General features: G+C 45.0%; 1 protein-coding gene and 1 long non-coding RNA gene across 9 annotated transcripts; one reads left to right on the plus strand and one right to left on the minus strand.

The window, feature by feature from the left end:
- Positions 1-66,470: 66,470 nt before the first annotated feature.
- On the minus strand, positions 66,471-69,460 carry 9430083A17Rik (RIKEN cDNA 9430083A17 gene). The gene has a single exon (NR_029463.1). It is a non-coding gene; the product is annotated as an RIKEN cDNA 9430083A17 gene (long non-coding RNA).
- Spin1 (spindlin 1) lies at positions 66,667-121,295 on the plus strand. Of its 8 annotated transcripts, none has more exons than XM_006516894.4 (6): positions 66,667-69,461; positions 91,821-92,021; positions 96,658-96,706; positions 108,090-108,343; positions 113,035-113,268; positions 117,695-121,285. In XM_006516894.4, the coding sequence occupies exons 2-6, from the start codon at positions 91,970-91,972 to the stop codon at positions 117,892-117,894; spliced, it is 789 nt and encodes a 262-aa protein (XP_006516957.1). In that variant the 5' UTR covers positions 66,667-69,461; positions 91,821-91,969; the 3' UTR covers positions 117,895-121,285. The 8 variants fall into 8 exon arrangements, with proteins under 8 accessions (XP_006516957.1, NP_001269957.1, NP_666155.1 ...); NM_001283028.1 differs by lacking the exon at positions 66,667-69,461 and adding an exon at positions 69,613-69,798 and having other exon boundaries at positions 117,695-121,295; NM_146043.4 differs by lacking the exon at positions 66,667-69,461 and adding an exon at positions 69,613-69,723 and having other exon boundaries at positions 117,695-121,295.
- Positions 121,296-121,896: the final 601 nt, after the last annotated feature.

The following is a 121,896-nucleotide window of genomic DNA, read 5'->3' on the forward strand; positions in this document are numbered from 1 at the left end:
CTTCAGAGGGGAGCAACCTGAAGGCGAGATTAGAATTTGCTCTTATTTAACATTGCAACCAAGAACATAAATTTGTCAAAAAATGACAAGACCACAGGAAGGCAATTTAAGCTTCTGAGACAGCAAATTATAGGTAGATGAAAGGGGTAACAAAAATCAAGGTGAGTTAGTGGGGTAGGTGGGTCCCTCTGGTGCCTCCTGAGGATGGTAAAGACCTGTGGAGTGGCAACGATTGACAGCTGGTAAAGAAAGAGAGCCACCTCTACCCATGGACATCAGCACACAAGGCATGGGCTGAACTCTTTTACATCTGCGTTCTAATGGCCACAAACTCAAAATAATCCTTCTACCAAACTGGCCTGCAAGCATGCCTTCTATTGTCCTTCATTATTCTTGCAACTTTCTCTAAATATCTGGGTGGAGTCACAGCTCTGCCACTCCACTGAAACCACCATGCTTCCTGGGATCTGAGCGAGCCTCCAGTGTCAGACAGCACTGTACACACTTGGGCATTCACGCCTCATCCAGACCAAGGGCCTCACCTTTGTTCAGCACCTGCTGTAAGACTCTGGGGAGCCAGCAGGGTGGTAGTGGCACAAGCCTTTAATCCCAGCACTTGGGAGGCAGAGGCAGGCAGATTTCTGAGTTCAAAGCCAGCCTAGTCTACAAAGTGAGTTCTAGGACAGCCAGGGTTATACAGAGAAACCCTGTCTCGAGAAAACAAACAAACAAAAAAAAACCAGACTCTCTGGGGAGCCTTAGCTTACTGGGGACCCGAAGGAGAGGCGGCAACCCCTGGTGCCCATTCGGTGAGTTTTTATACGGTTTCCAGGGACAGAATAGAGCATCAGCAACTAAGCACAATATGATTGGTGGGACAGTGCACCCTTTAAACTGATTGGTCTTTAGGGAATGAGGTGACAAGGACTTTCCTCGTCTGAAGGTGGGTAACAGTCATCCTCCAGTATGTGGCCCCACCCGCAGGTCGGTCCCCACCCCCACCCCCACCCCACCCCCTCACCCACCCTCCCACCTGTGGGAAGCCGCCCCCACATTCGCCGTTACAAGATGGCGCTGACAGCTGTGTTCTAAGTGGTAAACAAATAATCTGCGCATGTGCCAAGAGTAGTTCTCCACCCCATGTACTCTGCCTTTCCGGTGACAACAACTCGGCCATGGGCTGCAGCCAATCAGGGAGTGATACGTCCTAGGCGAAGGATAACTCTCCTTAAAAGGGACGGGGTTTCGCTTTCGCTTTGGGCTTTGGGGGCTTGCTCTCTTGCTCCTAAAGATGTAAACAATAGAGCTCTTGCTCTGCGCTCTGGCGCTCTGGCGCTCTGGCGCTCTGGCTCCTAAAGATGTAAGCAATGGGGGGCTTGCACTCTTACTCCTGAAGATGTAAGCAATAAAGTTTTGCCGCAGAAGATTCTGGTTTGTTGTGTTCTTCCTGGCCGGTCGTGAGAACGCGTGTAAGAGTTGGTGCCGAAATCCGGGACGAGAAAATCCGGGAAGAAAAAACCCGGGACAAGAAAACTCGGGACGGGAGTTAACCATCACCGGCGCAAGGAAGATTCCTCATTCCGGAACCAGAACTGCGGGTCACGGTCATAAGGGTTCCCGTAAAACAGACTGTTGAGAAGGATCCAGCGTGGATTCAGAACTCTTCAGCTGGGGAATGGTGGTAATGAAGTGTTCCCACAAAACAGACTGTTGAGAAGGATTCAACTGCGTGAATTCAGAACTCTTCAGCTGGGGAACAGGGTACCCGTAAGTATAGCTTTACAAGGTAAGTCTGGCCTTGAACTTTCTAACGAAATTCAAGACAGTCTATCAGAAGTAAAGTGGGAAATAGCTTTACAAGGTAAGTCTGGTCTTGAACTTTCTAACGAAATTCAAGACAGTCTATCAGAAGTAAAGTGGGAAATAGCTTTACAAGGTATGTTTGGCCTTGAACTTTTTCTAGTGTTAGGAGCCCTTTTGTTCCTTTTCACATGTTATCAAGTGGTTAAGGCAGGGCTGAAAATTCTGGATGAAATTCAGGGCAATCTATCAGAAGTAAAGCGGGGAGAGAGAGTAGGAGCAAAGAGGAAATATGGTACACAAACTAAGTATACAGGCCTTTCCAAGGGTCTTGAACCCGAGGAAAAGTTTAGGTCAGGTAAGAATACCTGGGGAGAGATTGGAAGGAAGGAGAAGGAAAAAGAAAAGAAAAAAGATCAATCAGCGGAGGCTTCTAGGAGAAGGAGCCTATACTCATCACTAGATGAGCTCAAGGAGCCAGTTCTTAGTAGTTCTGAATCAGATGAAAAGGCTATTAGGGCCTGGAAGGCGCTCTCCCGAGCAGGTGAAGCCACTGGACAACTAACAAAGATCGTCCAGGGACCTCAGGAGTCCTTCTCAGATTGTGTGGCCAGAGAGACAGAGGCAGGCTCTTGCAGCCTACAAGGTCTTATTGTCCACCCTGGAGTTGTAGATCAGGATTATAAAGGGGAACTTCAGGTTCTCTGTTCTTGTCCTCAAGTTGTCTTTTCTATATCAAAAGGGGACAGAATAGCTCAACTAATAATTTTGCCAAGCCTACATGGCTGCTTTTCCTTCCTCTGGTATTCCTAGAGCTGCCAGAGGGATTGGTTCTACTGAAAGTGATTCTGATTACTTAATAATGCCTTTAGATTGTTGTCAAATTTTATCTACTCATGCCAGGCCATTACAGGTCTGGCAAATGGATGTCACGCATATTTCCTCCTTTGGGAGAAATCAATATTTACATGTTTCTATTGACACCTGCTCTGGTGTAATGTTTGCCACACCTTTAACAGGTGAAAAAGCCTCACATGTGATTCAACATTGCCTTGAGGCATGGAGTGCTTGGGGGAAACCCAAACTCCTTAAGACTGATAATGGACCAGCTTATACATCTCAAAAATTCCAGCAGTTCTGCCGTCAGATGGACGTGACCCACCTGACTGGACTTCCATACAACCCTCAAGGACAGGGTATTGTTGAGCGTGCACCTCGCACCCTCAAATCCTATCTATTAAAACAGAAGAGGGGAGTCGAGACTCTACCCCGAGTACCAAGAGTGTCTGTGTCTATGGCACTCTTTACACTCAATTTTTTAAATATTGATGCTCATGGCCATACTGCGGCTGAACGTCATTGTTCAGAGCCAGATAGGCCCAATGAGATGGTTAAATGGAAAAATGTCCTTGATAATAAATGGTATGGACCGGATCCTATTTTGATAAGATCCAGGGGAGCTATTTGTGTTTTCCCACAGAATGAAGACAACCCATTTTGGATACCAGAAAGACTCACCCGAAAAATCCAGACTGACCAAGGGAATACTGATGTCCCTCGTCTTGGTGATGTCCAGGGCGTCAATAATAAAGAGAGAGCAGCGTTGGGGGATAATGTCGACATTTCCACTCCCAATGCCGGTGATGTATAATGCTCAAGTATTCCCCTGCTTTTTTACCACTAACTAGGAACTGTGTTTGGCCTTGATTCAGACAGCCTTGGCTCTGTCTGGACAGGTCCAGACGACTGACACCATTAACACTTTGTCAGCCTCAGTGACTACAGTCATAGATAAACAGGCCTCAGCTAATGTCATGATACAGGGTGGTCTCATGCTGGTTAATCAACTCATAGATCTTGTCCAGAAACAACTAGATGTATTATGGCAAATAGCTCAGCTGGGATGTGAACAAAAGTTTCCGGGATTGTGTGTTACTTCCATTCAGTATGAGAAATTTACTAGGGCAGCTAATTTGTCAAAAAGTCTTTCTCAGTATATGTTACAGAATTGGACGGCTGAATTTGAACAGATCCTTCGGGAATTGAGACTTCAGGTCAACTCCACACGCTTGGACCTGTCCCTGACCAAAGGATTACCCAATTGGATCTCCTCAGCATTTTCCTTCTTTAAAGAATGGGTGGGATTGATATTATTTGGAGATACACTTTGCTGTGGATTAGTGTTGCTTCTTTGGTTGGTCTGTAAGCTTAAGGCCCAAACTAGGAGAGACAAGGTGGTTATTGCCCAGGCACTTGCAGCTCTAGAACATGGTGCTTCCCCTGATTTATGGTTATCTATGCTTAAGCAATAGGTCGCTGGCCACTCAGCTCTTGCACACCACGAGGCTAGTCTCATTGCACGGGACAGAGTGAGTGTGCTTCAGCAGCCCGAGAGAGTTGCACGGCTAAGCACTGCAGTAGAAGGGCTCTGCGGCATATATGAGCCTATTCTAGGGAGACATGTCATCTTTCAAGAAGGTTGAGTGTTCAAGTGTCCTTCCTCCAGGAAAAACAACACGGGACCAGACCAGGACCCCTCTAGGTGATGAGCCTGGAAGGAGGTTATGTGTACGGCTCCTTTACCTGCACACTGGGGATTTGACCTCTATCTCCACTCTCATTAATATGGGTGGCCTATTGCTTTTATTAATAGAAAAGGGGGAACTGTGGGAAGCCGCCCCCACATTCGCCGTTACAAGATGGCGCTGACAGCTGTGTTCTAAGTGGTAAACAAATAATCTGCGCATGTGCCAAGAGTAGTTCTCCACCCCATGTACTCTGCCTTTCCGCTGACAACAACTCGGCCATGGGCTGCAGCCAATCAGGGAGTGATACGTCCTAGGCGAAGGATAACTCTCCTTAAAAGGGACGGGGTTTCGCTTTCGCTTTGGGCTTTGGGGGCTTGCTCTCTTGCTCCTAAAGATGTAAACAATAGAGCTCTTGCTCTGCGCTCTGGCGCTCTGGCGCTCTGGCGCTCTGGCTCCTAAAGATGTAAGCAATGGGGGGCTTGCACTCTTACTCCTGAAGATGTAAGCAATAAAGTTTTGCCGCAGAAGATTCTGGTTTGTTGTGTTCTTCCTGGCCGGTCGTGAGAACGCGTGTAAGACCCACCCACCCCTTGGTCTGAGGAATGTTAATTGGCCTCTCCCTTCCGGAGGGGCAAGTGTTTCCTGACCTTCCCAAAGTTCCTGAGCTGACCTGTTCAGTGCCACCACCCCAGCTGTGTAGTTCCCTCTACCTCTTCTTCTCCTCTGTGCTTGCTTATACTTCTCCACCAAAGCATGGCAAAGATGAAGCGTGACTGTTTCTTAGTGTGTGTGTTTATGTGTGGGTACACACGTGTGCATGTGTGTATGGAAGCCGGAAGACAACCTCAGCTGCCATCCTCAAGAACAGTGTTCAGCTCCTTCAAGATAGGGTTTCTCACCAGTCAGGCTACACTGGTTGACCAGAAAGCCCCAAAGATCCTCCTGCCCTTCCCCCCCAGCCCCAGCCCAGTATCAAGGTCAGTGCATACACAGCTACACCCAGCATTTTTACCTGGGTTCTGGGGATCAAACTCAAGTCAAGGCAAGCTCTTGACTAACCAACCCATCTCCCCAGCCCTTGATTCTACTTCTGATGTTCAACTGATAAAAGAAACTTAATCTTCCAAGCCTCCTGCACTCCAATCTGCAGAAGATGATGGAGAGCCTCCTGAACCCCAGAGTGGATATAAAGATGACTTCAAGCTGAAGATTCTGATAGTAAACAGATGCGAAAGTTAGCCCACTCAGCTTCTGTCATCTTACAAAGCAGCCAGTTCTGGACTGCAGTTAATGCCTCACTGGGGCAGTCAGCAGTCTGGGAAGGAGATGGAGAGGAAACCGCTATAAATTCCCTTACTGGGGAGTCTCATGGCCCTGGGGAAGAAAGGAAGACCACTACACTGGAATCTCTAGCCTTGAAAAGGTTTAATTTTAAAATCATAAATTTTATCTTCCCTCTCATCTGTCTTTCCTAAACAAATCTGTTTGCTCTTCCTCAGACACCTCTCCTTTCTCCCTTTTTCCTATAAGGTCGATCAGCCTCTAGCTGTGACCATTTGAGGTTAGCGGTCTGTGTTAGGGATATCTAGACACACATATCTCCTCTCCTGTTTTTTGTCTTTTATCTGTTTAATGCACAAGTCATAGAAACTGACGCTCAGAAGGGCAGAAGAAAAGCACCCTCCACTTATGTTAGAAGGCTAAGTGGGTGAATAGACCACATATCCTAAAATGGATTGCTATAAATTTCTAGTACCAGACAGCAAGTTGAAGTAAAATAGTCAAATATGTAAGTATCATAAATAAAAAAAAAGGAAAATAAGGTCAAAGCCATTTTCTGGATGAAAGAAAAGGAACATTTAAGATTATGATAAATAAAAGAAACAATAATGTAGAAAGTTGATATCATATACTGCAGTAAACATATTTTTAAAAAGTGGCTGAAGCAGAAGGATTCTAGGTTTAGGCCAAGCTGATGCATTCAGCAAGACATTCTCTCAAAGTAAGGGAGGGGCGTGTCTATAGCTCACTGTTAGAGTGCTTGCTTGGCATGCATTTTTATAGATGTTTATTTTGTTCTTAAATTATGTATATGGGGAAGGCATCAATATGTGCACATGAGTGCAGGTACCTCAGAGACCAGAAGAGGGCATCAGATTCTCCCGTAGCTGGAGTTACAGGAGGCTGTGACCTGCCCTGTGTGGCTGAGAATGCTCAGGAACTCTGCAAGAACAGGGTTCTTTCTCATAACTGCTGAGCCATCTCTCTGGCCTTGAAAAGGTTTAATTTTGAAAGAGAACTCTTTAGTTATTTTGGGGACTTTCATAGACAGCTACACACCTAGAATCTGGCCTTGTTAATTTCAACTTAAGCAAAGGAGCACCTCCTACCTCGCAGGCTGTTGAGGAGCGCATGCGTGGAAAGCCGCCTGCGTAGGCATGCACTACACACACCACATGGCTGCTGGCACCAAAGGCTGCGCTGGAAGAACCTTGGCCTCCACCCTTGAAATTCTGAAGAACTCTTGCCATGCAGCCCTTCCAGCCTCCTGCTTACAACACGCGTTCATCATTAGTTTGGAAAGAGCTTTGCAGCTCCTTTGAGTCTTCTCACTGCCATGGTGAATGTCACTCCCCGTTTCAGTGGCAGGAATTCTTGCCTTGGCAATAATTCACCAGTTAAGAAGAACCAAATGTGATGAGAAAATTCAAGCCTGGCTGGCCCCTAGTCCCCGGCATTGCATAGTGCATTTCCCCACGGACTTGTAGGATTAACAAACGTTTTGCTTTGGAAAGAAAATGCCCCATATGAGCTTCAGAGTACAGGAGCCGTGACAACTCATTCAATCACATCCTTTCCAAAGCCACACTGTATTCTCAGACTTCACATTGACAAAGTGAAACTCTTTATAAGCTCTAGCCGGGAATATAGAACCTTTAATTTTTTTCCTTTCAAATATGGATACATACCATTTTAGTACAAAACAATGTGATTACATGAAGCTACATTTATGGGCTATTGCCAGAGTGTATGGAATGGTAGACAACGAGCCTGGGAAAGCAGCGATAGTCGGGAGTCAAGGAAGGGCCTTGCTGGCCCCTTTGGCTCTGAAATCTTACATCAAAGGGAAATCTCTTGGTCCAGGTGGTGGTGGGAAGAGGCATTTAATCTCAAAACTTGGGAGGCAAAGGCAGATGGATGCCTGAGTTCGAGGTCAGCCTGATCTCTAATAGCAAGTTCCAAGACAGCCAGGGTTATAACAGAGAAATCCTGTCCTTAAACACACACACACACACACACACACACACACACACGCACACACACACAGAGAGAGAGAGCGAGATGGGGGGGAGAGGGGGGAGAGGGAGGGAGGGATGGAGAGAGAAAGAGGGGGTCTTACCTGAAGAGCTTTGTGCAAAGCATAAGCTCTCCTGGTGCTCAAAGCAAGTCTGCTCTGTGGAGTGAGTAAGTACAACAAGATGAAGCAGAAACCACCACAGGAATGCAAGGCAAAAATTCTGGATGTCTTCCATCCACGGAAGTGCGGAGGCCGCTGCTACCCTGGGCTTCCAGCCTGGACAGGCTGTGATGTGCGCTCTGGCAAGTGCTTCTCTTTGGTCCATGTCTCCTTGGCTGGTCCCCAATGGGACACAGGCTTCCTCCAGGAGGGTTCCCTTGCTGACTTATTAGCAGTTCTTAAATCCAGGCTACCCTCAGATGTTCCTGAGCTTGCAGGAAAGTTGGTCACAACTAAGCCTGATCTAGGATTTCTAATATTTGTTTGTTTGTTTGTTCATGTGTGTGTGTATGAGTGCACGTGTATGCCAAAGATCCATCTTGGATGTCACTCCTCAGCAGAGCCATCACCTTACTGTTTGAGACACAGTGTCTCACTGGGACCTGGGGCTTGCCAATTAGGCTAGACTAGCTGGCCAGGGAGCTCCAGGAATCCTCCTCTCTCCAGCTCTCAAACCCTGGAATTCAAGCTTGTGCCATCATGCCCAGATTTTTTTATGAGGATGCAGGGAATTGGACTTGAGTCTTCACATTTGTGCGACACACATTTTATCTGAGCCAACTCCTCAGTCCCTTTTCTTTATCTCAATCTATACATAAATTGTTACATTTCTCAGTAGGAAACACACATGCGTGCACGCGCGCACACACACACACACACTAGTGAAATGTTTCTGGCCCACAGGTCAGAGAAGGGATTGTGAACACCCAAACTGTTCACTTGCTCTGTGAGTTTACCCACCCTGCCCTGGCAGGTGGCTCTGTGGTAGAGGTCCTACATACTGCACATGTCCAATCTCCTTTTGGGAACCACTGTCTCTGCCTTTCACCACAAGAAAGGGTACTTTTCAATTGCAGCTAATTTTCCTGAACACAGGTCCACAGACTAAGTGCCCAGTCTCATGAGATGACTCTACCACAGACACCCTATGGAGCATGCACACTTCTGACCAGAATGTGACCCTGTGCTGCTCACATCCCTCTCTTTGGTTTCAATGTCTTGCTGCCATGGATCACAGAGCCAAGAAGAAATGTTTTTAGTGACACTGATGACAAAGAGCAAAATTACAAGTTAAAAAAATCACCACTGGCTTTTGCTTCTAAACAAATTTTGCAGCAAAATCTGTCTTGTAAAATACAATCAAGGTTCTACTGGCTGTGTAGATTGATCGAAGTGGGGGTAGGGGTGGGGGAGGCTGGTCACTTCAAAATTCCATAATCAGTTTCCTTGCAACACAGAGGCAGAGAGAACAACAGAGAAATAGCCAGCTGGGGAAAGCTGGAGGAACTTTTCATGAGGTTAGAACACAGGGCCTTCATCATCCTGCCAATGGGATCTGGGAAGCCGAGTGGAGTTCTCGTCCTGTTTTTGAGTGTATGTGCATGTGTGCATATGTGTGTAGTGTGTGCATACATGTGCGCATATGTGTTATATGTGTGTTTGTGTGTCAGGTATATGTATATAGTGTATGGGGACATGCACGTGTTGTATGTGCAATGATGTGGGGGCTGTATGTGTTTTATGTTTGTTTGTGTTTCAGGTATATGTATATAGTATATGTGGACAAGCATGTGTGGTATATGTATAATGTATGTACATGTATGTGTGTGTGATGTGTGTGGTATGTGCATGCATGTGTGAATATGTGTTTTATGTATGTTTGTGTGTCAGGTGTATTTGTTTAATGAATTTGGACAAGCATTTGTAGTATATGTATAATGTGTGTACATGTATGTGTGTGTGATGTGTGGTATGTGCATGCACGTATGTGTGTGTTTTATGTGTGTTTGTGTTTCAGGTGTATGTGTATAGTGTATGTGTACAAGCATGTGTGGTATGTATAGAATGTGTGTATATGTATGTGTGTGTAATGATGTGTGGTGTGTACGTGTATGTATGTGTGATATGTGTGGTGTGTGTATGCTTGCACCTGATACCTGGTTAATCATCTTTCTAGGCACAAGGCATAAAGGTTAGAGCAGCTGAGATGCCTCACTGTTGGTGCTGTGGGGAATCCACCAGACAAGACTGCTCAGACATGGGTTTGAGCCAATAGAAAGTCTTTATTGGCCAGCTGGCAACTACACTGAGTGTTAGGGGTCCCAGTGTAACCCCCAGGCCTTTAAAACTCAGAGTGAATTTTTAAGCACAAACCCACATCCTTGGTTGACATACTTCAGTTAACAAGAACAGTTAGCCAAAAGCATAACTTCAGCAGCTAAAAGGCAAGGCTGTACTTTCAGGGACTTTCCCAGAACTATTGACGTTGATGGATTAGGCCTTTGTTTTCACTTTGGTGGGTGCTGCTGTCTACATGCTGGGTTTTATGCCCTGAATGGTACTTCCATCATGAAGTCAATTGTGCTATTATCTGTAGGACGACTAAGGTCTGCAGGCCAGTTATACTGGCTTTTACAACACCCTTTTCACACCCCCAAAAGGCACTTGAGTGTCTGAAGTCTTTGTCCTAAGCCTGTGGACACCTTGGATTCCAGAATCCTACAGTACGATACCTATGATGAGATCACTCTCAAGCAGGAACTGCTGTCTCATGGGACTCAGTTTATAAGGACTTTTTGCATTCCTCTGAACCACGGCAACTAGGAAACAGACCACATTATGCCCAGACCTGCTGAATTCTGAAAAGCTCTCGCCTCGGCCTGTATCTGGGCTGGGGACATAGCTCAGAGGCAGAGGTGCCCTGCCCAAGGACCTCACTGAGAGCTCCTGCTCCATGAGAAAGCAAAACTTGGCCAAACTGAAGTTCATGGCAGTACTTTGAAGACAGGTCCAAAGGCACTGAACACTAGCCACCATGTTGACTAAATTTCCTCTCTCTGCCTTTTCCCATTTCTGGTTGCTTTAACTGGTGGGTTGGGACAGATGGCTGAGCCTAGTCTATGGGAATTCAGTAGCCAGAGCCTTTTAAAACCCTGGTAACAAGCTGTGATGGTATCCAACTTCCCTTCATCCACCCTGCCCCCAGACTCTAGTGACTGCTCTCCCACACATGGGTAGGCTACTTTTTAATTTCTACATAAGAAAGCGTGTGTGGTATTTGTGTTGGTGTACAGACAATTCCACTGGCCTGCTCTTAGGGACCCAGCAATTGCAGAGCCCTAAGGGCAGAGCAAGGAATCAGAGAGGGGGCTTGTGCAGAGAACAAAGAGCAGCTGAAGTAGCTGGTGGTCCCTTTTATCTGCAGGACACCTAGCACACCTGGCGATGGCTAAAGGTAACAGTAGCTGTGCCTCTGAGGTAATCTGTACAATTGGTCTATGTGCCCAGAACCTCTCTGGCCCTGTACAGTTGTCATAAGATATTTAGTTGTGACGATATTATAAACAAGAAATGTATAAATTCCCTAGATGATTCGCTTGAGTCAGAATGCTTTTTTGTTGTTGTTGCCGTTTTAGCCCAGGCTAGCATCAAACTTGCTAGCTCCCACTTCTGCCTACAACTGTTGAGAGTTTAGGCATCTTCTACTATACCTCACTTAACATGATGGCTCTTTGGTTGGTTATGTAGGTAGTTTGGGTTGCGAGGGTGGGTTCTCCTCTTAACCCTGAATGGCCTAAAAATCACTATATAGCCCAGGCTAGCCTTGAATTTTCAGAGGTCCTTCTGTCTCAACCTCCCAGATTCTGGAGTAACAGGTATGAGTCACTACTCCCAACCAGAATTTTTTTTTTTATAGCTGTCTGGAGCAAGCATCCACTTTAATCTGAACCCTTGGCATCTTCTCATCTCTCAGTAACCAGTGCCTTTTTGGGAATCTGGCAAGAATCTGGGCCTTTGCATCTTCCTGTGTTGATTCTTTCCATTCATGAGGTATGTGGTGGGCTGTGCTTTCTAAGGACAGCGACAGAAATCTCTCCCTTTCTACTGAGTTCCGTCACTCTGACCTGGCCAGTCCTGTATGGTCCTGGATATGCAGGTCCACCCTTGGCACCCTTAGCTAGCACTGAAAGGAAAAAAAACTTGAGACCTGTGATTCATGTAATGTATGTCAAATAGCCCGGGCATGCCCGAGTCCATATTGAAGTTAGGTCAATCGGTCGTAAAGATAAAGGAAAAATACAGGAACTGGTTCTGACTATCTTGGCTGACTCATTGACCATCTGGCAGCCCGGCACCTCCTGTTTACCCCCCCCCCCCTTTCTATAGGGAGCATAGTTAAAAGCTGAAACATTAACCAGATGCATTGTCAACTCAGATAAGCCCCTGGCTTTAAAATCCTTATATGCCCCGGCCTGCACGTACTACTCTGCTGACTCATAATTATGTTGCTGATGTTTGAATGGGCCAATCGTATGTAACCATGCCAATTCTTTCTAGCCCCTAAACCCTACCCTATAAAAATCCCGAGTTTTTGAGTCTCAGGGTTGATTCCTCTGTTTCCTGCATGAGATAAGTATCGACCCGGAGCTCTGCCATTAAAGCTACCTCGTGCTTTTGCATCAAGGAGGTCTCTCGTGTTTCTTTGGGTAACCCTGCGTCCCGAGACTTGAGTGGGGGGCTCCTTCTTGGGGGGTCCTACACTTGGGGGCTCGTCCGGGATTTGAGGGGTCCCCAAGGACTCAAGGTACGTTTTGTATGTGTGTGGTGTGTTTGTGCGGCTGCTGAGTCTGTGCCTTGTTTTTCGGAGTCTGGTATTCTGGCAGCTGCCGTTGAGGACCGTGAGGACCCATGGCTACAGAGGGGGACGCCCTAAGGCCCACAGGCTGCACCCCTGGAAGACATTCCGAGGGAGACCCTGGAGGGAGTGCCCAGGGTATGGAACAGTCAGGAGGACCTGGCTGTTGCCTGGCAGAGTGAAAGAGAGAGAAAGTGCTCTTCCTGCCAGAGAAGGAAGAAGCTACCTCGTGCTTTTGCATCAAGGAGGTCTCTCGTGTTTCTTTGGGTAACCCTGCGTCCTGAGACTTGAGTGGGGGGCTCCTTCTTGGGGTCCTACATTATGTGCTCCACCATGGCTCTACTCCCCTGCAGTAACAGCACCTTGGAGGTGGAGGCAGGAGAATCCGAAGCTCAAGGTCATTCCTGGCTTCATAAAAAACTTGAGGCATGGCCAGGCTGTGGTGGCGCATGCCTTTAATCCCAGCACTTGGGAGGCAGAGGCAGGTAGATCTCTGAATTCGAGGCCAGCCTGGTCTACAGAGTGAGTTCCAGGACAGCCAGGGCTATACAGAGAAACCCTGTCTCGAAAAAAAAAAAAAAACAAAGAAAGAAAACTTGAGGCCAGACTGGGCTACATGAGACTCTGTCTCAATGAAAGGGGGCTGGGTGGGGGCAGGGTGAGTCTGTTTTCTTGGGTGTCCTGATTTGCACAGAACAGCCCCAGGTACATACCAAGTCTTGCCATGCAGCACATTTACATGGGTAAACCATTGTAGTTGGCCACCAGACCCTGTATGTTGAGGACACATGGACTGTCAGAGCTCATGGATGGTGAGCTTCAAAAAGGGCCATATAAGGGGGAATGGCCTCTGAATTCTGCATTCCAGGCCTGTCCTGGGGTGTCAGCATGAGTGATGGGCTTCAGAACACACAGCTCAGAGGATCTGGAATATCCCAGTCTCCTGCCTCCACCCAGAGATATTTGGATGATGTGATATGGGGCACTGAGGGTCTATCCTGTCCCCAAGACCACATGGGATAGGAACTAGGTGGGGTTGGGGATGCCTGCTCTACCACCCTCAAAACAGATTAATAGAATTTCTCTTCTGTTTCAGTTGCTTGGCAAACATTCCCACCAAAGATGAGATTCTCTGGCTTCTGGGCAGTTTTAGATTTAACAAATCCTCAGAGGTGCTGAGGATTTGTTTTGTACACTGAGACTGATGGGGCAGTCCCAGGCTTAGTTAGGGCTAGCCCCGATGTCAAGTAATTAAGCAGGCTAGTTCTGCTGCCTGCAAACTCCCATCTGCCACTCTGGCTGTTTCACACCCAAATGGACTATCTGTTCCCAGGGATCCAGAGAATATACATCTTCTGAGGCTTTGCTCCTGTGTTCTAAATTTGGTCCTTCAGGTTGCCAGCTGAAGTGTGCCAGGCAGTCTCCAAGCAATATACCTGTGTTCCCCATCACACTTTTCATTTCCATGGCTTCCACATTTTCCCATTTTGGGAACCAACCAACATCATTACCATGTCTGAGTAATTTTTGCATTAAGCTAAAAAAAAATCCTGCTAGGATATTCACAGTTAAAATCATAACCTTCAGAATCTAATTTAATTAACCTCATTGTATGTTATCTCTCCCAAACCAGAGGAGGGCTAACGACAATAGAATCACACGCATGAAAAAAATATCACTGAGATACACAGTGATGAGACTTTATTGAAGTAAGACATCACACACTGTAATAAAAGCTGACATTCCTATCAACACAGGACACAAAACAACTATTAAACGATTCAGACCCGCGAAGCAGCATTAAGCACACTATCTTAGTTTGTTTTCAGTTGCTGTAACAAAATACTTGGGACCTACTATTTTATAGAGATGAAAGGTTTACATGCTCATGCTTCCAGAAGCTGAAATATCTGAGATGTGGTGAGGGTATTCTCGAGTAGCCCTACCATGGGATGAGTCACAAGGGAAGAAAGAGAATCACAAAGGGCCCCACTCCCATGGTGTCATCTAGCATTAACTACCCCCCAAGGGTACGGTCTCAACAAACACTATCAACATATGGTATCCCACACATGAAATTTGGGGAATATGTTCAAATCGCAGCATATAGTCATCACAGATGTTAACTATAACTTCTTGTTGAAAGTCTATATTCTAAGTAGAGACTTGAAGAATTTGGAAAAGTCTGGTATTGGGCACAGGAAGACTCAAAAGCGGTGACTGTTGTCCATTAGACACTCTGGTTCTTATTAAAGCTCGGGGTCATCCTGAACTGCTGCTGGTAAGCAGTTCCACACTGATGATCTCAGAGGTGAAAGAGGCTTTCCTTGTCACCTCCCTCTCATAGTAGAAGTGAAGTCAGTGGGACAGAAAGGACTGGCAGTACAGGACCCAGAGCGGATGTCCTGGAGAGACCTCCACACCAACTGACGGGTACAGAGGCACCTCTTCTCTCCCAGCATTCTATCTTATTTATTTATTTAGAGATAGGGTGTCATTGCAGCCTAGGCTAGCCTTGAATTCCATATGTAGCTGACCTTGAACTTCTAATTCTCCTCCCTCTACTTCCCAAAGGCTGGGATGCTCGGGATCAAACCTGGGGCTGGGGAGTGAGAGCTAGACAAGCACTGTACTCAATGAACTACATCCCCACCAATGACTGGCCCACCTTGAGACCTAGCTCATGGGAGAGAGCCAACCCCTGACACTATTAATCATACTCTGCTATACTTGCAGACAGGAGCCTAGTATAGTCTCCTGAGAGGCTTCATCCAGCAGCTGACAGAAACAGATGCAGAGACCCACAGCCAAAGAACAGGGGGAACATGAGGAGTCTTGTGGAAGAGCCTGGGTAAAGATTGAGGGAACCACAAGGGTCAAGGACACCATAAGAACACGTACATAGTCAGCTAACCTGGCTCATGGTGGCTCACAGAGACCGAAGCACCAACCAAAGAGCATGCAGGGGCAAGATGTAGCCCTCCTACACATTTGTAGCATTTGCACAGCTTGTTCTTCATGTGGGTCCCATAACAATTGGAGTGAGGGCTGTTTCTGACTCAGATTCTGTTGCCTGATTTTGGATCTCTTTCCCCTAACTGGGCTGCCTTGTCTGGCCTCAGTGGGAGAGGATACACTTAGTCCTGATGCAACTTGATGTCCCAGCGTGGTACCCAAGTGGTTAATCGGGGGAGGGGGTTTGGGAGGGCAGGACTGGAAGAGAGAAAGGAAGGGAGCCTGTGATCAGTATGTAAAGCGAATAAATAAATTAATTAAAAAATACCTAATGTTATGTGAATGTGTTTTTGTTTTAATCCCAGGTATGGGATATGGGGCTGCTTCAGATAGTCCACAGCCGCTAACAACTATGATTGTCTCATGCTCTAGGAGGGGTGCCAGCTGCAGATAGTTTACATTTGGGACTCTGGAGAAGGTATAAATGGGAGAGCCCCAAGAAGGCCTTTGGAGACTGCTGCTCCCCCTGCTGCTGTGTTTTGTTTTGTTTTTTTGACTTATTTATTTATTATATGTTAAGTGCACTGTAGCTGTCTCCAGACATTCCAGAAGAGGGCGGCGACAGATTTCATTATGGATGGTTGTGAGCCACCACATGGTTGCTGGGATTTGAACTCAGGACCTTTGGAAGAGCAGTCAGTGTTCTTACCCCCTGAGCCATCTCGCCAGCCCTGCTGCTGTGGTTTGTCAAGTGGTCAGGAGCAAAGAGATAATAAGAAATTGGATATCCTGATGACCAAGATCAACATTGCCCCAGCAGAAAGTAGTCTAAAGATGTCTATACCCCTTTTCCCTCTAACCTTCTTTCTCTCCTACCTAGTGTTAGGAGGGGGTTGGAAGGATGGTAGATATAAAAACCCACAGAGAAGCGCCGAAAATACACCTACAGTATAGCTTGTGCTCAGTTGGCACACAAAACCAGCCGGTACATCCATAGTACCTCTATGAGTCCACAGCACCCAGAACCTTTGAACTATATATATTAATCAACTTTTATAGAGAGACAAAACACAGAAATAAAAAATGCCAGGTACCCTTCTGTCCCTGGAATAGCTTTATTTAGGGCTTAGTAGTCAAGAAACAGAGAAACCTGACTTTCCTTTGTGTCTCTAGGACAGGGATGGGTTTTAACAGTACCAGCAGAGTCTCCTCCTGATTCTTTCCCCACAACTATAACATTTCCACCCCCCAACCCAAAACCCCGACATGCTCCAACTCTGACATGTTTTTAGTAGAAACACAAAACCACAGATTCTGTGATTCAATGCACACATTATTTTTTTCATGAACAAATTGTAAGAAACACCTTCAGGTGTATATTTGAGTAGACATGAAACTCCGGGGTCCCTCAAGTGTCGTGACAGCAGCTAAACGATCTGTCTAGGTAAGGTTAAGGATGACACTCAGAGCCTGGCAGTGGTGGCATATGCCTTTATTCCCGGAAGAGGCAGGGGCAGGCAACAGTCTCTGAGTTCGGGGCCAGCTTGGTCTACAGAGTGAGTTCTACACAGAGAGACCAAGTCTGAGGTGCAGATAGGGGAGCAAAACAAAACACAGAAACAAACAAACAAACACAAGTAAAAAGAAGAAACTCCAGCAAGAATTTAGCCAGTACTGGGTCAAAAGGGTCTGGAGTCTGACAAAGTGATTTTCTTTTTCTTTTTCTTTTTCTTTTTCTTTTTCTTTTTCTTTCTCCTTCTCCTTCTCCTTCTCCTTCTCCTTCTTTTTCTTTTCCTTTTTCTTTTTCTTTTTTTGGTTTTTCAAGACAGGGTTTCCCTGTGTATCCTTGGCTGTCCTGGAACTCACTTTGTAGACCAGGCTGGCCTCGAACTCAGAAATCTGCCTGCCTCTGCCTCCCAAGTGCTGGGATTAAAGGCGTGCACCACCATGCCCGGCGTGATTTATTTTTCTTACACATTTAACACAGAAAAACTTTTTGGAAAAGTATCCACGTGACATTACCATAACAAAGCTTTAGGCAAGGCTACATCAAACTCACTTGCAAAGTAGTCTCTTTAGCAAAGCCCTGGTGACCTTAATCCTAGAATGGGTTCTACTGACTGAGAAACAGCTCAGGAGTTCTGACCTGCAGAAAGGATTTGTAATAAGCATAAAGATGGGTTCTGTTAGCCGGGTGTGGTGGCGCACACCTTTAATCCCAGCACTCGGGAGGCAGAGGCAGGTGGATTTCTGTGTTCGAGGCCAGCCTGGTCTACAAAGTGAGTTCCAGGATAGCCAGGGCTATAGAGAAACCCTGTCTCGAAAAAACAAAAAAACAAACAAACAAACAAACAAAAAAGATGGGTTCTGTTGACTGAGAGACAATGCTCAGGATTCTGGGGGATTCGGTGAGGACTGGCTTTACAGAACATCAAAGATGACCAGGTACTAACACGTCCATTCACTGCCTTCTGGAGAGAAAACAGGCATGTACATTACATTGCTTTCACTGAAAAGAAAAGCCTGCATATCTAACGATGCTGATTCCTCCAGGGCTAAGCTGTGTCCTCCCCAGGTTCCTTCTTGGGGAGACCCTCATTTTGCATATGCAAATATTCCAAAATCCGGAAAAACATCCCAACTCCCAAAGGTTCTAGTTCAAGCATTTGGACACAAGCATAAGCCACACCCACAAGTTCTTTTGGGCTCCTGGACCTTTCTTTACTTTACCCTTATTAGCCCTGCTGGGTGGTGTTGGGTGTCTGAGGACAACATATTTGCTTTGTAACTTGGAATGTTAGTACTTGTAGCTTGTCCCTTTTGAGTGAGGTATTGACTAAATAACAAGAGTCAACTTTGGTCTTAATTAGCTAAAATTCCTTATGGCTCCACCAAAAAAAATTTTTTTAATCCTCTCTCCCTCTCTCTCTCTCTCATCCTTCTCTCATCCCATGACCACATCATGCAGGAGTCATGTCCTCAGTTTACACAGCTCTGAGCTACCTGACGTGGGTGCTGGGAACTGGACTCAGGTCCTCTGCCAAGCATGGCCTTAACCACTGAGTCATCTCTCCAGTTCCCGAGTCTATATTTTCACATCCAATTCTCTTCTCCTTTTCTCTTTCTTTTTTGCGTTCTCTCTTTTTCAAAGGCGTCTCTCGGGAGTAGCATTTCAAAGATCCAGGAAACGCGTGTGAAGAATCCCTGGCTAAGAAAAGCATACTCTGAGTACGCCTCAGGATTCCCCTGAGACCTCGGAAAACTGTCCTAGGTCAAAGTATTTTCAAACCAGCCTGCCTAACGGATGGCTTCCATGAGTGCTCCGGATTACACTTAGCCTGAATTGAATAACTTGGAAGAGGCAGCCCCAGCTCTCTAGGGAACAGACCCTGCTAGCTCAGCAGTGTTTCTACTTCCATTAAGGTAGGGACCACTTTGTCCTCTGTTCACACCATCAATAACTATCAGCTATTAATTGGTTCTGTGATGCCCCGACACTTAGGAAAGAATTTGATGTATGTGTCTGTGTAACCAACCATCTTGCTGCTTCAGTTCCTCTCCTTATCCCCTGATCTTCCTGTCCCATCCTGGATTTTTTTTTAAGGCAGTCTCAAGATATAGCCCAGGCTAGCCTTAAACCTATATTCTACACACTGTGGCCTCCTGAGAGCAGGAGTTACAGCTCCATGCCCCCACCTCAATCTCCCCACGGTCCAGTTTACTTGGGTGTTCTAAATGTTGTTTTATTACTGACACAGAGTCTCACTCACTGTGTGTCACATGTAGGGCTCAAACTCACAATCCTCCTGTCTCATCCTTTGGGGATGGAGGACTACTTGTATCCCAGCACAGGTGGCATCAGCGTGTAGTCTGAAGCAGTAATATGGCTTCAGTGTAAACCACAGTGGGTGTATGCTTAATATTGGAACCTACTGAGATCTCAGAGTCTGCATCATCCCAAGACTTCACTGCATGACAGAGCTTAGAGAGCTTTGTCTCCCTCCCTCCTCTCCCTTCCAACTCCTCCCTTGTTGTTCTCTGAGGAGTCCTTTTATACTGGGCTCCCCACCTTATTCATAGCTCCCACCCTTTAGCCTCTTTTGTTCTTTTGTGCTGTTCTTGATTCTTCCATCCTATGTCTCCTCCTGTATTGACACATCAACTTTTTAAAACTCTTCGAATATTCATCTAATTATTTTGTGTGGCAGTGTACTATTGGTACACAGTCATGTGCTGTTTAAACTCACAGGAAACCTGGGTCTGGAGACAAGGTTACCCCTTCCAATTCAGACCTAAGCATATTTCTCACTAAGTGCCCTTCAAGGCTACTTGTCTGGGGATGAACTGTCCCCCAACTCTATGATAGGGAGGAGAGAGAAACAGCAAAGCAGGCTGAGGGTAAAAGCACCGGGGTCCTTGGGAAGATCTAGAAGGCACAGCATTTCATAACCTGCAGGTCAGGTCACTATTGTTCATTCTAGATGTAAAGGTGCCCGGGGGTTGGGGGGAAGGGCGGGAAGCTCAGCTATGGAAAGCTTACTGTGTAGAGAAAACTCATCCAGGAACCCCTGGATGCCTCAACTTCCCCAGTTGGTTTCTGCTGGATTGTGAGCATTGGACTTGAAGATGTCACCTATGCTGCTACTTGTTCTTGCCCGTGGAAGCTTCACTTAAAGGGACACTCTGCTCTGCCTGGGACTTTATTGGGACCTCCAGCCAGCTGCCTTCAGGGCCTTTCCCATGTGATTTCTGCTGGACGGTTTGCTATCTGTCTGTGATCTATCTATCTATCTATCTATCTATCTATCTATCTATCTATCATCAATCAGTCCACCTGCCTGCTATCATTTACTATTCATTTTTTCCCTTTAGCTTGCTATATACTTAGTAAAGGCACTCATTCCAAAACTGAAAGCATGGCTATCACAGATCTTTCTGGACCATACAAAACAGGACATGTGTGTGTGTTGGGGGGGGGGGGGATGGGTAGTGCATGCCTGCCTCGTGTGGGAACTTGTAGAAGGCCACATAAGTGAACTCAGGCTAGAATGAAAGGATAATTGAGTTGTGAGCCCGGTGGAGAACGAGATGAAGCTAATGGCCTAGGCATTTACTAATACATAATTGGGGCAGAGTCGTTACTGCTGGGAGTTAAATGATCCGGAGGGAAAACTTGTTTTACAGAGAAGAGGTAGAAGATGAGGGAAAGGGAAAGGAGGAAGAAAGGAGGAGGGGGGAGGATGGGGAAGGGGAAGAAGAGGATGGGGTACGGGGAGAATGAGGAAGAGAAAGAGGTGGGAAAAGAGGAAGGGGGAGGGAAGATGGGCATTTAGTCTAGGCTCTATCCCACAGTTACCTGGGAATAGCCAGGTGTGCCTGACTCACTACAAAAGGGGCTGCTTGCCCCCTCCTCCCTCTCTTGCTCCTGCTCCCCCTCTCTCCCCACTCCCTTCTCTTCAAGAGCTCATGGCCAGCCTCTACTCTCTCTTTCTCTACCTTTCTCTCAACTCTCCTCTCCATGCCCTAAATAAACTCTCGAGGGGGGAGGTGTTGCGGTAAATCTCCAGCCTAAATAAACCCCTGCAAAGAAAACATAACTCAGTCCATATGAATATAAACTGCACAGTTAGATTGGGCAGATCTGCCACTGTACTACTGTCTTTGAGATCTCTTCTAACTTAGGGTTTCTCTAGACCATGTGCTTCTGTTCCACTTCCCTTCCAGCTCCTCCTGGTCCATCCTCTTCCCTCTCCTCCTTCTCCCCCAAACTTTTCAGCTCCACCTTCCCTTCCACTGCCCAATCACCAGGCTCTAGTCTTTATTTTACAAGTTAAGGTGGGGGAGAAGTCACCTGAGTACGTGATTCACTCCTCGCCTGCAACCTCCCATGGGAAAGTGGAATTAGCATCAAAATTCAAACAGCACCTGGGCTATCCACAACAGGAAGGGATGCCTCAGCATGGGCCCCACAGAAGCACCCCCTTCCCCCACACCTTACCTTGCAATCAAACTTATTCCTCCTTTTCTTTCTTTTTATAAAACTCAAAGAGGACGGAGGAGGAGCAGGAAGAACTTAATATGCCTCTATGAAAGTTCTCCAAGCAGGAATACCTAAGAAACCAGAGATGTTTTGCAGCCTGGCAACATCGTTCTTGAATGCTGAATCTCATCCCCTTCACGCGCTGTGGACCCCCTGGAGCTCAGACAGGGTTGACCCATAACAGGAAAGGATTGATATTTGTCTCTTCGGAACATCCTATAACTTGGCATCATTGGAGAATAGGTGGGGACACACGTGGACTGCAAGATGGGGGGTGGGGGTGGTCCTCTCTGGATTTTGCAGACCTTTCTGGAGGGGAAGCTCAAAGAAAGTCACCCTAGACTATGCTGCTTTGAGGAACTGAAGGCAACTGAGAGAGGGGTGATGGAGTTCGGTGAGGCTCTCTGCCTGACTCCTCATTACCTGTAAGTAGGACATAAACTTGTCCAGGTTTCCTCTCCCCTCCCACACCTGGAGATGGCATCAGACGGAGACAGTGACTCTTCTTGGCTGGCTGTGGGGTACATCGTGGTCATGCACTGTTTGAGTTCAGTGAGAAGCTGGCTCTGGAAGGAGGGGTCCCCACCTCCTGCTGTCACTTCAGACCTAAGCATGTTTGCCTCAAAGAGTCCTCCAGATTATCTGGGGATGAGCTGGTCCCCCTAGCTCTGTGACAGGAGGAGAGAACAACCCCACCCCATCCCCCCCAAAAAAGGAAAAGCAGTGCACCCTTGAGAGCTACTGGAAGGTGAGGCCTTCCCAACAGGTCACTACTGTTTATCTCCTGTGTGAAAATGCCGCAGTGAGAGAGCGGAGCCGGAAGCTCAGACATGGAACGCTCAACCATGCTCTCTGGCTGACTGCCTCAGCTTCCCCAGTCGAGTGTCTGCTAGATGTGAGTGGATGGTGTCATCTTTCTGCTGTAATTTGCCCTTTTACTTCGAAGCCTTGTCTGAGGAGACACTTTGCTGGGACTCGAAGTAGGGAACTTATGCTGGCTGCTTTAAAGAGAATATTTGTCTGTCTATCTAACCATCTATCCATCCATCCATTCATCCATCTGCTTGTCTGCTTATTGCTATCTCTTCTTGTACTTTGGCTTGCTGTACACTTAAACTCATTCAAAACCAAAAATATGGCTACCATAGGCCATTTTCTGCATCATACAGAGCACTAGACTTATTCTCTTTTTGTTTTCCCACAAGTACATGTATTCCTTCATTTATGAAAGAGTTTGACCCAACAAGTCCTTTTTGAGTTGTAAATACCATTCTTTGAAGATGCATCGAGTCCACCTGACCTAACATTCATTCTCAAGTAGCAACATGGAGGAGGTCATTGTTGACCTCTGTAGTCACGTGGCTGCCAGGAAGTGTTGGCTCATTGCCCATCGCATGAAGAGAACTGTGAGTCTGTCATTATCCCAGACAGAACATAACCCTGAGGGGGTCCTTACAGGTGTCAGATGAGGATGTGAACCACATGAAAAGATGAGAATAAAGACCTGGTTCAGATTGATGTCATAAACCTGGACCAGACTCTGGGGAATCTAATGCTAGCAGTTCATTGACAGCATATTTAAAACACAGTAGGACTTGGGGAAAGGCGTCCAGGCAAAAATCAGTCCAGTTTAATTCCAGGTACAAAGTGAAGCTTAAGTTCTGACTATATGGAAACTCTCTTACTTACATGTGACCATGAGGGTAGGTTCTGCAGCTAAAAGCCTAGAATATAGTGTGGTCCTTGACTGATAGCAGAGTCAGCGGGCAGATGTGACATTCCCCCTAAGGATGAGTAATGGTCTAGGGACAGCCATTCTGGGGAACTTGGATGAGGTCTGCCTCTATAGCAAAGGCTGGGTGAGGTCTGCATCCACAGACAGCAGAAAGGTCAGCAGGCTATTAACAAGATCCACTCCCAGCCCTCTGGACAGAAACACGGGTATTTAATCTCCTACTTTGAGAGAGGCCCTGGTGTGTTTAACATTCCTGTTTTCCCTAGTGATTAGAGAGAGCAAGGGCGTTTGTGGCCCCAACAAAACCCCAAGTCAGAACTCCACCTCCTACTCAGAGCACATCACTTTTAACCATTTTAAAGTTGAAGAATTATGCCTTAAACCACTGCAAGCTGGCATCTGTCTGTATTTGCACCTGTGTTTGCCAGGGTTCTCTAGAAAAACAGAACCAACAGAATCCTAATAGATATATATTAAAAGGGGGGGAAACTGAATCAGTCAAACTATATTGAAACAATGGTTTATATATATTGAAACAAACAAATAAAAACCCTTATAACATTTTGTTTATTTGGTTGGTGTCTCAGTTTGGGTATTATTGCTGTGAAGAGACCCCATGACCACAGCAACTCTTATAAAAGAAAGCATTTAATTGGGGATGGCTTACAGGTTTAGAGATTTAGTCCACTATCATCATGCAGGAAGCATGGCAGCACACAGGCAGACATGGTACTGCAGAGGTAGCTGGGAGTTCTTCATCTGGATTGTATTAGTCAGGGTTCTCTAGAGTCACAGAACTTATGGATAGTCTCTATATAGTAAAGGAATTTATTGATGACTTACAGTCGGCAGCCCAATTCCCAACAATTGTTCAGTCGCAGCTGTGAATGGAAGTCCAAGGATCTAGCAGTTACTCAGTCTCACGCAGCAAGCAGGCGAAGGAGCAAGAGCAAGAGCTAGACTCCCTTCTTCCAATGTCCTTATATTGTCTCCAGCAGAAGGTGTAGCCCAGATTAAAGGTGTGTTCCACCACACCTTTAATCCCAGATGAAAGGTGTAGCCCAGATTAAAGGTGTGTTCCTTAAACTCGGAGATTCAATCTTCTGGAATCCATAGCCACTATGGCTCAAGATCTCCAAACCAAGATCCAGATAAGGATCTCCAAGCCTCCAGATAAGGGTCACTGGTGAGCCTTCCAATTCTGGATTGTAGTTCATTCCAAATATAGTCAAGTTGACAACCAGGAATAGCCACTACAATCCACCCCTTGTCAACTTGACACAAATAATCCCTCGTACAATCGCAAACGCATTAGTAAATTTACAATGGGCATTCATATTACTTTATAATCCTCGTTTCTGCAACTGGTTACGTGGCCTTAATTGGTATTTATAACTACCTTCCTCTACTACCCATTCTGTGTTTCCTTCACCTTCAGCCAGCACCTCAGCAGGTCTTGGCTCTTTTCCTGGAGGATTGACCCATACCTTCATTCCTGATGGGTCTGCGTCCTTTGTCATCCTGCTTGGATTAGGCTTTTGTAGTTTCCCATTGACTTTAATCACAGGACATGGTAGTACTAAGAGACGCCCTAAGGGATCTCCTACACTCCAGACATAATCTTGCTTACCACCATTGTGAAGAGGTAATCCAATTTCCCCATGGTAATCTGGATCTATCACCCCTCCTAACACTGTTATTCCTTTTTTAGCCTGTTGGTTTAAGGGCATTAGAAGCCCAAAATGACCAGGGGGAAGTCTGAGCTTCCAGTTCAATGGAATGTTTGTTGTAGCTCCTGGTAGGAGCACTCCCCTCTCTGGAGCCAAAACTTCTAGGCCAGCAGAACCTAGAGTTATGGGGACAGGAAGCAAAAATTTTCCTAGAGGGTCACTAGGAGTGATAGTAAGTGGAACTATTCTCTTTTCCACCCCTTGATTCCTGGACCCATGAATCCTGGCTATGGGTGAAACTGTACCATATATCGAGCGCTGATTCAAAGCATATACTGCCTTCTGAAGAACTCTACCCCAGCCTTCCAAGCTGTTACCACCTAATTGGCGCTGTAACTGCGTCTTCAAAAGGCCATTCCATCTTTCTATCAGACCAGCTGCTTCAGGATGATGGGGAATGTGGTAAGACCAGTGAATTCCATGATCCTGGGCCCACTGTCGTACTTCTCTGGCTGTGAAATGAGTTCCTTGGTCAGAAGCAATACTGTGTGGAATACCATGACGATAGATAAGGCATTCTGTCAGTCCGTGAATGGTGGTTTTAGCAGAGGCATTACGTGCAGGAAAGGCAAATCCATAACCAGAATAAGTATCTACTCCAGTAAGAACAAAACGCTGTCCTTTCCATGAAGGAAGTGGTCCAATGTAGTCAACCTGCCACCAGGTTGCTGGCTGGTCACCTCGAGGAATGGTGCCATATCTGGGGCTCAGTGTTGGTTTCTGCTGTTGGCAGATCTGGCAAGCAGCAGCAGCTGTAGCCAGGTCAGCTTTGGTGAGTGGAAGCCCGTGTTGCTGAGCCCAAGCATAACCTCCATCTCGACCACCATGGCACTTTGTTCATGTGCCCATTGAGCAATGACAGGGATGGCTGGGGAGAGAGGCTGACTGTCCACAGAACGGGTCATCTTATACACTTGATTATTGAACTCCTCCTCGGCTGAAGTCACCTTTTGGTGAGCATTTACATGGGACACAAATATCTTCACATCCTTTGCCCATTTGGAGAGATCTATCCACATACTTCTTCCCCAGATGTCTTTCTCACCAATTTTCCAATTGTGATCTTTCCAAGTCCCTGACCATCCAGCCAATCCATTGGCTACAGCCCATGAGTCAGTGAATAATCGTACATCTGGCCACTTCTTCTTACAAACAAACTGTAATACCATGTGTACTGCCCGAAGTTCTGCCCACTGTGAAGATTTCCCTTCACCTGTGTCTTTCAAGGTTGTCCCAGAAAAGGGTTGTAATGCTACAGCTGTCCACTTCTGGGTGGTGCCTGCATAACGTGCAGAGCCATCAGTAAACCAGGCTCTAGTCTTCTCCTCTTCGGTCAGTTGATCATAGGGAACACCCCATGAGGCTATAGGCGCATGCTTGGCAGCAGATGGCATTGTAACAGGAGTAGAAACCATAGGCATTTGAGCAACTTCTTCATGTAACTTGCTTGTGCCTTCAGGACCTGCTCTGGCCCGATCACGTATATACCACTTCCATTTGATAATAGACTGCTGCTGCGCGTCCCACTTTATGACTTGCAGGGTCTGATAGTACCCAGCTCATGATGGGTAGTTCAGGTCGCATAGTAACTTGGTGTCCTATTGTCAAACGTTCAGTTTCCACTAAGGCCCAATAGCAGGCCAAGAGCTGTTTTTCAAAGGGAGAATAGTTGTCTGCAGATGATGGTAGAGCTTTGTTCCAAAATCCCAAAGGTCTTTTCTGTGATTCACCTACAGGGGCCTGCCAGAGGCTCCAAACAGCATCTCTATCAGCCACAGATACCTCAAGTACCATCGGGTCTGCTGGGTCATATGGTCCAAGTGGTAGAGCAGCCTGCACAGCAGGCTGGACCTGTTGAAGGGCCTTCTCCTGTTCCAGGCCCCACACAAAGCTAGCAGCTTTCCGAGTCACTTGGTAAATAGGCCTAAGTAACACACCCAAGTGAGGGATGTGTTGTCGCCAGAATCCAAATAGACCCACTAAACGTTGTGCTTCTTTCTTGGTTGTAGGAGGGGCCAGGTGCAATAACTTATCTTTCACCTTAGAAGGAATATCCCTGCATGCCCCACACCACTGGACTCCTAAGAATTTCACTGAGGTAGATGGTCCTTGAATTTTGGTTGGATTTATTTCCCATCCTCTGATACGCATATGTGTTACCAATGAGTCCAAAGTGGTTGCTACTTCCTGCTCACTTGGTCCAATCAGCATAATATCATCAATATAGTGCACCAATGTGATATTTTGTGGAAGATCCAAACGATCAAGATCCCTTCTAACTAAATTATGACACAGGGCAGGAGAGTTAATATATCCTTGAGGCAAAACTGTGAAGGTATACTGTTGGCCTTGCCAACTGAAAGCAAATTGCTTCTGGTGGTCCTTATGGACAGGTACTGAGAAGAAGGCATTTGCCAGATCAATAGCCGCATACCAGGTGCCAGGAGATGTGTTAATTTGCTCAAGTAACGAAACTACATCTGGTACAGCAGCTGCAATTGGAGTTACCACCTGATTTAGTTTTCGATAATCAACTGTCATTCTCCATGATCCATCTGTTTTCTGCACTGGCCAGATAGGAGAGTTAAACGGAGATGTGGTGGGAACCACCACCCCTGCATCTTTCAAGTCCTTGATAGTGGCAGTAATTTCTGCAATGCCTCCAGGAATACGATACTGTTTTTGATTCACTATTTTCTTTGGCAGAGGCAACTCTAAAGGCTTCCATTTGGCCTTTCCAACCATAATAGCCCTCACTCTACAGTTCAGGGAACCAATATGAGAATTCTGCCAATTTCTGAGTATATCTATCCCAATTATACACTCTGGAACTGGGGAAATCACCACAGGATGTGTCCGGGGACCTACTGGACCTACTGTGAGTCGGATATCAGTCAAAACTCCATTAATCACCTGCCCTCCATAAGCCCCTACTTTAACTGGAGGGCCACAATGTTTCTTGGGATCCCCTGGGATCAGTGTCAACTCAGAACCAGTATCCAGCAGACCCCGAAAAGTCTGATTATTTCCTTTTCCCCAGTGTACAGTTACCCTTGTAAAAGGCCGTAGGTCCCTCTGGGGAAGAATTGGAGAAAGGGTAACAGCAAAACCTTTGGGTGTCTTATCAAGATCCTTCCTCAGCGGAACCTGGCCACCCCTTCATTCAAGGGGTTCTGGATCTGCAAACTGTCTCAAGTCTGGAAATTGATTCACTGGCCGAGATTGCTGTTTACCACGATCTAATGTAGCCTTTCTTTCATTTGGCTGTTTACCACGATCTAATGTAGCCTTTCTTTCATTTGTTTGAGAATTTTTCTGCTTATACAGATCAAACAAATATGCAGTAGGCTTCCTATGTATTTCATTCCTGGAAACACCATGATTGGTTAGCCAGTACCAAAGGTCCAACCGAGTCATGCCATTATAAATTTCACCTCTCCTGTGCTGACCATTACTGGGTATGTTATTATAAACATTCTTTTGTCTACGCTGTCCATTATAATAACTAGAATCACCTTGTCTCCAGCGATTCAATGCTGCCACCTGGCCCTTGTTACCTCGGAATCCAACTAAACCCAGTGAATTTAATTCATCTAATTGAGCAGAAGCATCTCCAATGCTAAGATCTGGCACAAGGAAAAGGGAAAGAACAAAACCCTTCAAATGTGCTGGTGCCCCTCTCACCAATTTGCGTCTTATAGAGCTGGTGAAAGGCATATCTTCTGGACTTTCCCATTGTGGACAATTATGCTTTACACAATATATCCACTCTAGCATTGCAATTTCCCTAAGTCTTAAAATCCCTTCATCAACACTAAGCCACGGAATATCAGGCATCTCCAAGTCATTTCCAGTAGGCCATCTTTTGATAAACACCTCAGCCAACCATTCAAACAAACTTTTGACACCTTTTTTAACTATGCGAGCTTCCGTATTAAACCTAGAATCTCTACTCAGAGGACCCATGTCAATAAACTCAGCCTGCTCTAGTTTTATGTTCCTTCCACCCTTATCCCACACCCTTAAAATCCATTCCCACACATATTCACCAGGTTTCTGCTTGAATGAATTAGCAAACTCATTAAGCTCCTTAGTAGTGTAGCGAATTTCCTCATGGACTACACTTTCTACCTCCCCTCTAGGAGCCTGTTTTGCTTTGAGTCTGGTTACAGGTCTAGAAGAAACTATTTGTGGGCCTTGAGAAACATCAGTAGTGAAAGTCATTGCTGGTTTATCAGACTCTGCAAAATTAATTTCCTCATGTGGGTAAGGCATTATTTCAAGGGGTGGGGCTGAGGGTACTACTTCCTCAGGTGGGGCAAACCCTTGAGAATCTGAAGATTCAAAATTCTCAGATTCAACATGGTCTTCCCACACATCCCCATCCCATGTTGTAGGATCCCATTCTTTGCCAATTAGAGCCCTTACTTTAACTGTCGACACACTCTGAGGCTGAGACTTGAATTTTCGCTGTAGTTCAGCCAACCTTACAATGAGAGTTTCTGTTTGATTTTCTGCAACTTGAGCTCTATTGCTACAAGAGAGAAGATTCTCCTCAAGGACACACTTAGCAACTTTTAGATCGTTTACTTGTGTCTGGAGCCTTTCGATTTTATCACACAACTCCTTCCTTTCATTCATCATTTTTTCCACAGATACTAAGAGCAGCCAGCCAGTAAAATCATTTTCCAATTTTTTCCCCATCTTGTAGAAAGCTTTGTGCACTGAATCACCTAATTCATTAAGAAAATCAAGGTCATTAGCTTCTTTAAGTTCGGAATATAGTTTCAACCATGGGTCTTCAAAATTCTCTGAGCTCCCAGGAGGGAGAGAATCTGGAGAGGTTTCAATAGTTGAAAGTGCTGGTGGATCAACAAGCCAATTCCAGTATTTTAAAAGATTCATCCTTGTACTTCTGTTACTCTAGAACCACTCCTGGTACCAACTTCTGTATTAGTCAGTGTTCTCTAGAGTCACAGAACTTATGGATAGTCTCTATATAGTAAAGGAATTTATTGATGACTTACAGTCGGCAGCCCAATTCCCAACAATTGTTCAGTCGCAGCTGTGAATGGAAGTCCAAGGATCTAGCAGTTACTCAGTCTCAAGCAGCAAGCAGGCGAAGGAGCAAGAGCAAGAGCTAGACTCCCTTCTTCCAATGTCCTTATATTGTCTCCAGCAGAAGCTGTAGCCCAGATTAAAGGTGTGTTCCACCACACCTTTAATCCCAGATGAAAGGTGTAGCCCAGATTAAAGGTGTGTTCCTTAAACTCGGAGATTCAATCTTCTGGAATCCATAGCCACTATGGCTCAAGATCTCCAAACCAAGATCCAGATAGGGATCTCCAAGCCTGGTAAGGGAGAGGTTTACAAAGACCGCACAAAGGGCTGGAAGGATCAGCAATGAAGACATTTCCGTGATAAGGGTCAATGGTGAGCCTTCCAATTCTGGATTGTAGTTCATTCCAAATATAGTCAAGTTGACAACCAGGAATAGCCACTACATGGATCAACAGGCAGCAGGAAGACAACATGAACCTCTGGACCTGGCTTGAATTTCTGAGACCTCAAGACCCATTCCCCACACTTCCTTCAACAAAGCCACGCTTCCTAATAGTGTCATTCCTTATGGGCCTATGGGGGCCATTTTTATTCAAACCACCATAGTAGTTTTTGTCTGATGTTGGGCATTAAATCCAGGACCTGATCCATGTTAAGAACATGCTACACCCCTGAGCTACATACCTAGTTCCCTCAAAATTTTTATTGAGGACCTGGAGAGATGGCTCAATGGTTAAGATCACTGGCTGCTCATCCAGAGACATGAGTTCAGTTCCTAGCACTCATATTGGGTGGCTCACAACTACCTGTAATTACATATCTATGGGATCTGACTGACGTTCTTGTCTGTCTTCTTGGGCATCCATGCATGTAGCATTCATGCACATAAGCACACACAAATATAAAAAATAAAAACCAAATCTTTTTAAAAGTTGTATTGATCACGTAAGTTACAGGGGCTGGAGAGAGAGCTCAGTGGTTAAGAGCACTGATTGCTCTTCAGCCAGAGGACCCATGGCTGCTTAAAACCCTCTGTAACCCCAGCTCCAGGGACTCGGAAGCTCTCTTCTGAGTCCTCCACAGGCACCTGCGCTCACAGGCTCATATCCCATCACATGCTCATAATTCAAAATAAAATAAAACTTAACAATAAAAAGGCATAGCCTGCCGGGCGTAGTGGCTCATGCCTTTAATCCCAGCACTTGGGAGGCAGAGGCAGGTGGATTTCTGAGTTCGAGGCCAGCCTGGTCTACAGAGTGAGTTCCAGGACAGCCAGGGTTATACAGAGAAACCCTGTCTCGAAAACCAAAAAAAAAAAAAGAAAAAAAAAAAAAAGGCACAGCCTGCCTGAGATGCTCCAAGGACGTCAGAAAACAGCTCAGACAATGAGAGCAGCAAAAAGTTCCTTCTCCACCTTAACTGTCATGAGAGAAATATGTATTAAAACATTGAGTGCCACTTAAATAATTAAATGGGCCGAACACTAAAAACTATAACAAAACGCAGCGTTGGCATGGGCAGGCTAGTACAGCTCTCTCCAAAAAGAGAACAAGACACAACTTATTCCTGAGCCCAGGAACAGGGCTTCAAGTTGACCTAAATACCTTGTTCCAGAGAGGAAACTGGTAAGGGAGAGGTTTACAAAGACCGCACAAAGGGCTGGAAGGATCAGCAATGAAGACATTTCCGTGTGAAATCGGATCCTTAGGAAGGTGTTTTCCAAATGTATTGGTGGAGATAACAGGTCGGGTCAGCAGACGAAAGCCAAATGGGGAGGGATATCTCTTACTAGGGGGCCTCAGATGTTATCTCCTGGCCTTCTTATCTGTATGGTTGGTTGTCTGTCAGAACACCACATTCGGGAAAGGTTTTATCTGACAGTCACAAGGATCCTAACTAGGCTATACACAGAGGTAGACAATGAAGGCTGTGTTAAGAATGGCCCAAGACCGGATCAGCAACATTCTTACTCACCACAAAGGCAACATCCCAATCAGTCAGGGAATCTTCTCGTTTCCGCCCGAGGGGTGGCTTCCTTCTTCAGTTCTCAATGGGGGTTGGGGGTGGGGGAGACCATATGTTCACATGATTTTGATAAGAATCAGATGTACATGTGTTAGCAAAATTATTTGGAGATACTAGATTTATATGGATATATGCACTGAGAGCAATTACATTTCTTAAATGTTATTGAAGGGAAACTAGCCCACTGGAACATGTAGCTCTGGCAGGCCTTGCCCTCCTTCTCCCTGGTTCCCTCTGCCTTGCTGAAAACCATTAGATTATATTCCTAAAGCTAGCCACCAAGGTCTGTTCCCTTAAATTAGCCACTTCCTGCTCCTGAGGCTGACTACCAAGGTTCAGCTATCAAAGTATTAAAGTCCAGCAATGAAAAAGCCCCCTTTGGCCGGTCAGTGGTGGCGTCTGCCTTTAATCCCAGCACTTGGGAGGCAGAGGCAGGCAAATTTTTGAGTTCAAGGCCAGCCTGGTCTACAGAGTTCCAGGACAGCAAGGGCAGAGAAACCATGTCTCAAAAAAAAAAAAAAAAAAAAAACCTAAAAAATACTAAAAACAACAACAACAAAGCAAAGCCCCCTTTGGCTCACCTAATTAACATGTCCAGTCAAAACCCAACTCATGGCGGTGGGGGGTTCCTCTTTCCTTTACAAAGTGCCATTTGCCTATGGGCCATGTCTGTCACCTCTGTATCCAGAGACAGTTCTTTATCCTCCAGAAAAATACTCCTCCCCCTCTCCCTTGTTCCCTTCCCCTTCTCCCCCATCCTCTACTTCCTGTCCTTGTCTCTTGTTACCTGCCTTTTGTCCCTCTGGCCCAAATTAATCTGCTCTGTGCTGAGAACTTTGTCTTGGATGCCTTGAGCCAACCTCCATGTTTCCCTTCTCATAGTGTAGAAACACTCGCCATGCATGCACAGGTGACTGAAGAAATAGCATTCATCACACAGAACAGTGGAAACCATGAGTACAGGATGATCTATGATACAGTTACCAGAATTTTTAGGCTAAAAGCCTGGGCTCTCTGAAAGCCCCCTAACAAGCTACATTCAGTGACTTGTCCCCAGTACTCAAATTTAAAAAGCCGATAAGGGAAAGCAGAGAGAGATTTATTCAATATGATCTCATTGCAAAGAGGAACCCTGAGTTCTGTATTCAGGGTACTGACAGGTGTATGCAAACACTTTTGTGATGCTAAGGATCAAACCCAGGCTTGCATGCCAGGCTAGCACTCTAATTCTGAGTCAAAAGCCTAGAAGAGGCTCGGGTTTAAAGAGAGTATGAGGTGTGTACAACTGACTAGCCCTGGTGTGTGTGTGTGGTGGGGGAGGGGGGTCCTGCCCATCACTGACCCATAACCCACCGTCTTCTCAGTTCTGGTTCACCCTGCCAGGTGGGCAGAGAGGTTAAGTTGTTATTATGTTAACAGCTGAAGCGTCATCCTTTGTCTCTGCATCCTGGGCCAAAATACCATGAAATGAACTGGAGATGCAGAGCTTTTCTTCTGCTTTCAGTCTGTGTCTACTCAAGCAAGGAGCCAGTGGTTGTTAGCAGAAGCACCCTCTGATGCCTGTTTCAGTTGATGGCCTGAGAGCATTTGCAAGACCCTGAATTCCAGCCTCAGCACCACTGCCCATGTGGATGAAACCTCTGTGCCGATCAAAAAGGAGGTTAAAGGGCTCGGTTGTTGGGGGCTGGAGAGATGGCTCAGCGGTTAAGAGCACTGACTGTTCTTATGAAGGTCCCGAGTTCAAATCCCAGCAACCACATGGTGGCTTACAACCATCTATAATGACATCTGACCCCTCTACTGGTGTGTCTGAAGACAGATACAGTGTACTTACATATAAATAATAAATAAATCTTTTAAAAAAGGGGGGGGGCTCGGTTGCCACAGTGCCTGCTGCACAAGAGTAGGGACCTACCTGAGTTTAGAGTCACAGCACCTATGTAAAAGGTGGCTGCAATCCCAGGCAGAGGCAGGTGAATGGCTGGAGCTTACTCAATGATCCCAGTCAGCGAGCTCCAAATTCACTGAGAGACAGGGTTTCAGAGAATAATGTGGAAAGCAACTGAGGAAAACTCATGCCTGTACATTCGCGTGCGAATTCACCGCCTGTTGAAGGGCCTTCTCCTGTTCCAGGCCCCACACAAAGCTAGCAGCTTTCCGAGTCACTTGGTAAATAGGCCTAAGTAACACACCCAAGTGAGGGATGTGCTGTCTCCAGAATCCAAATAGACCCACTAAACGTTGTGCTTCTTTCTTGGTTGTAGGAGGGGCCAGGTGCAATAACTTATCTTTCACCTTAGAAGGAATATCTCTGCATGCCCCACACCATTGGACTCCTAAGAATTTCACTGAGGTAGATGGTCCTTGAATTTTGGTTGGATTTATTTCCCATCCTCTGATACGCATATGTGTTACCAATGAGTCCAAAGTGGTTGCTACTTCCTGCTCACTTGGTCCAATCAGCATAATATCATCAATATAGTGCACCAATGTGATATTTTGTGGAAGATCCAAACGATCAAGATCCCTTCTAACTAAATTATGACACAGGGCAGGAGAGTTAATATATCCTTGAGGCAAAACTGTGAAGGTATACTGTTGGCCTTGCCAACTGAAAGCAAATTACTTCTGGTGGTCCTTATGGACAGGTACTGAGAAGAAGGCATTTGCCAGATCAATAGCCACATACCAGGTGCCAGGAGATGTGTTAATTTGCTCAAGTAACGAAACTACATCTGGTACAGCAGCTGCAATTGGAGTTACCACCTGATTTAGTTTTCGATAATCAACTGTCATTCTCCATGACACACACACACACACACACGTACACACACGTACATGTACATACATGTGAACGAACCTCTGGCCTCCACATGCACATGTCGGTACATTCACACACAGACACACATGTACATACATGTGAACCTCTGGCCTCCACATGCACATGCCTGTATATTCACACACACAGAGATACACACACAGGCACACATATACATACAAGTGAACCTCTGGTCTCCACATGCACATTTTTGTACATTCACCCACACACTCACATACATGCAATAACAAACAGTGAACTTTTAAGTAAACTATAGCACCCTCACAGTGTGGCAAACTGTGGGTTGGTTTAAAAGAGTATGAAGAATTCTGTCCCATATATGGTCTGGGACAACAGCTCAATGGGTAAAGTACTTGCCAGTCAAGCGCAAAGCCCAGAACCTAGAGAAAGCCAGACACGAGAGATGCAGGTCTGTAACCCAGACTCCTGGGTGAGAGGACAAGAAAGACAGGAGATTCCAGCCTTTGGCAGACCAGCTAGCATTTCATTCACAGTAGAACTTAATAAAGAGGTACTGTCTCAAACAGTGCAGAAGGTAGGGACTGACACCCAAGATTGTCCTCTGATCTCTTCATATCTCTCTCTCTCTGACACACACACACACAGAGATTTTTTTTTTTTTTTTTTTTTTTTTTTTTTTTTTTTTTGGTTTTTCAAGACAGGGTTTCTTTGTATAGCTGGCTGTTCTGGAACTCACTTTGTAGACCAGGCGGCCTCGAACTCAGAAATCCGCCTGCCTCTGCCTCCCGAGTGCTGGGATTAAAGGCATGCGCCACCAACTCCCGGCTCATTTTTAAAAGAATTCTAATTGAGGACAGAAAACAGCATGTCCTCACCTTCTGTCTTCCTGAGGCTTCACCCACAAAACTGAAGGTTCTAAGTCATGGCAGACACAACAAGCCTAAGGCATGGGGGATTGGAAGGGGTGTGTGTGAAGGTGCTTACTAAATCAGAATTGATATAAAATATAAAAGTATTTATATTTTGTTTATATTTATATTAAATATAAAAATTAATTCATATGAAGTATACATTGTGATAGAAACACAGTGAATGACCAGAGAGAGGGAGAGAGGGAGAGAGACAAAGAGACAGGGAGGTGACCCAGCCTAGCCTTCAGGACCACTTGAGTCAGGCTGTATATGGGAAGAGTTCAAGAGGGCACTCAATAGCTTGAGGAAGTAAATCTTTATAATGGCCACCTGTCCCCTTTGTCTGTGGCCATTAAGGATAAGGCATCGGGGGCCATTAGGAGTCAGGCTTCACAAGTCACAGGGTCAGACTCTGAGCAGTGAGGGCTTGGCACTAGGCAGTATGGAGTTTTGCTTTCAGGCCCCTTTCTTTATTCTCCTCTTTTGTCTCTACAATTCGGAGGTGCTGGGACACAGAGGATGGGGAGCTGAGACTGACAGTTGTGCATCCATTCATGTTGGGGGTTAGGGATACCGGCTGAGTAGCACCATCGGTTGATACATTGTTCTATGATCCTGCAGCTCACTTACAGAGGTTCAGGTGGCTCCGGATCTTTGGGCAGTGGGAATTTTCAGCTCAAATGTAGTCTCTTGGGACCACCTTCATAGGTGGGTCTGTGAGGGACTAAACCAGTAATGGGTTCATGACTGGCATCTTAGTGAGGCAATCTCAGAGTGGGAGGCAGGGTGCAGGAGAACAGGAACTGGGGCTAAGTAGGAGACTCTGCTCTGGCTGAGTCTCTCAATTGCTTGTCTTACTTCCCAAATATTCTGGCATTTCCCACAATAAGAAGCAGTAATGGTGCATGACAGACAGATGCTGTCCTTGACATTGGGGCTTCGGCATGTCGCCTGGGTTGCCTAGCAGTTGCTCTTTAACCCAGACTGACTTTGAACTCACTATCCCCCTGCCTCAGACTCCTAAGTGCTGGATAACAGGTATTTGACGTCATTCTTGGTCAGACAGTTCTTCTCTAAAGCCATGAGAATGGGCTGGCAAGATGCTCAGTGGGTAATTGGCTCCCAAGCCTAACAACCGGAGTTTAATGCCTGAACTCTAGAGTATAAGGAGAGAACCAGCCGGGGCGGTGGTGGCACACGCCTTTAATCCTAGCACTTGGGAGGCAGAGGCAGGCGGATTTCTGAGTTTGAGGCCAGCCTGGTCTACAAAGTGAGTTCCAGGACAGTCAGGGACCCTGTCTCAGGAAAAAAAAAGAAGAGAACCAACTGGCACACTAGCACACATCATCCTCTGACCTTCATACATGTGTGCCTACAGTTTCTCTCTCTCTCACACACACACACATACACATCACACACACCATACATACCACATACAGCAAAAACACACACCACACCCCATACACCACACCCACATACACACATACACACATACACACATCACACACACCACACACACACCAAAGTTTTGGTGAGGCTTGTCAGTTAGTGTGTAGTTTCCCTGAGCCCATAATCAAAACCTACTCCTCCTAGATTGGGGGAGGAGGGGGTATGAACTTCTTAAAAAACAATTACATAAACTTCTGAGCCCACTTTTAGCAAACATCCATGGATCACTATGCACTAAAGATCAAGACTCAGGCAGGGAGGAAAAGAGAACACATGAGAACTTAGGGAACAGGCGAGTCTAAAAATCTCTGATACTGGGCTGGGGAAATGGCTCAGTGGTTAAGAGTGTAAGACCCCCGATGCTGGGCCTCCGCTCAAGTCCCGGGATGAGCTGGCCAACACCCCAACATCTCAAGAGAAAACCACACCTGATGCAAACTGCAAGAGGTTTTATTATCAGCTAGCTGAGGATGAAGTCCCTCCGCTGTGCAGGGCAGGGGAGTTCAACCCTGAGCAGTGACGGTAGGGGTCTTTTAACAGCTAGCTGATGAGTTGGGAGGAGAGTTGGGAGGAGTTGGGAAGAGTTCTTCTCTTCCGGGTGTCCTTGGTGAAATTTACAAGGCAGGAGTGGGGAGTGAGTTCTTTCTAAATTTTTATCTCCATGTCCTCGGCACAGGAAGGCAGGCATCTCTTGTACAGTATAGAAACAAAAAGGCTTTTTGCTGGCTATAGAGAACAAAGCGCTTCTTTCTAGCTGTATTTTTAAAGATCAGGGAAAATAAGGGGCTTTACCTTCCAGGGAGAAACGCTCTAAGTCGGGGTCTCACAAGAGCACTGACTGCTCTTCCAGAGGTCCTGAGTTCAGTTCCCCCATGGCAATTCATACCGATCTGTAACTCCAAGATCTGACAAGCAAAAGTCTCTCACTTGCTTGTCAGATTTTTCATCATAAGATAAAGCCAGGATAAAAGAGCAGTTACTATTTAATAAGGATAGTATTTTATTTGGGAGGGATTAGGATTTGACACCCCAAAATATGTCTCTGGCATAATTCTTCTTTTGAGCTGAAAACATTGGTGACAGCACGTGCCGAACAGTTCTTTATTTGCCTGGAACCTCTCCTGAGACCTCAGCACAGAGGCAGCACTGCACCCAATGTGGGCATCAGATCACATAAAAACAATCTCTGTGTGTTGCTAGTTTCTGCTTCATATCTGCCCTCCTGTTACACCTGTGACAGCAGGACACCCTCTTTCCCCATCCCCCCATAACACCTGTGACAGCAGGACATCCCCTCCCCCAGGCCCCCCATAACACCTGAGACAGCAGGACACCCCTCCCCAGTGGACACTCTCTCCCCAGCCCTTCCCCCCACCTTCCTCTCACCTTTCTACAAATTTATCTTTGATAACATACAGACCTGATTTCAAATCACCCTCTGAGTTCTCCCCTGTTCCCAATGGGTATGCACACAGCACGTGTTAATATACCTGTTTTTCTACTGTTAATCTGCCTTTTGTCAGGTTAATTAGCAAGGCCCCAAGAGAAAAGCCTACAAAGGCTGAAGGAATAACTTTTTCCTCCTTCCTTTACACTGCAAAGTGGTGGCAGTCTGGTGGCCCACACCTGGTGACAGCAGCTTCATGGCACTGACATATATGTATATGTATGTGTATATACATTTCAGTGTGTGTGTGTGTGTGTGTGTGTGTGTGTGTGTGTGTTGATATATATCTGGTTAACAGTGGCTCCACTTGGCCCTGGTGATTGTGACTCAGTGGTAGAGTACTTGCTTAGCATGCATAAGGTCCTGGCTCTGTCTCCACCACTGCAGAAAGACAAATATCTACTTTAAAACCGAGTGATGGGGATGTACAGTTGGTAGGGAGCTTGTGGCATAATCAAGATGTGGTGCCCTCCTGCCACCCCAGCATTCTAGGACTGGTGGCAGAAACGTGAGAGAAGTTCAAGGTCTTCTTGAGCTACCTCGCAAGTCTGAAGCTAGCCTGGGCAGTATAAGACCCAGTCTGAAAACAAAAGCCAACTAACCAACCCCAAACAGCCCCTCCCCTTGTTCCTTCTGCAGGTGGCTGGACAGCTGTATCTTCCACAAAGAGGAGGGACCCAAGGAAGCAAGAGTAAATAGAGAAGAGACTATCACCATAGTGACCAGCTTTGTTTTTTAGATAGAGTCTTACTGTGGAGCCTTGGCTCTCCTGGAACTCACTATATAAATCAGGCCAGTCTCAAACTCACAGAGATCTCTCTGCCCTTGCCTCTTGAGTTCTGGGATTAAAGGCATGTAGCACCACGCCCAGCTTCTCCTAACTTCATCTGGGTGTCTCTGTCACAGCTAAGTGTGCTGGTGTCTGCATCTCCATGCGCTCCCATTATGGTGCATCTGTACCTTGGGTTTTTCTGGGAACATTCCAAAACCACCTTAGATGAGCACTGTTCTCAGTCACACTTGACTCAGGATGCTTACAATATATGTATTTAGATAGACAGATACATAGATGATAGATATATGCATGTATAATAGATTAGTTAGTTACCTAATTGTGTGTGTGTGTGTGTGTGTGTGTGTGTGTGTGTGTGTGTGTGCAGGTACCCTCAGAGGCCAGAAGAAGGGATAGGATACCTGAAGCTGCAATTAGAGGCTTCTGTGAGATGCCCAACCTGGCTGCTGGGAACTGAACTGGGGTCCTCCAGAGTCATCTCTCCAGTCTCAGGATGGCTAGAACTTATGCCGAACTGAGAACAGCAACTGTGAAGACGTAGCTGCTCTTGAAAGATAAGCAACAGGAAAGGGGCCTTCTTCCAAGGAGGGTTCCAAAGACCTAAGCAGCTAGCCTTTCCGGAACTTTCTGTTGTGGTTTGAATGTAAAATGTCCCCTATAGGCTCATAAATTTGGATTCTTAGTCCCCAGGGTTTTGAAAAGTTGTGGAACCTTTAAAAGGGCGGAGCTTCATCGGAGGAAGTAGTTTAGTGATTTTGCCTTTCGATTTGTTAGCCTAGGCCCGGTCCCTGTCTGTCCTCTGCTTTCTGAACGCAGACACAGCGTAACCAGATGCTTCGTGCTCCTCTGACCTCTGGACACATGCTTTACCACGTGCATGCATGCCTACACTCTGGACACAACACACACACACACACACACACACACACACACACCCCAGAGACAGAAAGTCACAGAGACACAGAGAGATTTAATAAAAGGAAACCCATTAAGCGATAAGCTGGACCAGCAGTGAAAGTAGGAGCCTTATAGTCTAGTAGTTTCCACATTTACAACGTTAGGATCTGGGAAATGGAGAGAAGCTGGGGATACAGCTCAGCGACAGACAGGATATGTGTCAAGCATGCGAGAAGGCCTGGTCTTGAGTCCCAACACCCCAAACAAGCTGGGGCCAGACAAGTTAAATATTTATCAAGCCTTTTGGGAACTCACATCCATGCTTGGCAAATGCTTGGAAGGAAGCCCAGTCACCTAGAATTCGTTTCTGAATGAGTAACTGCGAGATGGTCTTTATCCAAAAAGGAACATCTGGATGCTTGACCGCACTTTGTTCTGTTTCAGACCAATCTGGCATTTGTAGCTCTGTCCCCTCCCGACACACACCCAAGACTATGGTTTTAAAACGAAAGCTGTGCCTCTTCCACAGCTGCCTCCTCTTCTTCTTCCCCTTTTCTTCTTTTTCCTTGACAGTTGGGCTCTCTGTCCCCATCTCTGAGGTCAAGAGGAAGTGACACTCGCCAAAATGTGAATGTGTGAGTTAGCCTCACCAGAGATAGCCATGCCTAGGATGTATGAGCATGTGAGCTCCACCTTAGCCATCATGTTAAATCCATCCATCATCCATACATATGTAATATATATATATATATGTATATGTGCCTATGTGTATATATGTACATATGTCCATCCATCCATCTATCCATACATATATCCATCCATCTGCACATACATACCTTTAGTCCATATATTTATATTCTGCTTTGTGTTTTTTTTTGTTTTTTTGTTTTGTTTTTGCCATGCAGGGCAAATGAACCTGAGTATTCTCCTGCTGCAGTCTTATTCTGAACTCTATATCCAGCGCTTTCAAGCACTGACACAAACCGCGTGTTACGTAAACACTGTAATTCACTTCTCCCCATACATTGTCTTTCATATTTGGAAGCTATTTTCTACAGAACTCTATTCCATTTGTTTAGCTGTGGCGATCACGTGTTTCCATGTGCAGTTTATGGTCTTGTCAATGGGGACAGCTCAGAAGTCTTCTGCCCTACCTCCATAGCATCGACAGTGTCTATCAAAGCTCCTTGGAGACTGGGGCTGCAGCTCAGTTGGTACAGTGCTTATCTATCATGCTGGAGGGCCTGGATTTCAATCTTAGCACTGCATAAAAACAAGCATGGTGGTACATGGAAGAGGCTGGAGGATCAAGAGTCCAAGGCTATCCTCAGTTACATGGCAAGTTCAAGACCAACCTGGACTCCCCGAGACCCTATTTCAGAGAGGGCAAATGGAATCCCTCTTCACTGGTAGTGGGGATTCCGTTAGTCAAACACGGGCTGAGAAGCCTCCCAGAGAAGGCCACTCACCAGCAGTACACAGTGTAATTTGCTTGCGCAGTGATTGATCTTCCTTAGCGCTGAGCACTGAGTGCCGGGACTCTGCGGAGACTGAAATCAGTGTCAATATTTGCACCTTTCGCTCTAGTGCGCACTGCTTTGCTTAATTGACCGATATGCATTGCTGGCAGCACTCGGATGGTGGATTATGAAAGTAACATTGACCTCTATCTGATTTGTGCTGGTGCAGGAATCAACCCAGATTTTTCTTTCTTTCTTGTCTTTCTCTTTGCAAAAGACTTGATTTTTTTTTTTGTCCCCCAAGGGGGAACAGTTGGAAAACTCTTTCCCATGTAATAACTCTCAAACACAGAAAATAGCTGAGTCAGGTGAAATAATATTTCCATGTCCACATGCTGGCAGCCTAAGCTCCAGGACATGATGTGCAGAGTACATGCACACACACACACACACACACACACACACACACGCACGCGCGCACATGGACACATGGACACATGGACACAACTTTCTCCAGCCCCAAGTCTCTCTCCAGCACCCTAGGCTGCTGCCACCTGTGTTTCACCTCTGACTCAAAATGAAAAGTAAACACTACTTTCCTATCAAGTCCCCTGGGGAAAACCACATTTCTGCTCTCCTAAACACACTCTTTCCCACACACTGTTCTCCTGCGGTCAGGGAGCAGAAAGATGTTAGAGTCTGAGGTCTGTACTGGCTTAATAAAGAAATGGGCAGCTTTCTCCCCAAAAGTCACATTGCTGGTGGCCAGTCACTGGAATGAACAGAACCAGAGACACGACAGCCTCTTCTTTCTCAGCCATGTGTAAGGAACGGTATTCTGACATGTGAGATACACACACACATATATGTATGTATGTATCACATACATATAACGGAGAAGGAGAGGGAGAGAGAGAGAGAGAGTGCTCATGGCACACGCCAGGGTCTCTCTCCAATGCAGGCTGATTTCACACTCAGTGTGAGTGTGCCTGCCTCAGCCTCTTGGGCATTTGGATTTCAGGTGAATAAGGAAGACTTCTTTTTATTCTTTCATGTGTGTACATGTGGGGTGCATGGGTGTAAGCATGCTGTTGCATGTGTGGGAGCATGGTTGACACCTGGAAGTATTGTCCATAACCCTTCACATTATTCACTGAGTTCACTGAGTTCTGGCTTGCCAGCTTGCTCTGAGGAGCCCTTGTCTCTGCCTTCCAGAATTGGAATTACTGGCAGACAGCCAGGCCCACCGGGCATTGACGTGGCCTTGGGGGATCAGAACCCCAGGCCCCACATTGCCGCAAGTGCTTTAACTGCTGAGCCATCTCCCCAGTTCCAAATAAGGAATCCTTATTGAAGACTATTGAAATAGGGACTGGAGAGTAGGCTCAACCCCCAGTGAAACAGAGACCTTGGGGACTTACAGCCAAAGCTCAGGGGAGTGGGAGGAAGATGGAAAATTACTAAGAAGAGTCATCGAGTGTGGGAGGCTCCTGCTCAACTGTGCTGCTGTAATCTGGATGCTCCCAAGTCTGGAGAGTTAGCGGGTTTGCTCCTCAGCCCAGGATGGGACACTGCTGGGAGCTAGCGAACCTCTTAGGATACAGGGCCAGGTTGGAGAAAACCAGGTCATTGGAGCTGAGCCTTGAGGGGAGTGGAGGACCCAGGACTCTGCCTTCCTTTGCTTCCCAGATGCCACGAGGAGAGAAGTTCCCTCCACCCGTTTCCATGTGCTGCAGTGTCACTACGTCTAATAAGGAGGCATGATAGCAAGAAGTGTGCCTCTGACCGCAGGACTCAAAATAACCCTTTCGCCTCTGTGAGTTGATCCTATTGAAGGGGTTTGTTTGTAGCTCTGGGAAGCCAAACCCGGGGCTTTGTGAATGTTAGGCAAACATTCAGCTCCATCAGCTCTTGTTTATATTTTTAAAATTTTTATTTTCATGTATAGTGTTTTCATTACTTCATGAGGGCTTCATTTAAGACGCTTTTACTACATTTTATTTATTATGAGAGATAATAATGTGTGTGAGACACACATCCCACAGGGGAAAACACGGAGATCAAAAGACAACTTCCGGAGGTTGCTTCTCCCCTTCTACCATGTGGGTCCCAGGAATGCAACCCAAGCCCTCAAGATTGGGTAGGAAGTGCCTATCTCTACCCACTGAGCCATCTTGCCAGCCCCAAACAAGTTTTATGTGTTTTAAACTTATAAATTTGTTATATTTATTTTTATTTTATGTGTGTTCGTGTTTTATCTGTGTTACATCCAAGGTGGACTCCCCAAATTTTGCTGCAGTTTGATCCTCAAGAAACCTTTCTCTCTACCATGGAGTGGTCCAGCTCAGGGATTTCACCATACCTTCACTTACAGCACGCCTGTTTGCACGTGTAACACACGTATGACTCATACTTGTAGAGGTCAGAAGTGGGTATCAGAACCCCAGAACTGGAGTTACATGGGGCTTGAGTCTCCATATGGATGTTAGGAGTCAAACCTGAGTCCACTGGAAGAACAGCCAGTGCACTTACCATTGAGACATCTGTCTTCTTACCCCCTTTATACTTATTTCTGAATGTAGCTTGTTATTAGTGTGTGTGTGTGTGTGTGTGTGTGTGTGTGTGTGTGTGTGTGTGAGGATTTCTTTGTGAATTGGGTTCTCCACTTCTACCTTTATATGGATTTTGGGTACTGAACTCTGCTCACCAGGCTTGTGGAACAAGCACCTCTAACAAATGAGCCATCTCGTGGGTCCCACTCTGTTTGTTTGTTTGCTTTTTGAGACAGGGTTTCTCTGTGTAGCCCTGATTGTCCTGGAACTCACTCTGTAGACCAGGCTGGCCTCAAACTCAGAAATCCACCTGCCTCTGCCTCCCGAGTGCTGGGATTAAAGGCGTGTGCCACCACTGCCCGACCCTTTAGAAAGTTTTATCAGAAGAGCAAGACTGGCTCCTCCCTGTTCTCCCTGTCCTCTAGCCTCACCCTATGATCTTTCCCCACCACATAAACCCCTGTGAGATTCCAAAAAGATCCCGCCACTGAAGAGCAAAAATTTATAATTTGGGATCTTATAGCATTGTGGTATCTAAGTTCAAAAAAATTCAGGGCTAAATGTTGTGAAGAACAGACCCAGGTGGGTCCAGGCACAGCCAGACCCACCCTATAGCTGGGAACGTCCGGCCATAAGAGATAAAGAAAAGAATGCAGGAACTGGCCAGGGCTATCAGGGCTGACCAAATGACCATCTGGCAGGATGGCGCCTCCGGAGCGGCGCCTCCCTCTGGCCCACCATAAATCATACATTAACCAGGTGTCCTGCTGACCTCGATAAGTCCCAGGCCCTTGTGCCTCCCTACGCCTTAGCTGGCACGTACTACCCTGTTAACTTGTAACCCCGCTGACATTTAAATGAGCCAATCATGTACAACCACGCCAATTCTTCCTACTCCTCCCTTTTGGTTTGTGGTTTTTGCCTTTATAAGCCTGTAGAAAGCTTAGGCCGGGGTCGAACTCCTCTGCCCCCTGCCCGGTGCATGAGTCTCGACCCCAGCATGCTGGTTTGAGCGCTCCTTCATTGTTTGTGTGCCATTAAAGCCTCATGTGGTTACAGCAAGTTCGGTCTCAGTGTCTCACTGGGTGCGTGCCTTCCCGAGAGATGGTCTCCCTTCGGAGGTCTTTCACATGAAATTCCATCATAGCTGAGCAAGTACCTATGTTACACCCTTGAACCTCCAGAACTATGGTCTAAGAAAACTTATTTTCTTATAAGTTATCCAGCTTCAGGTGGTCCATTATACTTATGGAAAAATGAACTAGCAAGGCCTGGCAATACACTTCCAGCACTTAGCAAGCAGAGGCAGGAGGATGAGGATTTCAGGGTTACCCTTAGATATATAGTGAGTTTAAGGTCAACATGGACTACAGGAGACAATTGTCTCAAAAAAAAAAAAAAAAAAAACAGAAGACCGGGAAAATTAGTCAATACAAGTACCTCTTACCTCAGGCCCACCTCCTAATATCGCCTCCAAAGTAAAGGATTGAGCACATAGATTTTGAGAAAGGGATTCAGAACATAGCAATAGCATAAACACTTAATAATTTCAGGTTCTGATCGTAGCTAAAAAAAAACCAGTTGTCCAAGCCGGGCAGTGGTGGCTCATGACTTCAATTCCAGGGAGGCAGAGGCAGGCAAATTTCTGAGTTCGAGGCCAGCCTGGTCTACAGAGTGAGTTCCAGGACAGCGAGGGCTATACAAAGAAACCCTGTCTCAAAAAACCAAACAACAACAACAAAACAAAACAAAACAAAAACAAAAACAAAAACAAAAACAAAAAAAACAGTTGTCCAGATTTAAGGCCAATCATAGTGCTAGAGGACCTGGGAGCCCAGATGTGCTACATTCAGGCACAGAAGCTTGGGCAAGTTCTAGAATCCTCCCAGGCCTCTACTGACTCATGATTAAGTGGCCACAGCAAATGCACATACCTCATAAAGCTGCTGTAAAAAATACAAGGGCCAGTGGGATGGCTCCATGGATAAAGCCACCTGCCACACAGTGGTGAGAACTTGGCGACCTATGCTCAATACTTAGACCCCCGTATAAATGTAAAAGGGGGAACGGACCCCACAAAGCTGTCCTGCCTGACTCTACATGAATGGCTGGGTCACACCCCCACTTGTGTGTAAAGGCACACAAAATTAAGTAACATATTGTAAAAGTGAATTAGCTTATACTGTAGTTTAGCCCATATGGTAAAGGCTGAGCGTGCCAGTACTGGGAAGTGAGAGGGACATTTGAAGGTGTGACCTCGAGGAAAGAAGTTACAAGGTTGGGGTCTCCCTCACCTCTCTAGCAGGCCAGAGGTGAGAAGTTTTGCCTGTAAAAGTCCTACATCTAAGATTATTCCACACACTCTTTCCAGTAGGCCTTTCAGTAAAAATGTCCAAGAAAACACTAATGCCAGGTGGTTGTGTGGAGGACACTGCTCCTGACTGTGGACTAGAGCTGTCAAGAACCAAGACAAAAGAAACCTTTTGTTCTCCCTGTGTTGATAACCTCAGGAATTCTACCACCGGACAGAAAGACTACCAACACACTTGACCCGAAGTGCTTGTCAGAGCATAGCAGCTCTGCTAATGCTGTCTTATTATTTAGCCATGAGCAGAATTTAATGATAATTTCAATTACAGAAGTATGAATTAGATGGGGTTAAAGAAACTTCACCCTTTTTTGTAAGCTAAGATAAACACTCCTTATTAAACCCTAAACAGAAAACAAAGAGTGGAAGAGAAATGATACCAATATTTCAAAGGGTGCCGCAGACTAACCCCTTTTTTGGGTCTCCTATCTGTGCGGAACGGATCTCTGGTTGCGGGTGGGCGAAGGAGTCAGCAAATGACAAACAGACACGACATGAGAGAGCATGCTGAACCTTAGTGTACCATCTAAATGAACACCAGACTTTTTTATACAGAAGAAAAAACAAGAAAAGTCAGGCAGGACACATCTGCCAAGTTACAGTGACACAAAACAAAAGGAATGCATACATCAAAAGATGGTGGGGACCAGGCAGCTGTTTACCACTAAGAAGGGAGCCAGGTGTAATGCTAGCCTATTGTTAAGCCCACCACCAGGGGTTCTTAGTAAATGCCTGATTATGCTGTTCCTTTGGGCCTAGTGAAGAACCCTGTCTCAGGGGGGTTCCCTAACTCTTTCATGGTAAACCCACAATGGCCACCTATTTGCTAGGCCATTGTATATTCCCTTGTTTGGGTGAGACTCTGCTACTGTCCTAAGTAATCACTCTACAGACTAGCCCTGAGCTATTGTAGCTCCGTTCTTTGTAATGCTTAATTAGTTTCACTGTCTCTACTAGAAGTAAATTTGAATGTTACTAAATAGGTAACCTTCTCACTGAATTCCAAACTCATAGGCTTCAAGAAAATTCTAGGACGTTGGAACACTGGTGGAGGCTCACCTATGTTAAAATTCAATCTTTAAAGACACTTATAATAAAACAATATTGAAAGAGAGCATACACCATATGATAGGGTTTGAGTATATGGGTTATGAGAATGCCAAGGTTCCAGGAGGCTGAGTTTCCTTGAAACTCTTTGCCTCGTGACTCCCTCCAGGCCTCTCGGCCTATCAAGCAGACTTCACTGGAGTGGGCGTAGCAAAAGGGAAAGTGCAGAGGAGAAAGATGAGTTCTGAAAAAAAAAATCAGAGTGTTATTTATTTTATGAAACAATAAACTTGAAAGACTTGTCGTTTCTGAATCAGCCATTGAAATGCAGAGGGCTCAGTGCTAACCTAGCTATTGGCTATTGATGGCGGCCCAGGGAAGGAGAGTTGGTTTCCGTTTTTCTTTTTCTTAACCATTGTGTAGAAAGATGGTGCTTGCTGTCACTGTATGCTTCTCTCAGTAGCTGTTCAGTTTCCAGTATCCCTGTGGCACAAATGCTTACACTGCACAGGCACAAAAGCTGCCTCCCAAGTGCTGGAAAGACAGGAATGAACTCTCATGCCCAGCATGGTTGGATATTTCGTTTGATTTTAATTTATTTATTCACTTGACTATTTCGAGATTTACATTTTTATATTTTATGAGAATGGGTGTTCTGTCCCCATGCATGTGTCTGTACTACATGCATGCAATGCCCAAGGAGGCCAGAAGGGAAAGTCAGATCACCTGTGACTGGAGTTATAGATGATGGTGCACCTCTGTGTGGGTGCTGGAAATTGAACCCTGGTCTTATGGAAGAGCAGCTAGTGCTCTTGAGGGACCCTAAGGGCTTTTCCCAGTCCCACACTCTCCTTACAGCTTCCCCCTCCCACCTGGGGTCAAGGACCCACAGGGACATTCTTGAGTAAAAAATTCTCAGAATGTACTCACTTATAGTCACCTGGTCCTCTGGAAAGTCCCAGATCAAGTTCAAATGTGTGTCATGGATACAGAGAAACCCTGTCTTGAAAAAAAACAAAAAAAAATAAAAATAAAATAAATAAATTAAAAAAAAAGTGTGTCATGATCTGCCTATGCTTGTGAGCCAATAGATTTTCTTTAAAAAAGATTTATTTATTTACTATTATATGTAAGTACACTGAAGCTGTCTTCAGACACCCCAGAAGAGGGCATCAGATCTCATTATAGATGGTTGTGAGCCACCATGTGGTTGCTGGGATTTGAACTCAGGACCTTTGGAAGAACATTCAGTGCTCTTAACTGCTGATCCATCTCTCCAGCCCCCCCCCCCCCCCCCCCCCCCCTAGCCAATAGATTTAAGGTCAATATGCTTAGTCAGTAAGTTTGAACTGTAACCTTGCTGGTGTAACCTGTGCCTCTAAAAAGTATAAAAACTGCTTGTAATAGCCATTTGAGGTCGCCTTCTAGTCACTTGCCTTGGGGAACGAATTGAAAGTCGATCCCTATGCTCTGGAAGGTAAACCTTTTGCTTTTGCTTCGATCTGGATCTTTGTGTCTCACTGAAGGCATCTTGAAGTAAGTACTACTGACCGAGGATCTTACACTCAGCTGTCTTAGCATCATTCCAGCCCTCTGGATATTTAATTTTAAAGAAACAGTTTCATTAGAAACTTGAGCAGATCTCTATCTTAGCAAGTACTGAGCCTGCTATGTGTTCAATGCATTTGAGAATAGACCCTTTTCAAAAAAGTTTGGTGGGTGGCTTAGAGTTTCTATTGCTATGAAAAGACACGTTGACCGACCATAGCAATTCTTATAAAGGAAAATGTTTGATCAGATTCAGAGGTTTAGTTCATTATCATCATGGCAGGGAGAATGGTAGCACACAGGCAGACACGGTGGTGGAGAAGGAGCTGACACTTCTGCATCTGGATAAGCAGGCCACAGGAAGGGTAAGACACTGAGTCTGGATTAGGCTTCTGAAACCCCAAAGCCCACCCGCAGTGACACACTTCTTGCAAGCAGGCCACACCCACTCCAACAAGGCCACACCTCCTAATCCCTGTCAAGTATTGCTACTCCTTACTGACTAAACAGTCAGGAAGATGAGCCTATGGGGCTGTTTTTATTCAAACCACCACAGCTGGGCAGGGAAGCCTCAATATCTCTCCACTTCCTTGCTTGCTTCTTTTTAGTGAAAAATAGTCTGTTGTTGGAAACACTGGCTGTTTTTACATCTAAAATTACAGAAACAAGAGGTAGTTTGCTAGTTACTTTATCTCATTGCTATGACAAAGTTCCTGCCTGATTCTTTGGCTCACAGTTTAAGAGTGTTTACTGTAAGTGGGAGGTGTCAGTGTCGCCGCAGGAGCTGAGGCAGTCAGTCACAGTGCACCCACAGTCAGGAAGCCAAAAAGGTGAATGCTGGTGTCCTTTTGGGTCAGGCCAGGACCCTGCCCATGGAATGGAGCCACCAGCATGCAGGGTAGGTTTTCTCACTTCAGGTAATCCTCCGTGGGAAAACTTTCACAGGCATACCTAGAGGCACCTCAGGGACTCTAAATCCTCTCAACTTGACAATCAGGATGTGCTGTAGCTTGCAGGTAATTCTAGGACTCAAAAAGTGGATCCCAGAGCAGGCTAGGTTATCAGTTGCTGGCCTCCATATGCACACATGTGAACACACACACACACACACACACACACACACACACACACTTGCAATTAATCTGTAGTTGGTCAATAGTGAAACAAACCAAAGAAAATCTAGCCAGGTATGATGGTGCACACTTGTAATCCCAGCCTGAGGAGGCTGAGGCAGGAGGATTGATGGTACTAGATCAGCCTGGATATCACAGTAAAACTCTATCTGAAAAGACAGAGAAGGAGGAAGGGGAAGGGAGAGGAAAGGGTAGAGCAGAGGAGAGAGAGAGAGGAAAGAGAAGAAAAGTCAAAATCTGAAACAAAATGGAAATGAGATAGAGGAAGGAAAACCAAGCAGAACTCAGGGAAAACCTGAAGAAATCCCAGCTTTGCTTATGTCCAGTTCCCACCTATTAAAAAGGAGAAGTTCTTTATGATTGTGTGTGTGTGTGTGTGTGTGTGTGCACGCAAACATGCATGTTTGCTATGTGCATGTGAAGGCCAGAGTCCGACTCTGGGTGCCCTCCTCCATTGCTCTCCTTGCGTCTCTTGCTGAATCCAGAGCTCACCATTTAGATCGGCTGAGCAGTGAGCCTTAGAGAACATCCTGTCTCTGCTCCCTCAACACCGGGATTACAGGCACAGATGCTGCACTCTCCTTTTCCATGGTTGCCAAGTATCCGAACTCAGGTCATCATGCATAGATAGCAGGCACTTTACGAACAGATCCTGGATTCCCCTAGTCCCTTTGATTTTGTTCCAAAAGCTTAGAGGAGGCGGAGGCGGAGGCGGAGGCGGAGGCGGAGGCGGAGGCGGAGGCGGAGGCGGAGGCGGAGGCGAGGAGAAGGAGAAGACAGTCTCAGGTAGCCCAGGCTGGCTCCAAGCTCAATATGCAGCTAAGGATGCCTTTGAACTTCTGATCCTTTATAGCTTCTCCTCTTAAATACCTCCAGGCATTCATTCATAAGAATTTACCTGGTGCTGGCAGTGAACTTTGTTACCTAACAGTCACCCATGTGGTATTGACTTCAAAGACAAATCAGGTGCCCTTGATATATGGCCCTCTAAACTTATCAGAGATCTGCTGACCATGCCATTTAAAATGTTTCATGGAAAAAGTGTCCTGTGGTAGACAAAATGCCAGCGCCTGACCATGACCCTGAGGTCTCCAAAGAAGACAGATGAGCCACAGACTTGGATTGCAATGATGCTAACCTCTGGACAGCACTGCCCCATGCCTTGCCTGCAAACAGTGGACACTGTTGGATGGACTGCCTGACTCTGCCTAAGTCAGCGTAGGCCGATTTTCTCAAGTTCCTCATACACACGAAAATTCCTCACACCTTCTGGGTCTGGCAGCCAGGTCTATGCTGTTCTGTGTAACAAATGAAGACCTCTGCCTCACAACGAAGGTATCGAGACCATGGGAATCTATTAGAGTGATTGTCCAGGTAGCTGGTATCATTTTAATTGATATAGAGGCCATTTGGTTTCTTATTTTCCTGCTATACTTCTTTCTTTTGTGATCTCTGGTGTTGAGAGCCGGGTAGCTTTGTCAATTTGGCAGCAAAAGGCAAAACAGCTCCTTCCCCAAGGCTGTAGCTACCTTATTAGTTCATGTCATATGTAAAAATCAGGCCTTGCTTTTTACAGAGCGTTCTCCTGCTGAGAAAGACAGGCAGGTTTGCCTTGCTAATAGGCTTCATATTAAAGGATAAACAAGTCTCAGGCATCCTTTATTTAAAGGAACTTGCTTTGTAATGACTGCTCTCAACCAGTGTGTCTCATAATAAATAAATGAATGAAAAGGTTTTAAATTTATGTAAGTTCTAAGGATCTAATAAAGTGTCTTAGGATACGTAAATACAAGTTGTAATGGTGTAAGAAAGTAGTTTGAGGTTATAAAAAATGTTTCAGATTTCTTTCTCCCTTCAATGTTCTTGTTATACTAAGAATTCAAAGGCTTAGAGTTTTAGCTGTGCAGTGGTGGTGCTCGCCTTTAATCCCAGCACTTGGGAGGCAGAGGCAGACAGATTTCTGAGTTCGAGACCAGCCTGGTCTATAGAGTGAGTTCCAGGACAGCCAGGGCTACACAGAGAAACCCTGTCTCGAAAAACGAGGGGGAAAAAAAAAAAGAAAAGAAAAGAAAAAAAGACTCCGAGTTTTAACATGAATGGAGTTAATAAACTATTAATCTAGCCCTGTTAAATCACGGACTACCCTATAGTCACAAGCACAAAATTTCAAATATCTTGGTTATCATCTAAGTATAAACTTAATGGCGTGTTTCACTGGGCTAGAAAGATGCCTGCCCAGTCTATATATCCAGCTTTCTGAACAGAAAAAAAAAAAAAAAAAAAAAAAAAGTCATGCTTTTTAACCCACAGCCATAACTTTTGCTGTGACTTGAAGGTGTGAGCCTACTCCAGCTCGTTTACAGACATCTCTTAGCTGCTCTTTCTACAATGTGGATTTCAGTACAGATTACAAACATTGGTAATGATACTATAACTAAAACTTTTATTGATTTTTTTTTTTTTTTTTGAAACTGAAAAATGTATGTCAGCCTCAGAGAGTTCAGGGAGTCCTAACCCTCCCTACCTGTCTGTTCCTGGGGGTGGGGTCTTGGGCCTCCTCTTCTTCCCCATCTACCAGGACTATGGGCCTGGAAGCTCCCAAAGTAAGACTTTCCTTTAAGTTCCTAAACTTTAACTTCTGTCTCTAGTCTGTATCTATCCCAAAAGGATTTCACTTGGAGCCATGACAGGAATCCAACAGGAATCAGCTGCAGACTAAAAACTACAAGTGGCTGGGGATCCTGGACCTTCTGAAGGCTGATGGGAAGCTGTCCAGATGATGTCATTGTTCTCTGTCTTTTCAGCTGGGTCAATGAAACAGATGATTCTTTTTTTTTTTTTTTTTTTTTTTTTCCCACCCCCACTCCCCTGCCCACCCACTCCCCCTTTTTGGCCCTGGTATTCCCCTGTACTGGGGCATATAAAGTTTGCAAGTCCAATGGGCCTCTCTTTCCAGTGATGGCCGACTAGGCCATCTTTTGATATATATGCAGCTAGAGTCAAGAGCTCCGGGGTACTGGTTAGCTCATAATGTTGAAACAGATGATTCTTATGAATGACCCATTGCCTGAATACCTTCCTGGCCTTTGACTAGCATTCCAGCCTTCTGGGCCCCGACAACAATGCTCTAACTTTAGCAGGAAGTAGTTACAGAAAAGAGTATGTTGCCCTGTATCCTCAGCAAAAAAAGCTAGAATGTTAAGTTCAAAGGAAACTTCTTAGAAAGGGGTGCAAAATGGCACCTATACTGCCTATTTGTACATAGGAGGAATCATGTCTGCCTCCAGGCTCACTATCAGAAAAAATATTGCAGAAAAGGGGACTCAGATGAAATAAAGGACTGACCCCATTCTCACTTTCTGGCTTCACCTGGATAGTGACTCTGATGTCAGCCATTGCAGGGCCATCGACTCTTCTGGTTTTGCTAATTGCTAATGTCCCTTGCATCATCATGCCTTAACTAGATAAATACATTTCCACCTGAGTACCATTAGGCTAATGGTGATTAGCTCCGGATGTAAACGGATTCCCACCACAGAGTCAAGGATTTGACCCAGGATACAGCTCACGGGAGGAAGGTGAGGGGTGACGTCATGTTTAAAGTTGAAATTACTGTGCTTAAGAGATCTATAAAACAAAAATGCCTCTAACCTGTAAACTTGCCCAAGGACAGATAACTTCCTCTAATGCTGGGGACTATTGTTCTTATAACAGGCCCTGGGCTTTTGTAAAGAAGCTTGGTGGCTCCAACTGCACAGGATGTGCTGGAAGTATGCTAGGATGTCTGCTTACCCCTAACGGGACGAAGGTGGGAAGTACATAGTCTTGTAGGTTTGCTTTTATAAGATCCTGTCTAATGTAATTCAGTGACATTCTCTGGGGATCCTGGGAATAGGCCTGGCCAGTGTTTAATAAAACTTGCTTCAAATTTGGCTCAAAAGTTGTGGTAATGGTCATATTCTCGCCAGTTGGGATTAACAAATCCTCTCCAGTGAGGCGGCTTCGGAAGCCCGCAGGCTTATGAAGTGGATAGCCCTGGTGTTGTCCGTATTTTGTTGCTAATTCTGATTCACCTAGAGGGGCTGCCAGAGAAAGGAGTGAATCATGGACTCAGGTGACTTCCTGTGAACCTTCCCCTAATGAATAAAAATTTCAGGAGACCAATCACTGGGCGGGGCTGGTAGGCGGGACTTCCAGAAACAGAGGGAGGAAGAGGAGAGGCAGAAATAAGTGTCTTGCTTTTGGACCAGGACAGCTTGGAGGACAATGTGTAGTTAACAAGTGGTCACCAGTTTAGGTGGCAAATCGGGGGATTTATATTTCATATAGCTTACAGGATCAGGGTGCTAGTTGTTGCACCCAGCCCATCGATTGAGTTACCTGTGGATTCAGAACTAAGTTTCTGTGGTGTTTTCCTTCGCGCGGCAACTCAACTGAGTTCCAGAGAGAAAAGTAGGGCGGCAAAGCGTGGGTTTGCAAGAAGTGCATCCCAAAAGGCTGTGGGAATTTGGAAGCACGGAGCTGGCATCTTAAGCAGTGGGAACTTAGCCAGATGGGTGGAGAGATTTTGGAGCTCCAGGTCAGAGAGTTGGCCAAAGATGAGAGCAGGCTGGTCAGGCACTGCCGGCGGCGTTTTTTTTAAGTATTTCCCCGCTACAGGTTTCCTCTTGAGCTGTGTTAAGATAGGAAGATGGCACTGATAGAGTTCCAAATTTCAAGGCCAACGGGTAGTGCTGACAGGCTGGCATGTGTGAACCCAGTGAAGGTGCCTGAAGTTCAGTGGTCACAGAGGCCATCGCCAATCTCCAGTCCTCTCACCTATGGGTATGAACACAGAGGCTAGAGAAGCCTTGTCTTAGGAGCATAGCAGTGTGATCCTTGAATCAATCTTTCTTTCTTTCTTTTTTCCTCTCTCTCTCTCTCTCTTTCTTTTTTTTTGGTTTTTCGAGACAGGGTTTCTCTGTATAGCCCTGGCTGTCCTGGAACTCACTCTGTAGACCAGGCTGGCCTCGAACTCAGAGATCCACCTGCCTCTGCCTCCCAAGTGCTGGAATTAAAGGTGTGAGCCACCACCGCCCAGCGCTAGAATCCATTTCTGTAAGACCCCAACCCTTGGTCAGTGTACTTACTTTGAGACGCCCACGAGTGAGACGCAGATCAATGCAAAAGCAAGAGGCTGATTTTCTTGAGCATTGGGGCAGCCCTCAATCAGTCCCTCAAGGCGAGTGACGAAAAGGCGGCCCTGAATGGCTATTACAAGCAGTTTTTATACTTTTTAGGGGCACAGGTTACATCTGCAAGGTTACAGTTCAAACTTATCGGCTAAGCATAGAGACCTTTAAATCTATTGGCTAGCAAGCATGACACATATTTGAACTCTACCCGGGACTTTGCAGAGGGTCAGGTGATTATCAATCAGTACATTCTGAGAATTTTTAACTCAAGAATATTCTTGAGTATATATATATATATATATATATATATATTTGTGAATATTCTTGTGGGTGGAGAATGGAACCAGGCCCAGCTTTGAACCCAGGCGGGAGGGGAAAGCTGTAAGGAGAGTGTGGGACTGCTGGGAAAAGCCCTTAGGGTCCCTCATTTCCAAAGCTCTATGTTTTGTTTCATTTCATTGGGTAGTCGCTTTGTGTGATAAAGGTTCTCACTTTTGGTTGGTTAATTAACACATCAATGGCATCTTCTTGTAACACATCAGGGCCTGTCTTGGGTTTGGCTCTTATCTGACCTACTATGTGCCTGGTCTATGAACATATCAGAGCCTGCTTCAGAGGTCTAGTTCTTATCAACGATGTCTGGTCCGAAGCTCCTTTCTCACAGGCATTATATCATCCCAAGTCATGCAAACTGATTTCACTTACATTTCTAACAGCAGGTACGGGGTCCTTAGAGATATATAAGCTATCCTGTCAGAAACAATGAGCCTAAGATGTTGGGGTAAAAATATTTACCAGACTAGATAGCTTAGTCAGTCCATAAACTGTGCAACCATGCTTACTGTGCCAGCATGAGACTCTGATTTCAGTCCCTAGAACTCTCACTAAAAGCAGAGCTGATGCTACATGCTTGTAATTCAGGGGAAATCTTGGACTTGCTGGCCAGCAAGGAAAGTCAAATCTATGAGCTCCAAGCTCCAATGAGAGGCCAGATCTCAAAATACAAAGCAAAATATTGCCTGAAGAATAACACCTATAGTTGACCTCTGGCTTCCACATATACATATTATATAAACTGACAACATGACCACTCCATGGTATGATTCAGGAAAAGGTTTTATAGTGGACCTAAGAGAGAGAACATTGAGAGAACAGCCAGAGGCATCTGGAAGAGTCCAGAGCAGAGAGAGAAAGAAGTAGACTGAACGAGGGCAGCAGATTGGATCTGGCAAGGGTTATCTGTGAGAGGAGAGAGCAGCAGGGAGAGAGAGAATAAAGAGAGCATAGTGAGAAACGCAAGAGCTGAGCAGAAATAGGAAGAGAAAACCATAGGGAGGGGAAAGGTAGAGGCAGAAAGAGGAGGGAGACCTAGAGAGTATTACAGCCTGTGTTTGCTACCTTGTGGGGTTTTCTTTCTTCCTCTTCTTCACCGTTTTTTTTCTCCACCCTTTTAAACCTCTAATACTAGATAAGAGAGAAAAAAAGATAGAGGTGTGGGGGTTGATGTTATCATTAGATGATTACTCATTAGGCTACTTCCTGCTGACTGGGGGCGTTGAGTTCCTTGGGGCAAGTTTGATCTTCACCATCAGGATATCTATTTTCTTCTTCTTGTTGTTTCCGTTTTTTGCACACAACTACTTAACAAACTGCAACCAACACCCCCCCCCTCAGCATTTATATATCCTCTGAAAAGTCCCCAGAATTCCAAACAGAAACTATCTGCCGCTGGCAAAACCATGCCTCTGCTAGAGCATGAGGCAAATCATAGTCAGCTGCTGGGAGCAATCTGAAGCAGCCCCACATCCCGCACCTGGGGATAAAAGGAAAACATATTTTTATAATATTTCTCTGTTTTTTTTTCCAAGAAACCAAAATTCTCACTATAGAGTATAGCCAAAATATCCAAACTTTAGGGCAGGAGGAGGAGAGTTTTGAAATGTGTAGCAGGTATTTGTGTTACTGAGGGAGCCTGGAGGCCAGCATGCGATTTGGTATGCTAACAAGCACCGCTGATATCCATGTATGCTTTCTGCCTTTTGGATTTGGGGAAATGGAGTTTCCTTTAGACCTGACACATATATGCATACACACACACACACACACACACACACACACACACACACACACACACAAAACACTGTGAACAGGAACACAAAGGGTATTGCTCTGTACAGTGTATATAATGATCAACAGTCATACTGCCATTTTTGAATGAGTTTACTAGGTCGAGAATAAGGCAATGTAAGAGGGTAAATAACAAGAGCTAGGGAGATAGGCAGGTTGAAAGAATAACATCCAGTGTGGTGTTGAAAACAAGGGACAGAAATCAACCGAAGAGGTATCATTGAGACAGCCCGCTGGATTTCACAACCGAGAATCCCCAAGCAGAGCAGAGTGTCCCCTCAGGGAAGCTTCCAAGTAAAAGAACAAACAGCACCAGACAGAGATCATATCAAAGGGTGTGCCCAAAATACACAGAAGAAGCTGGCTGGGGAGGTTGAGTCAGTCAGCTGGAGTTTCTAATTGAGCCCTCTACTCCATGGCTGAGCCTCCCAGAGGAGACCTTCTACCTCACCCCCTTGCAGGCACTGTTGTATTTGGGATAAACAATAGTAACCACTGTTAGAAATAGTTTACTTTTTTTCATCTGTTCTCAAGGACACGATGTTTTTCATTTATGGCTGTTTTGCTCTTTCTGGGGTTGGCCAGCCCATTCTCAGGCCAGTGGCCTTGGAGGACACTTTTAGTCAAACTTGCTTAAAAGTCTGGAATGGAGCTGGGCAGTGGTGGTTGGTGTGTCTTTGATCTCCACATTGATGAGGCAGAGGCAGATCTCTGTGAGTTTGAAGCCAGCCTGGTTTACAGAGGGAGTTCCAGGACAGCCAGGGCTACGCAGAGAAACCCTGTCTTGAAAAACAAACAACAAACAAAAAAGTTTGTAATGGTGAGTGTCAGTGTCTTAGTGACTTCAAACAGCATATGACAACGACCATAGCCACCTTCTTGTCCATCAGTGCTGAGGATCCCACCTCTGGTCCTCGCTTGTGAGGCTGTAGCCACTGAACCGTCTCACTAGCTCTATGAACTTTTGATATTTGACACAACTCCTTAAAAGTGAATTAGAAGGGTTTAACCCATCCCCCAATATCCTCATATTCAAAGGCTTTCCCCGGTGCTCTGACCTAACACACCTAGGCAAACCAGTATCCTCAGGACAAGTCCTACAGTCATCTATGTGACATAGGGGTTGATTCCCAACTGCTGTCTAGGGGGTAGACTGATGATAAATGTGGATGTCATCCCTGCCCTTTGACCTTTATCATGGGCTAAGGCCCAGGAAATAGAAAAGCAAACAAACCCTACTGTCAGGACAGATAGAATCATTGCCACCCAATAGAGATGAGGAATCTGGAGGATGCTCTGATCACGTGCTGTCAGGGGAAGCCTCCCAAAGAAGGTAACTCTTAAAAGCAGTTATCTGTGGGCTGTGCAGACAGTAACTCGAGGGTGTGGCAGTGCACCAAGGGACCTGGGAAGAAGGCCAGGTAGGGAGCGGGAGGGACTGACTGTGCTAATTGCTGTGCCTGACTTTAGAGCTTTGCACTCAGTAAACATTCCCCAGCACCGTGTGGTGTTCCCTGCACACAGCAGAAACATGCTTGAACATGCGCACTCCTGGGGGAGGGTGCCTCCAGATCTCTTGGGAGTTCATTTGATATATGTTTGGCCAGAATGTGGAGGGGCTGTGGCTCTCATCATTCAGCAGTGTTGTTGGGAGGGAAGCCTGGGGGTGGGGGAGGTGGGTGTCAGACCCTCTCCAATGGCCAGACTTTAAGCTATGGTAGAAAATGATTGTGTTTGGCTGGGATGTAGCTCAGGGTGTACATGAATCCCTGTATTCAGTCCAGCACTGTAGTGAAGCATGCCTGTAATCCAGTTCCCACCACAGCCCCAAACCATGTTAGAAAGCATACCCGGGCAGGAAGCTCACTTGGTTTTGATTCTAATTCAGGAAGAGGTGGTGTCTTTTCCTATCTATATAGGGGCTGATCCTGCAGCCTTTAAGATTGGCTAGCTTTAAAAGAATCAGCACAAAGGATTTGAAGGAAATGGGAAGGCCATTCAATCCCAGGAATACAGCAGGCCTAAAGTAATTTTTACAAGGTGGGAGAGATTTATGGAATGTTGGCCCTCTCTAAATTCTCAGCCAGCAGGGGAAGGGGCTTCGCTTCCTTTCCATGTCTGTTTGTTTTTTTGTTTTTGTTTTTTTTTCTAGATTTATTATTATAACTAGTTACAATGCAGCTGTCTTCAGATGCACCAGAAGAGGGCATCAGATCTCATTCCAGGTGGTTGTGAGCCACCATGTGGTGCCGGGATTTGAACTCAGGACCTTCAGAAGAGCAGTCAGTGCTCTTACCCACTGAGCCATCTCACCAGCCCCCATGTCTGTTTTTTTACGGTCCCTTATTTTCTATCTCACCTCGGCACCTGTGGGATATGGCTGGGGATCGATTTGAAAATCTAAGGATTCCATCTACAGCTTCTAAACATTCTTCAGTAGACCCAGAGCAACCGAGTAGCAAAGAGACTTTATCGTTGGTAGATAAACTCCTGAACCAACTTTTCCACCCTTAGGATGTTAGGCTAGTAAAGGGAGGGATGCCTGCATCTTTCTGGAATTGGCTGGAAATTTTCCTGGCTTTCAGAGCATTCGTTTCTTGTTGTCATGGAAATTGTTGACTAGTGTGGCTTTAAAGATATGTTGATTGCATATAAATAAGTTAGAAGTTCTATGAGGTCACCCTGCCAGCCTTCTTAGAGCAAAACTAGTTTCAGTCTACTTGAAGAGGGAGGGACTTCGGCTCATGTGCACCCTGTTCTCGATGATATACAAGATCAAGGCTGGTTAGTGTCTGCGGGATGGGTCTCTGAACATGTCTGTGGAGGTATTATCTTAACGAGGTGGGAAGATCTGTCTTCTGTGCATGATAATATTTCTTGGTTGAATCTTAGACTTTAGACATGGACAAATAAGATTCATTGCTCTTTATTCTGACTGACTCGAAGCTTTGAGTTCCTTCCACTCTGATTTCTCCATCTTTATCACAAACTGTGAAACAAAATAAACCCTTTGTTTCTTAAATTGCTTTTGTTGGGGTATTTTATCACAGCCTCAGTAAGACATTTTTGTGGGAAAACCAGGATGTCTTAATTAGGGTTTTATTGCTATGAAGAGATACCATGGACCAAGGTATCTCTTATAAAAGAAAATATTTAATTAGGGCTGGCTTACAGTTTCAGATGGTGGGAAACATGGCAGTGTCCAGGCAGACATGATGCTGGTGAGATGCCAAACTTCATTTTAGAGAACCTGACCTAAGTTTGAACTCAGGTAGACTAACAGGCTGGTATCTAGCATTAGTTTCCAAGTTGCTCTCCAACAAAACCTGAGCCTAGCTCCAGTCTCTAGGCTAATACCCAACAAGACTAGTGTCTCCAGGTTACACCCTCCACAAGACCAGGGTCTCCTGGTTATTCCTCCAACAAACCTGCACCCCAGGTTACAAGCCCAGCCCTTGCCTAACGTCCACCAATGCAGAGGGGAGGAGAAGTTAAGTTTATGATATGACTCCCAGCACCAGCCAATTATGTTAAAGGCCACAGGAGCTTTCCAATTAGATGCTTGCATACGTACTCCCTACTTGCTGCTTACTATAAAGCCTTGCCTTGATAGACATTTGGGGCTCCACCACCACCAAAACTGTCCTGCGTGATGGCGATGTGTTTGGGGGAAGCGAGATAGCTTGAATAGAATAAAGACCCTGCTGTGAGTTGCATCAGATTGGCCCCTGTGTGTGTGTTTTGGGGATCACTAACATTTCCCTGGCACAACACTGGAAGAGTCCAGAGGCACATCTGATCCAAAGGCAGCCAGGGAGGAGACTGCTCTTCTGTAGGTAACCAGGAAGAGGTTTTTTTCCCCCCCTTTGGGCAGGACTTGGGCATAGGCTCTCAAAGCCCATCCCCACAGTGATGAACTTCCTTCAACAAAGACACATCTATTCCAACAAGGTCACATTTGTTAATAGTGCCACTTTCCCATGGGCCAAGCATATTCAAACCACCACACAGGGTTAATTCCTTTTCTCAGCAAAGCTTTGATCTGGATAGTGGAGACACCTCGGAGGACAGAAACAGGATGCTTACAGGAAAAGACCTGGGAAACTGAGGTAACAGAGGCTATTAATCCACTGAGTGACAATACCATTACTACAATTTCTGAGCCAAACCTGAAGCAACATTATTAAATATTGGCTAGGTACAAACCCAGGATTCCCAGGAAATGGCACTAATTACATTAGTCAGAGGCTTATAAAGGCAAAACCCACAAGACTATGTGTGTACTTCCTGCCTACATTTGATTAAGCACATCCTGTGGAGTTGAGGAAAGTTCCCAGAATTTCCCCAGAACCTTAACCTATACCCAAGACACCTATATCCCTGAAAATAGAGCCAACCAATCGAGGTAGAGAAAGGTAAAGTTGACTTACTCCTTCCTGGAATTCCCCTAACAGGCTTTAAAAGTGAGCCTGTAAGCTCACTCAGCATCTCCATTTTGGTGGATGGAGATCTCTGAGTGCTGGTGATTTCTACAGAATAAAAAGCTCTATGTCGAATCACGTACACTTCCATTAGTGTAAGATAACAAGCCACATATTTTTTGCTGATTAACAACTCTTGGTTCAAGCTTGACTCACGCTTGGTTCAGGACAGGTGGCAGTGCAGCTCCCCGCAGCTCCTGATTGGCTGCCCTCAAGGGGTGGTTTTTCCTGGAATTTGACTTGTTTTGGACTTGTCCAGTAGTAGGAGGCCTAGTTCTTAAACTATTAGTTTGGAGCCTGCCTGGCTGGCTTAGTCCCTCCATCGGCTCTCTCAGAACTTATGTTTTGAGCAAGTCTGGCTTATAGGTTAGAGACATTATTGCTTTATAGATCTCTTAAGCACGATAGTTCAACCTTGAAACATAACTTTAGGCATCACAAAGCCTGGGGCATACACTCTCATCTCCAGCTTCCTTTGATGTAAATGTGTCTTTTATTTCCTTTGATGCAGGGATGAGAGCTATATCCACATCTATGATTTGGGCTGAGCCCAGAGCATTTCTTTCACTGTTCTAACCAACCCTAGGCCTAGGCTTGGAAGCTTCTAGCCTCTGAACAATCTAACCTTCCAAACTGACAGATTCAATCTGGCTTTTCTCAGCTTTTGCCTGAATTGCTCTGCTTGGCCTCAAACTAACTTTGGTAGTATGTTCTAATATTCTGGCTCCTTCTCATTCTCTGGCTCCTTCTCCCTTCACCTGTGTCTAGCTTGTTCTCTCTGTAACCTGTCTGTTAAAACTGCTATATACACATCACCACCACCCTTTTTCTCTCTTGCTCCTCTCCAGTACCCTCTCTCTCCTATGCCATTCTTGTGTGAGTTGGGCATATACTATCTCTGACTCATCACATCAGATCTTTGAATGGTGACTTTGCCCCTCAAGTAGATGTCACTTTCAAATATGGCTGCTTCCTTCTTACAAACTAACCTTACTTTGTTAGGGATTAAAGGTGTGTGTACTAAGGGTGTGTCTGCATTCTATCCAGGTCTTACCTGGAGAGACGCACGAGCGTGCAGACGTTGGTTTTCTTTTCACCACGTGGATCCCAGATTGCACTCAGGTCTTTGGATGTGACTCCTTGCCAGAACACATGTTGCTGGATTAAAATTCCTCTACACCATGATACCAAGTACGGCAGGCACCTGGAGAGGATCCTGCTGGAGCTCATGGTCTGTTCTCAATTGTGTCTGATCCCATCTTTTCTCCACTTGTGACCTTTTGACCTCTCTCAACATCTAGACAGGCTGCGGTGGCCTGAGACCTAATTCCCTCCAGACACCCCATGACACTATTGTAATGAGTGTTGGAGAAACTGAATTGTTTAACATCTTCGGGGCCGGTGAAGCAGCTCAGCTGACAGATTAGCTAGCATTATGAAGTCCTGGGCTTCCATCCCCAACAGAATGAACATGGTGTGGTACTGTACGCCTGTCATCCCAACACTCTGGGCAGAAGCAGTCATATCGGAAGTTCAAGGTCTTTCTTGGTTACACAATGTGTTGGAGGCACAGCCTAAATCTATGAGATTCTACGTCAGAGAACGCAATCACACAACAAGCAGTCGATGAGTAAGACAAACGTTCTATTAAACAAACAGCATTCTCAATCAAAGTGGGTTTAGCATGCTCGGCCCTACCATATGTCCAGATGGTTGGGGTCACGGGGTGTGCAAATAATGAGGAAAGGACCACTGAAGTCAGAAATAAACCAAAAGCAACTTATTCACTTGGTGTAGGGGAGGGTGCTTCTAACCAGTTAGGATCGCAGTCAGTCTAGGGAGCTGACCTGACCTTGAAGGGGAGGGGAGCAGTTTCCTTTGGAAGCACAAACCCAAGAGCGGTTGTTCAGGGGAGGAATTTGTAAATTGAGGGTTAATTCTCCAGCCCAGGGTGTGGTGGATAGCAGGATCAGGGCAGCAGCAATCTTATCTTAACCTTTATGGGGCTCAACAAAGGCCAGGTGGTTTCACTGCAACCGACAATGGGGAACTTGAGGACCTGCAGAAAGATGGGGGTTCGCATGGGCTGGAGAGATGGCTCGGCGGTTAAGAGCACTGACTGCTCTTCCAGAGGTCCTGAGTTCAATTCTCATGGTGGCTCACAACCCTATGTAATGGGATCTGATGCCCTCTTCTGCTGTGTCTGAAGACAGCTACAGTGATAGGGTCAGCACAGCAATGCCTAGAATTACTGTGGGCTCTTCACAGACTATGCCTGTGGCTAGAGAAAAGGACATGTCATTCAGAAAATACCTTCAGTGACTCAGAGCCCACATTTGCCTTATAGAACCTGGTGTGCTCAGCCGTCTGTGGCCGAGAGTCATTTGTAAGCAGCGTACTCAGCTATAGGTTAGACTTTATCTATCTTTATTGTAGAGGTGGATGTAGGCCAAGCCTAGTTTAACAAGAGTATACTGATTGGCTCTAAGAATTCTGTCTCTAGTACCTATGTAGGCCCAACGGAACTGCCTGTCCGTGTAAGACCCATGTCCTATTGAGACCCTCTGGTGAAAGAGTGCTGACAAGCAGACTGGTAAATCTACAGTTGCTGGGAGAACCAGCAGCTTTACTTTTAGGTCAACCTTTCCCTGTGAGAGTATTGGTTCGTAGGTGACACAGCTTACAAGGGCTGCCAGCAGCCCAAAGAGTTCACTTATCCTTAAGAGGCCCTCAGGAATGTGAAGGGGGATCCTTGATGTCACTGAAGGGGCGGTGGGGGGGGGGGGGGGGAGGAGTGAAGGAAGAGGAGCCAGGAGGAAGCAGAGCTAGAGTTTGTTAGATTTTCAATGTAAAGTTTAAATTTTGTATTTGTGTTGGTGTGCGTGGCAGTGTACGTGTGGTGATCTGATGACAACCCTCAGAAGTTGGTTTTCTTTTCACCACGTGGATCCCAGATCACCCCCAGGTTGTCAAGCTTGGCTCCTAACACCCTTACCCCCCCTTTTTTTCCTATTTCTTTCTTTCTTTTTTAAAAATGTATTTATTTATTAAACGTGAGTACAAACACACCAGAAGAGAGCATCAGATCCCATTACAGATGGTTGTGAGCCACCATGTGTTTGCTGGGACTCAAACTCAGGACCTCTCTGGAAGAGCAGCCAGTGTTTTTAACCGCTGAGCCATCTCTCCAGCCCCCACCCTTACCCCTTGAGTAATCTCATCGGCCCCAGTAACACGTTAGGCCTTGAAATTCCCACCATTTAATAGCACCAAAAGACAGACTATGCTTCCGACAAAAAAAAAAAAAAAAAAAAAAAAAACCTTTGGGAAACATTTATCAACAACACCAACACAGAGCTTGAGTCAAGTTATTCTGTGTTTGGCGTATCTACTGGATTTTGAGCACTTTGGCTGTGCTAAATAATTATACAATAACAAGAACTAAGGTATGTTTCAAACATTGTATTAATACCAACGGGGTGGATACCCTAATAGTCTAATTTAGGGCTCTGCCTTTGATAGCTATCTCTTTTATTTCTGTACCACAAGTTTATTCCTCCTGGAGCAGGAAAACACCCCAAAGAATCCAGGAACTCAGATGTGGGAAGCCGCCCCCACATTCGCCGTTACAAGATGGCGCTGACAGCTGTGTTCTAAGTGGTAAACAAATAATCTGCGCATGTGCCAAAGGTAGTTCTCCACCCCATGTGCTCTGCCTTCCCCGTGACTACAACTCGGCCATGGGCTGCAGCCAATCAGGGAGTGATACGTCCTAGGCGAAGGATAACTCCCCTTAAGAGGGACGGGGTTTCGCTTTCGCTTTGGGCTTGGGGCTTGCATTCTTACTCCTGAAGATGTAAGCAATAAAGTTTTGCCGCAGAAGATTCTGGTTTGTTGTGTTCTTCCTGGCCGGTCGTGAGAACGCGTGTAAGACTCAGAGACAAAGCAGATCTTCTCCTAGCATCAGCTGAGACTTTTTGATGTTTGCATTTGTGTTTAACCAGTGTCTCAGTCAGGGTAATTGCTGTGATAAAACAGCATGACCAAAAGCAACTTGGGGAAGAAAGGGTTTATATGGCTTACTCTTCCACATCTAGTCCATCCTTAAAGAAGAAAGTCAGGACAGGAACTAGAAGCATGGTAGGAACCTGGAAGCAGGAGTTGATGCAGAGGCCATGGAGGGCTGCTGCTTACTGGCTTGCTCAACCTGCTTTTCTTTTCTTTTTCTTTCCTTTTTTTTTTTTTTTTTTTTTTTTTGGTTTTTCTAGACAGGGTTTCTCTGTATAGCTCTGGCTGTCCTGGAACTCACTTTGTAGACCAGGCTGGCCTAGAACTTAGAAATCTGCCTGCCTCTGCCTCCCGAGTGCTGGGATAAAAGGCGTGCACCACCACGCCTGACTTCTCAGCCTGCTTTGTTATAGAACTCAGAACCACCAGCCCAAGGGAGGGACCCACAAAGCGCTGGACCCTTCCCTATCAATCACTAATTAAGACTATGCCCTACAGAAATTCATGCTTAGAACTTGATCCTTATGAAGGCATTTTCTTAATTGAGATTCCCTCTCAGATGACTTTAGCTTGGGTCAAGCTGACATAAAACTAGCTGGCATAATCAACCAGCTTGGGGTGGGAGAAAAATTGTATGTAGGCCCTCTGGCTAAGGATACTAAATGTTCATAAAATAACTTTGAACCTATTTGAGTAATGTCATATTACGAGAATTTTCAGTTATTCAGAAAAGTCAGAGAAGCCTGAAGGGACAATTAACAGACCTATCACTTGGATTCACTAGTTGTTGCATTTGCTTTAGCTACACAGAAATGTTTTTGAAGCCAGCAGAGATAAAAGCATTTGCTGCCAAGTCCGAAGAACTTTTTTTTTTCTTTTTTCCTGTTTTGTTTTTTAAGACAGGGCCACTCTATGTAGAGCAGACTGGCCTTGAACTCAGAAATCTACCTGCCTTCACTTCCGAGTGCTGAGACACACAGCACGGCACCACCACTGCCCAGCAATTTGATCTGTGAGCTGGTATGTGCTTGCCACCCCAGCTCTTGGTAGGAGAGCGGCAGGTGGACGAGAATGGTGTTCAGGATTGTCTTTGGCTGTATAAAAGTTCTGACCAGCCTGAGCTATATGAGACCTCATCTTAAAAACAAAAACCAACTCTGTCCCTGAGTCCAATTTAGGCATTCATAAATCTAGAATGTAGCCCGTGTTATTTTTGACAGGTTGCTGGAGACCATCAGTCGAGGCAAATTTAAACCTGAGGTTGTGAAGAAGTGGGAGAAAGCAAGGCTTGAAGGGTTGATTGGTCAGTTGGGTCTGCAAGTGGCCTCAGATAGGTAGAAGCCAAGGATGACACCAAATGCCCTACCATGCACGAGGCCAGGTATTGGGGAGGCTTACACAGGAAGACCTTAAATTACAGGCCTGCGTGGGCTTACCCAGCTAGATAGTGAGGCCCTGGTTCAAGCAAAACAACCCAATACTCTTTTCCCCAAGTTACCAGGTCCCAAAATGTCAGTAAGTGCTAGGCAGATGTGAAGGCCATTTTTGTCAACTTGACATCAGGAATCAAAACTCCAAAATGGATGGGCCCACCAGTGATGGATTTCTGCTTAATTAAACCATTTGATATGGATCTTTGAGGTAAAAAAAATATACCTTTAATCCAGACCTTTTGAGGTGGGAAGAGACACGGTTAATGTGGATCTTCTGAGGTAGGAAGACATACCTTTAATCTGGGGCACACTTGTTGGCAGCTTATTTAAAGGACACGGAATAAGGAAGTTTTTGCTCTTTGCTGTCTCACTAGCAAGTCCATTCCTTCACTCACATTATAGCCTGCTTGAGATTCCAGCGTATGCTGAAGACCAGATGAGACATTCAGCTTTCAGTACTGAACAACTACTGAATTCCTGGACCTTCTGTGGGTAGACAGCCATTGCTGGACTAACTTGATCAAAGCCTGTGAGGTATTCTAATACATACTCTTTCCATATGTATATATTCATTTTGTAAGTTCTGTTCCTCTAGAGAACAGAAAAAAAAAAACAAACCAAAAAAAACCAGGCGTGTCACCAAGGAAACGGAAGTGTTCCATACTGTCACTCCAGCCTCCTTCCCTATCACACCCTTCCTTGTTCCTGTCAGCCTCCACGATCAAACATTAAACACAACAAAAGCTAATCTTCTCTCAGTGATCTCCAGGCTGGCTGCATCTCTACTGAAATTAGCCCTCTCTTCGGTCTGTGACTACGTTGCTCCTGCCAAGAATGTCATCTGAGACAAGCATTTTAATTTGAGCAGGCACATATCAATCTTATTTTGAAAAAAAAAAAAAAAGTGCCAATGGAATCCCAAAGAGCACAGCGAACTAAGAGCCGTGCTGCAGGTTTGGAGTGCGCAAAGGGCTTTCCAATAACGTCTTGTAATTCGACCTGGCAACACTCTGGCAGGAGGCTTATTACAATGCGGCAGTGCTACAGCACTCGAGGAACCAGGTCGGTGACCGCCTGGATCCAGACACTGGGTTAAAGGAGGGAAGGAGACCCAGACGAAGCTTCAGGTCCCGTATTTCACTTCCCCTCAAACCAAACCATCCCGGACGTTTTCTTTTTCTCTCTTTCCTTGCCCACAGCCAAACAGATCCTCAATAGGCGATCTTAACTGGAACCAGAGTCGCACGGATTCTCGTGCGATCGTGGGAAGTCTTGGCTTGCAGCCTCGCGAGGAGCCCGGGGTGACTTCTAGAGCAGCGGCTGCAGCTAGGCCAAGGCTAGGTGTTTGCAGCAGCCACCCTCAGCAGGTGTTCGCAGGAGGCCCTGAGCTTTGCAAGCTGAGCCTAGTTCCTCAGCCACTGCGCAGTGCGGCGTACAGCAAGGCGGTGTGTCTTCAAGGGAGCATGGGGGAGCCTATCCATATTTTTAAAGGGCTCGCGTCCTGCAGTCCAAAGCTGCTGCTCCGCAGGAAAGTGCACCTGCGCGGCGCACGGTCATGTGACCTAGCCTCCTGCATCTCCGCAGCTAGCCAGGCAGCTACCCGAGACAGCAGACGTAAGGTCCCAGGACAAAGAGTCAGGATAGCTCCTGGAAGCCGTCCTCCCGTGCAAGAGTAAATACCAACGCCCGCTACTCTCCGTTCGTCTTCCCGACCCTGCTCCGCTTGTAAGAGAGGCCGGCTCTACGCCAGGCCCGCGGCTCCCCAGCGTGTACCTCGCCGCTCCGGGTGCGCGCCCCACCCTCCAGGTGAGCAGCGCCAGGCCCCGCCCCCGCCGCCAGGGCCCGCCTCCCACCCGCGCCTGCGCAGTGCGTCCGGCGGCGCCGGGCGCCGGGGCGGCGCGGCCGTCGCAGTTCGGCGGGCGCAGTGCGCGTGCGCCGTGGCGGCCGGGGGGCGGGCGGCGGCCGCGGCGAGGAGCGGGGGTGGGGAGGCGCCGTCTGGCTCGGGCTGGGCCGGCGGGGAGCACGAGCGAACCACGGCGGCCCCGTGGGCAGCCTCGGTGGCCGACAGGTGAGACGCGCGTGGGGCTGGCTGCAGGGCCGTGAGGGGGGAAGCGAGTGGGCCTCTCACGGCGCGCGGACCCAGGTGAGCATAGCCCGCGGGGCCCCGGGCGCATTGTCCGCGGGCGGCGCCCCTCAGCGCCCCCTGCCGGCCGGGCTCGGTGGGGCCGGGGCGCGGCGGGCTGGGGCCGGGGCGTGCGCGAGTTCCTTTGTTCGTCGCCCCCGCCCGGTCCCCGCCGCCCCCGCCAACATGGCGCTCGCGGGGTCCCTGCCCCAGCCCCGCGGCCGCTTCCCGCGCGCTTTGTTCCGTGCCGGGCGGGGGGCGGGGGCGGGGGCATTGCGTAACCGGGCGGGGGAGGGGCGTGGCGGGACCCCCGCGACGGGTCATCCCGGTGACGCCCTGCCTGGGGGGCTCGGGGCGCGGGCCTGCGTGACCTTGGGTTTGCCTCCCCGAATGCGCCCGATAGATGTGCGGTGCGGATACTGCGCAGCGCCGGGGGTCGCGGTCCCTGGCGGCTTCCTGCACGGATGGTGCGTTCTGGGCCTTTCCGGGAGGCGGGGGGTGTCGGGTTGAGAAATGGCTTCAGTCATCCACGACGTTGCCTGCGCATCTCAAAGTTTGTTTACGCAATTGTTTTTATATTGATTTGGTTTCGATGGTCTATGAATTGGGTTTCGGGTTTTGTAAGGATTTTTCTCTCTGTGTGTGTGTGTGTGTGTGCGCGCGCGCGTGCAGTCTTACTTCTGGTTTAAAGGCTTGTTTATTTATCGTGTACATCCAAAAGCAATACAAGATTCGTTCAAGTGTTGTAAAGGATTTTAGTGTGACTAGCGAGAAAGATGGTATCCGTATCGAAATGCGAATGCCTCACTAACTTTCCTTGGAATTTTCTGGAAGAAGCTGCAGCCTGAAAGGATTGATGGAGAGTAATTGCCTTCTGCATAGCTTTTGTTAGAGAGTGAAAATGAAACCGGATCTTAGACGTTTTTTTACCTATACATCCTGAGCGCACTTCTGAGGTGGTGAAATTTTGGAAAGATAGAAGAGGCACATCTTTAGCCTTTTTAACCCCTTCAGTATTAGTTAATGGGTGAACACGATTTACAGGATGTCCGTTATCAGATTTGGTAATTGTGTATTAACGTAGCCTGCTATGTTTATAAAAACGTGTAGTGTTTCTCTCAATAAGTAAAACGAAATTAGCTTTAAAATCCTACTTTGACATGCCTAAGAAATGGATCAAGCAAAAGGCTTTCAGTCTAAGTGAATTTGTATGAGGTCTCCTGTACTCTAGACTGGCCTTGCGCCACTCTCCTTTTTCCGCCTGGAGTACAATCGAGTGAGGGGCTGTCTTTTTATACTTAGGATTTTTGAAATATATGTGTGTGGATGTTTTGTCTGCATATTTGTCTGTGTACCACATGTGTGTCTGGTGCTCAAGGAGTCCAGAAGAGGGCTCTGAACTCCCGGGACTGGAGTTAGACAATGGGAGTGCTGGGAATCAAACACGGGTCCTTTGGAAGAACAGCCAGTGAGTGCTCTTAACCGCTGAGCCATGCTTAAGGTTTTTTAAAAATAGATTTTCACTATGGAATTTCTCTAGTCAAGCCCACTTTAGTGTTCAAAGGAGGTGCTTTAAGCCTTTCTGGGATAGCTAAGCTCTGATGCTGCCCATCTCTTACATAGGATAGGGTGGTCACCCTTCACCAGGCCTAGTAACAGGATTGTAACCCTAGTTGTTGAGGAGGGTTGGAAGTTTAAGGACAGCTTGTATAATTTAAGGTCCTGTTTCAAAAAGTCAGAAGTCTGTGGTAGAGCAGTTGTCCTGCACATACATGTTGGACTCCAGGTTTTGCCTCCTAGTACAACAAACTACCTACCATGTAAACGTTCCTTAAATAGAATAGGTTGTTTTAGGGAATGAAGGCATTTCTTTCATGTTGTGGATACACCCCCAGCATGTGCCCCCAATCTGTGGATAGAGGCTGGGTGGCTGTTTAGGTAGTGTCTTTAATTGCCAGCTCCAGAGCAAACAGCAGTCTGAGGCGGTATGCTCGGCCAGCCCTGTGCCTGAGGCCCTGCCGGTCTGTCATTCTGAGGGATGAGGTGCCCTCTTCTTCTCTCCTTAGGATCACATTTCACATTTTCATTTTGGGAACTCTGAAAAATACTGCTCTTAGTGAGCCTGGGACTTCCTTTTATGGGGCAGTAGAGGGCTGAAGACAAAGGATGAAAGGGAGCTGTGGCCTGAACGTTGCTTCCCTCGAAAAGTGGAAGCCGGGAAAATCCCATAGGAAAACAGCTAGTTCCACATCCAGTCACTTCTGGATGGCGTTCGCCGAGGATCAAAACTGAGTGAGAGCACCTCACTGAGGGACTCTTGTCCTGTGGATTGAACTGGCCTGTTGGGGAAATGTGGTTGTCTTTGATTTTTCTGAAGGTCAGATAACAACTTAGTTTCAGTTTGGATAGCTTCCATAGGAGTGACTCCGTTTTGATCTCTGAGCTGGAAGACCATGGCTTCTGGACTTTTTCTGACTGTGTCCTTACGATGTCTCTCAGCTGTGTCCTCCCACTAGAGAATGGTAATGTGGGGTTGATGTGATTTGTGTGTGCTGCTTTGTTTTGTGGGTGGTCCAAAATTTCACCCTTAAACCATTTGTAAGAGTTAGTGTCCTGGAAAAACTTTTTTGTAGAGTTTGATCTTTGGGGCAGCTAACACGGTTTGGACTGACTTATTTGCAGCACTTTTTTTTCCTACTGTGTTAGAAAAAACATGAAGGGAGCCAGGCATGGCACACACCTGTAATCCCAATACTGAGGGATGGAGGAGGCAGGTGGATGAAAGTTTCAAGCAACACAGACCTATAGTGGAGAATTTGGAGGTTGGAAATGATATCTGCATGCACATTAGTAGAACCTCAGTTTGATAGAGGATATTTAAAAACGGGTATTTTATTTTCAGCCAAACGTCTGTTTTTCTAGCTGCTTTGTTGAGTTTGGAAGCCTGGTGTTGTGTAAAACATTGTTCAGTACCTTCTTCTCTGGGTGAAGCTCACCTCTGCAGCAGTGGACATTGACCTGGAGGGGAGACTTTAGAGCCTTCAGCCCCTGAGCTGCAGCCTGGGAGGAAGGCTGTCTTTCTCCAAACTTTATTGACTTGTAGAGTTCCTTCCTCGGTGTAGTTCCAGAACCACCGCTGGACAAGTCAGTGTCGATCCCTTCCCCTTCCTTCCCAGCTTTGCCACAGTTAACTAGGGTCAGTTTTGTCTGCGCCATGAAGTTAAACAGCTCGCTTGGAAGTGTCTTCATACTGAATGTCGTTTAAGTTGTTTTTACTGGGTACCTAATTTAAAATAGTCCCTAGTCAAAGTTAGAGAGATTGCTCAGCTGTTAAGAGCACTTCTGCTTTTGCAGAGGACTCCTCTCTGGTTCCCTGCAGCCATACGCTAGCAAACAGATTTGTAGTTCCAGTTCTAGGGACTTCATTGCCCTCTTCTGGCCTCCATGGGCATTGCTTGCACATGGTGCACATATACATACATACATACACACACACACACACACACACACACACACACACATATATACAGGCAAAACATCCATGAATGTAAGATAGAAATAAATCTTTTAAAAAAATAGCAGGACTAAAGTAAATAATGAGTTTGTCTGTACAATCTAATAGTGTATAGAGAAGTCATAGTTATGGTTATAGTGATGGGTTTATGTGCCCAAGAGCATCTGCGAAGAGGATGGTGTGCAGTAGGAAAGAAGAGTTGAGGTGGTGGGTGGGACAGAGTTGACATTGGTAGCAGTTAATAGTCTTCAGGGAGAGGAATTTATGCATTCATTCATGCTTTGAATTCCAGCTGAAAGTCAGTGGATGTTACCTTTACTCCCTGGAGGCCCTAGTACCTTATCAGGAGCAGGCCAGAGTTCACTATAGTTCATTCTTGGTGCACAGTAACTCCAGTGGACATTGAGATGTAATAACACCTGTGTATCATGTGTCAGATACTTATATGAGAACAAATTTGGGGCCAGATTTTGAATACTGTATTTTACATGAATGTAGTTGGTATTTATAGTAGACTTTTGTTAGTATTATTCAAGACTGTGTTTCACTGTGTGTGGGACATTGAACCATGCCAGGAAACTTGGTGAAGTAGAGCCGTTTTGAGAACCCAGTATCCTCCTGAGACGCTAGGTGCCTCCCTGCTCCCAGCCAGATTCCTGGCCTAGAACACGCAATTATTCTCCCCATGGAGGTCATGTAGCCCAAAACTGGTTCCTCTATGCTGATGAGGTACCTAGAGATTCTGGAGGTTTAGCCAATCAGCTTCCCTTCCTGGACATTCCTCCCTGCAAAATTTCTGGTCCACCCTGAGAAGTTGGTATGCATCCATTTTCCATGATGAACAGTCAGTTAATGGTATGGATAAACATGGACTGTCTCTTCCATCAAAACCTCCCGTGGGGAGAAGGCCTCTCTGCGCTTCCAGACACCTGCCTGCCATCACTGATGAGCTAAGCTGGAGTGCCCTGGTTGTTGTTCTCAGCCCTCAGTCGCAGCCCGTGGGTCCCCAGTCCTTCATTCTTGACTCTTCTGTGCAGCACCCCACTGGTGACTGGGTGCTGGGGGTCAGGGAACCCCAATTTCGGCCTGCCCCATCTTAGATTTTGTTCTCCCCCCCCCCCCAACCCCAACCCCTGTTTAGGTAGTCTCAACACTACCCTAAAGCCCAGCACCAGATGGCGGTGTACAGGGAGACTCGGGCAGCAAGCACTCCCTGCATTTTGCCTCCCTGTGTTTTTAACCACTGAGCCACCCCCCCCCCCTTTTTTTTAAAGTCAGCATCTCTCGTAGTCCAGGCTAGACTACCATGTTCTGTCCAACACCTCAGCTGTGAGGCAGAACGTGGACCCCCAGCTGTGTAGCCCTTGCTTATCTGGGACTCTCTCTGTGGAACAGGCTGGCCTTGAACTCAGAAATCTGCCTGCCACCTGGCACCCAAGTGCTGGGGCTAAAGGAAGCCTCCACATGTTGTCAGGTGCTTAATTTTTTAGGACAGGAAACCATATTATTAACATAGGACCAGGACTAGATTTATGTTGTAGAGCACCATGAAAGGTGGGTGGAACTCTTAATTAGAGTGTCGATGAAGTCAGCTGAAGCTGAGAAGTTGGTCTGGACTCACCAGCATGTTCATGTCATTTTGAAGTAGATCTAGTCAGTGTGGGCATTAGTCACATTTTGGCACAGTAAGAGAAAAAACAAAGGTTGTTTTTTTTCTAAGTACTGAGGATCAGGCTTTGTGATGAACAAGGCCTTGAGACTAGTAAGTATTTAAACAAAATACTTTAATATATCTTTAAAGTTTTTTTTTTTTTTCAAGATTCATTCATTTTATGTATGAGTTCTCTATCTGCATGTACACTTGCGTGCCAGAAGAGGGCATCAGAGCCCATTATAATTGTAAGTCACCATGTTGCTGGGAATTGAACTCAGGACCTCTGGAAGAGCAGCCAGTGTTTTTAACCACTGAGCCATCCCTCTCCCAACCCCCTTTTTTAAAAGTTAGGATCTCTCATAGTCCAGGCTAGACTCAAACATGTGTTCCTCCTGCCTACACTTCCCAAGTGCTGAGAGTGTTGGATTCCAGGTTTACAGTCCCATGTCTGTAGTTTTGGCCTGTGGTCATTTTATTGTAAAATTCAGGCTTTATGTCTTACATTGGGTTTGTCAGTCTCACTGTATACTGACATTGCTACAACTAGCTTGATTTGGGTCCTGACCCAGGTAATAGGGAAAGAATATTTTTTTTCCCTACTTGTGATGGTTCCTGGGATTTGTCACCATGACAGAATTGACAGTCACCTGGGAGAAAGGCTCTGAGCTTTGTGCAAGATGATCTTAATGAAGTTACTTGCTGTGGGGAGACCCACACACTGCAGCTGGCATGGGTTCCTGACTGAGATCTTGGACTGTAGAAAAGAAAAAAGAAAAAAGGGAACAGAGAGCAGATGCATTCATCTCTGGTTCCTGATTGTGGGTCACGGGGCCCTGTGGCCAGCAGCTTCAGCCTCCTGCTACCTTGATTTGCGTTTATTCCCTTGAACTCTGAGCCAGATAAACCTTCCTCCCTCAAGTCGCTGTGTCAGGATATTATTCTATCACAGCGGCAGACCAGAAGCTGTGGTGTCAGGATATTATTCTATCACAGCAGCAGACCAGAAGCTGTGGTACTCTGCAGTAGTCTTTTTTCTTGTATGTGTGTGAGGTTTACTTAGCTTTCATCTCAATTGTACACTCCTGGAATTTTTTTGTAATATATCCAGTGTTTTAATCACACAGTTCTTTTCTTCAGCTTGTCCCAACTTGAGAGCATAGTGGGCCTTCACTTGATATGTGTGTTAATGTTAGACATGTGAGTTTTTCTTTTCTACCGGGAGATGTCTAGGGTTCAAGTTTAGTTTCCTCCCCAATGCTTATGTAGTTTTAGCACCTGTGGTTGGGAGTGGAGTTTAGGGCCTCTCGGCTCTGTTCTGTCCTTGCTACTGCTACTGTCCCGCGTCCGTTGAACTGACTTGGGTCATACATACACTTTGATGCTCTGGAATCAAGGTTAGTACTTTCAGGTTTCACATTGAATTCATCTTTTTTTCTTTGATGTTGAAATGTGTAGTCTTAGCAACATCAGTGCAATTGCATTCCCCCGAATTGCATATGTAGTCGTTTGGAAATAAAGTTAGTAGAACAGCTGTAGGCTCTGTGACTGACAGTTCTTTATGTCTTTATTAGAAACTTAACTACATCTGTTGTATTGTTGATATTCTGAACCAGAAAGCCATCTAAAAATATTAGCTGACTTGGTAAGATGACTCTGTAGTGTAAAAGCACTTGTTTAGGCAGACTTGACCACCTGAGCTCCATCCTTATGTCTCACAGTAGAAGGAAAAATAAGCTTCCACACATCATGAGACTGTCGTGAGAACACACACACACACACACACACACAAATAAATAAGTAAAAGCTCCCTTGAAAAAATTTCAGTTGTGGTATAAGTTTGGTTTATTTGCATTAAATTCTTGCTTAGTCTTTACCAGTTCATATAATATTTTTAATGTTTGGCTTTTTGAGACAGGGTCTCATGACCCTCTTGGCTTAGTTCCTCAAATTCTGGGATTGCAGACCTGGCCACTTCGTGATGCCTGTTTTAATTTTCTTACTGTGTTTCTGTTTGCTTCGCCCCCCCCCCCCCCCCAACAGATCCCTGTGAACATTAATGTAATTCAGAATTCAGAACAGTTTTCAGAAGTCATAGTGCAATCTCTGTTGGTATGTCATCTGTCCTGCCTGTCCCAGTAATATGTTTCTGTTCCTTTAGTGTTTGAGTTTTGAAAATAGAAAATAGCACATGTTTTAATTTCCTTCTTTTATGCCATGAGTTGCTTGATGTCAACGATTCTGGGGACCCATGGTGAAGTCTTGGTACTGCTTCAGTGTTTTGTGGAGCAATGGATTGTTATCAGGTAGAAATGCTGTTTTTGCTTGCCTTCCATCCTGCTTTAGTGGCTCTTCACTTTGACCAACTTTTGTAGTTTGAGGTTCAACAGCAAAATTAGCATGACTCTCATTTTTTAAAAAAATTTTAAATCTAAAGATCTTTTAAAAAAAGATTTATTTTTATTTCCATAGAAATGTGTTTGTCTTATAGTGTATTTTTGTCATGTGTTTGTGGATCCTGGTGGAGACCAGAAGAGGGCATCACATCTCCTTAAGTTACCAGCAGTTGTGAGCTACCTTAAGGAGGTGCTGGGAACTGAACTTGGGCCCTCTGTAAGAGCAGCGCTGGCTCTTAGGTACTGAACCATCTCCTGGGTTCACTCTTACCATAGAACCCGACAACTCTGGCATACTAGTGTTTTGCTGTTTTGGTTTTTTTCCCTTTAAGTCTGGAATTTCCACTTTTTTTGTTTAAGGAAGTATGCTATGACTTTCCTTTGGCATATCCAAACTGACATTACTGTATGTGTACTCTTAGTAAGTAAAATAAGATTGGAACATGAGCCTGCAGGTTCTGCAGTAGTGTGGATCTGAGACCCCCTGTGCCTACCAAGTGATTCCTGTGTGGGTGGTTAGTGTACTGCATAGGTAGGTGGGCAGAAGGGTTATTACTCTTCTGGGCAGCAAAGGGCAGGATTTCATAACGCTACTCAGAGCAGTGTGGCGTTTACACTGTTTTCGGCCTCAGTTTGCACTGGTGGTTAAGCCGCCCGAGGGAAGCCTGTGTACCTTTCCTTCTGCCTTCTGAGGGGAAGATCAGGGATCTTGGTATTTGTTGCTTTTCTATTTAAAATTCCTTCTCTTCCTCTGGATGTTTTGCTCAGGCCTTACTTTGTTGGGTGTGAATTGGAGTGGAGATGTGTCTGGTGCATGCTATAGTCATGAGCAGGTTTCTGCAATTCTTCGTTTAGTCCTCAAAAGTAGTGTTACTTTGCTTGATAACATTGACTAGTTTTCTCAAGAAGGTTGAGTTCTAGAAAAGCAGAGATTGTTTGAGTTTTGCCCTTAATTACTTTTCTAGTTCACTCTCTAGGTTCTGAGTACAATGGCTAGAGTTAACTGTAAGGAACTCAAGGCTGTGAGTTTAAAGTTCTTAGTCCACTGTACAGGTATTCACCTTGTGCTGATGGTTGAGTGAACAATCACCGATTTTACTCCTTTTTTCAATGTTGGTAATTGACCCTGAGGGCCTCCAGGGCAATCACCACCTGTGCCTACACTTAGTTCGTGAGGTGGAGAGGCTAGAGGGTGCCTGGGTCAGAAACCAGTGCAGTGTGCTCAGCCATGGTGCTGCTTCTGCACACATGGGTCTTCAGCTGCTCTGCTTCACAACTGCAGTAGTGAGTGAAGTCTAACCCTGAAGCTACACTACGGTGGATGAGGGTATTGACTGGACAGCACCGAAACCTTAAAGTCAACTCCAATGAGTGGTGTGTGGTTCTCAGAGTCAGCTGAGCTGGAGACCTTGGGAGCTGTTGGGCCAGTGGGAGTGGCCTTTCTGGTCCAGCCTACAGTGACCTACCTCTGCTTCCTCCTTGTTGCCGAAAATCTCTAAATGCCCCTGCAATGAAAATACAACTCAATTAATATGAATACACGCTGTGCTCCCAGATTGGGCAGATCTACTATCTTTCCCATATGAGAGACCCTTAGAACTTGTGGTTTCTCCAGGCCACTTTCCTTCTTCTCCTTCTTCCCTTTGTCCTCTCCTCTTCTCTCCCCAAACCTTCAGCTCCACCTTCCCCTCTTTCTCTGCCCAATCACCGGCTCTAGCCTTTATTTTATACATTTAGGTGGGAAGAAGGTTTACAGGAAATCACCTGAGTGCTGACTCACAGGAAACGGAATTAACACCAAATATAATTAGCCCCAGGGCTATCCTCTGGCGTTTTTCTCACAGCCTGCCCCATCAGTCTTCTAGACATGTAATGAAGTGAGTTATCAGAAGATTGTACAGTCTTGCACTGTACAAACGAAAATCTGAGAGAAATTTGGCATAATTGTGAACAGAACATATACCCACAAAAGATGTATAAAGGTTTGTGTATTATACAAGGTGATTGACAGATACCCAAGCCCATGTTTTTGTACATCTCAGGTGTAGAGCTAATACACTGATGATGACATTCGTTTCTTTGACAGATTCTTGCTATGTAGCTAAGGCTGCTGTGTGGACCTTGCTGTGTAATCTAGGTTATCATCGAATTAGCAATCCTCCTACCTTAGCTTCCAAAATGCTAGAATTAAAGGCCTATGCTATATTTTACATTCTCTGTTCTGTATACTGTGTCAAGTGATAGTCTGGTTTCTGGTTACTTTAAGACTAAGTTAAGAAAAGCGTTCAAATGAGAAAAGCGTTCAAATGAGGGAATTACCAGGAACAGGAGGAAAGAGAGGCTAGGAGACATGAAAAATAGAGTTAAAAACAGGATCTAACCTGCAAGAGTAAAATTCTGGTGGCTGAAGTCCCAGGGCTTTTAGTGGGAAAGGCATCGTTGTGGCATTTCAAGTAGATTTTGGGGGACTAGAACAGGGAAGGCCCCCCTCTATCTGAGGGGTATGGGAATTTGAGCACAATTTCAGGGCAGATTAGAAAAGGAGAGACTAATATAAAAGCACTGTCTATTCCTGTGCTAAACAATGGCTGCCTGCATGCCTTTCTGTCCAGACAGGTCACTTATGGGAGAAAGGACCTTGCCTTACTGAGCAAGATCGTTCTTGTGTGTAGCAAATAAGGTACGAGACATACCCCCATGTTCTTCCTGAAAGGCATCTTGGTTTTCCTTAGGGGGAACTCTCATTCTCTCTCTCTCTCTAAACATTAACTCAGTATTACTTAATTTTGGACTTACCTGGCTTTCTTCTGAAAAATTCTTAACTGTAGTAGTGATGAAGTTAATTAGTTACACCTGAAATTTTGACCAGTTGCTGTGCATAGTAATCAGTCTACACAGTCTACAAACTCCAAATGATTGAAGATCTCCAGACTCTAATGTCTTTAGTGTGTAGCTGTCCATTCTAGCCCTACTGCTGAATTTCAGTGAGAATATCAGCTTCATCTTACTCCTTTTCGGATTTTGATACATTGTCTGGTGTAGTTCAGGTTGACCTTGAAGCCCTGACTCTCCTGCCTCTGTTTTCAGACTTGGCCACCCTTTGAATATCATTTTCTCAAACAAATTCTTAGGTTAAGTTTTTAGGTTCTTTATTCTCTTTTGATAACTGGTGTGTCTTAGGGTTTTGCTGCTGTGAACAGACACCATGACCAAGACAACTCTTTTTTAAATTATTTTTTTATTTTTATTTATTATATGTAAGTACACTGTAGCTGTCTTCAGACACTCCAGAAGAGGGCATCAGATTTTGTGACGGATGGTTGTGAGCCACCATGTGGTTGCTGGGATTTGAACTCAGGACCTTTGGAAGAGCAGTCAGTGCTCTTATCCGCTGAGCCATCTCTCCAGCTCCAAGACAACTCTTATAAGGACATTTAATTGGGGCTGGCTTACAGATTCAGACTATTATTATCAAGGTGGCAGCATGGCAGCATCCAGGCAGGTATGGTGCAGGAGGAGCTGAGAGTTCTACATCTTTATCTGAAGGCTGCTAGCAGAGTACTGGCTTCCAGGCAGCTAGGATGAGAGCCTGAAAACCCACACTCACAGTGACACACACCTACTCCAACAGGGCCACACCTTCTAATAATGCCACTCCCTGGGCTGAGTATATATCAGCCATCGTATTTTACTCCCTGGCCCCCAAAGGCTTGTTCAAGCATATGAGTTTGGGGGCCACACATAAACAACAGTATAATGCAAAATATATTTAGTCCAACCTCAAAAGTCTCCATAGTCTATAGCAGTCTCAACAATGTTAAAAGTCTGAAGTTCAAAATCTCTTCTGAGATTCATCCAATCACTTAACTGTAACCCTCAAAGCAAGACAGGAAACCAGCTGGGCAAACTCTAAACTCTGCATTTCCATGTCTGATGTCAAAGGGGTCGTCAGATCTTCAACTCCTTTTTCATCTTTGCTGACTGCAACCAACTTCTTTCTCCTGGGCTAGTTCCACTCCTTGTTAGCAACTTTCCTCAGTAGATAGTCCACAGCTCTGGCATCTCAAAGATCTTGGGGTCTCCAAGGTTACTTCAGTATTATAGCTTTTTGTTTCAATGTCTGGGATCAGCCTATCTTCTGGGCTCCTCCAAAAGGCAGGCATCACTTCTCCATCTTTGCCTTTTGTAGCACTCTAAGCTCAGGTTGATCCACTCCATTGCCGCTGCTGTTCTTGGTGATCATCCTATGGACATCTCCAATACGCTGGAGTCTTCTGCCACAACCAGGCTTCACCAATAGCCTCTTATAGGCTCTTTTCATGGTGCCAAGCCTCAACTCATTTTCATGACCCCTTCAGTCCTGGGCCATCAACTGCAACTGAGGCAGCATTTTCACCAATGGCCTTCCATGGTCTCTCACAACCCCTTCATGCTTTCAAAACCAGTACCACCTGGGTGACTTCCACATTACTAAGTACAGCTGCAGCACGAGGTACAATCTTGGCAATCTCTGGAACATAGCTTCTTTGTCCTCTCAGAAAACACTCCCCAGAAGATTTCACCTCAGTGATGCTGATCTCTAATAAATCACCACTAGCCAGTATCAGTTGTCCCAGTAGTCCCTTCTATTCTGTACTCTAAAGCCAGAGCCACGTGTGTGTCCAAAGCCACCAAGTTCTGCTGCTTGCTGGGGCTGGAACATGGCCCCCTTGTCCTATTACATTATCACCAGCTTTCAGTATTCCAACTCGTTCTTGGCCCAAGATTGGCTGTCCTGGGACTTGCTCTGTAGACTGACTTTGAATTCAAAGATCTGATGCCTGTCTCCTAAGGGCTGGGATTAAAGGTATAGGCCACCAAGCCTGGATTTAAGTTTTTCTTCACGTAGAATTTGTGTTTAGGCTGGCCTTGACCTCAGAGATCTGCTTGCCTCCTGGGATTAAAGGCTTGTACTACCATGCCTGGACCTAAATTTAGCTTAAACTTGGGGTGGGATCTTGCCTTAAGATCACAACTCCCTTAATTCTATTTAATATCCTTGAATACAGGATTCCGCTCCATTTCCCTTCCTGGTGCCCCTTTAATACATGAACCATATATGTTATATTTTTCCTTTCTCAGCCTGTTTGGCTTGTTTAAAATGTTCTTCATGAGATTTAACCAGAGAACAAAGTCCATGATGGGCGTTTCTGAGACTTCCTTTATCAATGCAATCTGAGTCTCTTCTCCTTAGCCTCAGGCAGACTCTTCAGACTAGAGCAAAAAGTACTCATCTTCACCAAAACACCACAAAAACAGCTTCTAGGCCAGACAAACAGAAACTCTTCACTGAAGCCTCTTGGCCAGGTCTGTACAATTCAGATCACACTCTGTAACAAAGTCTTCTATATCCCTTCTAGGATAGCCCATTAAGCCCTATTTATAAGGACAACATTTAATTGGGGCTGGCTTACAGGTTCAGAGGTTCAGTCCATTGTCAAGGTGGGAGCATGGCAGCATCCAGGCAGGCATGGTGCAGGAGGAGCTGAGAGTTCTACATCTTCATCTTAAGGCTGCTAGGAAAATACTGGCTTCTAGGCAGCTAAGATGAGGCTTTACAGGGCCACACCTTCTAATAGTGCCACTCCCTGGGCTGAGCATATATAAACCATCACAAGGTGGTACTTTATTTATTTTATTATTAGAGAAAGTGAACTAAAGGCTATGGAATCTTTCCTTCATCTTAACTGACCCCCCCGCCCCCCAGCCCCAAAGATGTGAAAAAGTATCTTGTCTCATCCAGCAGGACCCAGTTATTCGTGGGTAAACCGCAAACCTGCAAGAGAAATGGGGGGGGGGGGAGACTAAGGAGGATTCCTGTCAAGATCTCAGTTCATTAGGCTGAAAAGCCAGGTTATAAGCACACAGCTAGGGGAAATAGGGAGGGGCTGAGGGGGAATTAACAAAGAACAAAGAGGCAGGCATCTGGGGACTTGAAGGCCAAATCCTATAGGCGGGAGGCACTGAGTCTTATCTCTGGAATGTAGATTCCTCCTTAACAGTCCGGGGTGTCAAGCTGGGCTCAGCACATAACTCATGTCCTTGGAAGTCTTGGGAGTCAGGAAGAGATAAGGAAGAGAGGACTATAATTCAGCTTTTTAGGGTCTTTGGTGCCAGGAAGAGAGGGAGGAGGAGATGACCTGCTCCTTAACACAAAGCCGTTTGGCTTATTAGGGTGGGAAACTGCGAAAGGCTTACTTTCTTATGGTATGGTCTCCCAACAGTATCTAGTAGATATTTCCATTAGTTATGAAGCACATCTGTTCTAGAAGTTTGACTCCTTCTTAAAGAGAGTCATAGAACTGAACATGGAGGGTGTTAATAGCATCAAAAGGTTTGGGTGTGTTGTGACCCAAAATGTTCAGAGAACAGTGAATGAATCTGAGGCATTTGACAGTACTCCCCTGTGTTGTCTGTTACAGCTTTGACTGTGTTGTAGTCTGGTACTGTACTTTTGTTCTTGGGGTTTAGCCAACCCCAGTGTCCAATTGCTGTCTTTGCTCAGATTAGAGCTGCTGTAGTTAGGAGTCACAGTGTTTTCACTGTATATACAAAAATTTCTGTTCTTCAGAAAACAAAGACATTATTTTCCTACTGTTATTTCTTAGCTTGTAAGTATCAAACCAGTGTAGCTTTGTATTGTATTTTTGACCTTTAAAGTTGCTGTTTGAAAGGATTTATTAAAAAATGATTAAGCAAATTTTGATTTAGAATTAGGACAGAACTTCAAACATTCTGAATTGGCCCAATTCTTTGTACTGTTCTTTCGTGTGATGGTGCATTCTTTTTTCTTCTTTTAAAGATTTATTTATTTAATGTATATGAGTACACTGTCACTGTCTTAAGACACACCAGAAGAAGGCATCAGATTCTATTACAGATGGTTGTGAGCCACCATGTGGTTGCTGGGAATTGAACTCAGGACCTCTGGAAGAGCAATCAGTGCTCTTTACCACTGAGCCATCTCTCCAGCCCCCAGGAAGTGCATTCTTATTAGCATGAAAATTTGTTTTAATTTTTATTAATAAAATCAGAGTCTACCAAATAGTTGTTCTGAAGTAAATTTCTTTGTGACTCTTCAATAAATGTAATTTGTATACTTCTATATTTTTATCATCAGGGTTATGTAAAATTTCTCTTGCAAAAGTTGAGGAAGTCCTGAGACACACCTTAACGTCTCTGCTCCTTGCGTCATTGTGGTTTCATAATTCACTAAGTAGCCACAGAGAAAGTACAGTCTTTTATGATTATAGCTTTGTGTCAGAAAAGGATACAAAGGACCAGCCAGAGGAGGTCCTCAGAGTAAAGTTGTGAGGGCATCCTCCTGTGGAGTCAGGTCAGATGACTCCTGGCACAGCCATACACTAGTATATGGAGTGCTGTCAGTCAGCAGAGCTCACATGACCCCGTGTGTCCACAGACTACTGATGGTTCATGTGTCATCTTGATTGGTTGAGTAATTGGTATCTCCTTTCCCTAGATGTCTGCCTGCTGTCTGGGGCTCAAAACTGCAGTCTCCAATCCCTCGGTTGGTCGCTCTGTGTGGCCAGCCCCCCTTCCCAATCATATTACTGTTAATTATCTGGGCACTCACCTTGACTCTGAGACAGTCTCATCCTTGGAAGTTTCAGGATATAGAGGAACTTTCTGAGGATCTGCATAAAGGCTGCTAGCTTTGGTGTGCCATCGATAATTCCGCTTCTCCAGGGTAGCTGAGAACTCAACCCTGACTTGCACCGTGGTCATTGGTGCTTGGGTGCCTGGTGCCTTTGGCACAGGTCTGTTTGCTAGAATAGCAGGTTAGTAGCTGACACAATTGGTGGGGTTTAGGTGTTTTGAGGTCTACAGCATGCAGAGAGGGTTGGTAAGATCTGGGGTGGCTTTTCAGAGTCAGCTGCACTGTGTTGTGTCTTCCTGGGGAAAGGGGTGCTATATTTCAGAAGGAAGGTTTTAAAAAAAATCGAGTGTAGCTGTTTCTACTGTCTGGATTTGTGGTCATTGACAAAATTTGGTATCTGTGGGTTTAGACCAAGGGATAATTTTGCTTAAATTGTTAAGAGTGTTTTGGGCTTTGAAGAACTTAGATACTACTTAAAAGTTTATGACAGCCAAGTTTTTCAACAACTTGAAGTACTTTCTTTAGTCATGCAAGTGATCTATCATGGGGTACTCCATCCGTTGATCACGTTAACTTTGATGTACAGAGGCCTTTATTTAGGCTTAGATAGTGTATGTTAGAACAGTTTTACTTGGGATTTCTAGTAAGTGTTATTTTATTCCCAAGAAGGTTCTGAATTGCAATTCTCAGAATTACAGACTCTAAAGCCATTGACCCACTGACCCTTTTTGCTTGACTTCTGTTCTTCAAAGTGGGCTCTCACCCAGCCTGGCACCTGGACTTAGGTGACTTTGTCTCAGAGTAACTGTCCTTTTATGGTGGGAAGTTTCAAGAATGTTGGGAAAACTGAAATGAGCAGGCAAATATCTGTATATGGCTTTTTCCAGATTCTGCTTGGCACATGTTATAATGTGCATTTGGAGGTCAGAGGAGAAGTTTGGAGTTGCTTCTCTCCTTCCAGTCTTATTTTGGTTCTGGTTCAGCCTGCCGGACTTGTGCAGCACATGCCTGTACCCACTGAACCATTTGGCAGGCTCTGTTTTGTTAGTTTTTTTAATATTGTATTAGGAATAATGGAATTGAGATGTAGTTCACGTGATAAGAGTGCACATATAGCATGCATGAGGCCCTGGCCTCCTTCCTTTTTTCTCATTATAAAACCAGATGTGGTGCCCATCTATGTTTTCAGCACTGGGAGGTGTGGAGGGAGGAGGATCAGAGGTTCAAATGCATCCTGGGCTACATGAGATGCTGTCTCAAAAAAAAAAAAAAAATCTTATGGTAAATGACACACCTTAAAACTCAGTATCTGTGCTGCAGAGCCAGTTCCAAACTCAGCTTCCACTGCTGAGTTTCTTCATCAAGTTTGCAAGACAACTGCTTTTACACTGAGATATCTTGCTGGCCTCTTTACTGAATTTTCCCTTTTCAAGTTTGTTAGCATATACTAATTATACTCAGTGGTGCTCCATTATGGTGCTTTTATACCTGGTTATGAGGTATTGATTGTACTGGTCCCCATTACCTCTTTCCATCTCTCCTGCCCTTGCCTGCTTGCCCCCTTTCTCAGCCAGCTCCTTGTCCACTTTCCGTGTCATTTATTTACATGTATTTTTTTTTTAATAACTTACTGATTTTATTTAGGGTTAGGTTACCTAAAGGAGTATGGATGAAGGGTCATTTTCAGGAGTATGTCCAACTTACCAGTGGCTGCATCACTGAAGAACACTCCCTCTCCAACATGAACTACCTAGAGATGCTCAGATTCCTTAAGCTGAAAGGCCTGAGCTCCACACCCTTGTGGTATAGCTGATTGGCCCAGTCTTGTGCAGATTTTAGGCAGACAGCTGCTAAAATTCAAGAGTGAGACAGCCATGTTATATCTAGAAGTGTTCTGTAGCTCCCCTCTTCTTCCCATTCTCTCCGCTGCAGCAGTTCCTTGAGCTGCAGAGGGAGTGATAAAGATGCCCTATTTAAAACTGGGTGTGGTGATGCATGCCTTCAATCCCAGCACTTGGGAGGCAGGCAGGTGGATCTCTCAGTTGTCCAGCCTGGTCTACAGAGCCCAGGACCTCCAGGGCAACTCAGAAATCCTGTCTGGAATAAAGAGAAAAGAAAAGGTGTTCTTTCTAGGGTGAGCATTGGCATGCGTGTGTTCTTCCCAGCACTTTGATGGTTACAGTCTCTGGGGCAACTAGTCCTTCAAGAAGCAACTGACCAGAGCTGACATCATCACTGTTAGGAGGCATTAGGTTAGCGCCAGGCTTTTGCAACTTTGCACAGTAACAGCAGGTGGTTCCCTACCTGTGTTGGTTTTGTTTTTAAAGTAGGGTCTGTATCCTTGACTGGCTTGGCACTCTGCACTGGGAAGAGTTGAAATTACTCTCCCGTGGTTCAAGTGGATAGGTTCTCTCTTCATCAAGGTGTTGTTGGCTGTGTACTTTACCTTCTATCACCAGAGATTTCAAAAGCTGCTTAGATTGCAGGCGCCGTGGCACTTCTAAGACAAACACGTTGTTCTTTGTAAATGAGTGCCGAGCCTAAGAACATTACTCTCAACTTCTTGTCCGACTTTAACTGGATGCCCCTTTTCATGTAAATGTGTTTGATAATGTATGTTCTTCCTGCCATGCTAGAACAAACAGGTTATTTTTCTCTGTCACCGAGTGTGGGCTTTTTCTTCAAACCTCATGGACACTGACTGTAGGTTGGTTTTACAGTTTAGTTGGTTCTGACACTGTCTACATGGAGTTGTAGTATCAGATCCTGGAGACACAAACACTTCATGCCGAGTTGTGAGTCTAGGTTGTCATCTTTGTAACCCATAGGCTGTGCTTTATTAAGTTTGATGATTTTTTTTCGAATACCTTGGACCTCAGGAAAGGTGTGTATTTACGATATTTTTGGTTTATTACAAAGGCCCTCTGGGATACCTACCATTGTTCTCACCTACATGGAAACTCTGAAGAGAGTTGTTTTAGTGAGCCTTCCTTACGTGGCAGGATTGGGTACACTGTTGGCCGTTGGTGGCTGAGTTTGCAACCCTTTTTCCCTCTCTGGAAGTTTGGGTTACAGGTGGAAAATTCTAAGCTTCTCATTTGGCAATTACCATTGACATGTGGTGTTTTTTGGTTGTTAGTACTCCTGTGTACACATTATTCATGAGAGAGAGGACCTGGTGTTAAGATTTTGCTTCAGCAATGACCAAATTTCTTCTTAAAAACAGTGTTGGTGATAGCAGTTGGCAGAGTCTTTTCATGTCCCTTCTCCACACATGGTAATTGCTGCTTGTTATTTTAGACTCAGGTTGTCCTGATACTTGAGCACCTCCTGCCTTACCCTCTTGTGAGTGCTCAGATTATCGGTGGCCCAAACCATCAGGCCTGATGTCTGAGAAATTGAAATGCCCATTTCTTAACCTCTGTGATACAATATCTGTCATTGGTTTAGGTGTGCCCGCCCCACTCACACAGCTCAGGCTTGCCTCGAGGGCTTTGTCCTGCCTCTGCATCTTCAGTGCCAGGTCAGAGGCACGCTCTACCATGCCTGCTTATGTGCGTGTTTGTTTATGGTAGAGCATTTATTTCAGTGAGGTCTATGACCTTGATCAGGGTATTGTATTTTGCTGGCCTTTTCAGTTTCCAGTTGATGCTTCCGTGGTGATGCAGGCGTGGCTTCTGCGGCATGCTGTGTGGAAGGCATGAAAGAGCCCACGGAAAGCACAGTACTCAGTCGGGTTTGCTATGCTGTGCCCACTCAGTACAGTGCATTTTTATGCCAATTCAGCATCTTATAAATGATCTTTGGGATAATTATTGAAGGATAATCTTGTTTGGAAATTAACCTCCTGAGAACTATATTAAAGATCAGTAACCATCGTGGGTGGGCAGTTAGCTTCAATTAACAAAGATGGACTTCCAGAAGAGAGAGAATCTCCCCCAACTCTGTATTACTGTGAAAGGTTTTGTGTGTTGGTGAATATTTTCTATAGTCACTGTATCTTGTGCATGTTTTGAGTCTCCGATCGTTTGACCCTAGCTTGTAGAGTGAAGGGTCAGCTGTGAGTACTTAACTGATTTCCTGAGTGTGTTCTCACCATAGTCAGGGTCCTGGTCGCATGTGTAGGGAGAGAGAGTAGGTAACCTAAGAACCTTTCTGTTGTCTGGTCTCCATTTCTTACCTTATTTTTGTTGTTGTTAAATGTATATGTGGGTGTATTGCTTTCCTTTATGCATTTCCACCATAGCTGGAGGAGCCATAAAAGGGTGTCAGATACATTGGAACTGGAGTTACAGATGGCTATGAGCTATATGTGATGTGGATGCTATGAATTTAACCGAGGAAGATCAGGCTGTGCTCTTGATCACTGATCCACCTCTCCAGCCGCCTGATCCTTTTTAGCAACGTGGCAGTAATCTCCACTTGGTGACTTTCCTGGAGCACTGGGGTAGGGAGGAGCATCTGCTATCCTAGAAACGACTGCATTTGTTTAATTTTTTTTTCTTTACTAAACTAACCACCATAATAAGATAACTTAAAGATGATCTGTGTCTCTAGAAAACTTGAATGAATTAAATTAGTTCAGTCAAAAGAGCAGTTCTACTTTCAGAATGCTGTTCTTTATCTGACTTTTCAAAGCACTCATTGTCTTGGCGAGGGGACTGCATTTCCTGATGGTTTTAAACAGGAGTTGGGAGGAGCCTAGACTGATGGTTCCTCTGGAAGATAAGAAAGAATGTTGCATTGTTACCAACGTGGCTGGCCTATGAAAGACTAATCTGAATGCCGTGTATCAATGTGGAAACAGAATTTTTATGGATTGGGAACAAAAAAAATCATAAGGCAAGACATTTTCAAGTATATTGGTGGAAATATCAGGTAGGCAAGCTACAGCAAAGATGGTAATCTGTTACAAGTTTCAAGTACTCTATGAAGACTTTCTGTATGTATATTCCAAAAGGTTTTACATCGTGAGGAAGCTAGGTCAGACACTTAGGGGGACTGTGAGTGGTCTGTAAAGGGACTAAAGCTACTCAAGATAGAACTTGGCATTTTGGCTCTTTCCACAATCATGAAGTTGTAATTAGTCAGCAGTAGGTGTGGCTTTTTTTTTCTAGGAACTTTACTGCACATTATTTTGCGGTAAAAGGTCCTTGTCATGTAAAGCAGACATAGCTTTCGTATCTCGTCCAGCAGTCCCCTGGGAAGATGAGGATGGGAGGATCCCCAGCAGCTCATGGGGTCAGGCACAGCTAAAGAAGACAGACAGGGCAGGGTGAAGACTGATGGACACTCCAGGCTGCCCTCAGATTTCTGCACCCCTGTTCTGCATGCTCGTAAACAATGTATATACACACGACAACAGAAAACAGAAGACCCGTGCTTCAAGTCCTCAGTTTCTCTTAAAGGTTTGTTAAATTCAACTTCAAATAGCAACAGAAAATGTTGCCATGATAGTTGAAACCTAGTGAGAAGGACACACACACACTTCAGAAAACCTTGGGAGGCAGAGGCTGGTATGTCTCTGAGTTTGAGGCCAGCAAGGGCTGGTTATACAGAAAGATCCTGTCAAACAAACAAACAAAAAAAAGATTTGCTTTTATTTTATGTGTAGTGGGTGCTTTGCCTTCCTGTGTGTGTACCATGTGTCTACCTGGTCCCAAGGTCAGAGGAGAGTGTCAAATCTCTTGGAATTGTAGCTTCTGCATTGTAGCCTCTGAGTTGGTGCTGGAACTTAAGCCTGGCTCTTCTGCTATTTTCCAGCCCCAGGAGTTGGCCTTTAAAGTTGTGATACACTGCATCAAGTTTATTATATGCTGAGGATGCTCTAGTGATGAAATTCACTAGAGGAAGGTTAGAATTGGCTGAACTAATGACAGGGCTGAGCCTGAGGGCCTCAGGACAGTGCCTCAGTGGGAAGTCCTTTGTAGTGCACAGCAAGCCTGTGTGCTGGGTTCTGGCTAGTAGTAGTAGTGCTGAATGCTGCTCAGGTTACATACAAGAGAGTTGAACATGACAGAAGAGCTTGAATGTCTTGCCTTCAAGTTTAGTGCTTTATCTGTAAGCACAGCAGAAGGGGAGCTGGGCCACGGGCAGGAAGGCTGGGGGAAACTAAATACAGCAGGGAGGACCTAGTGGGTTGTGATGTCCTTGTAATCTCAGCTAGAGACTGAATAACGCCATGGAGTGGTAATGATACACAGAACTCTGAAATTGTTCATTTAGCAGTTACAAGTAACATGCAAGCCTGACCACAGGAGCAGCAGCACCAGGACACTTTAGCCGTTGGAAAAATGCCTGATTGGGAAAGATATGGAAACGGTTTACTACCTGGGCTTCAGAGTTTCTGGAACCAAACTTGATGTAAATCAAGTTTGTACTGCTTTTGTGAAACAATTTAGCATCTGCATGGGTGGGAACGTTTTTCTTGGAAGTTCTCTTGGGTTTAATGGTTCTTTTTGAGAGGTTGGGGGCAGAAAGGGGAAAACAAGGTTATATTGTCTTTTTCCCAAGTCCTGGTCTGCCAGATGCATCTTCCCTCCCTGATTGACCTGTATGTACCCTGATCACCTCTCCTGTGATCCTGCACCTACCCTGGGCCCTAGCAGCAAGGTGGTTTATTTAGGACGGGGCTCTCTAGTCCCTGCACAGCCTCTTCTCCCTACGGGGTCTGACCCGTCCCGACATCCCCTTCTCACTGTGAGGCGTTGCCTTTGCATTGTCATTGCTCCAGGGATCAGTGCCTTTAGTTGAGAATTAGGCTTACATTTCCGATTACATTTAGAGGCTCACTAGGCATTTGCTGTCTTGATGCTCATTTTACAGAGTGCTTGGGATCCCGTGTGTTTTTGCTGAACTTGTAAAGGAGACATCTGGATGGTGGATTAACACGAACCTGTGGGCAGCCTCATAGCTGAGAACATTGGATTTTCACCCTAGTCCAGCAGCTCTGCTGCTCACATAGATACAGATGAATGAAGACCCCATTCGGGAAGACACCTGGCCAACGGTCCAGAGCTGATGCAGGTAAGCACGGAGCGCTGTGTGTGTCAGTGTGCTGTACCTTTTAGAACAGTGGTTTCGCCTGGGCCGTGGGGGCCCTTCCTTCACCGTGATTTATACCTTGCTGCACGTGAAACAAGAGCTTTGATGTCTTATGCCAGATAATTGTTTTCTGTATAACCTAATAAGTGCTAAACAAGTACATTTCAAGAGTATAGTGGAATCAAGGCTTTATTTTTTCGAGAAGAAGGCGAGATGTTAGCTTGTTGGATTTAGTGAGATTTAGGAGATTGGGTGGCTTTAGGGCAGGAGGAGGATCTTACTCAGTTGTGTATGCTTATTTAAAGCAGCTGTATTGCTTTGGATCTGAAATTGACCTCATTGAGCCTGTAATTCCAGTGCTCTGAAATGGAGTCAGGAAGACCAGGAATTCTAGGCCGTCCTTTATTACACAGCGAGTTCCAGGCCATCCTGGACTATATGAAGTCTTGTCTCAAAAACAACAAAAGCCAAGCCTGCCTGTACACCTCCTCTACAACAGTAATCCACTCCATTTTTTGTTTGTTTGTTTGTTTTGTTTTTGTGGCACATGACTAAAAACAACAGGAGTAAAAGGGTAGATTTTTGAGACTGTTCCTTTCCTTGGCTGTCTTGGAACTCACTCTGTAAACCAGGCTGGCCTTGAACTCTGACTCTCCAGCGCTGGGATTATTAAAGTCATATGCCACCACCACCTGGTTTAAAAGTGGAGGTTTTTAAAACCTTCTTTCCCCAAACAAAAAGAGACCATGTGAAATGTTTTATAAAATTAGCAAATGAACCAGCTACCCTGCCTGCCTTTTCCTTTCTCCCTTCCTTTTGGCCACAGAATCTTGAACATGTTGATCCTCCTGCCTTGGGATCACAGGTGTTGCACATACTGTGCTGACAAATAATACTCTTCAGTACTTAATTGTGGCATTTGAACATTGGAAAAAGTCTGTGATAAGGTTTAAGTGAAGTTGCTAGTGTTTCAGAACTTGTTGCCCAGGCTGGCCTATGTCCTTGGTTCTCTTGCCCATGGGCATCACAGTCAGCACACAGAGTATTTCCAATTTAAAGAAGTCCAGCTTTTGTAGATAAAAGTCTCACCCTAGGGAGCCTCAGACCTACCCTTTGCTGGCCTTGAACTTAGATATGTTCCTCCTGTTCCCCACTTCTGGGATTGTATGTGTGCAGCCATGCCTGGCTTTTTTCTTTGTTTATAATGATTTTGTTTTGTTTCCTCCTACCGGTAGGTCTGTTTTTTTTATTGTGTGTGTGTGTGTGTGTGTGTGTGTGTCCTTCACTCTATCCATTAGCTCATTTGCTGGTTCTGTGATTAGCTCAACCTTTGGTCAAACCTATACTTTAGAGTGTCCTGCCTTAGGGCACAGGACAGCTTGGTCAGATTATCAGCCTTTACAGACAGAACTAAAGTGTGGGCCCCTTTAAGAGTGTGCCTCAATCCCACTGGCTGACTGGGCTCTACTAACTCCAGCAGCACCAGTTGAAGTTCTTCTATACAGCTTCCTGTGCGGGCTCTGACTATCTAGGTTGCCATCCTTTCCTCTCTTGTCTTGTGACTTTATATTCTCTGATCAATCTTAGAAGCATGGTTGAGATTTTTTAGTGTTTTACTTGTGATAAAGACAGAGGAGCAGGAACAACTTAAACTGTACAAGTTGGGCCGAAACTGGAAATTTGTCTTGGTTATGGTGTAGTTTCTCGGAGCTCTGGACTTCGTGCATGGCCTCTGGCTCATCAGTCCTTTGACTGCACTGTTGTTCTCAGGTCACCTCAGGAAGCCACGCTGCTTGTCTGCAGTGCCCCATCTCACTGTGCGGCCTCAGTGTGCGTTCTCACCTAGGATTAGATGGTTATTTTGTTTCTTACTCAGTGAACTAGGTTCTCAGTAGAAAGTCAGCCCTGGGACTTGGTCTGTAGTGCACCCTAAAACGCTTTGCCTCGAGGGACAGAGACAGTGAACGGCCTGGCATTCAAGGTGCCCGTTTCCTGAAGCCAGCATGCTGTGTGTCCAAAGTAGGCTCGTGGGTGTGTGTGGGATGAGGATTAGGATACTACGGGATGAGAGAGAGGGTGGACACACCTGGTACAGTAGATACAGCTCTAGCATGCCTTGAGTGTTTCCTTTCTCTGCACCTTGTCAGAGAACACTTGAGGTATGGTTTCTTCACTCCTGGCCTACCTGTGGCTGCCACACACTTAACTATCCTTTTCTTCTTACCCTTTGTTCTTCCCTCTGTTGGTCCGGGTACCAACGTGCCATCTCTGTCTCTTGATTGAAAGCTGTAATGGCTGCTTAGTAGTACCTTTAGTATTGCAAATAGTGAAGAAAGAAGCCTTCCTGTCTCCGCCCTCCTGCTTCCCGGGAAGCCTTTTTTCTTCTGGCCTGTGTTAAAGCCGTCTTCATACTTGGCCGTTTAATGTAGATACCTGATGAGTAAAAACGCTGCTTGTTTTACAGTGTCTAAGCCCTGATACTTGGTTTTTTTAAAAATTTTTTCCCGTTCTCATTGTAACTGTGTCTTACACTATGAGTTCAGGACCTGGTTTAACTGCTCAGAACCTTTTCCATAATTATGCCCTAATAATGTTGATCTGGGTAAGCAAATATATTTTGTATGATTTCAGGATATTTTAAGGATATTGTTAGATTCATGGTGTGAGTCAGTATATAGCCAGTACATCTAGGTGTTAACATGGGGTCCAAAGGAAATGCATATGACATGACTTTCAAGCTGTCTCTAGTGGTTCTCAGGTGTCTGTGACCCTTCTGGTTTTCTGCCCTCCTGTTCACACCATGAACACCAAGAGAGTTTGTGTAACTAAATATACATGGTGCAGATGTGTTTTTTTTTCCCCCATTTTGGGGGGGGGCAGGTGGGGGGTGGGGGGCTCAGGGCTCTGTAATTAGGCTTGTATGTACTTAGGGTTGTTGTGACTTTTTGATTAATTAACCATATGATTTTGAAGTATCTTTTGTGATCCATGGAGACATTTGTCCTGAATTTAAGTCTGTCTCAGTCCTGGTGGAGCTGGACTGTTTGTGTGCAGTGCCGCTGTTGTGCTGGAAGATACTTTCCTGTCAGTGGGTGGATTGAGGGGGGAATTGCTTGCTGTCTTCTGGTTTAAGTTCTGCTTGACAGCAAGTCTTCATTCCCCTGTATCTGATGCGTTTAGAAGTACGTTTTGTTTGTTCTGCTCTTGTGAAGACACTATAGTGTTCAGAAGTTAGTTAGGGCCTGTGCGCAGCCACCTCCCTGCTTGTCGGCAGCCCGGGCTTATGAGTCTCCCAGAGGTCTACTTTGGCTTTGCTTTCCCTGCTCCTCCTTTCTTTATGGCAGTCTGGGTTCCCTTGGGTTAGGCCTGTGGGTGTTGCTCTCTGGGTTCCTAGGTAGGTCTGGTTTCAGTCTCACTTATGTATGTATACATGCATTGCATGTATGTTGAGAGTTTGTGTTGCTGTGCTGTACGCTGCTGACCTTACTGATCTACATAGTCTACGTAATAATCACGGTGCAGGTGGCTTACTTTTTACTGGCTTGACTTGTTTTCTTGATATTTCCCGATTTTAGGGATTATTTGGGTGTGGTTATCTTTTAACGTCTTTGCATGCAAAACATTTGTTTTGATTGTAACCTACTTGGATTATAACCCCCTTTTGATTGTTAGAATTACTGGCATGTGGCACCAAGCTAGGTCCCCCACTATGTATGGTGTGTTCGTATGTGTTTGAAGGTCAAACCAAGGATCTTGTGTATTCTAGCAAATGCTTGAGCAGTAAGTTAGACACCTAGGCCTTTCTTGTCTAATCGTTTTTAAGAAAGGAAGTTGGACATTTTAAAGGACACTGAAGTTTGTCAAGCAGGTGCTGAGGGTGGATTTGGTACTGTTTTCTGTAGGCTGGTGCAAAGGGTGGATTTTACTCTCTGATGTAAGCTGTTGAGGACTTCTTGAGGAGTCTTGTTTTTTTATTCTTGTTTTGTTTCTGATTACTCCACATGTCTAAGAAGTGACTAGATGGAATTTGAACAGTGTTTTGGATTTGTGATTTCTCAGAATTTATTCATGTTCAGATTCCTGTTTAGCCAGAGTGTGGACCCCTGCTGAACCCCCCACTCCACTAAGTTTGGGAGTTCTCTTCTGAGTATCTCTCCTTATATATACTATACTGCTACGTGCTAATAACAGACAGTCCTCCTTAACTCCAGTGTGGCACTCTGCTTGGCAAGGTCATGCCCACTTCAAATACCATGATCCAAAAGGGCTTTCAGAGATGGATTCACCACCTCGTTTGTTGGTCTGCTGTCAGCTCCTGTAGGCCTTTGCTGCCTGGTGTCTCAAACCAGATGGTTCTTAAGTTTTTCTAGATACGAGGGGGAAGACGAGTTGTGTTCTGTACCATTTATTGTTGGGTGGTCAGGAGTGAACATTAATTTTATACATGTAGCTGGTGAAGAATCACTGGTCATTTTGTCTGCTCAAAGTATCTCCTTTTCAGAAGTCAGTAAACATGTGGCTCTAACATGTTGGTTATTAATGATCAATTTCAAGGTTTATGAAGTAGGGTTTTGTTTTTAACCCATTATTTGCTGACTATAACTCAACTCTCTTGTAGGCCATGCTGGAGTATCTGCAAACATGATGAAGAAGAGGACATCTCACAAGTAAGCAATGCTTAAGCCTGTTTCTAGATAACTAGCACCAGGACTACCTCTTAAGCCAGGGTTTTTATCTTTATCTTATCTCCACTTAAAGCCTTGTAACTGTTCGTGGTCACCTCCACCTCCACTTCCTCCATTCTCTTTTCTTCCCCTGGTCTGGATGGTGTGCTAAGTGTGTACTTAAGCTCTTACAAGTCTTTGGCCGTGGTCATCCTCTGTCTTAATGGGAAACCACAGTGGGGGGAAGCACATGCAAAATCTAACCCTCCAGGTCTTGAGCTGCTGTCAGCCAAGGAGCTGAACAGAGGTATCTGATGCTAGGGTCTACCTAGCTAGCTGCTGTGTTCTGCCTTATACCTGTGATTTATAATTTAGTATTTACATTTATATGTAATATGATTTAAATCCATTTAAAATAGAATTAAACACCTTTTTTTCCAAAACATACCCTCACTGTGTAGTCTGAGGTGGCCTAAAACTTGTAATTCTGACTCAGCCTCCGACCTGCTGGGATCCCGTGTGTCACCAGGCTTGGCATTTGTCGTCTATTTAAAATGACAAGTGTATCCCAGTCCTGTAGTTGCTATGCTGTAGTGACTGCATTCCTGCATCATGGATATACCACTCAACCCTGACTTGAATTTAAGGAATGTGAGTTACCGTTGAAGGCCCGCCCCGCTCTGATACTGTAAGCAGTCTGTACAGTTACTCCCAAGAAAGTCCCTTTGTGCTTCAGTGCAGCTCAAGAGAATAGGTTTCTTGGTCATGGCCTTGTAAAACAGGAATGCCTTCGGTAATGGTTGATGCTGTAACCAGACTTGTCTCACATTCAGATGAGTATATAATGTAAATGTAATACTCACCTAAAGAAATGACCTAGAAAACAAGAGATTGAAAGTTAGGTAAGTGTACCTTCCCCTGAGACTGGATAAACTTGACCTTTTCTTACTGTCTTCCTGGGTTTGCTGTATCCTGTGATGTGATCATTTATGTGGTGGCTCTACTCACTGGCATGGTGCAAATGGTCAGCCGACTCTTTCCTCAAATGGCAGGCACGTAACCCACAAACACTGTGCAGTGGGTAGGAGACAGTGAAATGCCACCTTAGTAAGGTGTAAGGTCAAGGCAGTTCACTCACATTAGAATTTTCCTCCTAAAAGCAGTTAAGAGAATTAAGGTATAGTGTGTTAGCACCCCATCCCTTTCGAAAACCTATTTTCAAATAATTACTGTTGGTTAAAATTTCATTGGCTTAAGAGGTTAGACGTTTGTTTGATCCCATAGTATTGTGCATGCATTTTGTACAAGGGAGTTGTAGTTCCCTTTCCTAAGTAAACTGAGCATTCGTTTTCTCCTGAGTTTGACTCCTTCAGGCACAGGAAATAAATACCCACTTCTCAACGCTGTTAGTATAATTGATCCGAGGTATATGCTATGCATGTATAAAATTGACAAAGATAATGCTGGGCATGGTGTCGCATGCTTTTAATCCCAGCACTCGGAAGGCAGAGGCAGGCAGATTTCTGAGTTCGAGGCCAGCCTGGTCTACAAAGTGAGTTCCAGGACAACCAGGACTACACAGAGAAACCCTGTCTCGAAAAACCAAAAAAAAAAATTGTCAAAGATAAATTAAAATCAAACACTTGAGGGTTCACAGGCATCCCAGCGAAGAGTTCATGTGTGTTTCACATTTGGGGAACTCCATCTGCTCTTTCATAGGCTTATTTAAGACCAGGAGCCTTGAGAGCATTGCTGTGCCCCAGAAAGTGAAATGAAAGTCGTTCTCACTGGAGAATTGAAGGTGGACAGAGGCTGAGAAATAGCAAACGTTCCTTTGCTGGGTGCTGGTTATAAATGTCTTGATCGCAGCGAGGAGGACACTGTGCTTTGCAGATCTTTCCTGGTTTGGGGTGTTGACCGGATCACTGAGTGTTCAGCTTTTCAGCATAGGTTTCTTTCTAGATTTTTAAAAAAAATGCAAACTAAATGCAAAACACCAGAACCTCAGGTTCTCTCGTCACTCCATCCTTGACAGGGCTGGCTTGTTTCCCCCTGTAGTGGGAAGGCTCAGGGAGACCTTAGAAGCTGAGAGAAATCAGCAGAGCTGCAGTCAGAGCCCCCACAGCTGTCCCTAGGAGGTGCTAGGTGGATTCAAGGTTCCACTCCACCTGGGCAGTGGAAATGGCTGAATTTGTTTTGACTGCTGTCTTTGTTGGGATCTAATCCAGGGCCTCAATGGGCTAGGCAACTCCTATAGCCAGCCTTTAGCTTGTTTGTAGTGCAGATCACCTGGGTACCTACTGGGTTTGGGAGACTAGCATCAAGGCAAGCTTTTCTGCATATATTCCCCCCCCCCCCCCCCCCCCCGTGAAGTTATTTGAGATACTATTGCTTTGAGAATTCACTTGGGAAAGCATCCAAGTGAACTCAGATCTCAGATACAGTGGGTACTCTTGTTATTTTTTAGATGTCATGTTCATTCTCCCCTCCCCCATTCGAATGGGTGATAGGTCTTCAATTTAAGGTACTATCTTGAAAAAAGGAGGTGTCACGTGTTTCACTAATTTGCTTTGACTTTTTTTTTTTTAAGATATAAATTCCCACTTATGTATGTGCCTCTAGCTAGCCTGGAACTCATGTAGATCAGGCTGGCCTAACTCAGAAAGACCCTCCTGCTTCTGCCCCCCAAGCACTAGGATTAAATGTGAATACCACCACATCCAACCCAGTAATTTGCTTTTAGAGAATAAATGCTTGAGATTGACAGTCTGCACAGTTTGTCTGGCAAGGATTACACCCTTGTTAAAAAGTCAGCTGCAGTCGTTGTGGTCCCAGTGCCGGGGTGGGAGTGGGAGTGCTGAAACAGGCAGACCCTTGGAGCTCCCTGGCGGGTCACCTTACCCAATCTTCTGACTTGTGTGTGTGATGAGGAATTCTGTCTCAGAAAATGGGGTGGAGAGTGTGAGGAAAACAGCAGGTGTCTCAGCTTCTAACTTCCATACATATGTGCGTGCACGTGCACAGGCAGACGGTCCACAGAAATGCCCACTAAAGGAGTGAGCTGTAAGTACGATGCAGACACCAACACTAGTGGAAAGTGTCATCCACTACCCCTCTGTTGGTGCTCTGATCTTACTTTCATAGTACCCTTGTCAAGTTGGAGTCGTGAAATCTTCACAAGAACTGATGCTCAAAGAGATTCAGTAACTTGTCTGAGGCTTGCCTAGTGATCAATAATTGAGCTAGGTCTCGAAGTGGGTTAAATACCACATCACATCCATCGGCCTCCGTGGATCCTCGCCTCATCTGAGTACAGGCTGAGTCACAGACACTCAGGTCCGACAGCGCTCACTGCAGCATCCAAGTGCACCACATTGTTAACGGTGCTGTGACGTCAGAGCAGGCTATGCTTGTCACCTTGCTTAACTCATTCAGGCATCGCTGCTGTTCTCAGAGGCTTTACTGAAACCACAGTGACACTGTGCTAGCTTATCTTTTGTCATTTAAAATCAGGAAATGGCAGTATCACCTAGGAATTTTACAAATTAACTACTGTTAGGGGAGCACGTTTTTCTCTTTCTAATTATTTGCATCATGCAAAAGACAAAGATATTTATTTATTCATTTATTTGTTTCTAAATTTTGTAGACTCCAAAGAAAAAGAGTTGCTTTGACCTAACAGTACCAACTACAGTGGAAAAAGAAATCAATTACTATAAAGCCATAGAGCCAAGTTCAGTGTGAGGAAGATTGACTAATGTTAGAACGGTGGTGGTTGACAAGGTTATTGTACATTGCTTAGGGTTTTACTGCTGTGAACAGACACCAAGGCAACTCTTACAAAGAACAACCTTTCATTGGGGCTGGCTTACAGGTTCAGAGGTTCAGTCCATTATCATCAAGGCAGGTATGGCGCAGGAGAAGCTGAGAGTTTTACATCTTCAGAAGCTAGCAAAATACTGACTTCCAGGCAGCTAGGGTGAGGGTCTTGAAGCCCACACTCACAGTGACATACCCACTCCAACAAGGTCATACCTTTTAATAGTGCTACGCCCTGGGCCTAGCATATCTCATTCATTCATATATATATGATGGAGTAAGTATTGTCTGCCAGAATAGGACTTCTTTTTGTATTTTCCTTTTAAAATTAGTAATGGGTTTCATTGTGTGCTTTTGATGTATGCCCAGTTTGTTGGCCACTGCCTGCCCCTCCCTGCTCTGGCCCCTGTGAACCCCTCACCTGTCAAGCCATGCAATCTGTATTCTTTTACCTCAGCCCTTTTTTTTTTTTTTTTTTTTTTTTTTTTTTTGGTACCTAACTCTGCCTTGAGCCTTTTTTCCCTTCTCACTGTCCACATTAGCTGTATTCCCTCTCAAATGCAAAACTTAAAATCTAGGGAGCATATGTGAGAGAGAGCATGGTCTTTGTCCCTTTTTGCTGGTCTGCTTAGGTGGTATTGCTCTGCCCATCTGTCCCAGATCTTTGCTGCTTCCACACCAGTTTGGTGATTGCTTTTTCTTCTTAGTTTTCTAAGGAATGTCATTGGGATTTTGATGAGGAGTGCATGGAATCTGTATGGGGCTTTAGTTTTCAGTGTGATTTCTGTCAGTTCATGAGCACGAAGATCTTTCCACCTGTACTGGCTGGTTTTGTGTGTCAACTTGACACAAGCTGGAGTTATCAGAGAGAAAGGAGCTTCAGTTGAGCAAATGCCTCCATGAGATCCAGCTGTAAGGCATGATCAAGGTGGGAGGGCCCACTGTGGGTGGTGCCATCCCTGGGCTGGTAGTCTTGGGTTCTATAAGAAAGCAGGCTGAGCAAGCCAGGGGAAGCAAGCCAGTAAGAAACATCCTCCATGGCCTCTGCGTCAAGTCCTGCTTCCTGCCCCAGGTGAGTTACAGTCCTGACTTCCTTTGGTGATGAACAGCAGTGTGGATGTGTAAGCTGAGAACCTGCTTCTTGGTCATGATGTTTGTACAGGAATAGAAGCCCTGACTAAGACAAATTGGTACCAGCAGAGTGGGGTATTCCTGTGACAACCTGACCATGTTTGGGGGAGGACTGTGGAAGGGCTTTGGAACTTTGGGCTAGAAGATCCATTCGGTGTTAAGAGCTCTGTCAGATGTTGTGTAGGAGTTTGGAAGATAATGTTAAGAACAGTGCAAATGATGGAGGCCTGACTTGTGGAATTTTAGAGGGAAAATTAAAGATTTTTATCAGGGCCATTGCTGTTTTGATTGTGAAGATTCTTCAGTTTTGGTTAGCTGGGGCTGAAGAATCAACTGTGATTAACAAGATACCAGAGCTACTAAAGGGAAACCTTTGCATTACTGGGACTATTGATGCTGGTGAGCTGGAGCTAAGAAATTAGTGGTGATTAAGAAGAGACCAGCATCATCGAGGTGAAATATTCTGGGAAGTGTTTTCAGAGAGATTGTGTTCCAGGGATAGTCAAGGTTGTATCTCGTCCTGTGGCTGGACTTGGTAATGTGTAAGAGTCACCCAGGTGGTACTGGTTTTGAAGACATGCAGTGGTCATGCAGAGCAGCTGAGGCTCAGCACTGTGAGAGGCCATGGAAGGCCATTGGTGAAGGTGCAGCCTCAGTTACAATTGATGGCCCAGGACTGAAGGGGTTATGCAAAGGAGTTGAGGCTTGTCACCACAAAGAAAGCCTATAAGAGGCTATTGGTAAAGCTTAGTTACAGAGGGAGTCAGCAGTGTTTTGGAGATGCCAGCACCATGAGATGACCAAGAACAGCAGCAGCAGTGGAGTATAGGTAGCTGGAGCCTAGAAGACAAGGTATGTGCTACAAAGGGCAGAGCTGGAGAAGTGACCCAAGCCCTTGGAGGAGCCCAGAAGATCCTGAGTGGATCCCAGATATTGGGCAGTTAGAGTTTGATTTTGCTTTGATTGTGAGTGTGCTCTGATGTTTTTCTCTTTTGAAGGAAGGACGTATTTTAGTGGAGCCCACAGTTAAGAGACTTTGAATTTTAAAAGATATTGGATATTTTAAAAGGATTGAACTTTTAATATGTAAAGATTGTGGGACTTTTAACGTTATTTATATTTTGGGGATGAATAAGAAAATAAGGGTTAAGACTTAATAGTTATGTGTTTGTGTGTCAAGTTGACAAGGGGTCAGTTATACTGGCTGGTTTTGTGTGTCAACTTGACACAAGCTGGAGTTATCACAGAAAGGAGCTTCAGGTGAGGAAATGCCTCCATGAGATCCAGCTGTAAGTCATTTTCTCAATTAGTGATCAAGGGGGGAGGGCCCATTGTGGGTGGTGCCATCCCTGGGCTGGTAGTCTTGGGTTCTATAAGAAAGCAGGCTGAGCAAGCCAGGGGAAGCAAGCCAGTAAGAAACATCCTCCATGGCCTCTGCGTCAAGTCCTGCTTCCTGCCCCAGGTGAGTTCCAGTCCTGACTTCCTTTGGTGATGAACAGCAGTGTGGAAGTGTAAGCTGAGAACTTGCTTCTTGGTCATGATGTTTGTGCAGGAATAGACTAAGCCCTGACTAAGACATCACCTTCTAGTATCTTCTTTCTTTGGTCTTGCAAATCTTACACTGTAGAGGTCTTCTAGCGGCCAAGTTAGTTTTTCCCAGGTGGTCTTTGTTGTTGTTGCTGGGGAGAGGTCTCAGTAATTAAGAGCACTTCATACCCTTCAGGAAAACAGAGTTTAGCTTTCAGCATCCACATGGCAGCTTGGAATCTCCGGTTAAAACTCCAGTTCCTGGGGAGTCTGACCTCCTCTTCTGACTGCACCCCATGTCTGTCTGTCTGTCTGTCAAGTAGTTTTAAAAGCCTCTGATATTAATTATCCTTTCCACATTCCTTCCTCTGTGTTGCCCGTTGAACCTTTCCTTTTCTACCATTCCCTCTTTTCTATCATTACATTTTCTCCACTCTTGAAGGATACTCTCACCTCCAAGTTTTTTCCATTTTGTTAAGAGCTTCATAAAGATCTTTCTTCTGTTTCTCTGCCACTTTCTTCCAATATTGAGGGAAAAGAGTTTTCTTTAGCCAAAAGAGCAAATATTTCTTGGATTACTCTTTCTTATGAAGAAAACACTTATTTGAGGGTTTGCTTGCAGTTTCAGAGGTGAGTCCATGGTCATCACAGTGGAGAGTGTTGTGGCAGGCAGACACGCACGGCAGTAGCTGAGAGCTTGCATCTTATACAGTAGGGCAGAGAAGCAGTGAGACTGGGTGTGGTGTGGGCTTCTGAAACCTTACAGCCCTCCCCTAAGGACACCTTTCCTCCATGAAGACCACACCTCCAGCACTCAGGATTTCTGAAGCAGGAGGATCACTGTGAGTTCAAGGGCAGACCCTGCCTCCAAAAACTGAAAAGGGCTGGTGAAGGGCCACAGCCAGAAGAGATACTTGGCACCGAGACCCACATGGTAGAAGGACAGAACTGAGTTCATGCAAGTTATTTGATCCACACACACCGTGGTGCTGATGCACCCACATAGCTGCACACAAAATAAATAAGAATGAAAAGAAAACAGTATTCAACCATGATTTGTGTTAGAATCAACATTTAAGTAAAGTAGAATACAGTAGAAAAAGCCCACCTTTCCATACTGACTCAGGCACGCACTGATACAATTCATACTGTGGAAATAAAAGCCATCTACAGATTCGGTGCAATCTCCATCACAATCCCAGTGATGTTTCTTGTGCAGAACTAGAAAAATACCCCTCCTAATTCATATGGAAGTAGCAGAGATTCAAAATGGACAAAGCACTCCTAAGAAGAAATAACAGTGTCTCTTGTTTAGGATTTGGGAAGTTACAATGACCCATGTTGAAGTTAGGAACCTGGTATGTATGACCAAATTGTTTCCTTGGTCAGATGAGGCACCTGCCTTAGCCTTTGTTGTGAACCTGTTCTATGGAGGGGAGTGCACTGGGATATGGGTGTAAAAATTTAATGGTTTATGACTGTTGCCTGAAGACAAAGGTAAAAACTGAGAAGATCTGGTGTTCTGAGACCTGTCTAAGGACCCATTCTCACCCCTGAGGAGGACAGGTGCTTGTTCCTAGACACTTCACATGCCTAGAAGTCCTCTTTTGAGTCTGAGTGTTATTTAGTAGTTAGAAGCTTTTCTTCTCTTTTAATACTGGTTGTGTGAGTGGAAAGAGATTGAAAATTGTGTTAAATCTATAGTGTCAAAACAGTTACATATTTTGATTGATTCTCAAATACTATGAGATTGACATGAGTCCCTTACACCTGAAGTTGACCTGGGAGGATTTGTGATTATTGGATGGGATCAAGAAAGTATGTCCTGTATAAAATAGTCTGCAGACAATAATATTTTCACAATTTATTGCCATAAAATACACAATTTATTTTTAAGTAGACAAAATATGTGAGACCTGCACAAAGCACTTTAAAACTTGCTGTTGTCAGAGACACATAAACACGTGTGTAAGCACATGTGTAAACACATGTAAAGATGCAGCACCCTATCGTAGTACTGTTAGCCACAGCCACCAGCCTGCCACTCCAGGCTCCTCAGCTACTTCCTCTTGGTAGGGGAACTAGAGTCTTGTGAGGTCTACTAGAATCGCCACCATCCATTGCTGCCCACCCCCACAGGAGCAGTTGTCCCCATTGAATTAGCAATCTCAGTACTAAGTGACTTTGTGGGAACTAGTGAGTTAGCTCAGAGAGAGAAGGCGCTTGCCTCATAAGCCTGGTGACTTGGTTTCCACTCCCTAAACACATGTAATGTGTAAGAAGAAAACCAACTCCACATTGTGGTGTGCACACACTTATGTGCATACATGCTGTTTATGTTGGCCTTTGACAGCAGACTGTGCAGCGTCTGTTGTAGTCCTTACACCTGCCACCTCAGGTTTTACCCCTGCCTCCCTTCACCACTCAGGTTTGTATTAACGGAAACCCATGCGTCCGTTTCCTCACATGCCTCTCAGTTGTCTGTCTGTTTTCTTGCCTAGCTCTTTCATGTTGTGTCTTACCTGGCTATCTTCCCATTTTGTGGCACATGTTCCTATGTAAGGATTCTCTGGAGCAAGAGAACCAGTAAGTAGGAGATAGAAGAGAATGAAATAATGAGAATCTGAGTCATGCAATATAGAGGAGGCAAGAAGTCCTCTCAGTGTGCAGTGTGTGAGCCAGGAATGCTGATGGCAGAGTTCAGTCCTAGTTCAAGGCTGGAGAACCAGGAGCCAGAAAACCATCTTCCTGCCTGTTGTGTCCAGGCCCTCAGCAGGCTGAGTGAAGCCCATTTGCACTGCTGAGGTCACATTGTTTTTCCTCAGTCCAGTAGTTCAAATACTGACCCCTTTCCAGAACATTCTCAGACAACACCCAGAAACAAACATCCAACCTGGGCACTTCTTGGCACAGTCAACTGGACAGCGTCTCTTTCCTTTGCTTAGTGCCATTAACCATTTTATCTAATACATGGATATATTTTCCTGGCCAGCCTCTACTGCCAATCACAACTCAATCAAGAACATTTCTTCTTTAAGGTGCTTTTGCATATTGTCCAGCAGGACTCCAGGGCTGGAAGGGAGGGGAGAAGATAAGCAGATGCCCCCTTTGCCCCAGACTTCCCTAGCTTCCTCAGCTCAGCGCATGCTGGCTGATTTCAAACAGGGCTTTTCCTTAGCCACCTGGGTCTATTTATTGCTTTGTCTGTCTTTTTTTTTTTTTTTTTTTTTTTTTCTCCCCTGGATCTGCCTCTGGACTTTATTTCCTGGCTCTATTCATACCCAGCTTAGTTAGGGTTTTACACTCCAGTGGGGTGGCCTGGGGACATGGCTCTCCCTAGGAGGAAGGTGTGCTGCTTTGAGGGCAGGGGTGGGGGAAGAGGTGTGGAGGTGTCTGGCTTCTAGGAGCTGCACTTTCCCCACTCCTTTTCCCAGTTCCACAGTGCCTCAGCTCCTCCCTCCCTCCTTCCCTCCCTCCCTCCCTCCCTCCCTCCCTCCCTCCCAATGCTTACTTCCTCTGAAGTCCTTCCTCATGGTTTCAAGAGACCATTGTTTCCAGAACCTCTGGCAAAACTAAGGGCATGCAAACAATGCATTTCTTTTATATATTTTTAGCTACTGTAACTATGATTTCTTTTTTTTTTCTTTTTTTTAAGAAATTAATTGTAATTGTCATGCATCTTTGTAAAACGGGAAGGAAACCTCTTCAGCCCTGTTTGACTCTCGGCACATCGCAGCAACTGTCAAGTTGGTGTGGCTTGTGTTGCGTCCAAGTCTTGTCCTTTGTCCTTCTATTTCAAAGTGAAATGAAGTGTGGCCTCTCCCCTCCCTCCCCCGCCCCCCCCCCCCCAATGTCAGAAGCCAGGATAGGGGCCCGGGCAGATGACTGAGTGGGTAAAGTGCTTTCTTAATAAGCACGAGGACCTGTGTTTGGGTCCTCAGATGGACCATTTGTTTCTAACTTCAGTTGTTTGGGGTGTGGCAGAGATGTGTGGATCCTAGGAACTCATTGCCAGCCAGTCTAGCCTAAATGGCATCCAGATGATTTATTTATATATATATATAGAGAGAGAGAGAGGGAGAGAGGGAGAGAGAGAGAGAGAAAAGATGATATCCTGCTTTAAAAGATGAGGTGGAGAGCACGCAGTGGAGGAAGACACCTAATAGCACCCCTGGCCTCTTCATGGACACACATTCTTGTATGTGCATTTGTGCACACATAAAAATAGCCAGAGTAGTATTAGTATTTTATGTAAATATTTCAACCACAGAAACACCATCACTTGATGTTACTGTAATTTTTCATATGTTAGTATTTTGTCATAAACTATTAAAATATGCTTGTGAAACATTCAACTATGTGAGGAAATTGTGCTTCTGAGTGAACTGAAGTGCATGCACACACAGTCCAGCTCACTTACACTCAATTTTGAGGCTACCAGGGCATAAGGAGGAACGAAATACTGTTTTTTCTTTCTTTCTTTCTTTCTTTCTTTCTTTCTTTCTTTCTTTCTTTCTTTCTTTTTTTTTTTTTTAAATGAGCTTGTGAGTGCTTTCATCATACATGTATGTATACTACATGCATGCCTGATTTCTGAAGAGACCAGAAAAAGGCATTGGAACTGAGTACAGGCAGTTATAAAATACCATATGGATATTGGAAACTTAATTTGGGTCATATACAAGATCAGCAAATGTTGTTACCTACTGAGGCATTCCTTCAGCCCGTTATTTTTGAAGCACATTTTGCTATGCAGCCTGGGCTGACCTCAAACTTGCAGTCCTGCCTCACCAGTAGGAGTTTGTCTGTCCTTTAGGATCATATGTAATGAAGAACATGCAAACTGGTGGCTATATTGGGTCCAGATATGCATTCTTGTGAGAATAATACATTGTATGTGTGAATACAGAAAACATCGGACCAGTGTGGGACCAAGCAAGCCTGTGTCCCAACCCCGGCGGAACATCGTAGGCTGCAGGATCCAGCATGGATGGAGAGAGGGCAATGGCCCTGTTACCCAGTGGAAGGGGACTGTCCTGGACCAGGTGCCTGTGAATCCTTCCCTGTATCTTATAAAGTACGATGGATTTGACTGTGTTTATGGACTAGAACTTAATAAGGATGAAAGAGTTTCTGCACTGGAAGTCCTCCCTGATAGAGTTGGTAAGTTTTTAAAGTTATTCTAAAAACATTATTTTAAAAGTGATAATTGGATGCTTTTTGATTTTCTTTCAGTGTTTTAACTTGTATCAGACCTCAAGCACCTCTGCACATCACTTAAACACACAGAACTGATCCAGGCAGATGTTCTGAAACCATAGTTCAGGGCGTGATGAAGAGCCTTTATGAGATACATCTTTGACCTAAAGGTTTCCAGTCTTCCAGCTGTTCAGTGTCATCAGGAATTAGGATAGGCTCTCTGGCATGGTGTGTTGACGTCACAACTCAGTCAGACTCAGCTTGTTTCACTCATTGCCTGTCACGAATGGTAATTGTACTTGGAACCGCAGCAGAAGCATCCAGGATGTAAACTCTGTCCATTCTTTGGGAAGTTTTGAAAGTGGAAAGCTTTGATGTGTCACGCTGTCTCCGTTTTGCCTTATAAAATGTCCCTTAAGGCACAAAGTCTAAAACTACTGATTATTGATGGCAGTTTTAAGTAGGATACACACAAGTAATGTTACTTAGAAGTTTGTTTCAGAACAGTTTACTGCTGTTAACTGCTACTTAAAATACTAATTTATTTTCTTTCAGAATTTTCTTTAAGGTTTTGCGACTTTTGAAAATTAAGCCCCACAGAACTCAAGTCTTCTCATTACAGTAAAGCATAATCCCGTTTTCACAAAGTCTTATATTTACATTTTCAACTATTTTTGAGACTAGATGTAAAAATGGTTATAGTCCCATCTAGGGCAGATCTGTAGCTCACTTGAGCCTTACTCAGGATAGTCTTCAACTCAGGAGCTAGGCCTCCTCCTGTCTCAGCTTCCTGACTGAGTAGCTGGAATGATGGGCGTGTGCCACATACCTGGGACTTACTCTTCCTAGTGTGACAGCTCTTGAGTGCATACTTTGTACTTTTAATCTGAGGTCAGGTCTCCCACTGGAAACAGGGATGTTAAAGGTCTTATTGGCACCTTCGAAAGCTGTAACTACCTTAACTACTTTGTTTCAGTTGTGTTAAGTGGTGGTTAAGAGGTGTTAAGGTGAATCTTCTGACCCAGGATTTCAGTCTGTGTCTGCTTTGCAGGGCAAGACTTTCACTTGCCTCTTCATAGGGCAGAAAGAGACCACGTGAGCATACCTGGCTGTGTATCATCAAGGGCAACATGTGTTCTTTATAGTTTTCTCTTGTCTGCTGTCTGTCAGATGACGTGGATTATGGTTTGAAGAAAGAAATCCAAATGATGGTTCAAGATACTGTGTGTCTGTCTGATGCAGTTAGTAAGTAGTTCAGTGCTCTTGTGGCTGCCTTAGGCTCTGGAGGGCCAGGATTATAGGTAGGAACTATACTTGGCTAGACAGTTAAAAATCTTAACTTTAATGCTCACTGTGAGAGTAGAATCTAGAAGGTTATTTGCTTTTTGAGGAAACAGTCTTCTAGCTCACTAGTGTGTACATTGAACTGTATAATGATGCGAAAGATGGGAAGGAGCTACCTGAAGAGCGTGCAGTGGCACCAGGGTGCTCATACCTGCTACTTCCCTAACATTAAGATAAGGATTTGTCCCCCTTACCCTCTTCATTGTTTTAGTTACACAGTGTGAGTTCCCTCTGTCTGTTGGGAAGGTCTACATAATTCAGACCTTTCACACACACACACACCCAAGCCAAGCATGATCAAGATAAAGATTCATTCAGAGGGCAAGATGGCTAGTGTGAAACGGCAAATGCAGTGCAGAATGTGTTATTTAGAACTATTTGTATGTGTGTAGTGATCAACACTAGCATGTTGAGGTATGAAGCTCTGTAAGTGTTAGCAGCTTCTCCCCTTTCTCCCTACTGCCCACCATTCTTGTCTTTAGGCATTTGGCTACTCTATATACACACCCTGTAAATGGCGTCATAGAGAATTGAGTTTCTCTGATTTCATCTAGTGCGGTGCACGCAGGGCTCATTCACAGAGCACGTGGCAGGAGTGCCTTCCCTTTCAGTACTGAAAGTCATACTCTGGTTTATATAGGAGTACACCATTTTGTTTATCTATGAGCCCTTCCATGTTGGAAGCTGCTGCGAATGTACTGTTTAGTGACTCTGAAACCTTCCTGTTTTTCTGGGTGAAGAACAAAACCACCTGCCAAGAAGTGCTTTGGCTTGATCATGGGGTCTTCTAATTTATATTTTTTCAGTAGAATTGCCACAATGTTTCCTACATTGTTGGCGTTTTACAGCCCCACCAGCAGTGCACAGGGTTTCAAATCCCTTTTGATAGTAGCCCGATGTAGGTGTAAGGGTATGTAGTTAAGAAGGTGGAGTGTACCTGCATGCTTATTAGCCATCTGTATATCATCTTTGCAGAAGTGTTCCTTCAAATTGTTTTTTAATTAGAAGAGTTTTGCTGTGGTGGTCATTGAGGAGTTGTAGTTCTTTGCATATTTATTCTTAAGACATATGTTTGTAACAGTTTGAAGAGTTGTAACTGTTTCAGACTATGTTGCAGTTGTCCTTTGAGGAACTATTACTTGTATAATTTGTAGTATCAAACGAATAGCTAGAATTATCTGGGGAAAAATTAAGAATTTTTTTTAGATTTATTTATTATATGTAAGTACACTGTAGCTGTCTTCAGACACTCCTGTATAATTTGTAGTATCAAACGAATAGCTAGAATTATCTGGGGAAAAATTAAGAATTTTTTTTAGATTTATTTATTATATGTAAGTACACTGTAGCTGTCTTCAGACACTCCAGAATGGTTGTGAGCCACGATGTGGTTGCTGGGATTTGAACTTGGGACTTTCAGAAGAGCAGTCGGCGTTCTTAACCACTGAACCATCTCACCAGCTCACTAAAAATCTTTTTTTTTTTAAACATCAGATCACTGTGAGGGTGGATCTCATATAACTGAATGAAGTTGTTTTAAAAAACTACACATAAAGAAAGCCAGAGGTGGCTTAACACTTAATATTTGCTGAGCATTCAACAGGACCTCAGCCAGTTCAGCAACTGCTAAACAGGACAGGCATCCAGCAATACCTATCACAGCAGCTCCAAGGGATCTGATACCCTTCTCTGGCCTTTACATGCATATATACATACATGCACAAGCAATATCTTAAATGCTTTTAACTAGACATTAAGATTTCAAAAATATAGCCAGGCAGCGGTGGCACACACCTTTAATCCCAGCACTTGGGAGTTCGAGGCCCGCTTGGTCTACAAAGTGAGTTCCAGGACAGCCAGGGCTACACAGAGAAACCCTGCCTCGAAAAACAAAGTCAAACAAATAAACAAAAAATCAAAAATGTGAAATTATTTTACTTTTTTTGGATTTTTTATTAGATATTTTCTTCATTTACATTTCAAATGCTATCCCAAAAGTCCCCTATACCCTCCCCCGCCCTGCTCCCATTTTTTTACTTTTACTAAATTTTTAATGATTCCTAGTTTGAAGAAGCCATTGGGGTTGGGGGTGCACTTGTGCTTCCACATATGTTTTAAGTGTTCTGCAGGGCCTATTTCATGCTGTTTCTGATTGCTGTTGTATATGTAATACCACAAACAACTTGTATGTTCTAAGTACATTGAATAGCATTATACTTGCTGAGAAAGTCCGAAGTTCTTTTCCTTTGGATTTTAATAGAGAAACTGACTAGAAAAGTCAGTTTTAATAGTGAGTGACTAGAAAAGAGAACTGAGTAGTTTGAAAGACAGTTGTCTAGACTGTGAGGACTGGAGAGACACCCTTTATAACCTGTCCCATGTTAAAAGCAACACACAAAAAGGCTGGTAATTCTTTACTTGCTTTTTGTATGAATGACAGAGTAGACCTAGGGCTATCCCTGGGCTGTCTGTGGTACCACTCAGTCATCCTGAAACTGCTCTAAGTGCTAGGAACAGAAATGGCCCTGCTTCATGGGGATATCCAGACACTACCCAGGTCAGCCGCTCCATAAAACAAAGTAGCGTTAGGTAATGGGACTGCTAACTAAGAACGGATCAGCACATGGGGAAGGTGGTGGTGCCACTGTCCCTAGTTGTCCTGGAGAGCTCTAGCAATCTTGCTAAGGAAATAGCCTGTCCCCTGAAGATAGAAAGAACTTTGGGTAGACTGAGCCAACTTTCAAGTTGAGGAGAGACAGAGGGGCTGAAGGATGGAGACATTTTAAATGATAGTTTTCTTTAGGGACCATAGTGATCACTCTAGTTGCTATAGAGAATACATTATAGGCATAAGAATAACTTCCCAGAGCAGTGATGAGAAGTGAACCTCTGTTTGTTTAAAAACTATAACACATGCATGTTAGGTTAATACTTTGCATTATGTATGTGAGGGTGGGTGGGCACATGGAGAGCTCAGAGGACTTCACATGATACAGGAAGAGGCAGCATGTGTGCTGTGCGTGAGGACTCTGCTCTTGTTGCTACCAGTGAGTCTCATGCTAATTCATAGCTTAAAGTAACTGCTAGCTAACCAGTGAAACCACCCACAGCGTGTGGATAATAATACTGATAGAATACTGAGCAACTGAGCACAGAGAGTAACAGAACAGATTGTTACTCACCTCGGGGCAGATTTCTTCCTGTTTAGTCCACATCTGGGATAGACCCTGGCATTTGGTTTGGTAGTTTAGTTGCTCGTCTGAGATCCTTTGGTAAACACTTGCTCAAGTATTTTGCTCTTCTAATTCCAGCAACATCTCGGATCAGCGATGCACACTTAGCGGACACAATGATCGGCAAAGCAGTGGAGCACATGTTTGAGACAGAGGACGGCTCTAAAGATGAGTGGAGGGGGATGGTCTTGGCACGGGCGCCTGTCATGAACACATGGTTTTACATCACCTATGAGAAAGACCCTGTCTTGTACATGTACCAGCTCCTCGATGACTACAAAGAAGGCGACCTCCGCATCATGCCTGATTCCAGTAAGTCTCACACACTGGTGATTTGAAAGGAATTTTTACTTGTGAACCTTAGGTGACGGAATGATCACTTAGGAAGGTTATTTTAAATATTTAGAGACATTTCAGTGAGGACTTTTTTTGTTAATGGGAAGTATGTAGCCATGTAGGAATAAAGTGAATCCGTTCTGTTGCTTTCAGTAGCTGTTCCCATTGCAAGTGTGGTCCTTCCCCTAGATGATTTATTTTGGAGCAGGTCATTGACATTGATGATTTCATCTGTGTATATTGAATTGGCAAGGAAGCTGGTTTCAGAAAACAGTTAATTGGAGCCTTTAGATAAATCTCAGTGCTAGAGAGGGGGCTTGCCAAACGCCTGTGAGGCCCTGTCTTATATCCCTAGCATCACAAAAGCAAAGCTGACCTGGAGAGAACGTTCAGTCACAGCTGATGCAGGGAAGAGTGGGCAGTGGAGTAATGACATGGGCTTCTGGAGCCGGGCTTTGTTCTTTGAGACAGCCATGTAGCAGAGGTTGGCCCGGAACTTATTTATAACTTAAACTGGCCTTGAATTTAATCAATCTCTTTCTTGCCTTGAGCTCCAGAGTGCTGGGATTAACAGTAGTGTACCCTGTGTCTATGCAGGGTTTTTTTGTTTGTTTGTTTTGGTTTTTTTGAGACAGGGTTTCTCTGTGTAGCCCTGGCTGTCCTGGAACTCCCAGTCCAAAGTCCTGGACTTTGTAGACCAGGCTGGCCTCGAACTCAGAAATCCACCTGTCTCTGCCTCCCAAGTGCTGGGATTAAAGGCCTCCCGGCCGTCTATGCAGATTTTGCTTCAAACATAGAGCAGTTTCATTTTTCCGTTTAATTGGTTTGGTTTGGTTTTTGGTTCGGGGGTTTGTTTTTGTGCTGTAAAGTCAATCCAGTGGGTTTTAGTATATTCACAGCCACGAATGCTTGTCCAGGCCATTAGCCTCAGAGCACTGCTGCATCACCAAGGCCCTGCTGCTTACCACCCCTAGTTTGCAATGGGAGTTTAGGATGATCTTGACCTTTCTCCTTAGTTGAAGATGACTTTGAATTCCTCAAACCCCTGCCTCCACCATGCCCAGCTTTTTTATTTCTGATCTCCCTGTCCTTTACTCACAGCCCTAAGCAGCCAGTAATTTTACTGCTGTGGAGTTTCATGTGAATGGGTCTTGTGTGGACTTTTGTGACTCGATTTTTATTTAGCATTTCCCTCATGTTGGAACAAGCGTTAGGATTATATTGTATTTCATTTGTCTAGCTGTTGATTCATATTTGGGTTGTTCCTGTATTTTTGGTTACTATGAATATTGGTGTTTTATAAAAACAGTATGTGAGATCCTCTGTGGGTGTGTGTTCATATTTTTCCTTAGTGTGTACTTCTAAGTGGAATTCTTTGGTCTTGGTGTCATCTCCAGGTTGCGTTGTCTTCAAGTGGGCGAGGGTCTGCTCTCCTCCTCACCAGCACGTGCTTTTTCATTCTAATAGTTCTTCTACTGAGGATGTAGTTTCCCGTTGTGGTTTACTTTGTGTTTCCCTGGTGACCAGTGATGCCATAGGAATCTTTTTGTGTGCTTAGTAGACATTTGTGTATCTCTGGTGAAATGATTGCTTAGAGTCAGTAGATACATGTCTTTTATTAGAAATTGGATTTCAAGATGTTCTCCTTCTCTGGGCTGTCTTTTCACTTGGTAGGGGGGTCCATCACAACAGATCCTTGCCATGTTGCTTAGGCTGGCCTTCAGGTAACTATATGATCCAAACTGGCCTCAAAGTCTCCGTCTTCCTGCTCTGTGATCATGTCCCCATGCTGGATTGCAGGTGTGCAGTACCATTTCCTCTGTCTTTTCTCATCTTGAGGATCGTAGACACCGAGGTGGTTAACTTTCAGGTCCAGTTCGTGTCTTTTGTTACTTGTGCTTTTGCTGTTTTTAGGTTTGCCGAATAAAGATCCTAACGTTAGGCCTTTTGTTTTCTTTCACATGGTTCATAGTTGGATATGTTTTTTAAATAACATGTGGTATAGTGTGAGGTCAGGGTAGAAGAGGTCAGCTCACTCTTTTTTGTGTAGATCCCCATGTGGCTGAGCACCATGTATTGAAAAGACTACTCTTTCTTACATAGAATGGCTTTGACATCTTGTTGAATCCTTTCGTGGATATGTGAATATGTCTGGATCCCCAGCTCTGTTCCTCTGTTTCTCTCTCTCTCTCTCTCCCCTTGCAGCTCCCACACTGCATTGCATTGTTCTGTAGTAAATATTGAAATCAGAAGTGTGAGACCACTGCCGTAGTTCATCCCAGGGCTGCCTTGGCTGTTTAGTCTGGGTCTCTTGCAGTTGCATATGAATTTTGAAGTCAATTTGACAGTGTCTGTAAAGAGGTCTACTGGGATTCTGTCGGTCATGTCTGCCTGCAGAGTGTGCTGCCCTCACTTAATAACAAGTGTTAGCAACTCTTCTACTCTGTGACTGCGGATGCTTTTTTTAAAGCTTTGGGTGTGTGACGTTTTACAGCAGTCTTTTGTAATTTTTAGAGTCTAAACATTCCTTTCTTTGGCCCCTAAGAATTTTTTAAGGTTACTATAAATGGTATTGTTTTCTTATGTAATTTTTGGATAAGCCTGTTGATTCAATAATTAGTATTTGATTTGTTTTGTTTTGAAAGAGTGTCTTGCTATTTTATCAAGACCTCAAACTCTGGATTCCCTAGCCCAGCCTCCTGAGTGCTGGAACTGTAGCCCATCAGACTAAACCTGTTCTAAAAGGACCTCTCCTTAGACACGTGGACTCTTGACCTGAGACCTTATGGCTAGCAGGCACACACTATTAGCATTGTGACAGTCATTTCTATTTTTCTTTGAAAAACTTTTTAAAAAGTTGTTGCTATGAGGAAGCCAGTTAAGAGGAATTACTGATGAACATGTCTGGCCTGGAATGACTGCTTCATTTTTAAAAAGTTACTGTTCGTATTTACAAAGGCAATTGTTTATATACTCTAGGATTTATATTCAGAACTATGTTCTTTAAAAGCATTCTGCAGCCTTTAGAGAGATGCCCATCAAAACAAGTGCTGTTAGTCTAGGAATCGACATGCAAGTCCTTGACACACAATGCTGCATCTTTTCTAATGACTTGATCTCGTGCCTTTCCAAGCTTCTGTATTTCCTGTAGGTTGTATGGACAGTTTGTCTCCCATTAGAATGGTGCTGACCTTCTTGGTAGTTCTCAAGCAGCCCCGTCACTGGGTTGAATCCAGTCCTTTTGTAAGCCTCAGGAGAAGGTCTGGACTCTATAGAGTTTCTGTCAATCAGTTGGGATCATACATTTGGAATTTCTTGGTAAACTTGGAAGTTTTCTGTGCATGCCAACTGAGGGAAGAGAATTTTTTAGAAAAAGTATTTCTTTTTTCACTTTCCAGTTTAAAAGAACTGACTGTGTCGTCATGTGTAGTTTATATTGTGTTTGTACCAGGAATCACTATAGTAGGTTCCACATGGTTATTCAGTGAGAGACTTGCTGTGGTTGGAGGTAAAGGTTGTTAATAGAGACATGTTCTATGAGCCACACTAGGACGCTGTGCTGGTAAACTCCTGCACTTCCATGTATGCCAAGGTTAACAGAGGTTGCCTTGTGTGCCTAAGACATTTGGCCACCCACGAGCCCGTCTGCTCCTCTAAGAAGAGGTTTAAAGTAGTCTCATCCCCATCCCACTTTGTTTGGCTTGTTGTCGGTCTGTGTTTTCCTAGGGACAACTACAACCTAGGGCTCTCAGGGATGGTGCTGCTACCTGGGCTATCCTCTGGGATCTGATTTTCCATTTTCCTGCCCTGGGTGGAGTTCACCTAGTGCTTTCTTGTAAAGCATGGAGACTTTAGTTCCTTTATTCTGAAACTGGGTGGAAGATGGTTGGCTACATAGAAGTTGAGGAGGGGAAGTTATAAGATCTACAGGTGGGTGGGCCCCAGTGGGCAGGCCTTATCACTGGGATGAGCAGTGTGTTCTCAGGAAGCCCTGTAGGAAAGTCGCTTTCAAAGCCATTTAAAATTAATTTTAGATGATTGTGGTTATAATTTAATGTGATCCCAAGGAGTTTGAGTTATAATATTTAAATCACTCATATCTGTTTGGATGGGGCTCAGTAGACATGGGAGAAGTGTTTTGCTAAAGTACCTCCTGGCAGTTACCTTCCAGACTGCCCTTGGCCACTTTGGTGCTGCATTCACATATATGAGAGTCTGGGAACATGGACCATGTGCCTGAAATACTTACAGAGTAATCCTTTAAGGAAGTGTTAACCTGACGAGATCATGATAAACTCAGGATATCTTAGAAGTGTTTATATTTGCTGCAAAATGTGGTAGTGATCTATCTAAATATTGACTTGACTTTTTTTTTTTTTTTCCTTTTCCTTTTTAAATACAGATGATTCGCCTCCAGCAGAAAGGGAGCCAGGAGAAGTTGTGGACAGCCTGGTAGGCAAGCAAGTGGAATATGCCAAAGAAGACGGCTCGAAAAGGACTGGCATGGTCATCCACCAAGTAGAGGCCAAGCCCTCTGTCTATTTCATCAAGTTTGATGACGATTTCCATATTTACGTCTACGATTTGGTGAAAACATCCTAGATGTCATCACAAACTTTGCCAAATTTGTGGAACTATTAAATGTATAATTTGTAGACATAAAGACTTGATTGCTTTCCAGTTTAATGAAAGCTTAGATGTCCCTGCGAACCCACAATCTCCACCAGCAGAGCTGGTGTTGTTCTGAATAGTGCAGACTGATTCGAACACAAGGCATCTGTGAGGGGAGTCCTCCCTCTTCAAAGCATCTGTGTGAGGGGGTCTTCCCTCTTACAAGAAAGCTGTCTGTTGGGGGTTACAAGCAAGGTGGTAAACGTTAAGCTAGTATCATAGTCATTTAAACCTGGATAGATTGTAACCATTTTCCCTTCACTCTGACACTGTCTTATTCTGCTGCCACAATGCAAGCATAGTTTGTTATTTTTGTTACTGCCTTTTTTGAGAGATTATGTATCTATATAGCTACCTGTCTAGATCTGCATCTGTGTGCCTATGTATATATTATACACACACAGAGGCACTCACCGCTGGCTCTCCTTTCCTTGGGGATTGGGGTGGGGGTGATAACGTTTTCTCCAGTTCAACAGGAGTGCTTGACCCAAGTCAGTCATATTTATAATATGCCTGCTCTTTGTTTAAAATTAAATTTGGGCACAGGAAGCACACAGAGACATTTAGGTTGTTTAAAAAGTCAGAATTTCTGAGTACCATTTCAGTCTGGAGGCTTTTAGCTGAGTCCAGGTATAAATTAGCCATAAACAGTCAATGACCCACAGTAGTCTTTAGTAAACTGTTGAGAAATCTGGGTAAAAGGCTGCCTTCAATTCTAAGCTTTGTTTTTTTGTGGTTTTTGTTATTATTTGTTTCTGTTGTTTACTCTTTAATCGTAAGTACTTTTAAACCACGACCCAGGTCCTTGGTTCACATGGAATAATAAAGATGTGTTTTTAGATGGCACATTGGTCCATTTGTACACACCTGTCATCGGGATCTTAGTACATGGACTTAAAAGGCAACACTACATCAATGGTTTGTATATGTGGTGAATTCCTGCAAGAACAGTGCATTTGTATTAGAAATGTAAGTTTTAAGGATGGCCTTGTTGCCTTCTATCAAGTTCTCTGGGACTTTGTAATTTTGATTACTACTATTGATACATGGTTATGGTCAGAAGGCCTCTTCTCCCTTCCTCCCTCACTCCCTCTCCTCCTAGCTTTCCCCACAGAGAATGTTAGACCAGTATGGCTTCTTGCCTTGATCCTGTTGTGGCAGTGTCTGTTCCTGCCCCAGGTGTGCTATTCACGCAGGTTTATTCCCTCCATGGCCTCCGGGCTTTGCATGTCTATGATGTGTGTGTCGCTGGGAAGGTCATGCTTGCCAGTTATGGGTGGATCGCAGCTCTTCGCCATCAAGTGCATTCAGGATTATTCCTGGGAGGTTGCTTAAAGCTGAAATAGAACTGAAATGCAGTTGGTAGACTAGCCAAACATCTGCTTGCTCTCACTTTGTTTTGGAAGAACCATGGTAGCTTGTCAGCTGGTAGAAAGATGGTTTGTAAAAACCAGTTTCTCACGGAGGTTGAACCTATCTGTGGCTGGACAGTCTTGGATACTGTCAAGCAAACACCAGAGGCTTGGCCAAGTATAGTTACAATTACCTAGTTGGGGTTCTTCCTGATGCAAGAAATTTTTCACTGTTCGAGGCACATGGTTATTGGCTATCCATTTAGTTTTCACAGAGGCTGACCACCTTACACTGCTGGGTGGTCACAACTGCTCACCATGTGAACATAGTACCTCAGTTCTGTCCTTGGCTGCAATCGTTGTGTGCTCAGTGTTTTCTCATAGGCACCAGGGACAGGCTTCTCAAGGCAGTATGATATACCCTAGTCTTTGGTGCCTCTAGTATATGTGACCAGGTGTCGTCCTGCATGTAAATCTCCGAGCTGAGTCTGACTCACAGCCCATGCTGTCATCTGTGGCACAAGTGGGTGTGAGTACGTCCTGCATGCACTAACGGTGCAGAACATGGCATGGTGACTAGAAAGTAAAACTCCTTTTGAAGTGTCCCAAGGACTGGGTCAGTTAGAACCTGTCTGCCACTATCTGATGACTTACATTGTGGTTTTCTACAAGCCACCTCAGTTAACTTTGGTTCCCCGTGGACTCCCAGGCTGGAGGAGGAAAGCGTGAGGACGGGGATGATTTTGATCACGATTCCATTTATTGCCTTTACATAAGGTTGAGGGAAGGGGAAGGTTTGGTTTGTTTGTCTTTTAATTGTTTTTTTTTTCTTTTTTTTTTTTTTAATTCCCCCACCCCACCCTCTTTCTTTTGGTGGCTTCCACCACCCTTAATGGTGACAGACTCCTGGGCCTGCCACCTTGGACTTCCCTTAGGCTCACAGTTCAGATCTGCATGCATTGCTTGCATTGTTCTGGTATCTGAATGTTGATTCCTCATTTAGGAGTTCAGCATTAATTTCCAAAATTTTCATGGGGCTTGTGGCAACACGGGCCGTGAATCTGTGTATAAAATTTACTGGCCTTCTTCACTTACCTGCTCTAGTATCGTATCGTGTGTGCGTGCGTGTGTGACGTCAGGCTGCCACGTAAACTTCAGAGAAGAACCTTAAAGCAGACCATCCATTTTTGCATGCTCTCTTCTAAGTAGAATGTTCAATGTAACTAAAACTAAAATTGCATGTCAAAGAGACCTAGGTTCTTTCTTTCTTTCTTTCTCTCTTTCTTTCAGTTTGCTTTTGGTTTCCTGTATATTTGCTTACTGTGCTGTTCTAGTGGTTGTAGGGTAAAGACGAACTGGTGAAGCAGTCGTAGCGCCGACCGAAGGTGATTCCAGTTGTATATGTCACGCAGCATTCGAAGGGACTGTGCACGCTCTAAAGATCACAGTTGCTTCTAAGCCAGATTTCATTTCTATTCTTGTTTTATGTGCCAAACCCCAAAGTGCATTGGGCCTGAATCTCTGAACACTGTAGACCCATTAGAAGGAAGATTGTTCTGACCGTCACAAATTGTAGTGCCTGAAAACACTTAACACTGATTGTCTAAGAGATGAAAGTCCTCCAAAGATGACACAGGAAAAATACTACAAGTAATTGTGGTGGAAATGTCTGTGTTCCTTGGGAATGCTGCGCTCTCTGTAGTTTCCATCATTGGTGCAGTTCGAACGAATGAGTAGAGTTCAGAGGTCTTCGTGTTCACATTTAAAACTAGATAAATGACCTCATTTTCTTGAGCTTGAATTCATTTTTAATTTTAATTTTATTTTATACAACGTGTAGACGGTTCCCTGTTCTCTGCATTTAGAAGTATACACAGTACAACTGTTAATTCTGTAAGTAATTTTTATAATTATGATGTAACTCTTATCCTTCCTTAAAACATTAAAATAAACCCTTTATGTGCAACTTGTGGCTGTGAACTTTGTGCTGCTGTGTTGAATCTGCTGAAAGGGGTCTGGAAGTCAGGCAGTGTTTCCACCACATGGAAATGTCAGGGTTGATAGAAAAAGAAGGAAATGAAGGTTTGCTTGAGCGGTGACAGCAGTGCCATCTGATCTGGGCCGGCATTGCTGTCATCTCGGATCTAACTGTTGATGTTTTGATTTGACATTAATAAGAAATGTTAGTTAACCCCGACTTTTAAACTTCAAGCAATCACTGTACATAGAACTCGGTAATGTTTGTGGAGTGTTTTCATACCTACCCATTCTTCAAATATTGCCTCCAGTGCTTTTTGTTCTTAAATACAAGTCGGTGAGACTTGGTAGTGTAAGATGCTATTAGCACCTGTGCTCTGCCCCATGGGAATCTGAATCCACACAGTAAGTAGAGAGTGAGCAATGTTCTTAAATAGAATCTTTTTTAGTGTCTCTGTATTTATCCTGACCAATGTAAACTGTGTTTAAGGCTAAGATAGAGACATTTCCTGCATTCTTCTGCTGTTAGAATGGTTGTTTGGTGGCTTCAGGGCTTGGTACTACTGGGGTCACAGTGAGTGGCTGCAGCCAGGCCTGTCAGAAT

This window comes from Mus musculus, chromosome 13, assembly GCF_000001635.26.
Source record: "Mus musculus strain C57BL/6J chromosome 13, GRCm38.p6 C57BL/6J".
Taxonomy (NCBI): domain Eukaryota; kingdom Metazoa; phylum Chordata; class Mammalia; order Rodentia; family Muridae; genus Mus; species Mus musculus.

Excerpts from the sequence above, each read along its gene's own strand:
- Spin1 (XM_006516894.4), top strand. The coding sequence starts at position 91,970 with ATGAAGACCCCATTCGGGAAGACACCTGGCCAACGGTCCAGAGCTGAT. Across the intron at positions 92,022-96,657 it reads ACGGTCCAGAGCTGATGCAG|GCCATGCTGGAGTATCTGCA; the intron begins GTAAGCACGGAG and ends ACTCTCTTGTAG. Across the intron at positions 108,344-113,034 it reads AGTCCTCCCTGATAGAGTTG|CAACATCTCGGATCAGCGAT; the intron begins GTAAGTTTTTAA and ends TTCTAATTCCAG.